This window comes from Onychostruthus taczanowskii, unplaced genomic scaffold, assembly GCF_017590055.1.
Source record: "Onychostruthus taczanowskii isolate IOZ18803 unplaced genomic scaffold, ASM1759005v1 scaffold2, whole genome shotgun sequence".
NCBI lineage: Eukaryota > Metazoa > Chordata > Aves > Passeriformes > Passeridae > Onychostruthus > Onychostruthus taczanowskii.
Genome location: NW_024499239.1, coordinates 12,242,205 through 12,380,216, shown reverse-complemented (window position 1 = coordinate 12,380,216; position 138,012 = coordinate 12,242,205). Strand labels below are relative to the sequence as shown.

General features: G+C 39.4%; 5 protein-coding genes across 5 annotated transcripts; 3 read left to right on the top strand and 2 right to left on the bottom strand.

Annotated features, from left to right (window-relative positions):
* Window positions 1–23,442: 23,442 nt before the first annotated feature.
* LGI2 (leucine rich repeat LGI family member 2) lies at window positions 23,443–56,416 on the bottom strand. The gene is made up of 10 exons (XM_041402814.1): window positions 56,398–56,416; window positions 41,000–41,216; window positions 39,850–40,269; window positions 39,687–39,758; window positions 36,615–36,686; window positions 33,400–33,471; window positions 32,753–32,824; window positions 31,524–31,693; window positions 26,761–26,925; window positions 23,443–24,274 (listed from the first exon to the last, which is right to left on the bottom strand). The coding sequence occupies exons 1-10, from the start codon at window positions 56,414–56,416 to the stop codon at window positions 23,457–23,459; spliced, it is 2,097 nt and encodes a 698-aa protein (XP_041258748.1). The 3' UTR covers window positions 23,443–23,456.
* A 7,116-nt stretch (window positions 56,417–63,532) lies between these two features.
* On the bottom strand, window positions 63,533–85,550 carry SEPSECS (Sep (O-phosphoserine) tRNA:Sec (selenocysteine) tRNA synthase). Its single transcript, XM_041403073.1, has 11 exons — window positions 85,350–85,550; window positions 83,861–84,015; window positions 81,505–81,623; window positions 81,258–81,416; window positions 80,567–80,720; window positions 76,998–77,100; window positions 74,704–74,833; window positions 74,474–74,565; window positions 67,322–67,415; window positions 66,615–66,705; window positions 63,533–65,482 (listed from the first exon to the last, which is right to left on the bottom strand). The coding sequence occupies exons 1-11, from the start codon at window positions 85,461–85,463 to the stop codon at window positions 65,233–65,235; spliced, it is 1,461 nt and encodes a 486-aa protein (XP_041259007.1). The 5' UTR covers window positions 85,464–85,550; the 3' UTR covers window positions 63,533–65,232.
* Window positions 85,551–88,696: 3,146 nt separating this feature from the next.
* PI4K2B (phosphatidylinositol 4-kinase type 2 beta) lies at window positions 88,697–109,928 on the top strand. Its single transcript, XM_041403021.1, has 10 exons — window positions 88,697–88,926; window positions 92,965–93,122; window positions 98,242–98,442; window positions 98,938–99,069; window positions 100,389–100,542; window positions 102,037–102,104; window positions 102,593–102,689; window positions 104,697–104,830; window positions 105,910–105,969; window positions 108,509–109,928. Exons 2-10 carry the CDS (start codon window positions 92,988–92,990, stop codon window positions 108,680–108,682), a joined length of 1,155 nt encoding a protein of 384 aa, XP_041258955.1. The 5' UTR covers window positions 88,697–88,926; window positions 92,965–92,987; the 3' UTR covers window positions 108,683–109,928.
* Window positions 109,929–110,277: 349 nt separating this feature from the next.
* On the top strand, window positions 110,278–120,673 carry ZCCHC4 (zinc finger CCHC-type containing 4). Its single transcript, XM_041403020.1, has 13 exons — window positions 110,278–110,372; window positions 110,559–110,677; window positions 112,202–112,284; window positions 112,982–113,257; window positions 113,766–113,846; window positions 114,164–114,236; window positions 114,720–114,870; window positions 115,384–115,484; window positions 116,641–116,762; window positions 117,322–117,397; window positions 117,893–117,944; window positions 118,642–118,786; window positions 120,435–120,673. The coding sequence occupies exons 1-13, from the start codon at window positions 110,282–110,284 to the stop codon at window positions 120,556–120,558; spliced, it is 1,494 nt and encodes a 497-aa protein (XP_041258954.1). The 5' UTR covers window positions 110,278–110,281; the 3' UTR covers window positions 120,559–120,673.
* Window positions 120,674–120,752: 79 nt separating this feature from the next.
* On the top strand, window positions 120,753–137,431 carry ANAPC4 (anaphase promoting complex subunit 4). Its single transcript, XM_041403055.1, has 28 exons — window positions 120,753–120,918; window positions 121,510–121,615; window positions 122,494–122,626; window positions 123,230–123,304; window positions 123,433–123,459; window positions 123,563–123,607; window positions 125,057–125,141; window positions 125,511–125,621; window positions 126,193–126,276; window positions 126,533–126,619; window positions 127,335–127,399; window positions 127,493–127,535; window positions 127,635–127,711; window positions 128,149–128,249; window positions 128,331–128,382; window positions 128,686–128,741; window positions 129,957–130,003; window positions 130,923–130,979; window positions 131,142–131,198; window positions 131,750–131,843; window positions 132,503–132,600; window positions 133,090–133,151; window positions 133,243–133,281; window positions 133,368–133,469; window positions 134,075–134,152; window positions 134,891–135,061; window positions 136,241–136,364; window positions 136,722–137,431. The coding sequence occupies exons 1-28, from the start codon at window positions 120,811–120,813 to the stop codon at window positions 136,935–136,937; spliced, it is 2,400 nt and encodes a 799-aa protein (XP_041258989.1). The 5' UTR covers window positions 120,753–120,810; the 3' UTR covers window positions 136,938–137,431.
* Window positions 137,432–138,012: the final 581 nt, after the last annotated feature.

Here is a 138,012-nt window from a genome sequence, read left to right as displayed (position 1 = left end):
GTGAGCATTCTCTTACCTCCCTAGAAACTTGTCCAGTTTGTAAAAGCAGTTGAATCAAGGAGCTGAAGCTTTATTTCTCATCCCAGAAAAGACTGTAGTAGAAAGGATATAACTTCTCTCGCTTCACATAAATACTTAGTTATAAAAGTACGACAGATTTAATAGAAGTAATTAAAGGGTCTATATACTCCAGTTTTGAATCAAATAGAAAGAAACAGAACCTTCTAATTACCACAAGAACCATTGGAATAGATGCTGTTCTAGAGTGACTGTCTCTTTTCTTTGCCCCTGTGGCTCTCTTGTATGGGGAGAAAAGAGTCTCTTTTCTGCATATTTTCTTTTGTGAATTCTAATTGTTCAGTGTCACATAATTTCTCTTATACCTAGTACTACCAGGTAGCCTAGGAGCATTTTGCAAGTGTATGCTTCCCCTTTAGCTGCTCTGGACAAGAAGTAGATATGTAAAAGTTGTAACATTAGGGTGAGATTATGATTTTACTAAGTTATTATTGCAGTGAAAGTAGATCTATAAATTTAATTTGTTTATTACTGCTTGATCTACCTTTGAATTTAATACCTTTTTTCCTTTTTGTTCTTGGTTTGTAACTGTTTATTTTAACTTTCACTGAGAATGGTTTTTTTTTTTTCCTCATGCTCTTTGGCAACTGAATCAATTTAAAATATAATCTTCTGGTCCTAGTGAGAGGTCATATGTGGATGCTATGTTTACTTATTCACTCTGACAAATCGTGGAGGCATCAAATAGTTGGTACCAAGAAGAACTCCATAAAACTAGATAAGGTAGTGGCTGAGGGCTCTGACTTGTATTCAGCAGTGGGCAGAAATCACAGGCTGAAGTGTCTCTCCCTGGCCCTTGCCTTGTTCTCCAGAGGCAACTTGTAGAGAGAAATAAAAATTATGAAACATCTTCTGAATCACAATTTAAGCCAAACATACTGAAATGAATGAAAAAAGTGGATTTCAATCAATTTGTACGTGTCATGCATATCTCTGGTACTTTCTTTAGCCATCTGCTTCACATCTACTATCTTTTAAAAGTGAGATTCCTGAAACCTGCCAGCAGAGCACAAGAAGTAGTTTTGTGGGTGTGTACTAGCAATTTGGTGTGGTATCCAAAAATAAGCAGACAAAGACACTCAAATCTCAGATGAATAAGTCAAACTCCACATGCTTTTGCCAAAAATATTTCCTTCATGAAGAGTTTTCTTTAGCACAGACTTCAAGGTTTAAATCAATATTCTCATTAAGTAGAAGTGTCTTTGTTTTTAGAAAAAACATTTAAAGGGTGGAATAAATAAAATTAATTCATGCTTTCATCGTTGGAGGTGTGGTCCAAAAGCATCAAACTGTTCAAGCAACTTCAAGGCTGAAAACTAAGTTCCATGATGGAACTTTAAATGCTATGAAGTGCCTAATTCCCATCAAAACTTTAAGATGTGTAGTCTTTCTCCTTTAAAAGAAGCAATAACATATCATCTAACAGAGTGTATTGAATTATGTGGTCCCTCATTTCGTGTTTGAGCCAATCTGTGTACACAAAGAATGAGTCTTTATTGGAACATTGCTAGTTTTAAGACCTTCCTATGAGCTTGCTGTTCTCAGTCATATTTGTACTCAGTTCTAGGCTGTTCCTCAGTCTATTCCTAAAACAAGGAGAAAAAAAATCCACTCAGTAAGAAGAAATTAAAGTCTGGTTGTCAAGGTACTTGCTTGGACATTTTGCTGATGGAGAGTGAGCTCTGTACTTTCAATTCTGCATTGTGCATGGGTTTCACTAACAGCACAATGTCATTTTTTTCAACTTTGGTGGTTGGGTAGATTCTGACATACCAGGAAAATGTATCTGTTTCAATTTGGTATTTAACAAGGTGCACAGATGGTGTTAAAAAGCAGGTAGAAGTGGTTAATCACCTGTGAATTTTAGGCATTTTTCTGCTGTCCATAGAGGACTTGAGAAGTGCATTTACTGCATGGGTTTCTCCACCATGATTTGCATTTTCATGTTTTTTTTCAATCAATCACCCCGGAGTGGCTTGCAAGTCTCTTCATTCCAAAGCAGTGAAGACCTGCCCATGTCCACATTTGTAGTGCAACAAATGATTTGGGACCTAAATCATGTGGTATTTGGTATTCATGTTCAGGCAAATCTGTACCTCATCGCACCCTGAATTGTTTCATTCTACTGACACCATCTGTTTCTTGTGCCTCTACCAATTTGTATTCCATTTCAAAAGTTGTCCCCTATGCTCTGCTTTCTGACCTTGTAAATTGATCTCCTGTACAGTCTGTAACAAATACTTTCCTGAAATCTGGATGAATTATGTCAACTATTTCATCTTTATCAATTCAGCAGTGCTTTGAAATGACCCTAATACATTTGTCATACATGATCCTCTTTTAGCAGAACAAGGCAGCTTTCCCTTTACTAAATCACATTCCTAAATGAATTGTAATCTGCCATATAAATGTTTCCATTATCTTGCTCACTACTACAGTCAGTCTTACAAGTCTGTATTTCATTCGGTCTTCCCAGTGTCTCTTTTTGACAGCTGCTGAAGACACTAAACAATGAAATGCCTTTCAGGTAAATATTAAGTGCTCCTTAAAAGAAGAAGAAAAAAATTAAAATCTAGTAAGATATACTCCTGGTGTTCAATAGTAGTTTTAGAGATTCACTTAAATGAATGGAGAATAAAGGAGGATTTCTTTATTGTTGGCAGTTAGTGGCAGTGATGGATCATGGCATAGACATTCTCAGCATGGCCAAACAATTTCAGTGTATAGAATTTTATATAGCTACAGCTAAAATTCAATGAACTGATTCAGAAGGTTCAGGATAAACTATAACAATAAGTTAAACCCTTAAATCGATTTGGTATTTTAAAAAGATAGGGAGCAGGAGATGTCATCTTCCTTCACAGATCTAACTTTTACTGGAACTGTAAATCCAGAGCAGAGTATTGGTGGATAAGAGTATATAATGTATGATTTAAGACCCATCCTGGAAATCAGTGAGGATTTGAGTACACCAACTCTAAAACATTATCGGAGCATTATAAGGGTCCATCCAGAAAGTTAGGAAGATTTTTTTTTTTTAAGAATAAAGATAAATTTCCTATCTTAAAGAGGCTATTTTTGAAGAGTGGCAGGCAAGATGAGGAAAGAAAATGACTGTGAAAGGAGAAGCAGAGTAGCAGAGGCATAGATAACCACTCATCCTACTATCCTCTCAAGATACAAGCTGAGGATGATTTCTATCAATGACTTCCAAATATAACATTATTCAGCTTTCATTATGTTGTCAATCTAATTTGAATGTAAGTTATTCAGAGCACGTGGCTGTTTTGCCTTTGTGTTTGTCTGTAAAGCGCTGCTCCCCCAAGCCAGGAAAAAAGAGAATTCTCGGATTAGAGGAGATAACATCCTCATTGAAAGTCCTCTGTACAAATGCTTGTTTTCTAATCACCTTTTTGAAACCTATGCCTGCTACACTACACTGAGAAATTCTTCTTCAAAGTAAGAAGAATTGCAGCTTATTTTTTACTAACCTTGGAACAGCCTCTCTGCTTTATGAGCAATGGGAGAAACTCCTGCCAATTTACATTAGATTCTAGGGAAAAAAAATACCTGAATCCCAAGGTTTGGCTTTAGTGATGACCTGAAGTTCAGAGAATTCTCAATATTGAACAACCTTCATGTCTGAGATGAAATCCTGGATTCTCACTGAAGTGAAATAGTTTTTTCGTTGACCTTAGAAAAACCAAGGTTTCAATTCTTCTTTTTGAGACAGGAGTTATTAAAGTTTTTGCATTCTATGGCATGGTTACATAGAATTGAGTGCGATAGAGATAACTCACAAGTAATACAGAAAATATTATCCCTAGATCTGCAAGATCTAAGAGAAAAGCCAAAAAAATAGCTTGTTATGTGCTGGCAAGTCCACCTTCCTCATCTTAACTCTAAATAAAAGCATAAGAGTTTAACTGAAGAACAATTAAAATCAGAGAACAGGCTCTTTATTAGCCTACTGAGTAATTTTCTAGATTTCAGCTTCCATTTCTCGTCCTCTCCCTCTTTGCAACGAATTTACTCTAAATCTCCCTGGCTTTTGTTGTGTTGTATTTTTCTCCCTCTCTTTGTATTTATTTTTCTTTCTGCTCTTTGACTCTAGATTTTTGTATCTGACTTTATTTTATGTGTCTGCCTGCCTTTGAGCAGGGTCTGACTGAGGAACTAGTTCATAACTATAAAACTCCAGACTGGAGAGGCTTTCCCTGTATCCCCAGATCCACCACTGGCCAACCCATGGTTCCAGTCTCACTCTCAAAAAGAACAGTGAGCACCACTGTCTCTTGTTGAAGCCTGATAGTTACTTTTGGGCATAAGCTACACGTGCAGCTGGATCAGAAGCCATTGCAGAGCACTTGTGAGGCACTACAGCACATCCTACACGAGCCTCCAGTAACAAAAGCCAAGGATAAAGTCAGACCACAAGAGTAACTACTGGCAGCAGAACGAGCCCCACACTCACCAGGGTGTAAGCAGAGGCTGTGTGTGACAAACGTGGGTCTGTCAGCGTGCGGTTGGACCATCACCTTCCCAGGAGAGATAGACAAGAGCTGGCTCCAGCAGACTAATCCATGGCTCTCAAAGAGAATTCACTCTGCTCCCTCTGAGCATGGGTCAGGTGTATGAGGCAGGACTTCAAAAAATGTCAACTAATGCCAGCACAGGAATGGACCAAACAAGATGAATACCTACCATAAAAAGCCAGGGATGTAAAAGGTATAGACTTGAGCTAAGCCAAGTGCATTGAACATCCATCTGAGAATACAAAAGGAACTAGTTGAACATATGAAGACAAATACTGGCTCTACCTCACCAGGAAAAAAAACCCAAAAAAAAAACCAAAAAAAAAAAACCAAAAAAAAACCCACCCAAACAAACCAGCAAGGAAAACAAGGAAGATTAAAGTGCTAAAAAGAAAAGGAAGCTATTACTTAGGGGAAAGCCAGGGGGTGGTTCTTGCCTTCATACACCAGGATGAACATATTGGTGTGTTATGTCCTGGCTGTGAGAGCTGAACTGCCCTCTTTTCACAGCAGCAAGGGGTGTGTTCAAGCATGTGATGCAAAGTGTGGCCAGTCCAAGCACAGGGAGCAGGTCAGGTAGAGGTGCTGGTGTGCAGCTGCAGAATGGCTCAGTGGGGAATGCCTGCTCGCCAAGCAGCACAAGGCATGAAGGACATGCATGATGCAGAGGAACAGGGAAAATAATGGTGGTTTTAATCCTTTAGAGATTAAAACACAGCCAAACAGAGGCTGACAGCTAAAAGAATCAGCTTCTTAACAACTTACAAAGGGTGCAAAAAGAACTTGGACAACACCAAGCTGACCTGAAAGCAGCAGAGTCAAAGCACTGGGGCATTACCTGCCAGCAAGCAAGTCTGAGTGCAGGCACTAAACAGCTCCCAAGCGACAGGAGAAAGCAGTACAGGGAGGCTGAGGAGAGGCAGATTCTCAGGAGAATGCTGGACACAAAGCTACTCAGCTCCCAGCCCATGTGTGGAGTGGTCCTGGCATGGAAGAGCAAGCTGCACACTGTGCAAACTACACACAGAATCAAGGGTGTTACGTGATCGTACATGTAAGTGAAAAATGGCAGGATTTTATGACTTTTCAAGGGTCTGATTCATAATTTTTGGGCTCCAAGTGAGCAGCAGTAGTAGTGACAGTTCTGTTAAATATTCCCTGCTCAAGGATCCATTCCACCTATATCATAGTTTTTCTGAATTTTACTAAGCAAGGTAGAAGAAGACACGGGAAAAAGCAAATTATGATAAAAGGATGGAAAAACTTCATTAAGTTGAGCAGTCCACAGGATAGCATTTACTCCATGGCTTATCTGCATAAAAGGCAAAGAGCTGTCCTGTCCCATGCAGGCTGTACCTGAGATGTTCTCCCACAGACATCTTGTGGGCAGTAGGGCTGTGTTGGTTTGTGTGACCTGGACCATGACTACCACACCAGCAAGAGGCCATGTGGGAGTGAACTCCCCTATTGCATCTCCTGTTGGGTTCATGCCTGCCTGTACAGCTACCATTTGTCTTTTCTTTTTAAGGCAGTGATATAAATTGGCACCCAGGTTTTATACTGGCATAATGTTAGGGTGAGAGCAGTTAGTAACCAGTGGAGGGAAATACACTGCCACAATAAATAAATAAAAATGAGTTGTTCTGTTAGTGTATTGGGGCATTTCAAGCCCCAGGGGTTATTAATGTAAACGAATCTTGTGCTTCTTCTGTCAGGGAACACAAATCAATAGTACATGAAAAAATAAGAACCAACAGTCTTAAAATCCCAGAAGAAAACAAACCACACAAATCAGATCCCATTATAGATTTCAGGACCATTCTCTTGATCAGAGAGAATTTTTCTTCCATAAATAAAGTTGTTAAAGGTGACCCCACGTTAGAGTGAGTGTTTTGAATTTACCTCCCAAAACATCTGAGGTGCTTGAAGCACTGTTTTTCTTTTGGATCAAGCCCAGAAGGTCTGAAAATATGGTTTATTTGGACAGAGTGTGAAGGTTTGATTGATCCCAGAGCTCTGCTGGCATAAAGATTTATTGAAGTGTGCTTTCAGGAAAACATAGTTGGTTGTCCAGTGCTATCACTACGAGCACCAGATTCCCCACAAAAACTAACAGCTTAGCTATGACTCTAAATAACTAGTACAGAATTTTAAAAAAAAAATCTATAAAAAGTGATTGCAGTAAAGAGAAATCAGGCTTGATACCAACACCATTGCCAATCCAAATATCTGGTATTTCCCTGCTGCCCTGTCATCTGCTCACCAGAGTCACAACATTGAGGGGTTTTCTGCCTCCTTGTCTCTGAATCCTGAGTTTCTACTAGCTCACATTTTCCAAGTGTTTAGAGGCATATGAAAGCAAGATGTTGAAACAGAGGAAGACTTCCTTGGTCACTTGAATCTTGGCTTTCAAGTGTTCAAGTGTTTCACTTGAACAAGAGACCTTAATTACCTGAGACTAGTCTAAATTACCTTACTTGCTTCTGATAAGAATGGGTTACAATGTTTAGTTTGAATCAGAATGGCTTTCAGTCTATGAAAAGCATGTTTTGCATCTCACAGGTATGTGTAGTTCCATAGCAGAGAAATGCAGATTCAGCCCCTATCTGCACTAGCCATATTGGTACCCAGCTACCTTACCTTGCTTATCTGTGTTTAGAGGTCTTTTTTTTTTCAGGAAGAGAGCATCACTTTAGTCTTCCCTCAGCTTGTTATGTTGTTTACAGTCTTACTCAGACTGCTGTTGAAAATGCTTTTTCCGTTTTCCCAGTATGAAGTTACAACATGCTGTTACTGTTTACAGCAAATAGGTTGGCATGACTGTGCAAGCTGAGGAGGAACACACATGAAGTGGTAGATTTGCTGTAATGCTTTCACAGAAACTTAAATATATACTATTTTTTAATAGTTTTACTATCAAAATAGCTCATTTTGTTAAAGAAAAGAAAACACCCTCAAAATTATTTGCGGAAAATGTTATGGAAATAAATAAATGTTATGGAAATAAATAATAAATGTGACCTGCTGCCAATAATGTCTTAAGAACTGGCCCGATTTTAGTGACCTCTTAGAGGAACATAATACTACCTAGGCTGTTTGGAGGTAGTATATACTTTCCTGGAAAAAAAAAGGAAAAAGTGCTAAAAATTAGTGCAAGGAGAAAATATAATTCTGATTAAATTACTTCCAATTTCACTTTTACCTATAGAATTCGGTCTATCAGATTGTCTACAAAAGACGTGGTCTAACGTCTAGGGAACAGCCACACTCATGACCCAGTTCAGGAGGCTGCTCTCTGAAGTTGTGAAATTCCTTCTAGGTATTTGAAGCCTATGTGGTACTTTTTGTCCTGCCTTTAGTCCTCCAGCATAGTGTGTGTATTCATGTACGTGAACTAAAACATATTGCTCCCTCTTGGGACAAAAAACCTTGTCAACTAATGCATCAAAAGCACTTTTGTGTCTATCATAAAATCATAGAACTATAAAAACAAACTCTGGAGCTCATTTGGTGTCCAGCACCTTGCTCAAAGCGTGGGAAATGCGAAAGTTAGGTCAGGTTTACAAGGCTTTGTGAAGTCTAATTCTGAGTGTCTCCAAGGACAGAGATCCCACAACTTCCTTGGGCAACACAGTGTTTCCCCACAGTGAATGAATTTATTTCCTTCTATCTGATGATAGAAGAAAGTGATGACCCAATGGGGTCCTTTCCAACCTTACCTGTTCTGTGATTCTATCTAACCAGAATGTCCATTACAGCAACTTGTGTCTGTTGCCTCTTGTTCTTTTCTGTGTAATACTTAACCAGAGGAAAAATTGTACTCTGTTCCATCTAACTCTACACAGTCTTCCCATATTACAAGGCAGTGAGAATGAAGACATTTTCTGGCCATTAGAGCTTCTTTTTGCAGGCTGCCTTAAATTAAATTACACTGTCGATTCTCCATCAACAAAAATAATGACTGAATTCAATGGTTTTTATTGATGCATCACACTGGTGTTCAGATACAGGATTTCCCATGCCACAGGGCTACCTTTATAAGGATTAACAAGTCTTCATCTCAGTGGTAGAAACACACTGGATTTTTCATATTTATGAGAAATATGAGGAACTAGTGATACTCACTCTCTTTTACTTTTTCCTTAAAATATATGTGGCAAACCTGTAACCACTGAAATAGCTGGTTAACTGTTATAAATGCCTTTATATTATTACATATAGGTAGAGCGTGTGGATGGGAGATTACTGTACAACCTTAATCTAGACTGGTTTGCTTAATTTTTGTTCACCTGAGTTACAAAGAGAGTCTGAATTATAATATTTTCTTTTAAAATTAACAGTTCCATTAATCATAATTATTTTTTACACCCATAGGAAAATAATAAATCAGATGACTACACTGAATGATACTGGATGATTAGGAAATATGGCAAAGGCTGCCACAATTTCTTATCTCTTCTGAGGTGCCTGCTTCTACCTAAGAGCAGTGGAAGAGGTCAGGGCAGCCCTCAGACTGCTTGGCTGGATGCTCAAGGGACATATTGGCATCCTGCTGATATTCCTGTCAGTCTAGTCCTAAGTGACTTGATCATGGACTTATGGACTTGGGGAAGAGTAAAAAATACAATTCAGGTGTTCAACATCCTGTCCTGAGGCCTAATTGCATGCTGAAGTTGAAGAGCTCCAAGTGTCCCTTTCAGCTCCAGTGCACTAGAGATACTCGTGCATTCTCTAGAGGAACCTGGGGGTCATAGCAGTGCTAAAAAAAAATAAGTTATTTAAAGGCAGAGACCAGAAGCATTGCTCCTTTTTCAGGTTGGTTGCAGTCACTAGTAATACTAGTCCCTTTTTTCTAGATCTGGAATTTTTATACAACTACAGTTAGGGAATGGAAAGTTTCAGTCTTGCTTTTTGTAATGACAAACTATATATGAAGTACAGTGTTCCCAGCTGAGCTCTGGTTCAGGCATTGTTGGCTGAGCTGAAATTGCACAAATGTGGCAGCTGTCTAGATATTCACTTAAATATCACCCTGATTGCAGTGTTGACATGTTCAGACACCCTTCTATACCTTGAGACTGAGGGCCCAAATCCTATTAATGGATGGTGCAATAGGGAGGCAATCTTCTCCCCTGGCTCCTGTGTCATGATGAATACAAGGGAAGAGTTCAGGCCACTGGTGGGGATATGGATCCACCATGCAAAGCAGTTAGGATAGATTTCAATCAGTGTTTCACTGATTCAGTGAACATTTCAGTGGACTACACAAGGTGTGACATGGCCTTGCTTTTCTTCTCCTTGTTCCATAGAGCACACGTGCTGTAATTTCTTCAGTATCTACAGGAGCAAACCCAGAGCTGCTGCAATGTAGGGAGAAGGGCAAGAGTTGGGAAACCGTGGAGTGAGGCATCCTGTTAACTAGAAGGAGGGGCAGGGCTCAGGTCATGTACCACGGCAGAGGCAGCTTGAGCATCTTGAGGTCCCAGAGGGGAGGATGTACCCCTGCTTCATGGGCCATGAAGACCAAGACAAATCACCAGTCCCTTGAGGACTCAGACTTGCCAGCACTGCATAAGCATACCATCAGTGCCTTTAACTCTGAGTGTCACTTATGTGCTAGGGCTCTTTCATGCTTCCCTTTCCTGTTTGCAGAGGCTTGTTTAATTTTGCTAACGACTCTGAATGAAGATAAGGCCCGTGTGTGTAATAACAGACTAAAATTAAACTTCAAACAAATTATCTGTTAGGGTTTAGGAAAATCTTATCTGGGGAGGAATTAATCCTTGCAGCTTGTTTTGGGGCTTTAGCAGGCCACCAGGGATTTGAAAGAGAACAATTTTTCAGGCTGGAATATACACAGCAACTGGAACAATGTGCATAATTCCGTGGATATGATAAAAGAGAAAAAAATCCCAAAAAGACACATAAACATCTGAAGTTCTGCTCCCCAGCCAGCATGAACTGACTGCAAACTAAATGCAGCTGCTGTAGATCATCAAGTGTCACTGTCAAAGCCCTGGTCTCTTTGTGACTGATGTCCCTTCTTCCTTTGTCACTGTGTATGAGGACAATTCTGTGAGTCAGTTCTTATGCCCTAGTGCTGCCTGCTGCAGGGCTTGGAAAGCAGCCCTTGCACCCTCCCAGTGACATCAGCTTTCTCTGAGAAGATGGTGTTGTTCAGTCCAGCATATTAATCAAATCAACCCAGAGGGAGCCAGAAGTGCCCGTGGGGGTTACTTTGCTGAAAAAATGCTCACATGGCTCAGCCTGCTGTTGGGAATGGGATGAGAGGTTCCCATTCAAATGGGGATGGCAGAGACTGGGAAAAGTCAGCTCCATTTGAATGCTACCACCCCATAAAGGCTTGAGGGACATAGTCTCAGGAACAATATCAGACTAACACTTTAGTTCTGCTATTGTCTGTCTGACAGACAATAAAGACAAAGTCAGGAAGACATCTCAAAATATCTTCTTACCCTCATATCGCAGAGATACCTCAAATTTCCCTTTTCTAGAGGTTCCTGGTAGAGGTCTTTTATATTTTTCCATTCGTTTTTTCTTTCTTTCATCTTAGCTGTCCACACCAGTTGTAGGGTGAAAGAGCTGTAGGAAGAGGGAATAAGAGAGAAAAGGAGCTTTAACAGCCAGGACTAAATAAATGGGTGGTCTTTGGAAGCACAAACTAGACCAATAGTGAGGAAAATCACAGGGGGGAAAGTCCAATATTTACTGTATTTTGGTTTTCTTAAACATATTTTTCTTGCAATTGTGGGGGCATATATTATGCAGAGTTCAGAGTGAAAAGCCCTCTCACAACTGCACAGCCATACTAGAAGAGAAACTGCTGGAAAACATTGTCTTAAATTTTCATTATCCTCAACCACACAATGGGGTAAGATGCAAGTCTTAGGTGGAAAAATGCAGTGCCTGAACTCTGAAAAAGTTTTCACAGCATATGTTGTGTATTCCAATACTGTTTTGGGAATATTTGACTACATTGCCGTGCTGTCAGATTGTTATGATTTGGGGTACTTAGAGCAACAAAATGAGTAATAGAATGGGCTAAACCTGCATCCTGAAACGCCAGAAGACTGAATACACCCATTTGTTCAAAACATCTGACTGTATTCCCTGAAGCTGTTTACCAAGAGGAATACCTTGCTTGATGGAAGGGAATGCAGTCACAAGCTCAGAACACAGCAGGAAAGCATGAAAAAATAAAGAGCAAAACATCCATCCTCTTTGATAGGTGGTTTAGATTCCTTCCCATCCATGCAGACAATACCTCTTTGGCCACTCTCCCTTCCCACCCATTCTTCCCTCTTCATAATTTTTAGCAGTAGTCCTTTTGTATTTGCAGGTCTGTTTCCCACCTGAAGAGCCCCAAGTCACTTCTTGACCTACCATAATTATGCAATTTATTTGTAAGTTAAACATCTGAGGCTTCTCTGAAGTCCAGCTCTGCTGTACTCCCCAGCCAGCATCATCTCAGCAGTGGTACACGTCTGCATGCTTACCCCACCCTGTCTCTAGGCCTGGGCTGCATCAAGAGAGGAACAGAGATGACTTAGCACAATGTGTGCTCTGCCTGGTCAGAAACCACCCCTGTCTCCAGAACTGGCTCCCTCCACTACCTGAGCTGCTCATGACCCTGTCTTGCTTGTCATAAATCTCAGGTGTTAACAGAGGAACTGAGAAATAGGGAAGGAAAGATCTTTGAAATAATATTTTCATTTCAAAGAGTCAGAAAGCAAAAAGGAGAACCTCTTCTTTACTTCCGAATTTTCTGCCAAAGACACCAAATTTACAGTCACCGAAGCACAGTGGCACACCTGCATCAGTGTGCAGTGCAATGATGCCCAGCCCAAAAAAACCATGTGCAGTGCGGAGACCTGAGGATCTAGCAGTCCAGAAGTGTTGGTACAACACTGCCTCAGCCATGAACCTCTGTCAAGTGGGCAAATTTCCCTGGTGCCTCATTCTTCTTGGTCCCCAGCAGTGCTGCAATCACTCGGATCAAGCATGTTGCTCTTGGTGTTTGTTTCACCTACATAAGCATTGGCCTGAAGAAAGCCCACCGTGGTGTGCACCAGCTGAAGCTGTTCTTTCATGCTATTTCTTGAAATATATTTAACAACCTGTTAGTAATCAATACCTGCATGGTCTTTCTCAGTAGGCAGCCAAGCAGGATGAGGCAGAAATCTCTAGCAACATGCAGTCATTTTTTAGTCCAGACTTTAACTGGGCACAGAGGTCACTGCTGGGCAGACTCTAGTCCATGCAAAAGGAGTATGTAATCTTGGCCACATTTCAAATGTGTGCTGACCTGAAGAGTGAAAGACTAGAGACAAGAGGTGAAGTAGTTTGGTGTGCTCATGGTATAATAAACCAGCTCTTTTTTACCTTCAGTTTCCATCTATAACACCCATATAAGTCTTGACAACAAATGTCATATGTTTTATTGTAACGGATATTACTTGCAAAAGGCAAATATGTTTCCAAAGGATTGAATTTGCTACCATGGGAGACAATGTTAGTAATTTGAGGTTAAATACAAAGAGACAAAAGAAAGCTCTCTTGTTAGAGTAAATACAATCTCACTGCTTTGCATTCAGTTTTAGAGGGCTCATGAATATCTTTGTTTTCTGTAACCTTGCATGTTATTGAAAAAGATCTTTCATTTGCTTCTACTCTTTGCAATTTCTTCAGATATTCTATTTCCTTGCATCTGCAGAAACTGAGCTGTTTTTGTGTGCTTGACAAACCATCAACATCTGCATGTGAAAGATTTCAGAGAGAGAAGAAACAGTAAAAAAACAGGAGATAGAATAATTTCCTAATAGTTTTTCCTTTGATTTTCAGACACTTGTGTAATAGGATGTATCCAACAGTGAATTTTTCTGAAAATATGTTTAAACTGAGCAAATTCAGATTTGATTTGTTGACACTAGAGAACAAACTCGGTGAAAGAAGTAGTCTGTCTTGCTCAGAAGCTGTATGTTGATTTGAGAGCACAAACAAAAATACGGAATTATGCAATATTGATTCCTCATGGAAGTCAAGCCTGTAACTGGAGGTGGCACACTGGCACACTGAGGTGGTACATTTCAGTGCCTAGTCAAGATCATGCTGCAAAAAGCAGGGAGTGTGGAAAGGAACTGTGATCATCTGGGTACCTGTTTTCCCACACAAAATAGTGTGTAACTGGGCTGTGCCTTGGTTTCTCAGTGACAATTGCCAGGTTTTACCAAGCAAAGGAAGAGAAGGCCCAAATCCCATCCTTCGGGTTTGTACCAACTGGAACAACCTTCCTCCCAGTTAAACTTGCTGAATTGTTCAGGTAAATTAGGTGTTTCTGACGGAAATTTGCTCTGACGGATATTTGTACATAATAAGCTAGAGGAGCGGTTGCCACACGCTAGTGCCTTCCCCAGGTGGGAGGAGCTGCTCCCCAAGGAGCTCCCATTTCTATTTTCTGTTCCTTGGAAGAATTTAATTCCACTGCTTAAATTCTGTCTTTTCCCCAAAGACCTGGGCACCCTCAGATGCTGCCTGTGTCACATAACCACCCATCACTTCCGAAAAAGAAAGGGGGTTGCTTATCTATTCTCATTTCCATGTGTGGGCTCTGGAGAGCACCAGGACTGGGATCCAGACCCTGCCTCCCCTTGGTACTGGGGAGGGTTGAGCTCTCCTATCACCCAAGCTGTTACAAATAATAGAGGGCCTGATAAGCATTCTCCTCAGCCCATCCATGGGGATGTCAACAACTCATGAGTTACCTCAGATAAAAGGCTGAAAGACCATTTTTTACAGTTGGTATGACTCTAGATAATTTCTGCAGTGTTTAGCTCAGTGTCAGTGTTCACCTCAGTGTCAGTGTTCATGGATAAGTACAGATAGTTGGTGTTCTTCAGCTTAAAGGGTAAATCCTGAGCTAGCTGTCAGTGTGGACAAGTGAAGGTGAAATACAGCAGGGTACCCATAGATGAGCCTGAGACCTTTTTAGTGAAGACAAACTTCATGCCTTGGGCTGCACTTGGGAGCAGAAGTGACTCACCCTCTTCGCTAAATTATACCACTATGTGGGGCATGCATCAGACTTTAGCAAGCTCCTAGTTATTCCAGAAGTTAGTGTGCTGTGCCAACTCATTACTTCCTAAATAGCTCCAGTGTCAGCGCTGAGTGGTGACTTAACTGACTGCTGACATTCACTAAGGTCACTAAGCTGGGTCTATACTTAGGAACACTTTGGTGCTGCAAATGACATGGAATTGATTTAATCTATACAATGTCTTGTCTCTGATGACCCTTCCAATCACAGGTCTGACCAACATGGACAACAAAGGTAGAAGACAAAATGAATATTCAGCTCGCTAACTAAAACCTAGAGAGGCCTCTCAGTAAAGCAAACACTAAAGACAGCACCCATAAGAAATTGAATGGCGGCTGAAAATGTGAACATTCCTGCATTTTTTCCTAAGGAATCTAGTGTGCCTCTACTGATTACTGCAGTAAATGTGCAGCATTTCTCACTGCAGAGAGCTCGTCTTGATTAGCACAGCTCTCTCTACAGTTCACATATTGCAAATGGATCCTTCCCTCTCAGTTCTCATTGAACTGGATCTCCCTAAAAAGGCCCAGTGCCTATAGCCAGATGACAAAGACATGTACAGCTCCATTTGGCAGCCTTGAGGTTTCAGCATCTTCATAAACTCCCAAATTCAAAAGGTAGTTCTCATCCCCCCTACTCCTACAGCTGTTAGCACATCAGCAAGTAACTGCTGCCAAAGCACAAGAAATTTTGCGCTCCTCTGCCCACCGCACCAAAGGGTTGTGATTGGCTCCAGCTAGCCCTCATTGATAGTCTATCAAAAATATCAAAAGACAAATTATCCTCAGCTGACCTGCAGATGTTGCTACCAGACACCCTACAACAATAAAGATAAATATCTCAGCTGTCATTTAAGGGGAAATGGCATATGGTTCTTCAAGTCTGATGATTCAGACATAATGATCTCCCAGCAATTATGAAGATAGAGGCAAAGAAAGAAAATTGAAAGAAGATATATTCTCTACTACCTTTCATTTTGCCCCCAAATCTGTCTTCAACCATGTCTGAGAAAAGCAGAGGGACCAATCACTATTTGTTACTAGCAAGGCAGCACAGGACTGGCAAGTGTACCAACACATATGTGCATTCTGTTTTAAGCCAAGGGTGCCAGAAAGGTATTAAAGTGTCAGTTTGTTCTGTATTTTCCTTTATTCTCTTGGCTTAGGTCAGGTACATCCTTAATGCACATTGAAACCAGCCATGTGAGAGCCATGTGTCTCCTGCAATGCTGGAGTGGGCTGGCTCAGGCACACCAGCGGCCTGCGCTTCTGTAACTGCTCCATCGTGTGGGGTGAGACTGGAATTCAGCATGGGTGTGAGCACAGCCCTCTCCACACAGTTGTCAGCCAGGATTTGTTTATCCTTTTACAGCTCAAAAAGCAGTGAATGATGTTGTTTGTTGGGTTTTTTTTTAATTCTACCTGTACCCATCCTCAGGCAGAAATATGCTCCAAGCTCATCCAGTCTGTTTTTGCAACAGAGAAGGAGACCTGGCCAGGCTTTCACAGTCCCAGCTGTGGAGGGGTTTATAGGACAAGCTCCAAATATCACAAATCATAAAAATCAGGTGGTAGCTATTCCTCTGATAGAGGTAGCTGCAGTAAGTTTGTGGGGAGTAACTGCAGAACTCTGTAGTTACTCACTTCATTAAGTCTTAATTGTAACGATTGCAAGGTGCAACCCAAGCACGATAATCAGATCCTGAGGTGACAGAGGCACAGATAATTGTAATAAACCTTCCTCTGAAATGAAAGGCCTGCAGTTTTCTCCCCAGATGCTAATGGCACAAAGCAGAGTCAGAAAATCCTGTCAGCAAGAACAGGGATCCAAGAAGACTCCTGGGCTTCAGAGTTTGCAAATAAATAGTAGGCAGATGCCATTAACCAGAGTTGCTGATTTAACTTCTGTTTCCTCTGCCTATTTCTAGCTTGCTCTCAGAAGCATCCCAAGTAAACCTACACCATCCTGTCCTCATTGTTTTCCATAAAACTCTGGAAAAACTTTTTTCCATACTGCCAAGACCAAAAAGAAAGAAACAGAAGAGAGAGATTAATCCACATGCAGCTCTCTCCATCCATGTGCCAGCCCAGGCTCCATCCACACTGACCCTGCCAGCTTTGGTTGGTGAGTACTTTCTTGACCCCTTGGCCTTTCATTCATGGGACTAAAATGAAGAATTAAGTGTCAGGGCACACCTGCAACTGGAGGATGAGTCAGCCCCAAGGGGCTGCTGAGTCAGAAGGACTGAAACAGCCACTGAAGTTGGAAAATGAGCATTCTTGTACAATCCAGTGCTAATGTCCAAGCAGGAAATAGAAATGAACTTTGGAATAGAAGTCAACAATTACAAATGAATAAAAATGGGAGGAATGCTACCAGAAGCCCTTCATTCTGGTGATGTCATGGTTCCCAAATGCCCTTCAGAAATGCAAATTGCCTACAATGTAATAAAAAGGGCATTTTCTAGAGTGTGCAGAGCTTGCATAGTTTAATTAAGCATAAACTAGGGTGACTCTTGAAAGGAAAATGATGTGGATTGCATTCTCTGAGTGACCTTGGAAAGGCAGTTATAACTTTCTCTACACAGCAATTAAGTAAACTCACACTTCATATGCTATCACTCTTATTCCTTTCCTTTATTTAGAAACCTATTTTTTATTCACTCAGATTCCCTGATCTCACATTGATTTATCTCTGTGCTTAGAAAATGTGATTTGTTTCCCTCACGGTAACTAAACATTTGTCTACAGCCTCACCATCTCTAGTTTTCTAATCTCTACTCCAATATTACTTATATTAAACTTCTGGCACCTGCTTTCCTTGCTTTCCACCAAATTCTATCTAGTCTACTTCACTGACATGGCAAAACTGGAATAAGGAGATGCCTATAGAAATTCTCATCCAGTCTTTCCAAGACCAACCTAGTGGCCTTCTCTGATGGAGTGACTGTGTCAATGGACAGAGGAAGAACTACAGATGCCACCTATTTGGATTACTGTAAAGGCTTTGACATGGTTCCCCACTACATCCTTCTCTCTAAATTGGAGGGAGATGGATTTGATGAGTGGACTGTTTGGTGGATGAGGAATTGGTTGCATGATCACATCCAGAGGGTTGTGGACAATGGGTCAATGTCTGGACGGAGATCAGTGAGTAGTGGTGTCCCTCAGGAGTCTCTACTGGGACAAGTACAGTTTAATATCTTCATTAACGACATAGGCAAAGCAATCAAATGCACCCTCTGCAAATTTGCCAACGACACCAAGCTGGGTGGTGCTGTTGACACAACTGAAGGACAGAATGTTATGCAGAGGGACGTGGACAAGCTCAAGATGCAGGCTAAAGGAAATCCCATGAGGTTCACGACCAAGCGCAAGGTGCTGTACCTGGGTCATGGCAACCCCCAGAATCAATACAGGTGGGGGGATGAAGGGATTGAGACCAGCCCTACAGAGAAGGACTTGGGATCACTGGAGGTTGAAAAGCTGGACAAGAGCCAATAGTGTGTGCTTGAAGCCTAGAAAGCTTCATCGTGGGCTGCACCAAAGTAATGTGGCCAGCAGGCTGAGTGAGGTGATTCTCCACCTCCACTCTGCTCCAGTGAGACCCCACCAGCTATGTGGTTCCCAGCAAGGGAAGGACACTGACCTATTGGAGCAAATCCAAAGGAGAGCTACAAAATGGTCAGAGGGCTGGAGCATGTCTCCTATGAAGACAGTGAGAGGGTTGGTGTTGCTGGAGAAGAGAAGGCTCCGGGGAAACCTCATTGTGTCCTTTCAGTACTTAAAGGAGGCCTATAAGAAAGATGGGAACAGTTTTTGGTAGGGCCTGTAGCAACAGGACAAGGGGTAATGGTCTTAAACTAAAAGAGCATAAATTCAGAGTAGATGGAATAATTTTTTTAAGATAAGGGTGGTGTAACACTGGAACAGGTTGCCTGGAGATGTGATGGATGCCCCATCCTTGGAAATATTCAAGGTCAGGTTGGACAGGGCTCTGAGCAACTTGGTGTAATTGAAGATGTCCCTGCTAATGATGGGCGTGTTGGACTCCTCATCACATGATTCTGGGGCAAGAATGGCAATGGCTTATGGGATAGATTAGGTTTTTGTGGTTGCTATTTGAACTTCTTTCACAGTATCAGTCTCTTGTTTTGTGGGGGATCTAACATCATGTGGCCAGCTGGCTTTGTTGATTCCAAAGGTCAGTTTTGAAGTCAGTTAGATCATCAAGCCTGCAGTTTCTCATAAAGAAGGCTAACTATATGTGGAATGCAAGAGTTATCAAGTACCTGGCTTGCTAGGAAGTAAAAAAAGAAACCCAACCAGTGTTATAACAGCTCAGCTCCATTGCTACTGAGATAGGGAGTGAAAAAGAAATCTCAGTAATTCCTGCTGCCAAGAGGGAGCAGTGGTAGCAGCTCATCTCTGTGGGCCAAGAGAGAGTGGGACTGAGGGGATGAATGGGACTCTTACAGCTGTTCTTGCACATCTGCCTTTAGCTTGACCTTTCAAAAACACCCTGCTCTGTCTTCCCCTAGAAATTTGCAGGAGTGACCATCCTGCATTGCTTTTTAGGAATGCTTTTCTCTTGGTATCTTGCTATGACTTTCAAGGAGTAATAGATACTTTCCAAGGAAGATTTGAAGAATGTGGTAATGTATGGGAAAAAATGTTCACCTAGCAAGGGCAAAGAAAGCAGGGGAAGGTAGATAGTGCTGATTTGCTACTGATGTTTGAGCTGTGATGGAGTTTCAGTGAACCACACCACAAGGGCTGCTGACTCATAAAAAGGTGGAATACCCAAAAGGAAAGCAATGATCCCAGCAATTGCATCCCATTATGGTATGTCAGACATGTCTTTGATTGCACAAGGCTATAATTAGTTACAGAGAGTTGTGCTATTTCTGAAGAACTAAGAGGAAACAAAAGAATTATCCTGTGTCTTAGTGACTAGCAGGATCAATGGACAACACTCAAGGTTTGCTTTAAATAAAGTGTATTCACTGCTGATAGATTTACTTTTTTTTTCAATTTCAGAATAAATGTTAATGATTCAGTAAAATTTAACAAATCTTAAGATTTTGTTTTGCCCAGAGCATAGATCTGAAAGTCTTGGAAGTAATTTTAGGACTTGGTTCCTATTTACTCAGCATGTAAGAAATCCACTTAAGTATTTTTTAAAAAATATTTTGAAAATCAAGATCTCTTTACTTTGTGGAAAGAAAGAACAGCTCATGAACAAAACTCACAGCAATAGCTGCGTTACTTACTTGCTAACACTAGATGGGGTGTAAGGAAAGAGTGAAGGGGAAAATCAGGGAACAGCAAAACCTTGGAAGTCCGAACTATCTCAGGCACAGAAGAAAGATTAACTAATCTGAGCATGGCTTTCTCCACCTTGTCAAAAGCCAAACACGATCATAAATAGACAGGGACCCGTTTGCCCACTCTGTCAATTCCTCTGGCAGCGTGGATGTTCGTGACGTGGATATTTTAACATGTGTGACACACCACTATTAGTCACATTAACTGCATTTTATTCATATATTGAAAGAGTACATACACATGTCAGTAGCATAGATTGCATCAGCTCCTCTTTACTAAAAAAAGCTCAATGTATATACAACCTTAAAATGCTCCTGCTATAGCTAGTGCATATTAAATCAATGCTTATATAAACTGATGAACTTTACATAATTTATGTATTTTAGAATACATTAAAAATTATCAGTGGCATGTTCTGTTATCCTTTTTCACTGTCCTGATGGTCTAACATTTTAACGAATTATGAATATGCATATTTTATTTACTATTCAAAACAATTTCTATTACAGAATATAGGCAATGGAGAAAAACCATGGTTGCATTTGGAAAGGCAGAAAGGATTTTCAATGATTAACAATTTCTGTTTTATGCATGCATCCTGCAGCTTTTCCTTGGGAGCAGGAAGAGCAGAACAAGGCTCTTTTTGAGGTCTTGCCTTTGTTTGATGCTGTGAAAGGTACCATAACCTTTTCTTATTTCAACTGGTGCTTTTTGTCCTTGCTCTTAGCTGCTTTGACCTCCTGTACATGAGCTCAGCAGAACAGGCAGGCCAGTGTCTGGCTCCAGGCTGTTCCTGAGGCTGGGAGAGATGCTGAGCTGGGCTTTCTGACCAACCAACACAGCTACTCTACAGAAGCAGCAGCCTGCCCGCAGAATTAATTTCCCTCACTCTCTTCTTCTGGTCCCATGTGAATGAGCTAGACTCCTGTGGATCACTTTATCCTCTTTATTAAGCCTGTCTCTGCAGATACCATTTTAATTTAATCCAACTTGATAGCCAAGTCTCAAAATCCCCTTGGCTCTTGAAACAGTACAATCTCCTGGTATTCAATACACAAGCCTTTTTCCAGCATACTCTTGCTTCCCTTCAAGGATCCTATTTCTCTAAACTAGCTTTTCACGCTGACTGATGCCCTTTCCTGAGTTACTAGAACTCACAGTTGAGCCCTAAAATAAAGTGCTGGTGCACTGAGAAATGCCACCCTCATCAGAATATCTAACTCTAGTGAAACTTGCATGCTTAACACAAAAGCAATACAAAATGCTTTCCCACAACATAGGCTTATTGCTTGCCAGCCATATCCACTTTAAAAAGTAAACTTGAAACATAGGAAGAAATTGCATTCACTGGCAGACACGAGTATGTTTGTTTTGTCAGATTTGTTAGCTTAATCCTAGGAGAGGTATTGCTAAACCCTGTTGCAGAGTGTTGGTTTGCATCTACTGGTCTTGACTGAACCACTGGGACTGAGACCCCATTGGGATTCAGAGGGCAGCACTCAGTATCTCAGAGGGTAGGATGGGCCAGGTTGCCAGTGTAGCTAAAAACAAAAGCAGGTTGAACAACTCTGTAGGAAAAAAAACCCCTAACACATAACTGAAAATCAGGATGATTTTCAGTTATGTGTTAGGGGTTGATCAGTTATGTCTCTGACAGGCCAGTAATAACTTCATTTCATAGCAGAGTGGCAAAAGTTGGAGAAGACTGTGACATGCCAGGTCACTGGTAGGTTATGACCCCATGGGAGCTCTTATATGTAAACCTCTTCTGCAGCACACTTCACACTCTGGATATTGGAAAGCCTATGAGAACATCTCTGTTTGTGATCATAGGCCATGTCCAGGAATAAAATGTCAAACTCACTCAGCAGAAGGATGGTGAGATAGGCCTAAGTATGATGGAATAAAGGATCGTTTCCTTTGCTCCTCCTGCTTTATGCAAGACCTCCATATTATCCAAGGCAGCAATACGACAGCAAGACATGACAAAACAACCTAGTAGACTAAGTGGTATGGAAATGTAAAGAAATATCTTGTGTAAGTGAACAAAAAAGAGCTCTAATACACAATTTTTTTGGGTAAGAGGGGCAAAGACCCTTTCCTGGAAAACAGTCCCTTGCTGTTTTCTTGAGAGAGGCTCTGTGTGCCAGGATTGCCCTGAGTCATTAGGATGGCTGAATGGCTTGGTCTGTAACCACCCAAAACACCAATGAAGCACAGTCTGCCCACATGCTCCTCATTAGCCTTCAATGGATTGGCAAGCTGGCAACAGCCTGGACTCACCAGTGGAAATCTTTCTTGGAGGCAGGATTAGCTCCAGTCTGAAACAGCTGCAACAGCTTGGTTTCAGATGACTTGGTAATACTGAAGTCACAGTTAGACTTTAGCCAGAAGGAGGATTTCATAAATACAACTTGGATGTCCCAAACCTGAATTTACTGCTAATGAGCTGTGCTGTGTGGGAAATGCTAGGCAATAAATCACCTCACTGAGCCCAGAGGAGCTACAACTTGGGGTGCATCAATGTCAATATGTGTTTCAGGCAAAGTTTAAGCCCTGCCTTCTGGAGTAATATGTTAAACACTCAGAATCTACTGGAAATCAGGAAAAATATGAATTAGGGCAAAATGGAATGGATTTCTGAAATACCTATTAAAACAGAGAGTGGATGTGACTTGTAGTTGATTTGTTCATGGCATTATGCAGACCTCTGACATTTTCTATCTGTAATAACTTGCTAAGATCTCATGGTCCTCAAGAGACACACTATTCCTAGCCACCTGTTTACTGTGGGCTGGGCTACTTGTTATGCACAATTTATTGCTGAAAAAAGTGAATAATGGTAGAAAAACGGCAATAGATTTTGACTCTCCCTTCAGTCTGCAAAGAATTATAATGATGTCTTGGATTTACTGTGAACCAGAAAGAAAGATTTTGAAGAGAGAACTCAGTGTATTCTAGAATATTCCTGCTTGCTTTTACAATTCATCAGCAACCACGAAGAACAGGCTCTAATATTAAAACTACACTACTAAAATGTTACTTTAGGAGTCAAGATCATTTTTATGCCTTGTATGGCTCACTCTTCTTTTTCTTTATGAGATGTTTGACTCAAGGGAGTTTGCTGGATTAAATTTAGATCATTTTCTTAGATGTCAACATTAATTCTAATGCACTGCACTCCTCTTTGAATGACTGAAGATTGCAAAGTGTCTTTGAAAAAGGATAAAATGGACATGTCATGCAGTAACGAAGTAAGTGCAGTCCCTGATTAATATGCAAGTTTGAAAAGTTCAGAAAATGTCATCATACTCCATAGGTGCACCCTGTTTTTGGAAAGGTCTCTTTTTGTTTTGTTTGTTTATAAATGTCATTCTACATAAATTTCACTCTAGCATCTTTTCATAAACTCAAGTCAATGATGATATGTTCAAATATTTGAGTGTTTCCTTTAAAACTAGAGGCAAAGAAAAAATCTCTTCGATCTGTTGACACAGCTGTGAAAGACCGTGGTGCTTGCACATAGATTTCTTTAAATAATCTGAATATCTTCTTTTCACCATCCCACTGGTAAATCTGGGAGAAGGTATAGTCACTTCCCAAGGCTAGGTAATAATTGTTCTTGAAGGAGAAAGGCTGCAGCGTCATGGCTCCTCGGGATGGAAGGGCCTGTATCTCCACAAACTGTTTGCTATTCCATTTCATAACTCTGGAGTCACCAATGAATCTTGTGAGTGTGATGTAAAGGTCATCTTGTATCCTGAAACTCTTCACAGCCAAGACATCTTCCATGTTGGGGATTTCACTGTGTGGGACAAACTTTTTGGAGGCTTTGTTCCACTGGAGTATAATGGGCACCTGGGAACGGCTAGAGAGGATTAAATATGATTTTCCATCTATATCGAGAAACTCAGCATCAGTGTCCCTGAACCACTCGTGAAGAGACTGATACGAATAAAATCCTTTGTTATTCCACTTATACACTGTTGACAAACCTGCTTTAGAGCTATCTGCTATGACAAAAAACATTTCACTGTCTATCTCAAAAAGCTCTATATCGTTTGGCTTGGAAATGCGAGATTCTTCAATATCCTGGAATTTGACAAACTTCGTCCAGCTTTCATCAAACTTGTAAATGTGTGAGCCACCAAAGAGCTGTGCCACCACCACAAAGACTTGGTCACCAACAAGAACGGCTTTACATCCCACTATAGACTGACCTATTGCCCAAAGAAAGAAAACAAAACAACACATGTATTAGCACAGCACAAGCCACACTTTACACCACAGACATTATTACCAAATCACCCCTCCCCTTTTTTTAAACCTGCACCATCTCATAATTTTGTTTTCTGCTACATGCCATCAGAGCATCTTCTCAAGCTTTTTGCTTCCCAATAACTGGAGAGATGACTTGTCCCACCCTGCAATGTGTGCAAGTATGATGTACCATAAAATCCTAATTCCTTGTTTTGCAAAATACTTTTTATTTCTCTGTTTGTTCAAGCACATGGTCCCTGGTATCCAAAACAATTATTTAAGCTAAATTTTATTAATTAAAAATGACAAGGTTTTTATCTTGTCATTCATCAAATATCTGAAATTCTCTTATTCTTGTAATCTTTCTGTCTTAACTAGAAGAATGAAATAGAGTATATTTTTCTTGCTCCAGAAGGATTAGAGTCAGCTTTTTGCTACTGTACATAGAAATATTTATGCACCTTGTGGATATATCCCCTGACAGCAGGATGAAAAAGATAAATCTAACTCTGTAGTTTGTGCTAGGTATTCTTGAGATTTTGTTAAACTAGAAATATTTAGCAATATTGCAGTTGCCAGATAGATCAGATCAGGTTATGGTCTGTCTTGAGAATGTCAAGTTGCACTAAAAAGAACCACATCAAAAACGTAAAAATGAGACTATTACAATAGGTGTTGTTGGAAGCAGAGAGGAATTCCTCTGTGAAGCACACAGTTTAGGTAGAACCACAGCTGCCCAAGCTCCCCAGTGCATCCTTGGTCAGCCACTATGGAGATTTACCCTGGCTCCTCTGCTGGTCCCCTACCTGTGGCTTTCAGAGCTGGCCTGGGATGACCTGCCACCCTCGCAGTGTAGGAGAGCTGGGTGTACCTTCACCTCAAGTACAGCAAGGGATCTGCAGCACAGGCATGAATGGTCAAGCTGATCATCCAGGCTCCTTTTGATCTAACTTAGTCAAAACACAAACTCTAGAAGAGCTTTCACCTGTCTCCTTCTGCAGAGGACAGCAATGCTTTTCTCTTCACTTCACTCTAAAGGCAATCTTGACAACTAGCTCAGCTCCAAAAGCCCACATTGTAAAAAGAGCTAAATTTAGATATCCAAATGCCAAGCATATGGTAAGTAGTGAAATTCTCTGTGGAGCTGGCTCCAGAGCTCTACAAAACACTCTTCAGTCTCTGCAGGAGGCTCTTTATGTTCCTGTGTCCCCTGGCAAAAATCAGGCTCATGTACATTTCAGAGTCCAGAGCTCAGACCTTCCAGGAGCAAGCTCTGGGTGTGGAGCTAGGACAAAAATCCTTTGCAGAAATGTCTCCTAATCAAATCATTCAAAGGAAGATGAAATACACCTGGAAGTGTGTATCTAGTGTTTGCTATCTTTGCAAATGAGTCAAACTCCCAACTTAGTTCCCAGAGATTTTCTAGGGCTCAGTTAGCTCTCTCTGAGCTGTTGAATTCTCAGTTTACATCCCTGATACATTTTTTACCCTAATCTACCAAAACACAATGAAACCTAAAAAAGCAACAGGTTTTGTTTCAAAAATTTCATGACAGAGGGGTAGCTTCTTGTAAGATTTTGTTAGTGACACACGCAGCTGATCTGAGAGGTAAGTGCTTGCTGCCTTTGTAGAATTCCACACCAGAGCAGGACACAGCATACTCTATGTCTCCCAAAATATAGGTAAAAAATAATCGATCACACACAACAAGGACAGGAGGAAAAGATGCTCCTTTGATGATTTAGCTCCTGAGTATTCAAAACCTCTGGCTTGGAGTATCTGGGAAAACAGGCAGCAGAAAACAGCTTTGAAGACTCTGTCTCTGCTGTCATGGTGTGACTGAGCACCACAAGTGTTGGTTAGGGTCAGAACAGTTGTTAGAAACTCAGCATTAGAACATCACCTGGCATCCACACAGGCTGTTTGTTTGGTCAGTAATCTGACCAAGAAGTTAATTGAGCATATTTGTAAATTGAAAGTAAATGCTGAAGTTTACAGTACATCTCTTTAGGTAACAATCACAGTTTAAATATTTTCAGCTGTCTTCCTGGTCAGCTCACCCTACAAGCATCCTTCAGACCTGTTTCCTACAACATGCAATAGATTGTTTTTATATTTTGTTTTGTAGGCACTTTGGCAAGATCAAGTGCTCCTTCAGCTTCTGCTTTAACTTGCTGTGTGATTGAGGCAGTGAATGCTAAGCTGGGCCAAGGTATGACATTTATAGCAAGTGTTTGTGCCTTCAGAAAAGTTTAAGATTGGGCAAAAAAAGCCTAGTTTGTAAGGTTAAATGTGCATGTATTAACAAGATGCACTACTCATGTCCAAACATCACTCACTTCAATCAGCCAAATTCAACAGAGATTCAGGACCATACTCAATAAACTGATCCCACCTACAAATCCTATCCAGTTCATCAGTGGCTGGAATCTCAGTGTTGATATACCTGTGATGTTGTCGTAACTCCTGAAATTCATTTCAATGTGATCCCACTCCAGCACCATGCAGTTCTCCATGCTGGGCTGTGCAATAGCTACAAACACATCATTCTTTGAGTTGAATGTATCCACTGAAACAGACTGGTAGGGCAAAATCTGGTGGACAACGAAATCTAGAAACATACATTTATGACAGTTAGGATGCATCCTTGCTGGAAACACAGAGTAAGTGGTCACTGATTAGAACGATGTACACTGGAAAATGAGTTAAATACTCTGCATTTTGTATAACACTATCATGAAGCATCAGTACTCATGCTAGGCATGAACCAACAAAGAAAGTGTCTCCTGCTTTAGGTATCATGAACTGTCCTCTGAAAATGTATTTGTCAAGGAGCTCAAATATGTAAAGAGTGAAATAATTCAGATTTTCCAGCCAGGCTGGCTACTATCAGTGAAATTTAGAAGTCTCTTTTCCCCACAGCTGGAAGTTGCTTTCCCGTCAAGTGAAATGGCCTTGCTAGAATCACATTCAAGCTGAGAGACAGCAACTACCAGCTGAAGTCCAATAACTTCTTAAGTCATGCAAATTTAATCACTAGCAATTTGTGTTATGCTAAACCAGGCAGAAAGTGAAATGATATCTGAAGTTTGCCTGGGGATAACCCCATTTTGCCTAGACCATAGACAAAATGGTGTAATCAAAAACTCAGTTAACATAATGTTTTATGGGGCATTATAATGTAGTTTAGGCATAAAATACAACCAACCTGAAAATTACTATCCAGTGGAAAACTTGTACTAGACAATAAGACTGAGAAATTGGAGCAACCTGCCTTTGTAGAGTTAACTTGAAAATTCACCCTGGAGTATGTCAGCAGTCACCACAGAGCCAGTCTGGGGCAAAGTGAGGAGATTTGGGTCTGAATTTGACATTTGACCAGACAGCTGTGCAAGATCTCTATTATCGGGGGGGGGGGGGGGGGGGGGGGAATGGTGTAGCAGAGCTGACAAAGCACTCAGGTCTAAAGTGTGTTCAGAGGCTTGCATTGAAGTCGTGTATGGATATAGACACATAGAAAAGGAAAGGCAACTTCCCTATGATGGCATTTCTGTGCAGAACCACTGCTCTGCTCTGCACTGTTTTTAGCTCCATTTGCTACAAGCCTTCACCATGCATTGCTATGTTGGAAGGGCCTGAGCATCCAGGGATTTTGGTGAAATGGTAATTAAGTCCTCACTCGAGTCCCTTATTTTGGTGCATTATGAAATAATTGCTTCTGAATGAAGAACCCTCTGTTTCTGCATGCTTGAAAGCCTTGCCCTTGAGGAGTTACACTTGTGGAGAATAAAGATAGATGACTACCATTAAACAAACAGAGCAGATTCCACAGCTGTGAAAGAAATGACAGTCTTCATTCTTCGAGGGCTATTATAAACAGAGCTTGGGCTTGGTTCATAAATGCTGGTAGGCAAACAAGAAAGTTATCTTCATTCACTGGGAAACTAAAAGGGCTGGGGAAAACTAACACTGAAGTATGCAAAAAGTAAAGGTAACTGACCAGTTATAAAAGGATGGAGTAAGAGCAGATACAGTCACACAAAATAAAAATATTTTTTAAATCTTGAGGGGAAAAAACCCCAGAAAACTAATCCTGAAAAGACATTTCTTGGAATCTGAACAGCTGTGAAACTCTTCGGGGGAATCTGTGAATTGAAACAAACCAGTCTGTATGTGAAAATGGGTAGGGAAATCATTTGTAATCAGTAAAAAGCAATAAACATTGGTTTTAGCACCAGGTGGGAATACCAGACTGTAATGTAGAAGAGGGTTACACAGTGAAAGTTGCTGCCACATCAGGGTTGCAAAAAATTCTAATACAGTAAATACAGGACTGGGGGGAGGAGCCCTTTTCCAATATCTTTCTCTTTTAAGCTGGATCCCCTGGATGGAAGAGGGCAGAGGACACAGCCCACACTTTCTCCCTGTGCTGCTGGCTGCATAGCTGTCCCTCTCTCCCTCCCCCCAATACACAGTTTTGCTCTCCCTGTCTCAAGACACATGGTTTTCATGCTGTTTTCTGCTGGCTTACAGTGGGGCTGTCCCCCTGTCCTCCAGCCACTTCTTCCACTTCTGCTCCCTCTGTGGTTGAGCTGGCATCATGGTGTCACAGGTGAGGGGCCCAATACTTTTATTGGGGTGATTTTCGTTCTGGCAGCCCTTGCTCGGGCTGATCCCAGCACACAGGAGCACTGATGCCAGCACAGGAGAGTGCAGGGAGCATTATAGGACACTAAGTAAAAATGTAAGTGATGGTCTGTGTTGGGCAGCTGCTCCAAAGCTGTATCCTGCCATTCAGTCCCACTCTCCTCACATCCCTTCCTCCTTGCAGAGGACTATCCGGACCTGGGTGTGCCAGCAGGGAGTTTTGACCATCCTTTCCCTTCTCCCACCATAGGAGATCTCCAGAACAGGAGCAAGAATGGAGCAGTAGCTACTATATGCAAACTACCTCCCTTCCAGACAGCAGGGAAAGAGAAGAGCACCTCCAGAAGACAATCCCAGCTAGGTAAAGAAAGGTGGAAATAAGCTTCCAAAGCTCAGTGAGATGATCCCTTCTTGCAGTCTGGGCAAAGCTGGTCCCAGGCATGCACATGGCCTCTTTCCAGTGGCTGTGGGAGCCCGAGGCCTGTTTTCCAGTCTCCTGAAAGTGAGTCACATGTTCCCTGTGGTGCTCTCAGCCACAGGACAGCCCCCTCACACACTGTTGAGGAAGAAAGACAAGAAATGAAGTGAAACGGCTTAACCTGCTTCCATGATGTAAGCACTGAGAAATGGAGAAGACAGATGCTATCACAAAAAGAGTTAAAATGCAGGTCACCAGTACTGTCAATCGCTTTCTCTGTGAAGAAGCAACAGGACCATTTTGTTCTTTGCCATTTTATTTTAAATTTGGCAGCACCTCTTTCCATCTCTCCTGTTACCATTGTAGCAGTTCAGCTCATGCAATGATCTGACTGGGCCAACAAGACACACATTTTACCAAGCAAACTGCTTTGTTGCTACATCCTGCATCCAGTCGTGCTCGACACAGAGTACTGGAGACCAGAAATGATGGAAAGTCTGATCCCAGCTGGCAAAGGAGAGAAATACTATACTGAAGACTAACATGAATGAAAGAGCTTTGCAGAGCCCTACCCACCACTGACTGGGAAAGGAGAATACACCTACAGTGTGTATGCTAAGCCTGTGACTAATCTATCCTCAGGGAAGGAATATGGGCATATTTACACTCCCTTTGGATCTGGGGGAGGCCATAGCAGAGAAGGAGAAAACAGCAGTGGTCTGACACCACAGACCACCAAGGTCATAGAGAGCAGAATGTGACAGCACCATGCAGTGCTGTGGAGCTTCTCTGAGGGCATTTGAGCAAATATTCAGCTGGGCTGTCCTTGCCCCATGGAACGCCTTTGGTTCCCTAAAACTCTGCAGCATGTGGAGTTAGACTGATGCTTGGTGTAATTTCACTTACAGAAGACAGAGGGACAATGTTAAGGGTGAATTTTGCCTGGAGCAACTTTACAGCGTCTTGGTACAAAAAAGCGACAGAGGGCTGGTAGGTCAGGATAGGTTTGTGGACCAGGTTTGTCTTTCTCTTGGGCACTGTTAGTGCTACACAATGGCTTAAACCAGACTGCAATGAAATAAAGCCTGCTTTTACTTTGCATTGCTGCATCTCGGTGATTTGGCAGATGTAGGAACGTAACTCTGGTGCTGTTCTAAACTTCATTGCTCTCCTGTGTTTGACATTCTTTTATGCAGCAGGTTATTGCACTTTACCTCTGCTGCTCTTGTGACATAATTTTGAATTCTGAGTTCGTTCTCTTTTCCTTCACATATTGCCATCAAAGCACCTTTCATACCTTTTCCTGAAATTTCATTTTACATTACTAGTAATCAGCTTTTTTCTTGTCTTTTAATAATAATGACTGACTTGATGACAGATGAGAACTTGCACACCTTTGATATTACTGTCTAGAAAAAAGGCAGAGCACTGACATCCTATTCAAAGAAGATGAAAAACAATACCCGCTGCTGATATTTTCAGTTATATGATGTGACTACATTTAAAGATGGGTAACTGCAGCAGTTTTGGCATAAAATATGAGCATAACCACATGCAAATTTCTCTTCACTCCCTTCAGCATGCTTTACATTACCTTAAAAAATAAAAAAAATCAAGATTCTAGGCAAGACAGTAGTCAGAATATTATTGGACTTTTCTTGTCAACTTAATGGAGTTCCCTGAAGAAATTCTGGCACTATTGCCACCATCTTTGATGCTAATAAATCATGATTTATCAAATAAAGATAACAGCTATAGCCACGTTTTTGAACTTATTTTCATTGCTTTCTGTGAAATACAGAGATTTTGGGAAGCCCATCTGCTATAACTATATGGCTTTATTCCAGATAATAAAAAGCATTCTGTGATGAAAATTAAGCCACAAATTGAGTCATAATCAAGTCTTTTGGAATATGAATAGGCAGAGCTCTTCTCCCATTATCAGTTAATCCAAATAAAAACTCAGTACATACTTTGGCATCTAAATGTAATTTTCCCATTTTGTACTTGTTCTAGTACTTGGAAGTGCTTTGTATGTAACCCTTTCCTCCCCCCAGGTCATGCTCATAGAGGCGAAAGGGCATAATCTAAACTTCTGATATTTAACCATTTGTAGTGTGCTTAGAAATATACATTCTGAATACCTGTAGTGGTGCATTCATAATCAAAACTTGTCACATCATTTAACTTCTTATCCTGATATTCTGCTGGGCCAATACACAGGACATCAGAAACAGTGGAATTTGTCATCTTTAACCACAAAAACAACCACTTGGCTTTGCAGTCACACTCAAATTTATTGCCCCTTAAATCTCTAAAAAAACACACAGAAATAAACATATTTGAAAAGGTTGATAGCAATATGAGTACTACAGAACTGTCATCACCTTGACATGCTGAATTTCAAAATATCTGAGTATCCTTGAATTGTTCTGAACTGAAAACGGGGACGTTTCTTAAGTTTTATCTGCATTGCTTTATCATGAGCTCTCTTTCAGTGGGTTTTTTGAAAAACTGTTGCGTTCTATGGTCATATATAATCATAGTAATGGAGCACTGTGATTCATGTGTAAAGTTACTTTTTTGGTAAGTTTTCATAGGATGAGGACTGTAATGTAATACATCCTGACATTCAGGTTGTCTGCTGAAGGCCTCCTTTGCACCATTTACCAGTGACACAGAGAATTCCCATTCCTTCACTAAACTCTTCCAGTACTGCTGGTTGACAGAGCAGCCTTGCAGATGTAAAATACAGATGTAAGACTTGTATTTTTTGAGTTGCTGCTGATATAGAGTCAATTTAGCTTCTTCCAGCTCATGTATGTACAATTTCAGCACTATACTTGTTTTTTGATGCTTTGGCAATTTCTGTGGCTTATGATTTTACTTTGTTGTTTGGAAGAGCCAGGCCAAAAATAGGGGAATCCTAGGTACACAGGAAAATACTGACAGAATGTCAGCAAACTGCTACAACTGCACAGAAACAAGGAAAATAAGGTTTTTTTGTTTTGTTTTTTAAACTAATCCCTTGTACTAAAATAATCTCGGGGAATATGCAACAATAATAGGGAAATATGTTCAGAGAAACCATCATTTTAAAATTCATTGTCTCCCTTTCTCTAAAACACAATTTTCAAGACATCAGAAAGAAGTGCAATAACACAAGTTACACACAGCATCATAAGAAGCAACAGTGATTTAAGAAGTAGTAGTTACTTTAGAAGAGTCTATCAAGCAAATAATTATATAATGAAAAACAGAACAAAAAATACAATTTTTTTTCTGTGTAGATACCAGATACAGCACCACACACCCAGCACCTAAAACTAAGAGCAAGATTGACAGAAGCAGTAGAAAGATTCTCATTACTTACAGTTCAATTAAAGAATCTAAATCACTGAAGACATCCCTTGGCAAAGCTTTGAGGTGGTTATTTGCCAACGAACTAGAAAAGAAAGTTAGAGCTTAGTATCATTGCTATCTCTTACCTTGCAATTCTTACAAAGTCTGAGCTCACTTACAGGTTGTTAATTATCCAGTACTGTCCAGCCACTGGCACTGTTAGAAATTACCAGGAATAGGCATTAATTATTCTCATTCAAGAATGGAGATTGCTTGAAGTTCACATGAAAGTAAAATATTTAAAGCTTTTTTTTTTTTTTTTTTTTGCCCAGGTGCAAATGTAACCCACAGAGCAATCGCTGAGCACACTGGAGAGAAGCAGGAATGTTAATCATGAGCAGGCAGTGTGGTGCTGGTGGTGGTACCAGTGCAGCACTGGGCACCAGGGGCATCCCAGACCCAGCTGTGCCTGCGCACAGGCAGCCCAACATGTGGCAGTGCTGCCCAGGCAAGAATTGCTCTAAGGCTGGTTCTTAATTTATGGAAAGGATGTTGTTGACAGCAGTAGGAACCTGACACAGAGGGAAGAAACGTTTTCTGTGTAGCAGGAAAACCAGTGGTCTCCCAGGAGAATTTTGTTCAAGTAGAAATTACTCTATTAAGTGTTAAATAACTTACAGGTGAGTCAGGTCACGAAGGCCACGAAACGCATTTCTTGAAATGGTTTCAATTTTGTTTCCTTCAATAAATCTAGGCCAAAAAAAGAGTATTTTAAAATACTTTAAGTAACATTATTATTAGCACCACTGTGCTTTAAGCTATGGTTGCCAGATGCAGCATATTTCTGGGCAGTTTCTTCAGACTGAGAAGTGGGAAGTCTCCGTGGAGTTGCTCATGTTCCCTTTTCCCCTTTCCTTGGGCAGACTGCAAGGAACAATGCATGTACCTGGCATCACAATGGATAGCACATGACACAAATGCCCAGCAGAAATGGAATAAAGTGAACAAGGCAAAAAAAAATATTTCTCTCTTGGTAATCCTCTCAGGATATGTTGTGTGAGGCAAGAGACCTGTGTAGAAGAGCCTTCTGAGGCAGACTTTAGAAGATAAAGTCCTACTTTCCCCTCTCACAAATCAGCAGCATTTTGAAACCAGCGGGCAGCACAGAGGTGCCAGGGCTGCCCAGGCTGCAGAGCTGCTCTGATGGCTCCTGCTCCCGTGGCAGCACACGCACACAGTGCCACCTCCGCACCCACACAGCCCTGACTTGAACTGACACATTTGACATGTGCACAAATGGCAAGACCTCTGCCTTGGTTCAGTTCTGGCTGCCACAGTTCAGCTCTGTCCAGCTGGGACATCTCTGCAGGGTGCCAGCTGCACACAAGTCACAGCCCTGTGCACTGGGGGAATAATGACAGGCACATATCGATTCCAGCAGCACGCTGCTCCTCCTGACTGCACATCAGCATTTCAAGAAAGAGCTGACATTTGAGCATCTTGACCCCTGAGCACTTGAGGACACATCCCCAAATACACCATGATCCATCCCTGCAAAGTGATTGCAGCCAGGTGGCCGTCAAGATATTGCACGATACAGCTATACCTGCATGAAGACAACAGTATGCTGACTTTATGAAAGGCTTGTGAGATGAAAGTACTTCCCTTATTCTGTTTGACCTGCAGAGATGTTAGAGGAAAAAATGCTATGATACAAGGTTTCTTCTCAAGAAAGTGATAAAGGGAATGCAGGAGATGACAAATGCTCTTGGTTCCACAGTTTAGATGTAGGAAATATCCTTCATGAAGTGCCTGGGACCCTGACTGCAAGCAAAGGGTGCAGATGAGAAAGTGTTGTGTCTACATGGGAGATGTCAGAGGCAGGTCAGTCCTCTCAGGGCTGTGTGGAGCCACAAATTCAATCCATAAGAGCAGAGAGCCACCCTGCCTCCTGACACCCTCACTGGCAGCTGGCATCCCTGCACAGCACCAGCTCAGTGGTCTGTGCAAATAAACAAGGCTACACTGCTACAAGCTGGGACTCAGGAATTTGCCAGATTCTTGAATCACCAAGCCTGGTCTCCAAGAGATGCTACTCTGGGAATTCTAGTCTGTTCACCAGCAAAGCTCTCATCTTTATCAGACCTGTCTCACCCAGACTCTGCACACAGAGTTAGTTTAAGGGTGCATTAAATGCCATTATGAGTGCTGCAAGTGCAACAGGACACAGTTGGATATATATTATCTATACATAGGTATCAGCTGTGGGTGCTCCCCAGCCACTCTTCGGCCAGAGACTTTGGCTTTGTACAGACAGACACTTGTCATTCCTGTTTATCATTGAGGTTTCCTTCTTCTCTACAAAGTCTGGTCCCTGGTAACTGAGAGACACGACTTATGGAAGCTGTACTGGTTTTACTGGCCAAAGAACCAAATCACAGAGAAAGGCCACCCACAGCCAGTTCCCAAAAGGTGGAGGGGTGATTTGCTGGGAAGAGGAAAAGCTCTATGGAATTGGCAGAAAAGGCAACCACAACCATTAACTGAGACCACTTACTCAGCTGCTAAAATAATTTAAACTGTAAGGCTTTACCAGTCTCCATCCTGCTCCCTGGCTTGCAGCTGGTGGCCAGGGACAGAGATTTGCCCTTTGGCCACCCGAGGAGGGCAGGGTGTTTCATTCAGACAGGGGTCTGCCTGCAGTGACCAGTACAACTACCACAGTGTATGCTATGCTGCTGGGACAAGCCCATCAGCACTTGAAAGCAGGCTGCTAATGGTACAACGCAAAATGGTTTTTTTTTCCTTTTTACAAACCACTGCAAATAATTTCTCCCTGTAGACACAAAGAAAAGAGAATGCTTGGATAACTTGTTATCTCTGAAAAATCCAGATGTAGCTGAAGCATGGATTTTAGCACATACCATTTACCATTAGCTGCAAATTCCATTGTTGGCTACTCCACATGTACCAGACTATTAACCCTTAATATACCCCATCATAATATCTATTTGCCTTCAAGATTTCAGCAAGAGTCAGTTTTATAAGCATTGGTCTTTCTGTAAAAAGGACAAATGTTTTCCACAGCTACATTTCAGCTTGGAAAGGTGGGTGGAATGAGGATTTTTTTCAGGCCACATTCATATTTTCAAACACACCAGCTCATACTGAGTAACACAGAGAAATGCTGTCCTTTGGAGTGTGAAGGGAGGACAGCCTTGTACCAGAGCTAATATTTTTTTTTAAAAGAAAAACGGTGAACTAAAAATAAAAAAAAAAAGACCAGAAAAATCAATTAACTAAGTGAATAATATAAACAAAAAAGACAGTTAAATATTTTAAAATAATAATAATATAAATAATTACAACAATATATATTACATGAAAGGTATATTTATGTATTTATAATTAATTAAAGGTAAAGTCTATGGACATTAAACAGGGTATCAGAAAAAAGGCAAAGTAGGAGGCAAAACCTGGGAGAAGAGAAGCAGAATCAGGGCTGTTCAGGACAGTACACCAATATTCTGCAATTCCTGCTCAGGCTGCCCATAGGTCAGAACAGACTGCTCCACCTCTTCCCTGAGATTCAAATCCCCTTAACAGGGGTGGCACTGTTCTGGAAAGCCCAGGCAAGTTCTTGCTAAGCAATGCCTTTTTGGTGTGCTGTATTTGCACAGAGATACCTTGTATTCAAGGCATCTTTTAAAAATGCACTGTAACGTCTGAAAAATCGTCAGCCACCATAAAGGATATGTGCACAGGAGTGGAACATAAATCCTTCAGCTCCCCTGCTCTTGGGAATAACAGTAAAGATCAAGACTCTGCAGCAGGAGTCTTGGCAACTTATCAAAACATCTTTATTTATAAAGGACATAAAATACCAAACTTACAGGTATTCTAGATGGAAGAGACCAGCAAAGGCATCATCTCGTATAACAGTGAAGGAGTTGGAGTTCAGCAAGCTGAAAATGGAGAGCAGGCATTAGGAAAGCACATTAAAACTTGACACACTGGATTATGCCTGTTGTGTTTATTGCCCATGACCAAACTAATCTTACTGACTTGAGCTCATATCACCCCACCAAAGCAGCACACATAAAATACTATGGAATGGTCTATTGAAAAAAAATTAAAAGGCATTACATGATGGTAGTTAATGTCCACTACTCCCCAGGAAAATTGTGCCATTGACCTTGGCTAAATGTGACCTAGTCCTCAACTCTATGGCCCACTGAGCAGAACAAGCCATCATTAGATGGCAGGTCTGCTGAGTGTGGCCCCACCCACTCACCACCCCTCCAGCCCCGCTGACAACTTGTAAGAATCCACCTGAGCACCAGTCCTGAGCTCCCAAGCACCAGCTCTCATTTATGCAGTCTCTCTCCACCTGAGCACCAGTCCTGAGCTCCCAAGCACCAGCTCCCATTTATGCAGTCTCTCTCCACCTGAGCACCAGTCCTGGGCTCCCAAGCACCAGCTCCCATTTATGCAGTCTCACTGGGCCAGCGCTCACTCATTCCACGCTCCCGGGGGGATGCTCCAAGCCTGACCTGCAGACAGGGTACAGCCTGCAGCGTGGGAGGACAGCAGCCAGTTTGTCAGCTGGAAACACAGACGTGTCCAAACCACCGAGACAGAGAATCCTGCTGTCTTTATAAAGCAGAGCGCTGTGTCCACGGGCGGTGAGGAGGAGCTGCAGTGCTGCCTCCTCCAGGCGCTGCCTTGCCCTACTCCTGTGTGAACTTCAGGGACAAAAGATGTCAGAGCTGCACCAGAGAGGCTGTCACCTGAGCCAGCACAAGACAGCCAGGGAGAAGGAGGATCTGGAGGCTTTGCCAGCAGAGTTCATGCATTGCTGTATTAAAGCACAACAGCAGACAATCTCCAGACTTTGGTGTTCAAAGGCAAAGAGGGCAATCTCCTTTCAAGAAAATAGCAAAACTTCTAGTTTGGTCTAAAATATTAACACTACTCAGAAGAAATAATTTTTGGAAAATCTCAGAATTTGCCCTATGAATGAATATGTCTGCACTAATTGCTTTATTAGAGCAACTGATTAATCTTCCTTTTGTATGGTTTTAGGCATTTTACTAAAATTAATTTAGAAGACTAATGAACATGAAATGCAAACTTTCCCTGTGATCCCTGGATATTATGTTAATACTAGACAAATGCTCCTTAAATTATCCCAAAGAAATCTGACAAAAATGAAGACCACCATCAAAAATAAATCCTTGCATTACTATTTTACCATGATTACTGCCACAGGAGACATTGTCCTGAGGTGCCCATGTGCTCAATTATACATGCAGCTCTTTGTTATTTTTTATATTTGTTTTTTAGCTCTTTGTTATTTATAATCATTATTTTTTTTTCTCATGTTTTAAGGAAAAAGTTACAAATTGCACTAAACAACAGAATTTGTGAGTGCCCAAGGTGGTGATGGTGGTGACCACTTCTTGCTTCCGTATCTGACTTACCACATAAAGGGACATGAGCAACTTCTGCCTTCCTCAACAACCCACCTCTGCCCCACCATCTCCACAAAATCTACTGCAGCTAAAGAAAAGGGACAGTCTTTATCTGCTCTTCCTCCCTCTTCCTAGTGGCACCATCCAAACCTAGCTAGATTCCCCCCAGCTCTAATTTTCCACCCACAGCTTCTCACTCATGGATTTCTCCCTTTCCTTCCCAGCTGGCACAGGTGGTGTTTGCCACCATTCATTGGTGGGCAAGGTCCTCGTGTCCTCTGCTGGGAGCTCGGTGCTGAAACTCACAGAAACTTGGTTTTGGGAACAGTTTCACACTAAAGGAGGTGAAGGCTTCCACCCCTTGCTTTGCCCACCTCCCCACAGCATTTTGCATGGAATGCTGTTCCTCCCAGTAGGAAGACAGGCCTTTGAGTCAAAGGAGATGGGATGCCCAAGGAGAGGAGCTGCCCATCAGCTACCAGACACCTTTAGAGAGCACCTCTTGCTAAGACCAGTTTTAACATCTAGTTATGTGGCAAGCACTCAGTCTGGGTTTCTGGCAGGCTTTGGATCTTTTTGCTGAATTTTTCTTTGCAGTGCATCTTTGCCTGGCAGGGGTCAGTCGGTCCTTTTGGGGTGGAGGTGTGGAGGGCCTGCCTGGTATCAGGAGTTCTGGACAGGCTGCACTGGGCTAGGCAGGATGCAGGCTGCTGCTCAGCCTCGCTGCAGCCTGCCAGAGGAGTGAGCATCCAGGCTCCCCAGGGGGGTTGTACCGCAGTGTCTGTATCTTCCCTGCTGCCTCCCAGGACAGCTAAATTAAGCAAGTTTGCTCAAGCTCCTGGAGCAGGAGGCACACACCTAACTGCAACATGGGCAGACCAAGCAGCTTGCCTGGGGTCAGGAAGGAGGGATGGCTGCTAAGTGCTGGGAGCTAGAGCGCTGTCTCCTGGGACAGAGGAGCGCTGGGTCACAAGGCATCTGAGGGGCCACCCTCCAAGCGGCACCGTGCTGCAGACAACACCAGCACTTCACACACAGAGGATTCCCTCTGAAGGGTGTTCTGGCAGCCTCTGCTCACCCCACTGTGCCCACTGTGTCACAAAGCCAGTGCAAGACTCCTGGGCACAAAGTGAGCTGGAGTGAGAGCTACCGCCACATAACTCTGGGGGACAAAACTCAAACTTACTAAAGCTGAAGTTAAAAGAAAGAGGAACTTAGGGCATCATAAAACATTTTTCCCTCCTTTAGTAACTAAATACACATTTTATGAAGCGGTTTCTGAGTAGAAAATGCATCCCTGAGCAAAATGTTATGAAATGGCAGCTAGGCTGAGGGACTGTGCAAGCTGTCTTCTCCAGTTTTCTCCCTTTCTACAAGAGAAAGGGAACTCTATTTAGGAGAAACTGAGAAGCTCTATGCTTAAAGGGACTCTATTTCGGAGGAAGGGGTGAAGTGCTACTTGGCCGTGCTCCTTCCCAGTGCCATACTTACAGCAGCTGCAGGGAGGGCAGGTGGGAAAACATCCTGTCCTTGACTTCGGAGAAGGTCCCGTTGACCAGGCTCCTGGAAAAAGAGATGCCGCCCGTCAGGCGGGACCGCCCCGCATCCCTTCGCCACCCTCCTGCCCGTCCCGGGCCGCGCTGCCCGCACTCACAGGGAGCCCAGGCCGGCGGGCAGGCTGCGCGGCGCCCCCGCCGCCCCCACGCACAGCGCCGACCTCCGCTGCGGCGCCGGGACGCGGAGGGGGGGTCCCGGCGGGCGGGGCGAGGCGAGGCGCGGCCGGGGCACCTCGCCCTCCGCCTCCCCGCGGGACAAAAGCCGAAAGCCCCGCGGGAGGCGGAGGGCGTGCGTGGCCCCCGCTGGTAGCTTCGGAGTGATGCTACCCCAGGAAATCGGGGGGAGCACTGATGTGCTGGAGCGTGTCCAGAGAAGGGTTTGGAGCACAAGTCGTACGAGGAAAGGTTGAGGGAGCTCGGGGTGTTTAGCCCGGGGTAAGGGAGGCTGGGGGTGGGATTTATTGCTCTTTGCAGTTAACAGAAAGGAGATCGTAGTGGGATAGATGTAATCTCTTCCCCTAGGTAGTAAGAGATAGGACAAGAGGAAACAGCCTCAAGTTGCACCAGAGCAGGTTTAGATTGGTATTAGGCAAAGTTTCTTCACTGAAGGGATTTTCAGGCATTGTAAGAGGCTGTCTGGGGAAGTGGTGGAATCACCATCCCTGGATGTGTTCAAAAAATCACAGAATCGTGGAATGGTGTGGGTTGGAAGAGATCTTAAACATCCTCTAGTGCCAAAACCCCTACCATGGACAGCTTTCACTAGACTAGGTTTCTCAGAGGCCTCCCCCACCTGACCTTAGACACTTCCAGGGATGGGGCACCCAGAACTTCTCTGGGCAACCTAATGTGCAAGTGTGGTACTTAAGGACATGGTTTAGTGGTGGACCTGGCAGTACTGGGTCAGTTATTTTACTTGATGGTCTTAGAAGTCTTGTCTAACCATAATAATTCTATGGTTCTAAGACCAGCATGAGGGATGTCTAGATCATGAAAGAAGCAAATGAACGATGACACCACACAATTCCAGTTGCTTTCCAGTAGTATGTGTGTTACGTATGCATTAATTGAAACATATTGTATCTGAAGGCTTGAAAGGTTTCAAAACTGCATGTAAAGCCACACTTGTGGTGCCCCAATTTGAATGAGACATGTCAGGCACCTCAAAAAAAGAATAACTCTTGTAACTTTATGTTACAAGTCACTTGTCTTGTAACATCAAATAATTACATTTTGTAACTCTTGTACCCTTCACTCTCCTTTGTGTCCAAGCCTCTCTTCTTGGTTTGTACGGGCCAGGCGTGAAATTCCCGCGTCCATTTCCAGTGCTGCAGCTTGTGCCTGCTGCCCTCCCCGCTGCCCACACTCCAGCACAGCCTCCTGTTAGGTGGTTGAAGACACCAGTGAGACTCCTCTTCTTTGTGCTGAGCAGACCCAGGTCTCCATCTCCACCCATACACAATCCCTGCAGCAGGCAAAAATTCAGAAAGCGTGAGCAACACCTGAGCAAGCGGTTTAATTAATTTATCATCTGATTAGGCAGAAACAAGAAGAGAAATTGTTTGAGGTCAGTGTTAGTCCCAGTTTTCTTTGCCTCGTTTAATCTTTTCAGTGATTTTAATGATTTGTGTAATACATCTCTTTGCAGGAGCTGTTATGCACCACATCTGCATCTTAATTCCACAGCCACAATAATCTAAGGATGTTTATTTCATTGGCAAGCAGACAGAAATTGTTGTGAACCGTTAAAGCTGCTGAATTTCCTGTCATTCTCTTTCAGCTGGGCCACTGGCACTTTATCCTGATGTCTTTGAAAGTGCCAGAAAAAAAAATTATAAGAATGCTATCAGAAATCAAAAGGTGTTTTACTGTCTCTCACAGTGTCCTTCTGGACAAAATATCCTGCATGCAGCTAGAAAAGTCCACAATAGCCTGTGTGAGCAGCTGACTGACAGGTTAGGCTTGAAGTGTTAGAGTAAAGGGGGTTACATCAGACTGTCAGCCAGTCACCTGTGGGGTTCCATAGGGCTCCATTTTAGGGCCAGAGCTCTGTAAGGTTTTTATAAATTATCTGAGCACAGGAAATGAATTTACATTAAGTAAGTTTGATAATGATACTAAACTAGGAGGAGCTGTGGTCTCCCTCCAAGGTGAAGAGGCCCTGCAGAGAGATGTGGGTAAGACTAGAGGGCTGGGTATACACACCAAGCATACAAAATTTGACGACAGCAAGCGACAGATTCTTTACCTGGGACAGGTGATCCTGCTTATACATACAAATCAGAGGATGACAGCCTGGAGAACAGCCTGTGGGAACAGATCTGAGGATCCAGGTCAGTGAAAAGTTGGATATGAGTCAGCAGTGCCCTGGAAGCCAGGAAGGCCAATGGTGTTCTAGGGAGCATCAGGCACAGCGTGGCCAGCTGGGCAAGGGAGGGGATTGTCCTGCTCTGCTCTGAGCTGGACAGCCTCACCTCGAGATCTGGGGGCAGTTCTGGGCAGCACAGTGTAAGAAAGGATATAAAGCTATGGGGCTGTGTCCAGACAAGGGCAGCCAGAATGGTGAAAGGTCTTGAGGGCAAGATGTAATGAGGAGTGGCTGTGGTTGCTGGGTTTGGCTTGCAGAAGAGAAGGCTGAGGGGTGACCTGAGTGGGACCAATGACTTCCTCCAAGTGTCAGCAAAGGGGCAGATGCTGAACTCTCTCTTGTGATCTGTGACAAGACACAAGGAAATGGAAGGAAGCTGCATCAAGGGAAGTTCAGGTTGGTCATTAGAAAAAGGGTGTTAAGTGAGAGGCTGGTCAGTCACTTCTCCCTGAGGAACTTGTCATTCCTCCAAGCCTGACAGAGTTCAAGGAACATGGATCTGGATGCCACTTTGTTGTACGGTTTTGTTTCAGGTAATCCTGTGAGAAACATGGAGTTGCCGATACTTATTGGTTCCTTCCAACTTGAGTTATTCTATGATTCTATAAAAAGGACACAACAACAACTTCCCAAAACAGCAACAAAGTAATGAAGTTTCCACGAACCAGACAAGACACTTCTCCATGAATGTGACTGCTGTGGCCATTCAGGGATGCCACTTTGGGAAGCCTTTGATACATTCACCCTTTCCAAGTGGCATTCAGTTTCTGTCAGGAAACACAGCTTCAGGGTTCAGTATTGCTACAGGGTTTTAAATGTCTACAAATGCCATATTGGTATTGCTACAGGGTTTTAAATGTCTACAAATGCCATATTGGTATGTAAAGCACCTTTTCTAAAAGACACAAAGCTAGGACCCCAATTCACCAATTCAGTTCTTCATCTTTCACTCATGCTAAGCTGTTTCCTGCAGACATCTAAAAATCCCAGGACATTTCAAAATATAAAACTATTTACCCACTAGCACTGCCCACAATTAATTTTGCAGACAGGGTTTCTTCTGATTTAACTGATTTAAATGCAATTTATTTGGTAATCCTTTCTGTCTCCCCATGGAAGAGGAAGAAGGATTTTCTCCTGCTGTACCCATCTGGGGTATTCCGTGCAGCCTCATCTGCAGCATCCCTGCTGCCCTCAGTGAGGGGCTGCCAGGCACAGACCACCCTTGCTGGTGGTCTTGAAAGAATCCAGAGGGGTTCCTCATGAGTCAGAGGAGGATGAGGAGGAATGAGAGGCAGGTGCAGCAGGGTCGGGGTACTGCAAAGGAAGGCACTAGTGTGAAGAGTGTGGGCTTTATCAGAGGCTGAGGAGAGAGCCTGGAGCACAGCAGGACACAGCAGATGGTCCTGTCCTGCTGAAATTAAAAATGAATGGTTGTTTTGGAAAATTCACATGACAGAAAACAAGTATTTGAGTGGGTTAAAACTATAAATATGTATATAGATAAGCACATATAAATTTCCTTAAAAGAATATTAAAACATTGCTTGGTTTAAAAAGTGATGCTTATTTTATCCATGCAGAAGTATACAAATGCAGTAGTATAAAAATGAAATCTTCTCTCTTTATTGACAAGAAAATAGAAAACTGAATTTGATGTTGAAGTAGAACATCAAAGAGTGAGAAATAATACTGAAATGTGCATTTTGTTGCTTTCCTTCAAATTCCAGCTCACAGACACAGGTGATTTTTATGTAGACTTGCAGGAGCATCCATTTAAGTCATGCCACAAATAAATGCAGTTGGCTGCATATGAAATATTGTGCTATTCAATACCCATAGATAAAATGGCATTTCAGATGGGCAAAGAACTCAGACAGCATGTCAGCAGGCATGATATAAAAAGTGAACAGACAGAAGAGGTGCAAAGGCTGTGCCGTGCCTTTGGAAGAGTCACTGTAACCGAGAGAGCAGGGGAACATGGGGATCCCCTGGGACTCAGCGTACCCCAGTGCAGAGCTGTACAGTGGTGCATGGGGTCTTCTAACTGGATGCTAGGTGGGAAATACTCTGATTCCCAGATGAATATGACTGAGACATCTCAACACTTTGATGTATGACATTACCACTGTCACTTCTTCTAACACAGCAGCTCTTTTTCTTTTCAAAAATTTTGGATATTTATCTTGAATTGCAAAGAGAAAATAAATCAGAAGAGCATTTAGGAGTACATAAATATTAAAATAAATACTTTTATGTGAAAGTTGCCAGCTTTGTTTCTTCAAGATCAGGAAGGCATTTCTCACATGTTCTCATTTTTACTTTTCAATCCCTTTTTCATAACCCCTAGCTTTATTGAGTAAGTATTAATATCGAGGCTTTGACTGTATTTTTTTCTGTAACCTGAGAGAAGTGGACAGTTATAGATAGAAGGCTGCTGATCATGTCACCCCATAGAAAATGAGAGCATGGAAGGGAAAAACATTTAACATTTTGACTGAAAAAAATAATTTCTAGGGTAGTTTGAAAATAAAAATTAGTTTTGTTGGATCACAACACACCACATCTCCAAAGAAATTTCAAAAAACATTGTGGATGAGAGTAAAGTATGTCAGTGGAAGTGTTCCCACTATGAGGACCCTTAATTGCTTGTGACCCTGCTGTGGAGAAGGTATGGAAAAATTAATGCTCTGAGCAATATTCACCTTGCTGAGTGTTTTCCTTTCTTTCTTCACTCATGGTTGATGTGACCTTTTTGGACTCCAACTGCTAGAGGAGATGTACTGCAACATGCAGAGCACGTTATTATTACCTTGAATTTTCTCCAGCTCTCAGACCAAATGTTTCATCTGCTTGGTCAGGATTAAATGTCCTTTGCTCTTGACTTTTGAAAATTTCTGGTCCAGATTGCACACCTGGTATGTTACTGCAGTTTTCCTTTAAAGAAGCACAGAAGAAATTTAATTTGTTGAAATGTAGCACTACAGGATAGGCTTTTATGAAAAGGATTTAAAAAAATATTCTCGGGAAAAAAAAATACAAGTTGCCAAATTCTGCTTTTGGAGAGCTAGCATGTTCTCTGCAGTGACACTGTGCTCCCCACCCCCAGTCTCTTACACCAGCAGCATGCTGCAGGCCCTGTATGGTGAAGGTGGTTATTCACATTACACCAGAAAAAGAAGACTTGCTCACATGTGCTCCCCTTTTTTTCATGTTTTTTAAAAGGTGCCTAAGCCGAGATTTACAGTGGTTCCAAACCCCCAGATCTGGAAAAGAATTGCTGTGGAAACAGGAACAGGCAGAACAAGTTGGGGTGCCCCAGAGATTTTCACCTACAGCCCTACCCTGTAATAAGAGTTTTTGAGATGAGGTATTAATAATATGTTAGCCCCATAGGAATAAAAGGAATAAAAACTTAACAAACATAACAACCCACATGCCTTCCTTTTCCCTTCACTTGTGAATCCCTGAGAGACAAAGGGAGTCACAAATTGTTTCTTGAAGAGCAAAATTCATGGAGTCTGAACTAAGGCTGTGTACCCACATTTCCATGCACCTTCCCTCCCCACACCCTCATCCACTCGGGATCTGCTCTTCCTCACTGTGCCAGTTCCAGTGACCTCCTGCAATAGTTGCCCTCCTGCCAACTGTGCCCCATCCCTGTGCCTGCCAGGTGGGCAAGAAGTTGGGAGCAGCTCTGGCTGGCACAGTACTCTGGGTGTGCCAAGCCCAGGTGCTGCCAAGTGCTGGTACTGCAAAGGCTGAGCAGAAGGAGGGCAGCTGGATGCTCCTTGCCTGCCCCTCATCTCTTCCTCCCACCAGCTCCCTGGGTGGGAGCTCAGGATGTCTGTGTCCTCCACCCTTCTCTCAAACTGGTTTAAACTCAGTGAGTCTGAAGTTACCAAAGCATTCTGACAAACAGGCACGAATGCAAACAGAGGCAGTAAGAGAAGTCTAATTTCTTTAGGACACGAGGCAAAAGAAAAACCCCATAAAAAGGATGACAATTCTATGAGAAAAAGATTTTGTTATTTGTGGGGTAGCTGCATTTCACTGTTTTGCTACATGAAATTTTACATGAAATTTGACCACTTCCCATAAAATCAACAAGGGGTTTTAATTGTTCTCTTTCCACTTTAAACTAAAGAAGAAAATATTTCTAATTTACACTTGTAAATGGAAGAAAAATGCATCCTTTTTATGTTTTATGGACAGAAATACTATGGCATTGGCTACAGAAAAAGTGGTCCACTTCTGGGTGAATTGTGTCCTTTGAATTCAGAATTACAGAATTACTGTATTTTTTTCCATGTTTGGACAAAGCTCAGATAATCTGCAGCTCCTCAAAAACATAGGCACATGAAAATAAATCTTAGATAGCCCATAATTTCAGATAACCCACAGAGACAGGGAGGCCATGGAAGAAGGAAAGCAGGATTTGTGGGAATCATGGCAAAGGACTATTAAACAAAGGCTAGACTTTGCCTTGTTTGTATCTGTTTATGGATAAATTGTACAGTCAGGTAATAAATTCTATCAATTGCCATTTGATCAACTGCAGTTCCTTGACCATTTCACCTCAATTCCACTTATTGATTTCATGTGCACTGAACTACTTCCAACCTTGCCACTCAAACCAGGATTGCTGGGTACAGCACCCTTATAGAATAGATAGTCACTACATTTTGGAAGTGGACAAACCCTCTGCAGTCCCAATTTCCCTGAAAATGACCCCATATTGGCTCCTGCACATTTCAGATGAACCTTAAGATAATGTCCATCAAATTACAGATACTGGGGGTTTTAAACACCAGTAAGGCTTAATCTGGCACAGCTTTAGTGATGTTAAAAAGTGTTATGATATTTTCTGCATTTTACTTTCAGGAAAGTCAAATCTCATGTCAGCAAATGAGGACAGGCAGAACAGTCAAGGATCACCCAAAGAGATGCAGAACAGCTTGAGTATATTGACTTCACAGCATTTGGTGACGTCTTTGCTAGATTTTTCTCTCCTTCCTCCTAATTTCAGTTTCAGTCTGTTGTGGAGTCTGGGCATGCTGAATGCTGCTGGAAGTGTGAAGGGGCAGTGCTGGTGAAAGGGCCTGGGGGCTTGACTAAGTTCTGACAATTCCTTTCTCTTCCATGTCCTACTCCATTTCCACCACAGTATTTATACTCTGAAATACTTGTAGAGATTTGTCAGCTCTTTCCTTGTAAAGCAACTACCTGAAGGTGGGTTGATCCTTGCTGGATGCTCTCCCACTTGTCTTGCCAGCATGGAGAGCACTGGGATAGAAGGTGGCCCTCTCTGGCTGTTTATAATAATTTCCATGTGAGAGTCCCTCCCTTCATTTTCTCTTATGCCAGTCCCATGAAAATAATGTGTGGTAACCTCTGTGCTACAGGGGGGAAGTAGCATTTTCACTAACTATGTTCTGTTTTTAATGATACATTATGTTAGAATAGTTTAGAATATTTTATATTTATAAAATAAATTAGAATATTTTATATTTATAAAATAAATTTCTATTTTACTACAACATAGAACTTAATCCAGTGCACCAAAAAGCCTATGTCAATGTACCAGAGCAAAGAATGCCAGCTTAAAACCCCAGGTATAAGTAGAACATGTAAAATCACGGTATGCAGAACTGTAACTTACAATAATCATAACATCATTGCCCACCTTGGCAAACTATGTCACTGACTACAGTTTAAGCAAAAATTGCCAAGTGCATCTGTATTACATTTGTCAATCAGTTCAACAAGGCTCATTTAAATTGCTTTGAGACACTAGAAACACTCCTATATAACAAGATCTGGCATATTCATACGTGTATTTTAACAATTAAACATGTGGCACGCTCATGGGAAGTGCCGAGGACCTCAGCGCTTACACTGCCATTCCCCTCTCAAGGCAACACAAAGTCCTTGCTCAAGCTTGTGAGTGACAAAACAATGTCTGACCTGGATGATAACTTCAGGTGTGTAATTCTGAGTGCTTTTCTATTCCTCCTCTGCCCACAGCTGATTACCCAACTTGGGGAAAGCTTCCTGTTGTTTTCCAAAGGCTTGTGAAAACAGTTCATGTTTTTCACCCAAAATGTTCTTGACACAATTTGAATCTTTCCTCTTGGTTCTACTAGGAGGTCCCCTCCCCAGCAAAGCAAACCTGTCATCTTGGTTCACCCCTTTGCCAAAATGCATCAGAAGCGCAGAGGATGGGAGGAGGAGGAGACCAGCAGAGGATGAGGACTCAGTCAGGAATCTCAAGAGAACTTGGACCATAGGTGTCCATGGGACCTGGTGGGCTACATCCAAGGTTGTTTACTCTATGGGCTGCTGCCAATAGAGGTCACCCTCTGTTACCTTTGAGAGGTCTCGGGGAGAAGAGAGGTGCCTAAGATGACAAAACAAGAGAGGTTCAGATTGGATGTGTGGAGAAAGATTTTTCCCACAAGGACAAACAGGCGGTGCAGCTGCCTTGAGAGGCTGTGCAGCCTCCATCCTCAGGGGTTTCAAGAAGCAACTGTATCAAGCCTTGAGAAACCTGGTCTAACCTCAGAGCTGGCCCCGCTCTGAGCCAAGGTTGGACCAGTGATCTCCTGAGGATCCTTTCGATGTGGATCATCCCGTGATCTCAGGAGTCTGTGGTAATGGAGCGTTGTTTATAGACTCTGTAGAAAAGGATCCTGGTTGTAGGTGGTATCACCGAGAATAAGAGATGCAGTTTTGAGTTTTTTTGCTTTCCCTAAATTTAAATTGTCATTAAAAAGGATGGATTATTTCAGCATCCTTTTTTTTGCATCACCCAGATATATTCATGCATATGCACATACATATATATAGAAACACAGATCGTCTGTGCATTTTCCTCTGTGTATTTATCCACTAAATGCATGTTTTATAATCCTCAGTGTTTTGCAAGGCTACAGGGTAATCTGCTTCATTCAGTAGTTACTCTTGCTCAGGAAATGCACAACAGCCACAAATGCTCCACAGCTTGGTTGCTGGGTAAACTGTAGCTCATTTGTATTCAGCACACTGTGTAAAAGTGATAAGAAGCCAAATACTCCTAGGAAACAGCACAAATGAAATACAGCACGCAGGAGGCAAAGTATTTATAGAAACAAAATATCAGCATTTTCCACACATTTACACAAAGCAATTTCAGTCTTTTCATAGGAAAAAAAGAACATCTCTGGCACTCATTTACTCATTTCCCTGCAGTCATATATTTTGGCCAAAAAGCACTGACTACATGGAAAACCTTCAGGTCATAGCAAATTAAAGATCAATGACAACCTAAAATAGATGCTGTCATATTTTCAATCCTAACATGTCTTTGCAATAAGAGCATTGTTATAGCAAGTAAATAACGTGACATTTCTGCTTGAATGGGATTTTAGCATTGTGGCTGAACCCTGTCTGCAGATCCCCAGCTTGTTATGAGAGAAGGAATTATATCCATCTTTAACTCCTTGGGACCTCTGAATTGATTCACTGAAGCCCATTAAGTGCAAGACAGAGGCTGCCCATTGGAAAAGCAGCTGACCACATCTCTCTTTGTGTGCACTTCTCAGCCACAGGTTCTGTTTGGGGTGGGGAAGCCTTGCTGTGTCCAGGTGTGATGCCCACTGCAGCCCTTGAGACAAGCCCCCTGTGCCACACGCTTCAGGTGTGCTCCAGGGAAGTGGGGAAAGACTCTCCCCACTCATGTCAGACTGGCTACACTGGGAGAAGCAGCTCAGGCCAGGCCCCCATTGTCCCCCAGTGCCTGCACAATCCCCTCAAGTCACTGAGCACAGAATCCCTGCCACTGCCTGTGACACGCAGCTGACAGAGTCACTTGTCCTCTGTCTTTGACTGAACAGGTAGGAAGAGATAACTATTTTTCAAGTGTAGGTAATTGATTCTTCAGTCTATCAGCGATGTTTTGAGACTCTGATTGTTATGTGTCATCAGCTCTCCTGTCTCTCATACAGCCTTATGAGTACCATTAAGCCTATGCAATAGTTTTTATGGACTGGAGCAAAACCACAGTTATTTAGTAATTTCCTTCCAGGTGTGACAAACAGAAAAAAAAAAAAAAATCCCCTCAACATTCATTAAGCTGAGCAGAAGGAAAAAATAGCTTGACAACCTTTGGCCTCATAACTCGGGAGGTAAAGAGCAGTGTTCCAAGGATGCCCCTGCTCTCCAAGTGCATGGCACAGCTGAGGCCCAGCCAGGGGCCTTTCATGGTTGCCTGCACCTCCAAGTGAAGCCCTTTGGACATGTCAGAGGAATCAGAGTATCTACCCTTTTAAGGTCAGAAGGACTACTGGCAGCTACCTTACACCGTATATATACCTTATATATACACTCTAGGGGCTATGGATGATGTTCAAAATGGTCAGAGAGCAGAGGATTGCATGAAAGACTTGGGGGTGATGGTTGAAGAAAATCTTAACATGAACCAGCAATGTGCACTTGCAGGCCAGAAATCCAAGAGAATCCTGGGCTGTATCAAAAGGAGAGTGGCAGCAGGTCAAAGGAGGTGATTCTCCTCCTCCATTCGACCCTTGTGAGACCCCACCTGAAGTACTGTGTACAGTTCTGGTGCCCCCAGCATAAGAAGGGCATGGAAATTTTGGAGCAAGTCCAGAGGACCATGGAGTTGGTAAGAGGACTGGAGCACTTCCCCTGTGATGACAGGCTGTGAAGGTTTGGGCTGTTCATCTTTGAGAAGACTGTGTGGAGACCTCATAACAACCTTCCAGTATCTGAATGGACCTGCAGGGAAGCCAGAGAGGGACTTTTCATCAGGAACTGTAGTGATAGGACAGGGAGTAATGAGCACAAATTGAAAGTGGGGAAATTTAGGTTAGGTACTAGGAAGAAATTCTTTACTGTGAGGGTGGTGAAACACTGGAACAGGCTGCTCAGGGAGGTTGTGGATGCTCCAACCCTGTCAGTATACAAGGCCAAGTGGGATAAGACCTTGAGCAACCTGGTCTAGTGGGAGATATCCCTGCCCCTTGCAGAGCGGGCTTGGGCCCACTAGAAGACCTTTAAGGCCCATTGTAATCTGTTAACATTCTATGATTCTAAAATGCTATAATGTGAAATACTCACTTCTTTTTTTTTTTTTTTTTTTCTTTTTTTTTTTTTTTTTTTTTCCTGGCAATTAGGAATCAAGCCTCTGGGGATGCAGTCTCTTACCAAAAGTAAAGTGTTCTGGCCTAGATGGAGCCAAGAGGGAGCCAAGGGATATGGACAGAGGGTACTGCAGGGATGCTAGAACCAGCAGCTTTCCTCCTCTTACAGGGTATGCCCTGCTCCAGACCCAGGCTGGCAGAAGTACCCCAGTCAGCATTTGCTTAGAGTTAAGTCTATTGCTTTTTATAGGCAGCACTGAAAAAAGGGCTTACCAAAGCTGTTACAAATGTAAACATGCACCCTGAATATCACAGAGATGAGAGGAGGTATGTTGGTCTCCAATGTGGAGGCTTGGCTCATGTAGTCCCACTGGTCCAGGTGTCACTGGCACTTTCTGGCTCTTCCATGGGGCTCAGGACAACAAAAAGTGCGATGCCAACAGCTGGATAGCGATGAGCCTTGCTCTCCCCATCAGTGCAAATCTCATGTCATGGCTTCCATGAGGAGAATCATCACTACAATAACTGCAAGCTGGAGTTACAGGATATTGCCCTGAACCAGTCACTGGAAGCAGAACATACCTATCAGTATGAATTCTGAATCAACGAGCAAAAAGAATACCCTTGCCTAAGATAAAAGACTGGTATCACCAGATCTGCTCTACACCATTTGACAGATTTTGCTTTATGCTTATACGACCTTTTCCTTTCTTTAAGTTTTTGCTTCTGCATTCAAAAGCATGATTTTATACAAGTTCTAGTAAAGATGACTTTGAGTGAAAATGATTCATTTGTTCTGGAGCACTGTTAAGACCCATTTTTAGAAAGAATGGAAAAATACAGTCATGATAAAAGAACTTTGAATGAAGACAAAGGTAAGCTCTTTGGGAGTGCAGCCAAAGCTCTGGGTGTGGGAATCACGTTCCCAGAAGTTCCTGCTTGACAGCTGGCTGCAAAAGACTGGAGCATGGGGAAAAACCAGAGACTGGTGTGCAAGAGCAACTAAAGGTCAAAGCAGCAAAGAAGGAAAATGAAAATATGAGATCATTCTGTTGGGAATTGTGTATTTATTAACGACAGGTTTTGAGAAAGGTCTGTCAGGAAAATGAGAATTTGCTTGAGAGACAAAACAAGAAGAATCTTACATTGAATTCGGAAAGAGTAGCACCACCTATTGGTGACCATTTGGGGTGGCAAAATGCTGGCATATTCCCAATTTCACTTATGCAGATAAAGGAGAAAATCTGCTGCTACTGTGACATCTGTTTTTATAATGGCACCTGAAATATTTATAAAGATGGGAATCTTAGTTGCTCTTCTTGTGGCATAGTTGATGTCAATCCTCAATAATGCCCTAAGTTCTCAAAAGATACATAGATTTTAGCTTAAGAAGACATGATTTGGCCAGCATTATATCTGACCTAATTTAAATTAAAATAAGAGAAAATCCACAGAAAACCCTTTCCCCTGTGTCTCACACTTACCAGTATTTAAAAATACAAGAAAAACTCGCCATATGCACTAACAAGCATCAGAGTGGAAAAGACTACAAGATAAATATCTGCAATAAAGAACATGGTGCTTTCTCTCCAAAGTGTCTAATCAATCAAAATGTATTTTGCTGTGCATATTTGCCTATTATATTTGCTGACTTGTGTGAGTAAGTCTTATAAATATTGACAGACTTGTGCTTTTTGGGAAAGAAGATTTCAGTAAGGAGCAATCCATCATAGCATCAGCACTCTTCGGAGCTGTTTAGACATAAACTAGGACTTCTTGGGTTGTTCTAGGGGCCCTCAGTTATCACTTGTCATTGCTATAGGAATGGTTACTGGATGGTTACCCTCAGTAAAGGAGTTTCTATCCCACCACATGTAGCTTGGATATGGTGCAATTAGTTTGTCTATTCCCTGTTCTCATCTTCCTTTATTTACTTCTTTTGGTGTTTGTTGTTTTGGTGCTTTTTTTCTTTTATGGCTAGCCTGTTAGAAACCTCCACTCACAGGAAGCAGACTTGTGTGCAGTTCAGACAGGTTAAACACTAGTGGGAAAGGCTAATGTGGAGAGAGTTGATTAAGGTCCCTCAGGAGCTGCAGTTGATGCCCAGGTTATTGCCAAGTACCAGCAAGAGCCTCAGCTTTCCCTGATGTTCATTTGCTGTTTGTCAGCAGCTGGTAGGACCAGGCCACATTCCTGCAAGCTCTATTAACGTATAATTGGATATGTTCACTGATGTTCCCAAAGAGCATTGTTTTATCTCTTGCCTTAGTTATCTTTTACTCATTTAACAGCTGGTTTAATGACAGCTACAGGCAAGAGGGAGCAATTCTGCTGGGGCCTGCCTGAGCTCGGCCCAGCTGCGCGGCGCTCCCGCCCTCGCACCCACTCAAGCTGGCCTGAGACACAGAGGCCACAGCTCACATCTCTGTCTACTGCATCTGCATATTACTTTGGAGGAAAAGCAGCTTAATTTCTTTCTGTTTGATATTTCTGAATGCAGTGGTCAATTCTATCAACTATTATATTATATATCTACAATACAGTTATGTATAAAGTGACAATACGGTTATGTATAAAGCAATAATATAACTATAACATAAACTAATATAACTACATTATTATCTGGATTTTATAAAAAACTTGGAAAGGTACTTATACACTCAAAGTGTTCTTGGAAAATGTGAAATCTCAGGGGAAATTTTGTGTAGTAGGGATGAATTGTGGCTTAGATGAACAGGACTTACGGCACCTATATTTTAATGATTCAAACTACTCACTAAATAGGATTTAAAAATAAAATATATCTTAGAAATTACCAGTTTGCATAATGTTGTCCTTTGCTGAGACTTTGCAGTAAAATTGAAAGCAGACCTCAGCAACAACTTAAGTTTGGGCAAAGATTATAAACTCTGGAAAACAACCCAAATCTCTGTGCAGAGATGCAGCATGTGATGCTTCTGTTCTGCACTCTGTGTGTTAAAAATAAAAGATCTATCCTGATATAGAACCAGAAAGAGAATGAATGTTTCAAACTAACTGATAGCACTGAAATTTTTCCTGACAAAACCTTATTTTAGACACCTTGTTTTCTGGAAAGCTACAAGTAACAGCTTACAAAAGAATAACATTTTATAATGTTGATAAGCTATTTGCTTAATTTTCAGCAACTTGTATTACATTTTCCTAAAACCATAGACTTCAAAGGTAGGATTGCTAGCATGCAAGAGGCTATGTAACTATAATTGCTGAGATATTCTTTTAAATTATTTGAATCTGTTGATTGTCCTGAAAACTAATATTTTTTTTCTGGCAGTGCATATTCAATAAACAGAGAACAGCACAAATTGTGATGGCTCTCTTCACTGCTCCTGCATCCCTCTGGTAGGAAATCAGAAATCTTTTCTAAGCTCCTTTCACCTTAGGCCATTTGAAATAATTGAAGAAGCTACCTAGTCAAATCCAGTAGCTTGAAACTTGGGAGCTGCTGATTTTATACCCATATATTGCCATAATGTGGTATTTAGTCTTGTGGATCCTATATCATGCATTATTCAGGCAAAAACGTATTTATCCTTGTTTAAGTAGAAAACAGTTAAAAATGGAAGATTTGAAGCAATCTGCCTGTGAAAGCGAGAGAGAGAGGCAAGGATAGGGATAGTATGTGCACTGAGCTACCTGTCTTGTACCTCACACTTTGACCTGCTGCTTTGGGCTTCTGAGACAGAGCCAAAGGGCATAACTGGCACAGCTACATGGAAGGCAATTGGCCTTCTGAGGAGATCCTGTCTCTTGTCCTTGTTACCTGTAAAATGGGAAAGATCCTTACTCAGTTCCATCTCACAGACTGATGAAAAAATCCATGCTTTCCATTTCAGGCTTTGGAGACCTCAGGCAAAAATAAAAGATACATGCAAGTGTTGTACAACCAAAATGATAAAATAAAGAATGGAATGTTTAAATGAAAATGTGTATTGGGTGTTTTTGTACATGCAAAGGCTTCTCTGAGATCAGCTGTTCCCTTTTTATGCCACTGTGAGTTTCCATTGATCTTTTTGGAAGGACTCGAACCAAGCCCCTTCTGACATATGTGTTCTTAGTCTGGACCAGTGACACGATCAGTCTTCTGAGTCACCCTTATGCTTTCATGACACAGTGCTTGCACTGCTATATTGTACTGAGACTCACAGATTCCTAAATACAAATGCCTGTTACTGTAGGTTAAGGCAGAAAACCAGGAGCAATTACAATCCCTACACAGCCCTGCCACATAGGACACATCACCAGGATATACTTGAGCATGGGGCCACATAGCAAGACCCTAAACACAAGATTTCTGCCAAGGAAATCTGTTTCTCTCCAGCCAGCACAGGGGTGAGGAAAAAAGAAAGGAGCCGCAGCACTGCCCTGTACATGACAATAATATCAGCCCTGCAGTGTAGGAACAACAAAACTGGGGCAAACAGTGGGGAGGGGAAAGTTGAAGGCACCTTACAATCTAATAAACTCATGTCTGATTAATAAAGGAGCAAAAGCAAATGCAAGAACCTCGCAGGCCTGCCTACACAAAGGACTGGGGAAAAGCCTAAAGTAAGGCTAATCCCTTCACAAACCCTTACTCCTACTTCTTCTACTCCTCACTGAGTTTAAGACCCATTTAAACCTTATCCAAACAACTCCAATCAGCACTTTATGGACATCAGCTGCAGCCATGGCACTGACATTAGCCCTGGAGGCAGCACCACCTGTATGTCCTCCTCTGACAGACCCCACCTTGACTGAAGGAGGAATGCAGCAGAAGGTGGGATGGAATCACAGAAATTCAAAGCAGCAGCATGCAGAAAAACAAATTTGTAAGGTAAGGTAAAAAGCAGAAGAACACACAGCCACTATAAGAAAAAAGGCAGGGGGTACACCAATGTGGTAAACTGAAAAAGGAGGAGGAATGACAGACTTCCAGAATGGGTAAGATTGGAAAGGATCACAGTGGGTCATTTAATCCAAACTCCCTGCTCAAGCAGGGCCATCCTAGAGCACATGGCACAGGATTGTGTCCAGATGGTTCTTGAGTATCTCCATGGAAGGAGTTTCCACAACCCCCTTGGGCAACCTGTTCCAGGACCTAGTCACTCACACACTCACCTGGTCCCCTCTCAGTCATCTCGTGTTAGGGTTGAAGAGGCCCAGCTCCCTCAGCCTTTCCTCATAATGGAGGTGTTCCCAACCCTTAATCACCCTCACAGCCTCTGCTGGACCTGTTCCAGGAGCTCCATGTCTCTCTTGTACTGAGGAGCCCAGAACTGGACACGGAACTCCTGCCCCTCCCCAGGGCTGAGTAGAGGGGCAGGATCACCTCCTTCAACCTTGTCCTAGGGTGACGTTATGATGTTTGTATCCCCAGTTGTCTGTTCTGTTTATGCTGGATATTATATCCCGTACCTTCAAGACTGGCTCTGAGAGTGAAGGCGGGGAGAAGAGGAAGCATGGAGTTTGTCAGCCGCCTGCACTCACTCCTCCACATTCTGCTGGACTGTGTTGTCTAGGCAGAATAGGGCCCTCCTTTTCTTTTTAGTTAGTTTATCTAGCTGAGGCACAGAAGTTTTCCTTTTCCCTGGACTGGTTTTCTTTCCCTTTTCTTGGAACTGTTTGAACCTGCTCCAGACCGGGACCCGGGGAGCACCGAGAGCTTGCATCTTGTGGCCTACCCAGGCCTGCTCTGGGCAGCAGCTTTTCCCAGCGCTGGAGGGACTGATAATAAAGCAACCACCCACAGGAGAGACTGAGAGACTTTCTGAATTTGTCATCTCTTCAGAGTGGTGAATGAGTTTTGTCATGTGGTGCTGTTCATTTTTTGTGCTGGGGATTGCTTTACCTGTTAAATAAGCAGGTTTTTTTCCCACTTCTCTCCAAGGAAATTTTTCCTGAACCAGTTGGGGTGAGGGGCCATGTAATTCATCCAAGTCACTGATGAATAAATTAAACAGTACTGGGCCCAATATTGAACCCTGGGGGACACCACATGTGACAGGCCTCCAACTAGACCCTGTGCCACTGAGTATGACCCTCTGGGATTTGCTGTTCAGCCAGTTCTCAATCCATCAGGAAGGAGGAACTGTTAGAAGAGTGAGAAGATTTATCATTAAAAATACCCCTCTGCTCTTCCCAATGTGTTTGAGAACACGTTCATTGTGCACATGCAGCTTATCTCTATAGCTCAGAGAAGAGAATAGATCAGCTCTCCGCTGCCACCTCGACTGATAGACAGCTGTTGCTGTGGCAGAGTGACAGCTGAAAAGCCATGTGATTGATTCCAACACTGTCTTGCTCGATTGCAACTAACAAGAGGCTTGTGTTCACTCTGCCTTTATTGAAGTGATTTCTTCTAATTGTCTATTTAACACATTAAAAAATACTGGGAGATGCAGGTCAGTGCTCCAGTAAGCTGCTGTTCGGGCAATGTTTCCCAGGTACAAATGAAGATTTGCTTATGCTCAACACAAAGGCTGAAGAGAAAAAAATTAATGATCTTATCAGGTAAAGCAGGTGTTGTGGTCACACCACCAAGGTCACTAGCATTAACAAAACACTTTGAAAACAGAGCTGTGGCGTGTTCTCAGCAAGGTGCTAGAGTGTTGTAGAGATAATGTACTCAGCCTCGAGGGGAAAAAATATGATGCGCTAACACTCGCTAACAGCTGTTAATGGCAGAGAATTGTGGACAGGAGAAGGATGTTTGACCTACCAGTCCTTTGGAGGAAGATGTAAACAACTGGCTCGATTCCCCACTGCCTTGCCCCTGCTATGGCCTTCTATGCTTATGCCAAGTAAATGCAGCATATATGCTAAATGCTCTCACAGAAAAAGAGCTGAGCTTTGCCACCACTTGCATGGATGTAAAAATCTACAAAAACTGCAAGGTAGAGGAAAACTAGGGCGTGCAAATGCAGGGAGAGGGGTTTATGCAAGAATAAAGCAAATAGGGAGACTCAGAAATGCAGATATATAGCAACTAAATGAAAGCGGCATCTTTTAACTCTGCTAAGCGGTGCCCCAGGAGTCCTGAGTCACTGCTACTACCCTCCATGACAAAAATACATTGTTACTGCCTCTCTTTTCTGAGCCCGTGGCAGGGCCATCCCATCTAGGAAAGAGAAAACACCACTCCCTTCTGCATCAGCAGACTGGGCAACCCAAGGCCAGCTGCACACCTGACTTTTGCCTAGCTGACACCTGCAGGAGGGCCACCACAGGCCCTGCCTCACTTGGCAGAGCAATGGCATTTCAGGATGAGGAGCACAAGTTGTGCCATCATCCAAGCTCAAACACCCTCAGGTCCTGCTCCACTCCACCAGCAAATCCACACGTGCCTTACAGCCCTGCTTGAGGGAGCAGCAGTGTTTCACTCACCATAACTCTGATAAAGGTGTAGAAGCAATAAAGAAGCATTTATACTGCCCATTGCAGTGCAAAAAGAGATGGAAAGCTACCTACTTGTAAATGAGCATATGGATCCAGAAGTCACTTGGAGAAGTCAGCACAAGACACTCTGAAGAGACCACAATGACCTCTACTTTCTCAGTGACACACCATCACTGAGAAATATCTCCCTTCAAGAGGCTTTGGATTAATGAGGCTGAAATTCCTAAGCATGTCTCCAGAGATGGAAAATGGACTCTATAGGGCCCAATGAAAACATGCAACATGAGGTACATCTTTTCTGAAGCTTGAAGTGCCATCCTTTAGCAGATTTAGACATAGATTTAACATTCAACAGAAATTTTTAGAAACCAAACCAAAGCGAAAACCAGAGCGTGACAGTTTGTGCCATCTGCATGGGATATGAGCATGAGTTTTAATGACACTAGATAAAACATTATTTTAAAAAATTATGTTTTAAAAAATCCATTTACTGATTATAAACCCTCTATGAAAAAAAAGCTAGTGGCATGTGCACTTGCACCTGCTGCTGTTTTGTGCTCCAGATGACTTCTTGCATAGGAGGTTCTGCATCAGTGGGGATAGCAATTCACTGGTAGGCATCCTTCCTCCTTTCCCATCCTTTTTCTGCTGCACTAGTAAAGCAGAGTCAAAAAAAAAAAAAAAAAAATACACCCAAAATTACTCAGTGGGGTGAGGGCAGAACAGAGTACTGGAAATGCATAGTATTAGAGAGTAGGCTACCACTGTGATGAAATGAGAGCTACATTTTGACAGTATTCTCTGGTGCCTGCACTGTGCAGAAGGTCAAGACTTGACTATGCATACTCTGATCCTCCTGGAGACTCAACACCTCCTCAACTGCACAGCAAGCATTTCAAGCTATTTCTATTTTTATGAACTTTCTAGACACTTTCCTCATCTTCCATATAAAAATGTGTCTTTACTGTATCCCAAGCCTCTCCACCCACTAAGCTATTTGCAATTCCTCTACCACTATTGAAATAGATGCTGTATAGAATCAGAAACCACAAGAAAACAATGAGAGTAGTAAGCAGACCTGTATTTAATTAAGAATTTATACAATATGTTGCAATTTTTTAAAAGACATTTCTATAGAAAATAAGAGACATTATTTTCCCTCAACAGCTACATTTCTCCATTTGACATATTGTAGACCAAATTAAGCTCTTTTCCCTTCTGGAGCTCCTCAGACTCCAGAAAATTGCAGGTTTAACTCCTCAACAGTAGCTGTGTCTGCAAACTAGTTCTACTTCACACGTGCTTGGCAGCCCAGTATCAAAGCAAAGCAGGAATGCTTTCCCCTACTGGGCACCAAATTCTCCTGCAGCCAGAGCTGAGGGCTGCACCCATGAACTGCCAGCTGAAGTAGTGCACCCTGTCCCAGTGCCTACTGAGGTAGCTCAGAAATAGTTTAGGGAAGGGACAAGAATGGCTGCAAATGCTCTTTCCATGAGTTTTCATAGCAATATGAGTTTTATACGTCGCAAGAGCCAAACACATATAACCAATGTAGAAAGCTTCAAAAATGTTGGAGACCTTGCTCCTTTTTCCTGTATTTTGGCCATGTGCTCCTCTGGTACACCTCAATCACAAGAAATTTACCTGAGAAAGAGTTTTTGGAGAAAACAGATCAGGAGTAATGCTACGTGTTCACCATTCCCAAGTGGTGTGTTCCTACTTGGAGTGCCCAGAAGAAGATCAATAATACACACACCTCTGCTGCTGTCACTGTACGTGTACATGACCAATGCCTCCCTCCAAACAGCACAGGTGTAAGACAGCAGCCTAATGTTTGTAGCCCTTTGAGAACAAGTAACAGGAACGATAGCACCAAGCTGAAACCCCTCTATTTTTTCTATTCACATTACATTAAAAATCAAACAGTTATAATTCTGCTATAACCAACTCAGCCTGGATTAAAATACAGGATCTAAAGGCAAATTAAATTTCACCATCCACATTAAGAAATCAATTCAGCTTCTGAACTGGATCAGCTTTGAATTTAGTTGAAATGCGGTTTGATGAAAGACTCCTGTTCAGCAGCAGATATAATTATCACACCCATCTTAATTAGACCATGAACTTGACTTTAGGATCCCCAAAGGAGTATTGAAAGCTTGGTCCAGTTACACTGAACTTGGTCCAGAACACTGAAACTTATCCATCAAGATAAATATATTACCAGTTCTTTGATACAACAGATGCTTGATGAGTAATGGAGCAAATGCCTTTTTAACTATGGTTTTTTAAAAGGATTATTAAACTGCACTAAAGTGTATGCTGTTATCTTTGTAGGGAAAAAAAGTATAATATATGAAAAACAATTATTACAGAGCACATGGAACACAATTTTTCAAGCACTAGTTTCAGAATTAAAAACATTTGAACAAAGGTTCTCTGTGGAGTGTCACTTTGTAACTAATTAAAGGCTTTAAATAGCTATTGTTTAAAAAAATTGTCAGTTATAGAAATTGTTTTCCCTTCAGATTCCAAATCCTGTCAGACCACGCTGATTAAAATGTTGCATTAAAAAAAGGGGGGGGGGGGCGGTTAAAAAAAAAAAAGGGGGGGGGGGGGAGACAATCTAATCTCCCCTTATAAAAGTAAAAGCAGCAACTCAGTTTTTAAAGTATCATGAACAAAAGGCTGTAGCCCATCTATCATTCACATATGGATCCATGTAATGATTCTTCAATTAGAATTATTATCTGTACAGCAGCTGAAGACTGAGAACTGCTGATACACTGCAGATGAGAACATTTGCTAGTCTCTGGGCTCCAGCCTTTCTTAAAAAATGATGATCACACAATATAGATTGCTCAGTTTATATGTGTATTAAGCTGCAATGCCAGCATTTGCATTTGCAACATTACAATTTTGCTTTCTTAGGCTCAAGAGAATTTGCTGCATCTGGTAGATTTTATTTGCTTTGTATCTTAGGCAATTGTTATAAGCAAAGCACAAATAGGCAATATTATTGCTCCAAGTCCTTTGTTTTGTTGATTATCTCAGATACTACCAAAAAAAAAGTAAGCTAAGAGTGGGCCTGTGAGATGGGTCATTCAGTGTCAATTCACTTGCACTCTATTATCCCAGTGCTATTTTTATAAGGCAGAGCCATCTGCTCCCTCATTTCTTCCACCTGTATAGATCCAGATAGTCTAAGATGCAACATCAGAGGGAAAGAAAAACATCTCACACAACAGTTGCAGGCCCTGTAAAGGGGGAGAAGTCACTTCGGTGATTCAGACTGCAGCACCCTGAGTGGTCCCTGCCGACCCTTGCACCCCAGCTACATGCTGTGACCTAGAAGATGATGGAGGAAGGTAGATACATGAATAGTAGCTGTGAGACAGCCTTACTAAATTGGCATCTCTTCTTGGTGTTTCTACTAAGGATTCCTGCTCTATGAGCCCTGAGTATGTTCTGGAGCCCAGGCAGCCCTCCCAGATGTCTCCCTCATAATGCAGAAGCTGGACGCAGCAAGTTGGCTCTTAGAGATTTTTGAGCCATGTGAAAGCCTTTAGTGATGTGTGTATGTAGAGATTAGAAAAAGGACTGCAACTCAATTAAGAAGCTTTTTTACTTCACTGTACAATCTTGGAGAGATCTTCATAGAAGGCAAATACTGCTAAGGCATTCGTTATTTGTTTTACGTTGCACAGTTTGGCCACTGCCATCTTTCACAGGACAGCTTTTAGTGGGCAAGAGCTGCCATAGCCATGAAATCTCCCTGTAACTGTTATACAAAGGAAATGAAAACTCTGCTCATGGGTACATGCTCCAGTGTTATTTCACTACTTTATTATAGACATTACTGAATAGAGACTAAGAAATTTATACCCTTACTTGAAAAATGCTTTTTATCCTCTGCTGAATCTCCTGTTTCAAATACACTGTAAATAACCATGTCTTCTCCACTTACTTGGAAGGATATTGCCATTTGAATTACTAAAAAATTAATATTAATTGAAACTGAAGACATTTATGGGGATAAAGCAAGCAAACAAAATTGAAAACCGGTACAAAAGCTTACCAAAGCAATATCACATGAATACTTAGTCCAAGAGTTCATACATTGTGGTGGAACACATTTCTCAAAATATTTTAGATTTTCTCACTTCAGGTGGCTTCCCTAAGATCTGTGAAGAACTTGAATGACCCAAATTAAATTTTGTATTTGTTTTCAATTAAAGCTATCATCTTTTTTTTTTTTTTTATAAAACAGGTTTAAGTAAAAAACAAAAATACTTAGGTCTGTGAACTCTTGTTCAGAGCTTCGTTGAAATTTTCAGCTTTGTTTGAAAATGGGAAACATTTCAAAGACAAAAAAAAACCCATTAATTGAGGAAGCAGTTCAGTCTGTGTTAGAAGTGACTGAATTACTTTCAGCAGACAATAAACTATGAGACCAAAAAAGGCAGAAATGTCTTCCTCTTAGAGAAGGCAAATGTTATTTTCTTTATTCAGAATCAGGATACTACTCATCAAAAGGCTTATTTTATCTGCTATCACACATCTCCCTATACTCTTGTAATAATAGTGCTAATATTCACATTTGTGACTGGTCATCTAAATCAATAATTTATACTCATTCAGGCAATATCAAAAACCAGGAAGAAAGGTATCACTAAGGTGGTTTTCACTGGCTGCTGCAATATGCAGAATACTGAGGCAGTAAGCTGAAGAGATGTGGCTCCAAAGTTTATGAAGTTTTACTGACTGGAAAAACTGAGGTACAGCATAGTCTCGTTAAAAAAAAAAAAAAAAAAAAAAAAAAAAGAAGAAGAAAAAAAAAAGGAGGTGGGGAGGGAGGGGAAAAGGGGAAAGAGAGAGGGAGAAAGAAAGAAAGAAAAGACAAGCTATTTACATCTCCTTATAGCCACAAGGGCTCAGTAGCCAAGCTACCTGACGTGTCTCCTAGGATGTGTTTGTACAGCAAACAACAATGGTGACTGCAGTCTGGGGAACTGTACCTGCACAGGCTTTAATCAATCTCATGTGTAACTCCAGCAATAACAATGTGGAAGCACAGTTCAACTTAAGCTGAAGATACAATGGACCTCATTAAGTGAAAGCCTCTTCATGATGATTAGCACATTATTAACTCCCACATACTAGCATCATCTCTTGCATGAATTCATTTGAATGTGCTGGACAGAATCTCTCAAAAGCACCACTATTTTGATTAAGTGATTTACAGAGGGCTCTGAAGGATACATGTCTCAGATCCCACCTAACAAACTAATTAAAACGTTTCCTGACACTTAGAACTCATTAATGGTGGCATCCTGAACAACGCTACCTTACAGACTGACAAAAAGCCTTTGAACAGTATGCTGGGGTTTTTTATGCTTACTTTGAACAGTAAATTACATAGAAGCTATGTACAACGTAGTAAGAATAGAAAAAGAATAAGAATATAAGAAACTCATTTAAGAATAACTACACATTTTGCAACCTGCAGCAGTCACTGTCACTCCAGTGATATGGAACCTTTGTCTGAGGAACAGACTCTGAGTCTATTGTTTGCTTAATGAATTCAAATCAGCAACTGCACAGATCCACAGAAGCAACAGTGCCAATGGCAAGAGACACTACAAAAATGGAAGTATATCGATTTCAACAACAGTGGACTAAAATTGCCAAAATACTCTCAGGTCTCACTGGCTCTTAAAACTACATTACTCCTACATGGCATTCCTCCTTTCCAGTGAGTTTTTTGATCTTATCACCCTATCACATCAGAAGAATGAAAATAAAAAAAACAAAGCCAAAACCTCCCAGTGACTGTACCTCTTCACTTCACAACCCCTGATATTCAGTATTAAAGCTCCTTTGGGCTGCTGAACTATGCAAACGTTTTCAAGACAGGATATGAGGTACTCTAGGTTCCTTTTTGCCACTGGAGGCTGACTAGTTCTAGGTAACTCATGACAGGTGAGAACACCTGAAAAACATTAATATTCCAACTCCGTCATTTACCCACACAGTCTGAACACTGTATTTAGTAAGTGCTATCCCAACATTTGCATAAATCTTTGAAAAGAAATGAAAATTGACACATTCATTGATGAAAAACAAAGTATTTTGAGAGCAGAGAAATGTGTTACTTGGATGGTCTATATCCAGGAGGGAATTCAGTCACTGCCACAGACAATACTGTTAAACAAAAATATGTGAATAAACATACTGTGATTTGGTAAACACTGTCCAAATAGCCACACAGATTGAAAGGCAAACTGTAAGTCTTTGAACATAAAGCTTTACTTTGGCAGATATTAAGTGCATTTCATACATTGCAAAAAACTTGTGGCTGGTCCTTTGTTCTTGGAGAGAGTATCACCTACTTTCTTAAAGCCGAATTCCATCCAAATTTTTATTATTATTTTCAATAACAAGAAGAGAAGATCAAGAATAAATTTCTGCACTGCAGATGCATAGTCCTAACCCCAATACAAACCTGACACACTTCAGACAAAACCTTATCTTCTTGTGTTACTAAATCTGTATCTTCTAGTCTTCAAGTTGTTCTGTGGCTGCATTAGCATCACTGACTTCGTTTATACTTTTTTCTTGTTTTGCTTCTTTTCTAAAAGTCTTCAAACACTTGTCAAGTCTTTTTAGGAATACATCTACATCTTGCTTTTTAATTCCAATTGCTGAGGCAGCATTGAGGTAAGCACAAGGATAGTCATTTGCATGTGACATAAAGCCTTTAAAAGTGTAGTTATTCACAGTTTGCACAGACCCACAGGGAACAACCCTGAAACAAACAAAATCATGATTCAGTTAAAGATGCCTTGACATTTTATATGGTACCCAAGGTTGAACACAATTAAACAAGTTCCTATTGAAGCAGGGAGTTGCTATTCCTACCACTGATGCTCAATACCAGCAGAACTTAAAATCTGTTGAAATGCCAGGTCAAACAGTGTATACTACAAAATAATTACTTATGTAACAGAAGGGAAAACCTGAAACCTTCACATCAGGGAAAGAATTCAAAAGTTTTAACTTCAAAAATGGAAACTCTTGAACACCTCAGACAAAGATGGTTAAAATTACAGGACCTGCCAAGGTTAGGACAGGCAAATTAAAAAGAGCATCTAACCACAGTACATACAGATTTACTGACATTCATTTGTGCAGGAAGTGGAATAATCCAAGCTAATGAAGCATACCTTCTGATGTGGAAACATTCAGCTCTGCTACAGAAAAATAGCATTAAGTCTATGGCAGAAGTTAGCATGGCAGCAGTAATATTCAGATTAAGGAATGCTGCCAAAACAAATTTTAGATCATTCTCTTCTTCTAAAAGGTTTAAACCAAAATCATTACAGATTATTTGGCTTGCATTTCATTTTAACAGTGTCTGCAAATTCAGGTCAGACTGGCTCAGGCTATAGATTTTTAATTTTTAATTTTTTTTTAACACAATTAGTTTCAGAAAGCAGATTTTTTTCCATTTCACAAAAAGTAGTGCAGGATATTAAAAGCTTATTCCCTTGACATCTGGCATAACCATATTTGTGCTGCAATAAACAAAACAAAGATCTTCTGTTGTAGCTTACACCTATACTGTAAGATCAGACAACATCTGGAAACTAAATGAAATCAAGGAATACTAGGGAATAATGACACTAAATTAAATGGGCATAGATTATCTATTTAGGATACTAAAGTAGACATAGAAAGCCTTACTGCTGATTCAGGCAGGGAGACATTACTGCTCTGTAACAGTGATGACAATGGGTGATTACTCTCTAACTCGTTGTTGTTAGACTGCCTTCTGTAATCATGACACAATTGGTATAAACCACTGCACAGGATTTCGTACAATATATGCTAATACACCCCCCAACTCCCCCAATCTTTTAAATTCATAATATCCTTACCTTGCTCCAGAAACTTGTCTTGTGAAAAGCATAGATCCAAGCTGGGTAACAGCAGCATCATTAGTTTCATCCAGAGTCTTCAGTGACATGGCTAAAATAACATAAGGTCAGATTAAAACTGCTACCAAGGTACTTTTTCTCCAAAGAACCACCACAAATGACAAGTTGCTTTCCAACTTGCTTCCAGCAAGAATCTAGTCATATATTTGTGTTCACATACATAGAAAAAAAAGAAACACTACATATAATTTTTAATTTTTCCACAAGCTGTCACAAATTACTTCCTTGGTTAGACTGTATGCAGATTCTGCACAGCTGGGTAGTATTATTTTGGTGTTCAGCAGAATTTTTGGTTAAAACAAATACCTTGAGTAGGAATTCCATAATTTCTTTTACAACACTAAGACGATGAGTAATTACACCCTAATTTACTGTTAAATCTAATTTTTATGAAGTATTATTACATGCTAACATTTTCAGCCTGTTTTGAATACATTTCTGTCAAATGAATATACTGGACAGGAGCAAAATAATGGGTCCAAGCTGCTACACTACTTTTATTGAAGATTACCTTTTTGGTAACCTTATTGAATTTTATTCAATTGAGTAGAATGTAGTGATATTTAACATATAGGAATGGTATTAGAAGTGCATTATGAATCCACAGTATATTCGATTTTTTTAAAAGTTAAAACCCCAACAATTACCTAAGGAAATGGGATTATGTGGCGTGTCTAACAGTCTCTCATTGTGGTTATCTGCCAGCTTCTTCAGCTCACTTGAAAGATACGAAAACATCTCCTGAAAAAAAAATGCAATATTTTTGTTATTAGCTATCAAACAGAGAAAATACCATCTATTTCACAAAACTGTTACGTCTCCATTACATCCTACAGGTGCTCAGCTGATTCTCTTTTCATGTGTACCAAGTAAGTGGATCAGACAATTCTCTGAAATAATTCTATAAAGGAACAGCTCCATTTCCTGAGCACTGTTCTTATCTCTCAAGCTGATACAAAAATCTCTGTCTGGTCTAATATATGTGCTTGGGATGTCATTCATTCTCTCTGTAGCCCTGAAACCTAGGGAGGCAAAAAATCTTGAAGAGATTCCCACTGCACAGCAGGTCTTACCCCACACTACTTTTCAAGAGCCTTCTCATGCCCTAGCCCCCTAAGCCACTGAGAATGAGCTGTTACCATCACAGATGGCCATGTTTTGGCAAATTGCTCCTTACTTTGTCTTCTCTTTAATACATTCCAGACTAAAAGCAGTATATTTTGCTACCATGTATCACACAATTACATTTCCCCCCTAGTGCAGAGATTTCTTTTTCTGTATGAGAATAAAAATCCAGTCTCTTAAAGAGGCTATAAGTACATATTTGACTGTATTTTGTTTCGCACAATATACACTCTCCTGAATAGTCAGCTCTGTTGAGCAGTCTGTCCTTTTCCTAGGACCCCACTCCTGTTCAAGTTGACTATAAGAATGCAAATACCTGAATTTCTGCTCTCATTTAATTGGATTGCACCTTTACTGTGAAAGTGTCATAAGACTGAGATTCATAAATACTTTGGCACAGATACAAGCCACACTGCACATAAAAGGTTGTTTCTCTTACTTCATCTGTATTTTATATCCTCCCTCTTCCCCTGTAGTAAGCTATGATAATTGCTCATGCTCTTCCTCAGTTTAATATATCCCTCTTCAGATATCAGCTCAAAACACTTATGGGCAGAGTGAGAATAAACACCATTCTTATTGTAAGCTTTAGCATTTTTTCCATCCTTTTTAATGCTTAGTCTCTCATAAAAACTAGCAAAACCATACAGACACTGGGTAGCCTTTTTAAAAGGTATTAAACACCAGGCTTCTCCTCTTTCAGGCCATAAAAATTGTCCTGCTTATCTGCTTCAGTGTGTCTGCCTGTTTAAGCATCCTCATCAATTTCTGGACCTGACAAGTGATTTTTCATTCTTTAAATAGAATTACCTCTTCTGTTTGTAGAGCAGTATCCTGCTTTGACCTATGGACTCTGACAGATATAAATTACAGCTTGTGATCAAAATTATGCTTTTGAACAGAACCTCCCCAAGGTCTTATGAAACCAAATGAGGTTTGTGGTACCTAAGTTAGAAAAATGTTACAGCTGCTTTTCTTGAACCACTGCAGGAAACCTTGCCTCCCTTCATGAGCAACTACATGAACACAGCTCCCCACCTGTACTTCCTAATATCACAGAACAAATATAGATGGAGAAAAAAAAGTACCCTCTTACTGTCTAAATGAATTAGGCTATTGATACAACTATCTACAAAAACATAAACCTTCTGTAATCCTTGAAAAAAACCCCAAAAAATTGGGAGATATCTATGTTTAATTATCAAAACTTGAAATCTGTGAAAAAATCATTCTTATTTCTCATAAACCAAGTGATTTTGTGGTTTCAATTCAGAGTTTATTTACAGTTCACTCACAGAAGCTGAAAAATATTTATGTTTAAAATGTTCAGACACTTCTGTCTTTCCTCTGGTCCTTCACTGTATATAAGCACATTATTAATTTGTTGCTTTCCATAATAAGCATCACTAATATACTAGCCTTTTTATTAGTATTTTTTCTGGAATACAAACCATAAATTATTTTGTGCTCCCTCTGCTGGTTATTTACTTCTAAAACTGAAGGAAAATATTGTAGAAATACACATAAATTGTGAGATAAATTCACATATAAATTCTATGGAGATATTATTGCTGAAATTAGTACTGAGAAAAAAATATAGTGGAACAAGACCAATTTCCAAATAATTTTTGTGTGTTGTATCTAGGAAATTCTCTGATACATCTCTTATAGTATTACTGAAAGAACTGCTGAAAGGAATACTGGAAGTATTACTGAAAGTTGGTACAAAAAGTTACCCACTGCATAAATATATTAAATATAATTAAATATATAAATTAAATATATTAATTCTATTCAATGAAATTAGGTTACTAGATGAGCCCTTACATACATAGGAATTCGTTAAAACAAAGGAGAATGGAAAGATGGCAAAAAAACCCCAAGTATGTATTTTCATCAGACTAAGGCTACATGAACACAAATTCAAAGTTTCCTGTTTTTATGAACAATACTATTTTGCATATTTCTACTGGAAGCCCTCTAGACATTTTATAGTTTCAGAAGTTCGTTCCAAAATAGATTAACTGCCTTTCCAAAAAAAAGGATTAAAGCAATATTTTTGTGAGGTCAAATCTATAATCAACCTCCATTATAAAATATTTCTCATATATGGAAAATTTATAAGCACCCTAAGCAATTATATATAATTGAGCTCTTACACAATAGATTTTCTGTAGCAGGCACTCAAGTTTTCTCCAAAGCAGCCAAATATTATGCTGAAGTTACACTGAACAACTCAAGCACTAAATGTCATTTAAGTTTCATTATTAATTCACTCCTTTACCTTAGAAACTTTTCACCAAAGCTCATTAGGCTAGACAAATGAATGCTAAACTATGTGGAAGTGTCTTTCATTTCTGGTTCTTTGAGCACCTAAGCCAACAAAACACCTTTAAAAACAAAGAACAAGTCTGAACAACACTGTCTGCATCAAACAGGCCAAATAACGCAATTGTTTGGATGAAACAGTCTACTTTCACACACATATACAAAAATATTTGCAAGAAGTGTTGTAGCAATCATTAAAAATATTTGAATCATACTATATTTACACTATAAAACTATTTTTAATAAAACCTACACTAGTATAGGTGACTCTTGATTTGTTGCTCCATTGTGATAGGCACTGTTCTTGCAAACGAAAATAACAAAAGGGCAACAAGTAAGGAAAAAGCCAGTAACTCCAGAGAAAAAGAAGATGTGGGTACTGAATCAGCCATCAGTCCCATACCAGCTGACAAATAGGCAACGGATGAAAGCCAGGAAACTTCTTGTACAGAGTTCAAACTATCCTAGCCTGCTCTAACCACCCAGCTTGCTTAGACCCTCAGTCTGTGACACTGCCTTCCTCCCTGGGTCCCTCTCACCTGAAAAGACAAGCTGAGCTCAGGGAACAGTCATAGAGTTGTGGGTGGTGCAGAAGAGGACACTGCACAGGAGTCATTTTACAGCCTCTTCACCCTCCACACAGACTGCCAGCTCTCCTAGGCTTGCCTGAGACTGATCTCATCCCACTTTCCTTTGCAGCAGCAGCTGTTTTATAATGCACCCATCACAGGCTCTCCTGCTTGGTGCCTCAGGAGGACCTGCTGCTTCTGGGCTGCAATCTGACCAGAGCACTTGGTGCACCACACCACCCAGCAGAGGAGCTGCAGTGCTGGGCAGGGAGACCTGCCAGCAGATGAGAAACTAGAAGGAGGCTCAGCTTCTTGAATTGCAGCCAAACACATGACAAACTGTATGTGTATGTGTGTGACACCTGCATATACTACACACCCTCCTAGGCAGATGCCCTTGCACTGCAAGAATTTTGTTATGGATTTACAGAAAGTTTTAAAAACATGAAATTAATTACAGAACCTTGAAATCTTCATATCATCAGTATCTAACAGAAAGTGCCCAGTAAACCCTGCCAATCTGATTTGGTAACACTAACATTCACATTTTTAGAAGTCTTTCTTAACAGCAATAAACACATTTTCTCTTCAGCATTTGTGAGATCTTGAGTTCAGGCTCTGTGACCCACACCTCAACACAGGTTTTAAGTATGGAGGCCTCTCTGAAATTTCCATTCATGCTTGGCACTTGTTTAATTACACACAATTTAAAGCAGTTAATTTTAACTAATTTGCCTCCAGCTACTCTAAAGTCTGAATATGGTTACATGTACCTCACATGAGGAAAATCCTCCAATACGCTCATATTTGACATGCTACAGTGTAAGAAGCCGACTAGAACAAAAAAAAAAAAAAGAGAAGTAACAAATGTCTATCTTGCTTTGAAATTTTTTTACTTGTTTAATATCCCTAGTTATAATGGCTTTCCTCCTCTTCCATCGTAAGTAGAGCAGCAACACAAACTCACACTGAACTGTACAAATAATTTATTCCAATCAGAACAACTACATCAACGATAACTCATGAAACATAAACCCATTATTATACTGAATTGTAAAACCCAAACAACTTCCTCCCACTCGGTATGATTTTAAGTATTTTAGATACATACTCCATAAGGACATAAAAATAACTCCAGTTTTACTCTCAAAGTATGCAGACAGATGGATACCAATATAAAAAGCTCTATCACATCCCACAGTAACACAGAAATGCATTTAAGAAAATGAGAATTATCTTGATTGTTAAGTCTAATGAGGAAATCCATAACTGCTGTAAACAAAACCATCACCTCTTTAATAATACCGGTATAATAATTAGTTAAGTGGATTAGAAGGACCATATTGGATAATAGCAGGTATTAAACCTGGCCTGTAGGGTTCTGAATGTAAACCCTGAACACAGGGCTCTTGTTCTCCATGAAATTTGAGATGATAACTAAGCCTGCTTATGCCATTACACAGTGCAACAACTATATTTACTTCACATGGCCTGGTTTAGACAGACACATACATATATGAAAATAGCAACTTTTATGACCTAGAAATGTAAAACACAGGACATAACATAACCTGTACTGAGGCATCAAAACTTGCTATAAAAACACAACCTTTACATAAAGTTCTTTAAGAGCAAAGGTATTAACAAATTTGTCTATGGACAAGCTGTTATCTGCACTGCAAAAGGACCTAGAATTGCCTACTGAGATCAGAAAACCACTGTTACAACCATCACATAAACACAGAAAAAGGAATTCTGAAAAGTCAGTACTTCTTCATATCACTACATATAATCTCATACTCTTGGACAATGGCACACTCCACAACTCCCAGTTTGTAAAAAAAATCTCACTCCATATACATGCTCCTCTCCCTCATATAATCTCTTCCCTTCCTGTATTAAATAGCTAATCTGTGTAAAAGAAAAACTGGGCAGATTTTTTGTTGTTTGTGTGAAACTAATCTCTTCTCAGGAATATTCTGGTCTTTCTGGCCTAAGCTCAAATAACCTGAAGTAACACCCATGTGAATGAGGATCAGGTAAAAAGAGAAAGAAAAAAAAATATACCTGAAGTTTTTTATAGCTGATTTTTTTTTTTTGTGTGAGTAGGTGCAGCTGCACCAATATAGAAAGGAGTACTCAATGTCAAGCTATAAATAGTTCCTGCTGGAAGCTTAATAGCTCTGCCTCTGCCTCCTCAGAGCACAAGCAATAAACTACCACTATTGCACTTTTACAATTCAGGAACAAACAGATTTAAGCAAAAATGTTTCTCTTTCTATAGCAAATCCAATAAAAGAAACATATTTATGCCATATATAAGGCTCTGTTTATAGAGTATATTCACATTTGAAATAAAAAGACCTGAAGTTGTAAAAATATAATACTGTATTCACTTTAGAATTCTACTTCCAAGAAAATTAGATGACTCAAAGTATACAGCTATTCATTAAGACATTTATGAAAGAATTATTATTTATGACTTGGACAATATTTCTCATGCCCTTTATACATCTGCTACTGGTAGAAATCTAACAACAAAATCAGCTTTGTAGAAAACAGTAAATTCATTTGAGATTCTTCTGGACATAAAAGGGAAAAAAATACAATTTCCTTTTAATGAAGACACAAAACAAAAATCGCAATACATACAACAGTCCAGAATAAAATGCTGCAGTAGAGGCAACAGTAACTGCTTTCAGTGTTTCATAAGCTGGATTCACTGTAGTTGCACAGATCACTTCTTAGTCATTGTAAGGCTGCTAAGTTGGTTTGGTTTTCTATAGTCGAGCTATTCCTATGGGACCTCAGTTCCAGTACAGAGTTTATAGATGCCTCTAGGAGCAGCTAGAAATAAGTCACAGCATCTAAAACTACTGCTCTGCCACATAATCAGAGACAGCAGCAAACTGCCAGCAGAAAACAACTGGAACATAGCTTTCAAATAAAATAATTAAACAGATAATGCATAGCTTAAAATTATTAATTTAATAGTACTTAATTCACAGTATTTCCTTATATGAAGACTCTATAAAAAGAATCTTCTGCATTACTATATAAAGAGAGAAAAATCATATGTATTAATTCCAGAATGAAGGATAACTCAAGATATACAATTTTAAATCTGACATGCACTGGATTTTTTTGCAGTGGAATTATACCCAACTTAAAACCTATAGTCTGTGAAAAGCAGAGAAGAAACTTAGCTGTGTGTCTAGATGAATAACTAAAACGACAATATTCTTCTCCTTTTGTGGAATGAACAGTATTTATAACCCAACCAGAAGCTGTGATTCTCCAGAGAATGTGGCACACAAACATTTAATGAAGCACTATCATAGCACAAAGGCACAACAGGGACAAAAGAGGAAGAGCAAAGACCTGGAGTTACTCTGGGTGTCCAATCTCCTGGCCTGAAGCAGTGTGACTATGATACTAGAGTACAACATTTCTCCATTTAAGTTTTTGTGGACAAAATTCTACTATATTAGTCACATTTAGAAACAACAAATATGAATACTGTACAAGATAGTACAGGCCCTCCGTTTAGCCTCCCAGACTGAACAAACAACAACAGGGAAATCATGCTTACTCATGAGCACCATTTAGACAAGAAATAATTGTATCATACTGACTTTCCAGATTCAGAGCTCTGAGCTCAGAATAAGTTCAATGGTTTTCCAGACAGAAAAGCTGGGTTTACTACACAAAGCAGTTTTGAAACAAGACTTTGTTAACAGCTGACTTCAAGGAAATACTGCTTGCCAGAAAGCTTACCTTTCTCTCTTTCAGTAACTTTTTGTAGCCACTGGCTCCCAGAGACAGAAGTGTAATGAGGACATCTAAAGAAGGAGATGCAGATGCTCTTCCTGAAAAAAAAAGGCCAATATACAGATTAAAGTGGCAAAAAAAAAAGAAAAAAAAAGAAAAAAAAAAAAAGTGAAAGCTGATAATCAAGTTTTCTACAGCAATTCTGTATGGCTGAAATCAGCCCATGAACTAGTTACCTGGATACATTTTGCTGATCTCCTGAATGAAGGACTCGTTGAAGCCAGCAATGATAGCACCACCTACTGGAACCATAAAATTTTTGTCCAAGCTCTGAACAAAAGCATCTATTCTGCCAACGCGAGCACCCTTTATCAAAAAGGACAAAAAAAAAAAAAAAATCCACAGCATACATTAGAGCAAAGGGAAACTGATAGCATCATAATTACATACAAGTGTAGCTAAAACAAATATAATTCCTGAAACTCTTAAGATACTGCATTTGTGATCAAAATATAAAAATAATGGTATTCCCTCTTTTAGCACTGCTTACTATTAGTACCATTGTCTGCCTAATATAGAACCTTACAAATTCCCATTTTGCTGTGATTTAAAATATCAATTTTAGTTCCTGCAAGTCTAAGTGTGACTCCATTTCAGCAACAATCAAAAAGAAACCCCTCAAAATTTAACTGGAATTATACAGTCAAAACTGTTCAATCCTGAACACTTTTTACAACTCTCACAATAAAAGGCTACAAGTTAATGCTTCATTAGCAAAGCTTTTTACAATACATATATAAACTTGCATTAAACAAACAGGCTTATTACAGCACTCCTTCTTCTAGGCTGATTTCAAAATCAAGATTCAAGTACCTTCTTATAGTAGACATCCCCCACATCCTTATACTAACCACTCATATTTTCAAAGGAAAAAATGTAGATTCTGCAGTACACCTTCAATTTGAGTAGCATGTAACTGTAAACTGTACAATTAAAAAGTATGAAGCATAAGAGAACCTGAAAAGTAGGTTAAACCCCATACATACAAAGTACATGCAAATAAAAATATTTTTAAAACTACATACTAAATGTAAGAAGTAGAAACAGAGTTAATACCTGTGGCAAACAGACTGAAAAAAAGCTGAACCAACTAAACCTCATTTATTGGTTCTGTTTTGATAGCTAAATGCACAGAAGACAGGAAGAACACTCCAAATTTGTCAGCTTTTTGTTGGGAACATGAATGCCAGCAGCTACCATTTGATTAAATTGACAAGAGAACACCAAAGGAAAAGCACAACATGAAATGGTCTCAAAAGCTTTTTCCTATGGTACTCTTGCAAGCCGTATTTACACTGCACTCAGCATGTACATATTCCTAAGTATTCCTTAATAACTACTTTCTCATAAACAGAAAATTTTCTAGCACAAATAATAAATTTTGTTAAAAAATGTAAAACAAGTCAGAGCTCAAATGTATGCATTTGCATAAGCAAAGAACAACCTATTGAGTCTAGAAAAAACACCAAAACACAGTAAAAATTATATTTGTATCATTATAATCTGAAATGTTTATCATTAGAATATTTCATGCAGCAAAACCCAGCACTTCCACAGCCTCACTCATGCTAGTTTCTCACTAAACTTGAGCAAGTTAAATACAATAAACATGTACTAAGTACCTTACAAATAAAGCATATACCATTTTCTATTTCATAAATTCCTTCAGTCTTTCAAGATTTAGAAATGCCAGCACGATGTTCTTTCACAATTGTACATTAAGCTGGTCTGTGTCCTGTTAGTAATGTCTTGGCAATCAATTAAAAAAAAAAAAAAAACCAGCATATTTTACATTACTAATAGTTCAGGATCCTCTGGATCCTATTAAAATATAACCCCCTATTCTTTTGAATAGGTAACAGAAAAGAGAAGAACAATGCACATACAATACAATGAGGAAAAATGCAAGAATTCTGTTTCATGACTGATCTTAGATATCAAGCAACATCCACTTCAAACTAAACAGCAACAGAAATGAAACTTTTTTGAGCATAACATTGAACTTAAACCAGTTTCCTCAGCCATTCTCTGTGCCAAAAATATTTCCACAGCGACAACGTCTATCAAATGCTGCTGTAGAATTCTGTACCCTCAACTAAAGATCTGTAACTCACTCTGTTGAAGGCTTAATTTCTATTCAAGTATGATCCATTACGTCACTTTTAGTGAACAACTTTAGGAAATATTTTAAGAAAGTTTAATAAGGGTATTTCTCCACTATAAATACACATGAACATACACAAAAACTAAATAAATTTAGGGTAACATAAAAAGCACATAATAGAAACAACTATTATGCTTAAATTCTATTTCTGTCTGTTGTGCTTTCCCAGAAAATTGTTCAAATATCAGACATGCATGGGATTACTCTCAAAGCTATGAAGCATCTGATCAAATTTGCTCGGCTGTCTACAATCACAGATTTACTTATACTTGCTAAAAAATATTATTGGTAATACAGAGCTCCTACCTGCTGGATAAGATGCATACATTTTGAAGACTGAACTCCATATGCATTGTTGACAATATGTGGAATGTCATAATTAGCACAAATTACAGCCAGCTCCTCCAGCCTGTGAGCATAAAATTGTAATTTAGAGAAGCATTGATTACTGTAGCTCATCTTACAAGTCAGACCATTAAAAGACTGAAAGGTCTACAAGGAAGTCAGAATGAGAAAAGTAACTTTTTTGATTAGTACCTCAAGGCAGTATTTGTCATCTTAAGCTATAAAGTTAAGATGAAAATTCTATTGACTTTTACATATATTGCAAATTGTTGATCTAGTCTGATAATTTTCATGCTTCACTTTAAGCTTTGTCTGGACACCAGATAATATATCCCAAACCACTAAGCTTTAGATACAAGCTTTTTGTTGTTGTTGTTGTTGCTTTACTATTAACTAACATGGCTTTAGCTAGTCACTTTTTTTTTATTTTCTTTAATATTCAACATGAAAACAGTCTATAGTAGTTTCAAGAGTGTCTTGGGAACCAAAAGCATCCTGTAACAGGAAGTTTTCACATGTTTCTGTTTATCTCAAAGAACTAGTATTTTGATCCTTTGGCTGGAATCTCACTTGCATGCTTCAGGTAAAATCATTAAGAGAAAATAAATTCTTTAAAGGAATGGAAAACCCTAAAATATCTGAATATAGACATCAACAAACTGAAAATTTGTTCAGCTGTTTACTTTTCACTTGCCTTTAGAGCCCCCTGAAATCACAGTAAGCTCAACCTGGATTGATTAATCAGTCAAATTAAGATTTATGTAAGCACACTGATCATTTTAAGTAAGATCCTTCAGCATTTTAAACATACTTATATGCAGTACCTTTTTCTGAAGCACTCCAATCATGCTATATTTAGAAAAAAATTACTCATGATTTTCCCCAAAGTTCTGAAACTATTTTAGAAATATAATCTATTTGAAAAAAAATAGGCAATATAAAATAATTTGAAGTGACGATAAAGGTAATATTACCTTTAAAAAAAAATCAGGAAACTCTACTTCCAATGCATTTTTACTCTATCTCCTCCTGTACAGCCTCTCACTGTAATTTACTGACATACATATAAAATGTGACAGAGTATGAAAACATTTTCCAAGAGGTGACATTCCTTTGCATTCTATTTTTATTACATTTTCTAGTGTTGTTCTGCAATGCAAAATTCTGCTGCAAGTGTCATATTAATTTTTCCAAACATAAATTCTTAGGAAATCATCATCACCATATTATCCTAAAAAAAAAAAATCAAAAGTACCTTATAATTAGGAAACACCAGTAATATAATGTACATATTGATCTTCTACAGTCAAGATATTTGTCAGAAGCTGCATTTCCAATAATTTTTCACATTTATCATCACAGAATTACAAAATATTTGGGTTGGAAGGGACCCACAAGGATCATCAAGGCCAACTCCTGGCCCTGCACATCACAATCCCCAAGAGTCACATCATGCACCTGAGAACATTGTCCAAATGCTTCTGGAACTCTGTCAGGCTTGGTGCTGTGACCACTTCCCTGGGGAGCCTGTTCCAGTGCCCAAGCACCCTCTGGGTGAGGAACCTTTGCCTAATATCCAACCTAAACCTCCTCCAGCTCAGCTTCTGCCCATTCCCTCGGGTCCTGTCACTGGTCACCATGCAGAAGAGATCAGTGCCTGCCCTCCTCTTCCCATCATGAGGGAGCTGTAACTGCAATGAGGCCTCCACTCAGTCTCCTCTTCTCCAGAGGGAACAGACCAAGGGACCTCAGCTGCTCCTCATGTGCCTTCCCCTCATTAATAGAATACTTGAGGAAACATATTACGCAGGGCAAAGTTTTTGCCTTCTGATCTGCTGGTTCTTAATCAGACACATTCCTCACCCTCTAAAGAGACTCAAAGGAACATAGCTTCCCCTCTTACAGGCTTCTTGTCAAGAGCAGGCACAGAATTTCACCAAACTAGAAACACAAAGGGTGTACAGCTATGTATGTTGATCTTTCTCTCCTTCTGAAAATTAAAGGAGCAATAACCTGTCTTCTGAATTACTGAAAACAGAAAAGTCTTTCTTCCCTAAAAATATTCCATTGAACAATTAGATCCATTGTGCAATACAGAATGAGAATGCTACAATTTGAAGAGAATGTGTTAGCTCACAAGGGAAGCAAATGATGCACAGCATCTTTATGTATCTGCACCTGCTTCCAAGGCTTAGAATGCAGCATTGAAAATGCTACTAATCATATCATAAAAATAAAGCATTAATGGAAGTTGGCTACTGAAGTTCTTAACAGTCACAAATACAGAAGTATTTCCCACTTTATTCTTCCTTTCTTTCTCTCCTGTTTGTTAAAGTTCACGAAAAGAAAGCTTTGTTCTTTTTTTTTTACTACTGAAAGTAAAAAGATACAGGATTCTGCTAAGTACACAGAACCAACTGAAGAGGACACTTTCTGTTTGGTTCTCTTTAATACAGTAGTTTTACAAACACCTTACAGCAACAGCAGGTAGAATACTGAGAAAGAGGGTTTATACACTAGAGAATTACTCCCATAGAGTTAAACAGTACTTCAAAGGAAAGCCATAGGTACGGCAGCCATAAAACAACAAAAAAAAATTTAAAACACAGCCACCACAACTAAATAAAGCCTTACAAATGCAGATATTTAAAAATAGACATTTAAAATTGCACCCTCCAGAAATGCTGTCAGGGTTTTCCTTCCCATAGGAAGATGAAGGTTATGGCCTTCAACAGTTGACAGTTTCTTTTAAACAAAAAGTACATTCAAATCTTCCTATTATAACAGTGCCACTACGTAGTAATTCATCTCTTAGTTGTAGAGGACAAAACAATAGCAGCATGTCAAAAACAGGAAGCAGATAAGGAGAAGATTCATTTACCCAAGCTGTAAAACAACCATTCAGTTTTGATAGCTGTGATTTAAGTTAGCCAATAAATCTGCAAGTCAACTTCAAGCAATGTTCACAGTATTCTGACAGAATTATATGGTTTTAACTCCCATCTTTCCCTCTAGCAACTAGGTTAACCTATGATAAATACTGGGGTTTTTTTAAGGTAGGAAAGGAGAGTGAAATATAATTTTACTTGCCACATTTTAGAGTCAATAACATTTTTTTCCTATGCTTGTGGAGAAGAGTAAGAAAAGGTAACAGTAACATCTAAAAAATGGCATTAGATATGGAGCTACATTTCCTGGATTATGTTTCCATGAGAATCTACTTTTACTACATCCATGAAATTTTACGAAAACCACTAGCAAAACGACGTGAATTTCACCACAAGAGAGCAACATTAACCTCACTTACACAGCAGAAGAAAAATCTTCTGAGTAATTCTCACTTTTAAATATATTTTTCTGGAAGAGGATTAAAGAACCTTTTCTAATTTGTGGCAGCAGCAATTTCAGGAAAATGGATGGTCAAAACATGGAGGTGTTGGTTGGGTTTTTTTGTTGTTGTTGGGGGGTGGGGAGGATGTTTACTTGTTTTAACAGTGACAAATAGCACACTGCTTACAGAGACTGCTTACCTATCAGGTACCCTTGGAGCAAAGCAAGATGTTGTAGAATGCACACAAAGAATATTTTCAGCACCAAGAGCCTTGATTTTGGCCTCCACTGCTTCAAGGTCTGTCCGTAGTTCATCACCTTCTAATACATTTTCTATCACCACAGGCTCAAAACCTGATCAAAAAAGCAAGAACTGAATGTAATTCAACAAATCTGACTAATTGTGGGGGTTTAGTTCCAGCATACATTTGAAAAACACATCATGCTACTATTGTTCTGATAGATTCTAACAGAAAAGACTGTGCAAATCAGACAAATTGTTACCTTCTGATCACAATTCCTAGGACACAAGCTTTTGCATAAATTTGAGAAAGAGATTTGAACCATGAGCTTTGGTTTTACATAACTCTAAGGACAGCAGATTAGCATCTTACTCTGAGGGTGAACTGTAACTTCCTTAGTATTGTGTTCTCACTTGACTCCTTTATACACCTCTGTACCACTGCACGCACCTGCATTTTGCAAGGCATTAGGAAGACAGCACGCACATTTTAATTACATGTTAGAAATCAGGAGTGCACAAATAAAACAGAACTACCATGCATTCGGCCTTTTTTGTATCTTACTACAAGGATATGAATTGATCACTCTGATAGATGGAAGTTTTGTATCTGTTGGAAGAACACTGTCATCAATCAGTTACCTTCTTACCTGCAGTTATCATTGATTTAAAGCAAGATTTCTGGTCTATACGTGGCCAGATAATGTATTTTGCCTTTGGTCTCTTGTGCCTCAATGTTAAAAAACACAGAGTTAGACTCATGCCTGTTGCCATAGGAACCACAAAGCAATTGGTCACTGTCCGGACACCTGCATGTACAAAGCAAGTCAGAAATTAACATGAAGAATCCATGATGTAACTTCACAAACAAGTGAGATTTTTCAAATTTACACCTACCAGCCAGTTTTATAACATCCAGAACTACTGAATTAGTAAGTTTGTTCAAAAGGCTTGAACCTGCAGCTTTGGGCTGTACTGCAGAAATATCACCTGACCTTCCAATTCCATGGATCAACCTAAACAAAAGAAGTTGAAAACACGCATAAAGATTTTCATGTTGCAAAGCCATAAAGCTTGCTGACTGAAGAGAATTTAACTTGATAAACAATTGTGGAAAACTTTGTACGCAATGCAACATCAATATCTGCCACAATCAACTCCATTTTAACAAACAACACATAGTTGTATGAAATTTTTTAACAGTAGATTAACAATGTTCCTGCATGCAAGTAAAAACTTTGAGAAGATCCACAGAAGCAGCACCTTAGCCTCTGGCAGATTTCCTTTTAAGTTTCCTTTTTTTTCCTTTTCCCTTTAAGTTTCCTTCTAACACCTCAGCACTTCTTGATGTTTGTCAAGCAGCATTATAAATGCTGACATGTTCAGACACACAACCAAGGAAAACAAAAATTAGTTGTCTATAGTGTAGTGTAGCATAGGCATAGTGGTATTATAGATACTCCCTTGACAAATGCTTCTTCTCCATAAGGCAAGGAAATAATATATACAAAGTGATATACATGGATATATGCATCGCTTTGCCCATCTTATACATCTTCACTTCATCTATCATTCTGCTATTCAATGTTATCTATCGTGGAATATATGTCTTTCTGCAGTTTGTTTATAAATTACGGTTATAAACTGTGTTTGTAAATATTGAACATTATTTAGTTCAGGAGTGGAGGATCCTGAAGTAATTTATAAAATACAAGCTTACAGACCAAATTTACCCATGGCTGAAATGCAGCAGCTGCTCAAGTAAGCTAGTAACAGTATACACCTACTTATGGCTTTAATTCCTTTTTTGTCTTGGCAACAGAATAAAATGCAGTCCAATGAGTATATGATATTCAGAACTTCTTGGAGCATAGTTATACAACTTAAATTTATTTTCCTGTTTCAAGTTCTAAGTTGAAATCAACAAACACTTGATTGAAACTTACATATAATACTCACTCCACCTAAAATATTTTCTTCCCTCATTCTTGCTGTGTTTTTAATAGCTGTCTCATAACTGTACTTTTAATTCTGTGCACTTATGTACTGCTTCCTAAGAAGTAATCCTCCCTAAGACTGCCCCTTTATTAAGCTAAAAGGAGAGACAGCTTGAAAACCATCTCCTGCTACCTCCATCACTCCCAAAGTCACCTGTAAAACTTATTGCAGAAATAAGTGGAGGGGAGGACACTTTCCTATTGCTGACACAAGAGAAGTGAGATGCCAGGTGACAGAGCTGCAGTGGAACAGCAGCAGTGAACACCAGTTCAGGCTCCCTCTGGCCAGAAGCCAGGCACACTTTCTCCAGCACTGTCCAAAAGAAGAACTTCCCCAGACATCCTCCCCTACCTTAGTCTAGAGAGCTGTACACAAAAATAAAAAAGCCAAACTGATGGATCACTGGATTTCGACATTAGTTTATCATGGTACTTTAGGGCTTATGAAAGCCATCAAGCCTAAGTAACTCAACCTCCGTATGGAAAAGCTTACTAAATTTCTGATCTCTAATATATTTTTGTGTTTATCTTTTGAGGAGAAACATCCTGGAACTTTCACTTTGTTTCACTCCTGTTGGACAAAACATCACAGCAAGGTACTCAGCACAGAACTCAACACGCACACACAAAAAAGTACATCCATAAGGAAATTAACGCAGAGCCTCTCAAGTGATAGAATCCAACATACCCATTAAGAAAGTGTCAGAAGGGCTACAAGGTAATAACAGCTCTTTTTGTCTTTAGAGATCTCCTTACTTCATATAAAATCCATTACAGATGACTGGGGGTTCATCTGCTTATCAACTATTCACATTATAAAGCTATTAACAAATATTAAAAAAAAAACAAATAGCTGTTCACTGTCAGCGTTCAATATTGTGCAACTACAACGTGCAGTAGTTTCTAATAACAGACAGATGAAAAGCTGCACCTTGTTATAAAAGGCATGTAATGCATAGATTATTTTAAACAGCAAGATCTCTGCTTCCCTTGTAGAGGACAACTCAACAACTTCAGCTTCTACAAATTCAGTGTACAGGACATAATCCTGACAAAACAATTTTGCTTTGTTCAAGACTTTCTATAGAGTTATTAATGAAAATTTAATATAGAAAGCTGTATCAATTTAATTATCACATTATATTATTTTTCTCAAATGCTATCAAGGTCTTAGATAAACAAAACCACAATAAAGTATGCCATTGGAAAGCATTAATAACAAACCTGAATAATTCAAAATAGTCAATAATTTGTACCTGTAATGCCTTCGGGCAACAAGACCTGACGCCACTCTTCCTTCCCTCTCACCAACACCACAGTTGCCCAGGAAGTTATTGCTATCCATTATAGCAAGTTCATGAAGAAACAATTCAATGGTGCTTTCATCCCATCCATCTTCAGGACATTTCCCCTTAATAATAATAATAATATAAATATGAAATTTGGAAAGGAAAAATGAACAAAACTTTACGCAACTTGTTTGATTATTGTTACCCTTCCTCCTCATGTTAAGCAGCAGCTTGTATTTTCATTATTCCCTTTTATACTACCTAATGTTATGAAGCTGTATTCAGAGAAAAGTTAAATAATGATTTTTCCATGTGTCAAATACAATTACATTAGCACATCCCGACATTAAAACAATCAGGATATTTTTTACCTTCAAGTGTTCTCTATGGTACACACAAAACCACTGCAGGGCATACATGTTAATTAGTCCATAAAAGCCTAGAGATTATTTTATGCATTCTCTAGACATGACGTACAAGAACTCAACAGTGAAAACTGCATAAAAGGGAAGATATTCAGATATTAGAGAACCAAAAACATGAGCAGAAGGGAAATATAATTTTAATGTAATACGTCTTCCTATCTACACATTTTCCTTTCCAGTTATTATCTAATAGGGAAGGAAATAATTACCAAAATATGTCAAAACCTGCAACCAGAAACGTGCTCTTTCTTGTGCTCTTTACTGAATTAACAACTGCACCCATTTTTGCAAATTGCAGACAAGATTCTCAAAGCAGGGACCCACAAAACCATGAAGACTTTTTATAGGTAAAGAGGCTTTTTCACACGGCCCAGTAACAAAACAGCCATTCAGTAAATCTAACTGGTTTCTGAACTGTGGCATCAAAGTTAAGTTGGAAACAGTAGAAGACGTGACTGAGGATGCTGAAGAACTGAAACATTTGCTAATTCATTGGCAATGATTTTAATACGCCGTAGGCAATGAGATACATTGTTTTGGCACAAGTATCGCTTTTTGCCTCATGCAACAATGTGCTGGTATCTTACTGTTTTTAAACATTTATTTAACTGTTTGCTGGGCCTTTCTCGGCAAACGCACAACTCAGGGCAGTAATTTTCCTCCCAAACGCGGCCCTTCACTCTGGGCTCCGTCAGGTCCCTGCGGTCAGGGCAGGGGCTCTCCCGCGGCGGCGCCGCGCCAGAGGGCAGAGTCCGTGAGCCGGGCCGGCCTGCGCGCTCACGGGGCTGCGCGGGGCCGCCGCGATCCGGCCCGGCCCGGCCCGGGGGGCGGCTTCCCCGCCCAACCCGGCTGCTCGGAGGGCCGGCGGGCGGCTCGGGGCCACTCTGCCCTCTAGAACCCCGGTGCGCGGAGAGGCAGCTCTGCCGCAGTGCGGACGGTGGTGCGCAGGGACCGGCTGCGGGATGCCGCCCGGGGCGGCGGTGCTCCGCTCGGCCCCGGTGCGCAGGGGCGGGGGGCGGCGGCCCCATTACCTGCTCCAGCAGCGCCCGCAGGCGCAGCTCGTGCGCGCGGCGGCCCTGCGCCCCCTGGCGCACATAGGCCGCCGTCACCAGCCGCTCGCTGCAGCCCTGGTTCTCCGCGTTCATGGCCGCGGCGCTCCCGCCGCCGCCGCTCGCCCTCCGCGCCGAGCGGGCCTGTGCGAGCCGGGCACTTCCCGCCGGGAAGGGGCGGGCGGGGGCGGTGCGGCGCAGGCCGCGCCGTGGAGCTCCGGGGCCCCGCCCCGCCGCCAGATCCGCGCAGCGAGCAGCGCTCCGCGGGGCCGCCCCTGGCCGGCCCTTCCCGGCCGCTGGGCGGGGCCGGGCCGCCCCCGGTGCAGGTGCGGGGCCGCACGGAGCGGGTCCGAGCTTGGGGTGTGTCACAGGCGGGGTCCCGTTGAGAGGCAGCCCGCCAGAACCCAGAGTGCTGGGCTGGGAAGAGCCTGTCGGTGGGCTGGAGTTTAGCATGGGGCTGTTGGGAACAGCCACGTACCTCCCCACTGCTCCGACAGGGCGGGGGCGGTCTCTGCTCCTCGGGACGTGTCTGGGGGCACAGGTGCTTGTGGGACGATCCTCAGGGAATAGCAGCAGCCTGCTAGGGCTGCGGGCGCAGCCCAAAACTGCATCACAAGGAGAAAGACATGTTACCCAGCGAGACCTAATTTTTTTTTTTTTTTTTTCTCCTCCACACCTTGGGGAAAAACAGTTTCACCAGCAGGAGGATTCCAGGCCAGGCTTTGCACCTTTGCTAGGAACTGCCAGTAAAGCCTCAGCAGGTGGAAGTTCCCTGGAGCACAGGCAGCCGGCAGCCGTCGCTGTCCTTTGCCCCCCGGCGGCCACGGGGACCGGCAAGTTCCCATTTGCCTCCTTGAAATAACTAGTAGGGAGCGGAAAAAAAATTTAGGAGGCGCGTTAAGTACGTGGTGTGTTTGTTCCAATGTTTAATTATAACCGGCCTGTATCTGGTCAACTGAATCTGTTTATTAAATCTTATCTGATTCTTCTGTTTTACAGTTTTAAGCTCAGACAGCGAATGGGAGTGTGAAGTGTACGTAGCGACCACCCCGCTTCTGTAAGTTTAGTTAGCCAGATTAGGATCTTCTGAGCGTTTTGACAGAGTAATCTTCCCCACCTGTTTGACTTGTTGGCTCTTACTATAATTAACACAGTTTCATAGCCCTTTGAGCACAAGAGAGCTCTGCAAGCTGAACTCTCCGCCCTTGCGGATCCCGCAGTCCCCGGCGCTGTGGGTGTGCCGCGGAGCAGCTGCTCCGCCCGGCCTGTTCCACAAGAGGGCGCTCACCTAAAGCGAGAAGTGCACGATCGGGCACGTATTCCTCTTTTTCCCTTTTTCTTCCGCTCCAATGTTTCGGCATAGTGCTCAAATACATAAAATCAGATGACAAAGTTTGCTTTGTTGGTTAGAAAGATAGGGACAAAAGTTTTAACATGAGGTAAATGACCCAGCTTATTTACGTGATGTAATTCTTAGGAATTTTAATCCAGGTGGCTAATTGAAAAGTATTAGCTGTTTGGAATTAAAATTAATGGTTTGTTAATTACTATGACGGTAGCGTGTATTTTTTTAAATTATGAGTTCTCGTGGTGTTTGAACTCTTCACTACTGAAGAGTGAGGCAATGTAAAGGCTTTGTTAGATCAAGACTTGTGAGCAAGTTACAGAATTCTTATTGAAGCAGAAGATGAAAACTACCAGTTAATTGCATTTAAAAATACACTACTAGGTGTAGATGAACCCATGGGAAAAAAAAAAAAAAGGTTTTAAAACTTTTTTTTTGCTGTGAGGCTGGTGAGACACTGGGACAGAGTTCTCACAGAAGTTGTGAATGCCCCATCTGTGCAAGTGTATAAGGCCAGGTTCAATGGAGATCTGAGCAACTTGCTTTAGTGGAAGGTAGCTTTGTCCATAGCAGGGGAGTTGGAAACATCTTTAAGGTCTTTAAGGAAAATCTTTACGGTCCCTCCCAATCCAGGTCTTTCTGTGAAATAACTAACAAGTTATTTCTTATTTTTTTCAAAAGCATTAACTCACCATCTTTTTAGAAGCTAGTGAATTGACTGTTCAATGGAACATCATTGAAGCAGACGCAACTCACTTGTAGCTAAAGGGAGGTGTAGTATTACTGAACAGTGTGCTGGGAAAAATGTCAGACTTCTCCCTTTTAGTTTGATCTTTTTGTTGGCTTCACAAAGAAATTAACGTCCATTTAATTTTCTGTATGGAAAATTACATCCAGTTGCTGTAACCTTCATATATGTGTTTACTAGGCAACAAATGGCTATTCATCTGGAGTCACAGATGACTTCACTTTTAATAGAAAGGAATAGGAACAGAAATGCAAATGTGAACAGATTTTATCAAATATTACAGATATTAGTAGTTACTTAGGTAAATTACACTCAGCTTAATTCCAAAGTCCACTGGCTGACAGGCAACCCTAGACAAAACAAACACAAGTCCAGCATTTCAGTCAGGCTATATTTTGTCAAGAATAATGATTTTCTACCAAAAAAAGTGATTTTTTTCCCCTGTAATCCAGATTATGCACATATTAAGTTCTTACACCATGCTCTTAACTATGAGACTAAAGAATAATAAATACATACAATTACTATTTTTAGCTGAGAACTGGTTTGGTCCCAGTATAACCCATAATCTCAGTTCTATGCAAGTATTTAATGCATGTATCTTTCTCCCATATTTCACCAAAACTTGAGGAAAACCCCTCTTCTATAGACAGGATTGGGAGAATGCATCCAGGCTGAAATCCGATGCAGATTATAGTTGGGGTTATAGTTGTATTCACTTTCTTCAGTTAATAACGCATGGACAGTGGGGGAACATGGAAATAACGGCAATGTATTCATACTGTTTTCTCTTATGCTGTTTTTAGGCTTCGTTTGGGAAGTTACCGTGATGATGGTATAGAACAATGTTGTGCAAAGTTTGGGGAGGGAGAGCAGCTGGCTATGGCAAGTGGTGGCCAGGAGGCAAGCGTGTTCCAGGTGTAGAACTAAGGCGAGTGTCAGGGATGTTTTTGTTAAACATCCAACGCTGAAAGCCGCTCGCTGGCCGGAGGAGCCTGTGGAGCTGCCCCGGCCGAGCTGCTGACCGCTCGCTGGCCGGAGGAGCCTGTGGAGCTGCTGGCCAAGGAGCCTGTGGAGCTGCCCCGGCCGAGCTGCTGACCGCTCGCTGGCCGGAGGAGCCTGCGGAGCTGCCCCCGGCCGCCCCGATGGCGGCGCGCTGGCGCAGCCGCGGCCCCTTTAAGGCAGGTGGCGGGGCGGGCGCGGGGCCGCGCGCACGCGCGGGGCGCCGCCGCCGCCGCCTCAGGCAGAGCTGCCCCGGCGGGGGCCGCAGAGTGCGAGAGCCGCCCCCGGCGGGGCCGTGCGGCAGTGTGGGGAGCCGGGGCTCGAGGAGGTGGAGGACTCGGATGAGTCGGAGGACTCGGGGCCCGAAGGGGATGGAGAGGACGAGCCTCTCCTGCGGGCGTCGTGTAGCGGCCGCGGGCGGCGAGCGGGCGCCGCCTGGGACAAGGAGCGCCGCGCCGCCGCAGGTACGGCCCGGGGCGCCGCGCTCGGCGGGACGCGCGGGGAGCGGCAGCGCGGGCCGGGCCGCCCGCGGGTCCGGGGGCAGAGGCAGCCCCTGCCTTGCTCTGGCCTTCCAGCGAGGCTGCAAAAGTACCTGTTGGCTCTGGAGTGCTCTTGACGTGCCGTGTCCGAAGGCACCGCATCCGTGAGGGGCAGAGGTGTGTTGACCTCTGTAGATGTATGGGCTCGCTGACTGATAGAAAGGAAGATGCTGCAAACGGGTGGAAATTCCATTGCTTTGTCCCTGTGTGCAGAGCTGCACGAACTCGTTTACATCTTCATGAGTGTCTCCACTGTCACTTCTCCCCGCTCTCTGTGCTTTGTTGGGCCTTGTTTGTTGTTATGCTGTTTGAAACTTGTGACTTTGCCTGTTTTAGAGACTGTTTTGTGGTGGGACTGGCTGCTGCTTCCTGAACACTTGGAGAAGTGTCAAGTTTTCAGTTTGACTTGCATATCCCACTAACTACCTTTTTTTGTGACCCCCATCGTTTCATCTTGAAAAACAAGTCAGTCTGTGTTTGTTCTTTGTTTTACTCATATGCTCACTTTGTAACCATCACATGCTTTAAGAGTTTTAGATGTGGGCTCTACTGTCATATTTTTGGTTTCCATAAAAATGCATCTTCTTTTTGTATTTTCAAATCAGTTCTCAAAAGAGAGAAATACAATGTGAAGTCCAGAAATGCAAGAACTTAGTTATTAATTTGAAAACAGATGTGTGCCCATTATCTCATTCTAAATATAATGGCAAAGTGATAAATTACATTATTTTTAATGCTTACTTTCTTCTCTTTAGACTTTCAAGCTTTTAATTTTGTGCAAGTTTCTATAAAAGTATACATCTAGGATGACTTTACTGATAGAAATATGTGGAGTTCTATCACTTTGTTTTTGCTGTTGTAATTATACTGTAGGATTTCTTGCCAGAGACTGGCAACACTGATTCTTTTGCAACAATAGAGTACTTGAAAAAAATCGAAACACACCCCATCCCTGCCATCAAGTTTAACAAAATAAGTTGTGCTAATAATTCTATTTTAGTAACTACAGAGAGCTTTTACTTGTTTGGCCATAAAGACAGAAAAATATTGACTTTTAACCACTGGTCTCAAGTGTAGTGCATACCTGTAATGTAAACATGCCATTAAATGTTAGGGTTTTCATGTCTTTTTCCTACAAGACTTAAGATCTGCTAAAGAGATAGTGCTTCTAGCAAAGTATTTCTAGAAACTTTAAAAAAGTTGATGCTTCAGAGTGGAGGCTAGAGCCATGGGTCTTGCACCACTGAAGCAATTAGGATGGTGAATGCAGTGCACTACTTGAAATCAGCCCCAAAAGTGTGTAAGAAAATCTCAGAACTGATATTGATTACAGCATCTCATCCTTTGTTTCCTTGTCCTTACCTTTTCTGCGTGTGACCCTTGAAGGTGCAGGATTGTTTCACGTGTCAGGTGGAACCAACATGCACCAGATGTTATTCATGAATGTTATTGCAACACACAGTGTTTCCTTAATGGAGTTGTGGTCAGAATAGGAGAAGATGGAATTGGTTAAAGGGACTACCGTTAATCATGTTAATATTTAAAATGTATAAATGTAGCTTAGTGCTGAAGGAGTTCATACTTGTTACTCTTGCAAAGTGTATCAGTTTAGCTTAGCTCGTGTGGTGCTAGCTTGATGGAAGAAGAGGTTGAGGTGCGTGCATGGATGATAGCATTTGTATCTTCTTTGGCAAGTCTGCATCCTTCCACTACAGCAGCTTCAGGAACCTGGGCCTTGTCGGAATCAATGTGAAAGAAGTTCTCAAGCTTGGTAGTTTGAGTGTGTGAGCCCTGTCTCCTCAGTGGGAGTTTAATGAGGAGAGTAATTGCAAGAGAAACCTTAATTAGTTATAATTGCAAGTCTAGTGACTGTACTGGGAATAAGTTGTGACATAACATACTTTCTCAGTGGAAAACTTGATTAAAATAATTTAAAAAAAGGAAACTAACTCAAAAAAACCCCAAACCCTGCCATATCCAGCAAATACTATCGTCAATTAATATGGCTTATTTTCATATGGAGAGGGTAGATAAACTTAAAAGTGCTAGTTTCCTTGTCAGCCTAAATGGTTTTTTACAGCCACATCACTGTTGTAACATGCTTCCTAGCAGCACAGTAACAATACTGAGCAAATAATGAATTTCAAAAATTATTTATTATTTCTTCTTTCAGCATGCAGTGTAATGGGAGTTTTTTTGGTTTTAATTTATTTTTTCTGAAGTTATATTTTGTGCTAGAAAATACATGGTTGAAGAATTTCCTCAAACAGTGAGACTACTTAATGGTTCTAGATTCTAGAATATATGCACAGAAATTAAAAACTGACCTCTGAGTCTTCCACACAGTCAACTGCAATCCATATGATCCAAAGTTCATATGTAAGTTTTCTTCATCTGGAAGGTAATTGTGCGGAATGACTTAGCACGGATGTTGCACTTCATTTGGCAACAGTATAATGCACAATCCTGATTTTGCTTTCACTTGCAAAAATATGTACTAGTTGGAGCTCAGCTGTGTGAGGTAATGTAGATGTGTGGAGATAGTTGAGACTTGACTGTGAAATAAGAACCACTGATTTAAAATTACTTCTTCCATAAAAATAAGTTTGGTTTATTTCCCTAACTCATTTAAGTACTTTGTGACTGAAAAACCTTTGAACCTCTTTGCTCCCTCTTGTTGTCCTACTCTAAAATCTTAAAGTTTATCACAGCAGTATTGGCCAAATAATTAAAACAGATTCTGATCTAATGGGCTGTAGATGTTGATTCTTAAGAATTATCTATTAGCTTTAAGGTTTCTGTTTGTTGTTGCAAACTTATACTAAGATTTTCCTATTTTTTAACACTTTTTGACTGTTTCTGTTTGGAGTTCATGTTACTATTTTAAGTGGTACGTGCAAGCAAGTGCTAATGTTCTAAGAAGCTTCAAAAACTGTCCTGAGCAACAAAAAAAAAAAAAGTTTTTGTTTTTGTTTTTTTTTTTTTTTTTCCCTTTTTAATTTTACTCTTTACAAACTGTTAAGGAGTATCTTTTTTGAATGGATTCTGTGTTGGTTGTCATTCTGGAAGGATGTATATTAAATTTCTTCAATTGTTGAAACGGGAACAAAGCAACTTTATCTGTAAATGTTTAATTTAGAATAATGTGCTGTTTGTTAATGGAGAAATGAGTCCTAATGCACAGGCCCATTAGGATGCACTCGGTGAACATGTGAAACAATCCTAGCCTTAAAAGAAGGTATAATAATCTGCAGTGTCAAAACTTGTGAAGAAATATTTAAAAAATTGAAAAGTCAGTAGTATTCTGGAACCTTCCTTTCTACTTTTCTTTCTAAATGTTTGCATGGAGTCCTAGAGTTCACACAAATGTCTGCACAGACCTGACTTCTCTGCAGGCAAAGAAATGCTACAAGTTGCTTATAGCGTTTTGAGGCTGGAATGGTGCTGGTGTGCAGTAGTCACTCCTGGGCTGGTGCCACTTGTGAGTGCTATGTGTAGCAGATTATTCAGTGGATTAACTTCCTTGTGTTCTAGCAGATGATAAACATGATAGCCAAGCTCTTAAATAATGGTACAATACTATTCTAACAGGGGGTAATGGGCAGGGTACAAAAATGATATGTAAAATCTTTTTTTTTACTGTTGTGACTTTGAACTTTTTTTTCCTCCTTAGATTTGTTTAATAAATAAATATTAAAAAGAGAAGTATTTGAAAATTGTAAATACTTAGCAGTGGCAGTCTCAAATTTGTTGTTGCAGATTTGACTGATTTACTTGAAACAAAAAGTTGATTAGATATGGATAAATCAGTGCAAAAACTTGCACTGTTTAAATGGACCAGATTTTTCAGCCTGCTGTTGGATGGGTGTCAGCAGGGAAGGCTGTTGGCTTATCAGTGTGTTTGCTTATACTTAATTTGTAGCACATGTTGCACTTAAGACTGATTGTTTTCTTGTTTTTCAGGGCATACAGGACATACTGCAGATATGAACATATTTTTAGATGATCCAGAATTTGCAGAAATTATTCTGAAGACAGAACAAGCTATAGAGTGTGGAGTTTTTCCAGAAAGAATCTCTCAAGGATCCAGTGGGAGTTACTTTGCTAAGGATCCAAAAGGGGTGAGCATGTTCATGCAAAGTACACACCACCAGCAGCAAGCTGAAAATGGAAATGAAAAAAATCTATCTAGATGCTAATTAATTTAAATAAGTTATTTAATAATTTATTGTATGCCAAAATCTATTTTGGAAAAGTTAATGCAAGTAATACATAGATTTCTAATTATGTCTTGCTGCATAAGCTAAGGCAAAATAACTATTATTTCTACTGCAGTTTTATCATGTTTTTAATGATCTTCACCAAAGAAAAATGGAGAGAAAAAAAGGGCCTCTAACATCTGAAAACAATTTAGAAATTCCCTTGTGCAGAATCTTGTTCTCTGTATGTTTTAATTGATTTTTGCACAACTGAGCTCCTGATTTCAGTATGGTTTAGGTTTCTTTAGCTAAGCCTCTTATATTTTTCTGTCATTTCTTCATGAATAGCTGTTTATTTAGGTCATGTCTCCTTTCTTCTATATGGTTGGTAGATGGGTAAGAAGAGTGATATCATCAAATCTACCTTTTAACTTGCTGAATCTTAGCTGGAAGACTTGGTTTCCCCTCTGCAAGATTTGATTTTCCCTTCTGCACTTGGTAAATGGTACCTTGAACAGTGATCATCAGTGAGGTGTTCTAAGGTTACTTTGAGACAGAGAAGTAATAGTTACCTGAATCTCTTTCTTGAAAAGTAACATGTGGTTAGCATTATTTAGTAAGAGGAAATGATGTCTCAGACACACTTTCACATTGTTTTCTTTAAATTAGAAATATTTTGCTACTGACCTGTTTCACAAAATAAAACCTCCAACTGCTCAACTTTTGTTAATTTGTCACATATGATTTTAAGCTCAATCAACAGCTTTTAGCTAAATGTAGGTGTTCATTAATGATGAAGATCCCAGTTTGTGGTGGAAATGGAAGTTGGAACACTTTGAATACTGAGGTTTTCAGGGCATGTTCAAGATTTTTGCCATTCCCATAACAGTAATTTCCCTTTCATTTAGAAGGTAGTATGGTTTTTGTTTGGCTTTTTGTTGTATTATTGGTCATTAGAAAATATATTCGCTTTTGCTAGTTAATTTTCATAGTTGTTTGGTTTGTTTTAATGGCAGTTTTCTGGTGATGCACTTACATTTCATTGACTAAGTTGGGTTTTTTTAAGTGTAGTTACCTAACATTAATATGAATAAATATGTCAATTTATGATTTTATTTTTATGGAAAGTGGCAGAACCACCCCTTCAAAATCTGAAAACTGCAGTTCATATGCCTGTGTTCCAGGAATATTTGTTAGTAATGATCCCCTCCATTCTGGTGGAGACAATATAAAGGAGGATCTCTCTTTTTGAAACATGAAGGAAAAGAAATCTTTCTATAATGGCCTTGTGGATTCTTGCTATCACATGCAATGCTGTAAATATAAAAACTTCTTCAGAGTTCGAGCTTCAGGTTCAGTTCCAGCTTCATTCTCTTTTATAGTAGCTTAGATCTTTGTAGACTTTCTGGTTGTGTGCTTATGTACACATATTCAAACTTTATGCTATTTTCAAAGTAGTATTTTAAAGTAGGTTTATGTCTTATTTAATATGCAATAGGAAGAAAATGTAAGTAGACAAATACTGGCTTGAATCAAAAGTTTTTCAAAATTTCTGTGAATGATGTATCTAAACAATATTCGAGAGCGTCGAGCTAAAAATGCTTTACAACTGTTTAAGTTCTTTGAGCTTTTTGTAATGCTGTGCAATCAAGATTTTTTTATTCTTAGAAAGTTAGAGAAATCACTGGGGAAAATAAATCATACCATGTGTGCAAATCTGTTTTGTCTGAAGCTTATCTAGGTTGATTTTGCTGGGTTTTGGTCACTAGCAATGCCTGAAGTACTCTCTGAGCCCTGGCAATGGTGAGAGAGTACTTGTACATCATTCTAGTATAAACACAACCATAGTATTTTGGATGGGCTATATTATTCCTTGTTTCTTATGTGGTGATTTTCTTATTGGTTTTACTTTTGCTGTGTTGTTTTTGTTCCTAATTAAGTTTCCAGTAGTGACTGGCCCTCCTCCCTTCTGCGGGTCAATATTCAATATTGATTGAATATAAGTATTTAGGCAAAACAAAGATTGAGAGAAGAAGACTGTTTATTTTATATGGTTCAGAAAAAATAATTGCAAAATATGAAAGTATTTGGGATATGGGACTGAGAATAATGATACTGAGTGCTTAGCAGACTTTAAATTTTGCTTCTATTCTTTGCTGTTGTTCTAGAGCTTATCTATGTTTGCTATCCATATTAAAGGTCTGATAAAACTTCATTTTGTCAACAGTGCAACTTTCATGTGTAGAATGGATTTCAGATCCTGTTTGAATATTGCATCATTCCACTTCAGACCGGTTTTGTCACTTGCTTACTCCTATTCCTCTTGAGTAATCTCCTGTTTCTTATTCTGGGAAGGAGCTCATTAAAGATGTGCTAAGCCTTTTTACTGGTCACCTTCTGAAGTGCCCAAAATGAATACCAAATTACAGATGAAATAAACTGTTTCCATTAGGTCACCTTATATGCTTATTTGGTTCTATCAGAAAGATAAACTTCAAACTGCATAATTAAAATTAGCTTTTTGCATTTATTGGCTGAAGTTACTTAGTTGCATACTGAAAGGGAGTTCAGTACTTAAGCAGCACTATTACAGAATGCTTGAATATGTCTTGTTCATTTCTTGTTCATTGTGTAAGCAATAAATAAAAGACATTGTGTCTGTTACAAATTGTTCTGCAATATGTTCCTGACAGTTTCAACTAATTGCTAGTGTTAATAGAGTCAGTCTATAAATGCATTTTGACTGGCAAAATTAAGACTGGCCTTGGTAGATTGTTCTATAGATTGAACTTTCATGTTTTACTCTAGTCCTCAGCAGCATTGGCTCTGCAAAGTTTAGCAAAAGTTCTAACTTCAGCAAAACCTTGAACACCACATCTAGATTTGACTGTGTAGCACAGTTCAATCCAGGCTGGTAACAGAATGAGCTAAGCTCCTTTTTTAAATGGGCACTTACTAGGAAGTATTAGCCAGAGAGTGATTCAGAAGAGATAATTAAAGGTTTGGCATGTACTTCTAAATACACCACAATGATTCCAAGAAAAGCAAAGCTGCTAGCTTTGTTTTAAGCAGGTAGATACATGTGATTCAATAGGAAAAAATTAATAAAACTTTTTAATAATTCTAAACCTAACAGCAGGATTTTGACTAAAGTAGTATTCCAAATGCTGTGATTCAAAAATAAAGAAAAACAACAAAAAAAGGTAAAGTATTCAAAAAACATGCTGGCCTCTCACATTGCACAGAGTATGTATTGCATTTGTATAGGTCTAAGTTGAATTTTGTCTGTGCAGTCGTATTCAAGGTTTTGAATGCAACCTTAGAATCACTGATAACAGCATATCAAACCAAGAGAATTCTTGTCAATTTGGTGTTTGACTCTGTTGATAGGACATTAATTTTACAGTGTGAATGCAAATAATAGTATTTTATAACTTAGTTTTCCTTGTAGTTAATGGGAATTAATCAGAATAGGTGGATGAGACACAATGCTACTAATGCCTGGTGTCTTGTGTATTTGTTTACAAACTGAATGAATTAAGTTTTCTGTAGTTACTCAGTCTTGGACAATCTTGGACAAAGCAAGATTGTCTTGGAAAAATTGGTTGAAAAATCTCTAGAAGCTAAACCAGCTGGTCAGATCCTCTCCCAAATGCAGCTAAATAAGCAGCTACTGAATACTGCTGGTTTCTGACTGCCAGCCAGCATGTTCATGACCTGAATGTGAATCAGCTTTGAGTATTGGTGCAGCAACAGGTAGTGTTTGGCTTATTGAGGTACTCACTTTTTTCATATGGATTTAGTAAAGTACTAATATGGGAAAATGCTTCCCAAACAGTTGTCCTTAAGTATTTATCAGAAAGAGTTTTGTTTACTTGCCATTGTCCAGTGGGAAGGGATGAAGATGCAGAATTTCTATGGCATTCCACTTGAGCTACTGAAGAGTCATTATGAGAACTTTAAGTACTAGGCCAAAGGTTATCACAGACAATTGAAAAGTTACATATTTTAATGTGGTAATAACCCTGTAGATTGAGGTTAACAAATATAGAACCCTATGTAGAAGGCACCTTGAGAAATTGCCAATTTAATGCTTGTGCTGCTGTGGAGCAGCATTGTTTTGACATAACTCTTGAGGAATGTCTAACTAATCTTGTGTTAGTTGCACCCTATTTAGGAGAGTGCAGGACCTGCCTGTCTGTTCCAGTCTCAAGCTGCACTTAAGTTTCTAAAGGATTTATTCTTTGCAGCTTATCTGCTGGCTTTTAACCCTGTCATTTTTGGCTTGTTAACAGTAAATGTGTTGTTCCTTTTTTTTCTATAGCAACCAATTCCATAGTTCATTGTGCCTCAGTTTGCTCTTAGCTTAAGCATTCACTGTTCCTACTGTCCTTCATTATTCACATATTTTGTGCTTATTCTTATTTTTTTTCCAGCTTTCTCCAGTTTAACAGATTTCTTAAAGTGTAGTGTCCAAAATTGGACACAGGACTCTGACTAATTTTAAGATTTACTGTGTGTCTCTAATGTCAGTGATGGCTGATGGTCATTTTGATCCATTCAAACTTAGGGTAATAAGAAAAATACACTTAAAAGAAAATAAATCAGTTGGATTTTTAGTGTTCTATAAGTTTGTCACTTTCCTGGAGCCATTACTTCTCTGAAATAACTGGTCAGTGTGTTGTTGGTGGGCTGAAAATTGTTTTTAAAGCTACTTTTAAAACCCCTTTTTTTAAAGAACTTAATATTTATTTTAAAATGCAATGCTTTTGGACTTTGACATAATGTTTTGAAAAAGTGAATGTTGGTTTGGATTTTCTCTTATGAATAGCTTATTTTGAATTTGTATTAATCCTAAAGAACCACTTAGTGATAAATTTATTTGGAGTTCAGTTTTGTTAATTTTGTAATCTAAAAAGAACAACTGTAAACCACACTGGGTGGGATTTAACCAATATTTTCAAATAACTACTTTTTAAGCTAATTTTAATATTTTGCAACTCAAAGTGCTCATATTTTAATTTTATATTATTTACCTTAGAAAATTATTGGAGTGTTCAAACCAAAATCTGAAGAGCCTTATGGACATCTAAATCCAAAATGGACCAAATATTTTCACAAAGTCTGTTGTCCTTGCTGCTTTGGCAGAGGCTGCCTTGTTCCAAATCAGGGATATCTCTCTGAAGCTGGTGCCTATCTTGTGGATGAGAAGCTGGGGCTTGGAGTTGTACCTAAAACTAAGGTAAAAGTTAAAACACATAAATTACTGAATTTAAAAAAAAAAAAGTGCCAACATATTTGTCAGTTTGTAAACTGTGGTTGTATAAATAGCCTTGTATATCATGTGTTATTTATAAGTAATTTATAAACTATAGCAAGTACAAAGGCACAGTGGTTTGATGTAGGAAAAGTGACTGTGATTTTTGATTTAATGGATAATTTTGAGATCTGAATTGAATCTCTTCTTTGGAACCACTTTCTAGCGTTTTCCAATATCTTTTGTGCCTCATGTTTTGATGAGATTCAAATTGCAAAAATCAGCATATAAAATTTCCATTTTTGTTTGGGATATGTAAAATAGAGAACATTCACCTTCTCATATTAAATTTATCTGTTGAAAATTTCTTGCTTCTTATTTTTAAATTTTTTTTTTATAACCGAACATAACATGAACTGTAAATTTACATTTGAAATAATGAGGAATTCTGAGCTGTGTTTAAATTTGTTTAATTTTAAGGTTGTCTGGCTTGTCAGCGAGACCTTTAATTACAGTGCAATAGATCGTGCAAAGTCAAGAGGAAAAAAATATGCTTTAGAGAAAGTGCCAAAAGTTGCTAAAAAATTTAATCGAATTGGACTACCTCCTAAGGTAAGATCAAAAAAAAAAAAAAGTAATTTTGCATGTCCTGATTCTTACATAAAACTTTTTTTTAAAAGGTGTATTTTTAAATAACTTCCATTATAGAAGAAAAAAATTTGCTGCTTGTTAAAAACCGTCTGAAATTTGATACAACTGTTTCCATGCAACATGTACCCACATCATTCCTTCTTCTGAACTATTTTAATAATCTTTTCACTTTTTGTTTCAGTTAACAGTCCAGTTTTCTGCTGGAGTAGTAACATGTTAATTGTTACATATCTCACTTTTGCTCTATTGATTGCTTACTACCTATCATTTTAGTCATGTTTTGATATTGTCAGTCTGTTTTTTCCCTGCAGTTTATATAATTTAAATTTCTTTTTTGCCTTCTATTTTTTTTCATTCTTTTGGACACCCTGCTGTTTTGTTCTTCCTACCTCCCTTTTGTCTTATGTGAAGACTATACTGACTAAAAACCTCACATCTTTCTCGCCTAATGAGCCTTACAGTATCCCCAGAATATCATTACAGTGTTCTAATCCTAAGCTTTTAAAGCACAGCTTACGTACAGTGTGGGTAATCCACTTGTGGCAGTTCCCAGCAGTTTAGATCCATGTGACATGGGTTGTGCAAGCTTTTATGAGCATGGTTATTCCACATGCTGTGTGTTTATCTATCTGCATTTTAGTTCTCAAATATAAGTTCTTGAATTTCAATCCTGAGCACCTTTCACATTACATATGGAGCCTATGTCAGCTCTCATGTTCTTCCTTGGACTCTTTTGGGAAATGTTTCAGTAATTTTTTGCAAAAAACACCTGTCTTGAAGAAGGTGGTTAATGCTGCTGTTCTTATAGTGATGTTTTAAGGCTTTTCAGAGAGGAAGATTTTTCTCTTGTAATTTTTAGTGCTCTCTTTTAGTGTTCTCTGAACTATTCAAACAAGTTTTCCAATGAAAAAGAGAACAGGTGTTACTTCTTTCTCTCCGTTTCATATACTTCTTTTAATATTAGCTGTTCATTTGCACTGAGCTGCCTGTCTATATTTTATTCCTGGTAAACTCACTGAGTATTTAAACAAATATTTTTTAAAAACCACCCCCAGAAACCCATCCTCACATAATTTGACTCTTACCTTTTTTTAAGAATATAGGAATGAAACAGAAACTTATTAATTATTTAATTATTTTTTTTTGTGTCATACTTCCTGTGCTCTGAACTTTGAAAGTATTATTTTTATCTTGAAGTATATAATTTTTATGTTAATGTTGAGATTACTTATGTGACCTACCCATGTGCATTTTCCGAATGCAGTTTCTTAATATTTTAGGTTGGCTCCTTCCAGCTCTTTGTTGAAGGATATAAGGAAGCTGACTACTGGCTCAGGAAGTTTGAAGCTGATCCTTTACCTGAGAACACGAGGAAAGAATTTCAGTCTCAGTTTGAAAGATTGGTGATCTTGGATTACGTCATCAGAAATACAGGTAATATGTTTGTTAATGTCTTGGTATTTATTTTTGTGAGGCAGAAAGCAATGCTGGCTGAAAGCTGGTGCTTAAGGCTTTTAATGCAATTTAGATGCTTTTCTCACAATTGAAGGCCATAAAGATGTAATTTAAATTAAAAAAAAAATTACTTTGGATTAATACATTAAGTATTGCAGTACAAAAACAATCCAAACAACTCTTTGATTGTTGCTCACTATTTTTGAGCAATGTGAGAAGTCAAGAACAAATGCTTTCATTGGGCTTTAATGCTGTGCATAGTCTATTAACTGTTTCCCCTGATTGTGATAAAGGATGGTGAAGTTTCAGGACCCATAAGAAAATCCATGACTACAATTCCTTTTATTCTAAACTGGAGCTGATAATAGCACAGCTCACAACAGTTCATATTCATTGTGTAGGCACTGAGGTACCACTGCAATGTGTACCTGTCTGTTCTCCTGCACTCTTGTTTTTATCACTTAGGAGCTGGGATTCTTCTGTTACCTGTGTAGGTGAATTACCTGTTGAGGAATTCAAAGGCAGTTTTATGTTTAAAGTATTTACTTTGCTGTTTTAGCAGAGTTGGGCGTCTTTGCTTTTCTTCCGACATACCAGGTCTAACTCACTTTCCTTTTTTCAAATTGTCTTTTTAGAAGCAAGCTAGAAGAAAGTTTCATAAGAACATAATACTTGTTAGCTGTTGCCACGGGCTGTCAGCTTTATCAAATAAGCCTCAGTGTTTCCAAACAGTGTTTTCTGACATTCTTAAAGTTGTGATGCAAATACTCAAAATGCAAAACCTCATTACATGGATGATTTTTCCTTCATCTAATATATCTAATGATAATAGAACATAAAAATCTGATGACGATTAAACTGAAGGGAGCACCTTAAAATGACAGAAGGTCCTACAAATCCATGCAGTCTTCCTCTGTCTGAAAGACCTCAGAGTGTTTAATCTCACAATTTTGTCTGAACAGTGCAGGCATTTTCAGTTTCTTGCCCTTCTGTTCAGTTTTTCCCCTTCTCCATATTTGTAGAGTCTGTTTTCTCCATGTAGTCAAAGGTCACATTATCTACAATTTTGGAGGCCTTCTCCATTTCCTCATCAGCATTATAACAAGCTTAAAAATTGAGTCATTTGGGTCTGATAGTGTTTTCCTCAGGAAAAATGCATACCACAAGCAATCTTTCTGCATAAAATGTATGAAGATAGTTTATTTTTGCCTTCTTGATATTTTGCTGCATATTCAGCCAGCTGGGGAACCTAAAGAAGTAATACATACCTAGGAACACATGGTAAATTGGGCCTTTCCATTGAATTGGTTACTTGTACATTTCAGTAAAACTAAACCTTGTGTGATGGGAAAAACCCTTTTTGAACAGTTTTCCTAACTCCATGGGTGTCAGTTTACAATATTGTTGTATGTCACTATAGATGATGATTTTTTTATAAATGACATGTTGTGACATGCATTTTCCTGTTTAAAGACAGAGGTAACGACAACTGGTTAGTCAGGTACGAAAAACAAGATGATGGACTTGATCTGTCAGATAAGGTAAGAGAATTGTGCTGTGAAACTTATATTCTTTGAATTGTTTCGTTTTGTAACTTGGTCTTGCTGGAGATTAAGGACATATCCTTAATCCTGGTGCACGGTCTCAAGAAATATGATAACTACAAATTATTGTAGGCAAAGTGAGTGGAAAAGTTACTTTGATTAGACTAGGTAGAACGGTGCTTGAAATTATTGTTCTGTGTTTTTGCTGTACTAGCTTGGGCTATAACAGTAACAATGTCCGCTGTTGCTCAGGTACATTTCTTCATCCCTTTGTGCTCTGCTTATCTTGTGTTTGGGGGAGGGCTTCTCTTTAATGGTGGTAGAGTATGAAATTGTATGTGGTGTTTATTTGGATACTGCTTTATATTGTTTAAGTTGAATTTAACCAGTGAAGCTACAAAGTATATTATTTAGTGTTTTTAATGTGTTTTGCTCTTTTTGTAAGCCTGTGAGTATCACTTACTTTTTGAATATTCTTTCTGTAGGATAGCCAATGGACTATAACTAAAGAATCTATTAAAATTGCTGCAATTGACAACGGTTTAGCATTTCCCTTTAAGCATCCTGATGAGTGGAGGGCATGTAAGTACTGCATTCTTCAATCATTACACTTTTGAGAGTGTAATTTCCAAAGAAGTAATTTTTATTTGTGTTGTTGTAGTAAGGATCTAGGAAATCATCACTGTAGCTATCTATTGAATTTTTAAATAATATACTCTTCTTCAGAAAGTTAGCAACAAATGCCATTTCTGCAATGGTATATGTGGTTTGGTTCCTGTTCATATTTTTACCTTTAAACAATATTAATACATGGACACTCATAAACATAGTACTGTATGTACTGGTGGAATTGGAAGAATTTAGCAGCAGAATGTTTCTCACACAGGTTTTCTTGAAAAACATAGTGGAAAATAACTTGATTGCAAAGATTTGCAAGTTGTCCCTCTGCTGGCCAAATTTCTATCTCAAATTGAAGGGTACTGTTGTAGGTGGACAAGTAGACAGGTTGTTTTTTCTTGTTTTCAGCTTTAGCTTACTTTGTGGAAACCAATACTTAGTTAGTCAATTTTCCATCTGCTTGAAAATACTATTACTGTTAAAATAAGGTTGTTTTTGACCACATCTCTGACTACTTATTAGGAGGGAAACGCCCAACAGGGCTTGCAGTGACTTGTGTGGGCTATTATCCAGTCAGGTAATTCTGGCAGTTAGGTGTGGGCTAGTTATGCTGTCAGTTGGCTGGTTCAATACTCCACCCAGAGCTCTGAGCAGTCTTTGTCTTGAGACTAAATGGATCCTGTCCTATATATCTCTTGGCTACAGTCACTTCTGTTCCAAAGACACAGCAATTGTTGCTTGTTTTATACCATCTTCAGCATCAAAAAGAATAAACTTGCAGAATAAACTTCCTTTAGAATTCTTTTGCACATGGACAGGTGTGTGATAGTTCTGTCAAAGTAAATTTGTAGCATTATTTTTACAAATTGCAGTCCCTTACGCCCTAGAGCATGGTTTTGATGACTAGAGCTATTGGGTCACTGAGGAGAACCTTCTCAAAGTGAGAGAGCAGAATCTGCAAAAGGCATGAAATTGCAGCATGGATGAACAGGGAAATCCTGACTGAATTGGGATGCAAAATTTAAGTACATTTTTTAAAAAAGGGAAAGATGTAGAGACTTCCCTGAAAAAATAGAGAATTTTTCCAAAAGTGCAAGAATGGAGTTTGGAATGTTGAAGCTTGGCTGGAGTACAGAGGACATAAAGAGCAACAAGAAAGGGCTGGGTAAATTAGAAGTGAGAGTAGGACTGAAGAAAAGTGCAGCGAAGACATAAAGGCATAAGAAAGCACAAGTCAATGCTGACTTAGCCTCAGTTTTCACGTGTAAGATTTGCTCTCTGTCTCTCAAAGCTCTTAAGTAGAGCCCCTGGGAATGAATCCCCAAGGCAGAAGTAAGGGAGCACTTGAGGAGGATGGTCATACAGAAGTTCATAGAAGTAGATGGGATACAGTAGAAACAGTGGCAGCTGGCTGGTGCTGTTTGTAAGGCAGTTTTCTCATCACTCTTGAAAGACTCTGGTAATGTGAGAGGTTGCTTCAGTCTCCATGAAGACTGGAATGAATCATCCTGGAAGCTGTGTTCAGGCACATGAAGAACAAGGTGGTGATGGGGAAGCCAGCATGGATTTACCAAGGATGAACTGTGCTTGATAACTAGGCAGCTTTTAATGATGACTGCTTCGGTGGCTGAGGGGAGGGCAGTGAATACTGGTTTTACTCCAAAGGAAACTGCCTTACTAAACTAGGAGGAGGCCTCCACTGTTGCTTACCATGTTTAATTTATATCTCTTTTATTTCTTATTGCTTTAACTAAATATTTATTGCCTAATATATTTCACTGTTTGAAAAAATGGCTTAGCAGTTGTAAAGCTGCTCTGTCAACTGTAGCCAAAAGGAATGTGTGGGGTAACAATGTTGGGAAAAAGGGGTGTTACCCAAGGTAACAGAAGAAGAACTTGCAGTAGGTAGTACTGGATTCAGAATTTAATTTTTGATTGTTTATCATTAAGTGCACTGTTTTTCTGCATTAGATCCCTTTCACTGGGCTTGGCTTCCTCAAGCAAAAGTTCCTTTCTCTCAGGAGACCAGAGACCTAGTTCTTCCTCGCCTTTCTGATATGAACTTCGTACAGGACCTTTGTGAAGACCTTTATGAGCTATTTAAGGTGAATCAGGTTCTTCTTTAAGTTGACTATTGCTGAAATAGCTGATACCTGTAATGGGACAGTTACATTCCCAAAAGGAATAGCCATCTAACTGCTGAATGCCAAGATACTATGCTATTTTACCTTTAACATTGACATGGTAGAAAGGGTTTACGTAATTATAAGGAAACTGTCACCAATGCGGTTAATTGATTTAATTAGCTCATATGAAAACATAAATTAATTATTCTATATCTTTCACATGATTAATTAAAGCTAGTTTACTCTTACATCACAGATCTGTGTAAAAACAGCATTTAACATACCTATGTGGTGTGTATACACTTAAACTGTAGCAGTGAGGAAATAATGTATTTAACATAACTTAAAGCACCTCCACACCTTTCATATACTTTTTTTTATATGCATATATTGTGCTAAGCTGCTGCTGAAATCCTGATCATATTGAAGGTCAAACTCACTTTAAAGATACTGAAACAGTCTACAGTATTGACATGTAAAGAGTGTCCTTCTCTAAAACATTTTGTAAACATTTGTGTCAGATGTTCAAGTGAACTAATCCAATTAAGGACTGAAAGAATTGGAAATTTTAAACTTCTAATGAAAATGCAGCTGTAATGTCAAAACTAGATCCTGAAACACATTTTTGCTCTATTGGCATCTTCAGCTCATTTGTGTTCAAAATGCCTCTAGGCTTGTTAGTTAAGTATTGTTAAATCTGAGGGAGGAAGTATTTAAGTATTTTTCTGTTGGAGTCATCATGAGAGAGAGAGCACTGTAATGTGTGATAATATTAAACTTGGTATCTACCACCTGCTGGTATTTACCAATGCCCAAAAGTGGTATCCACTGATTTATTTTATGATGTGGAACACTCTTCATTTTCATCTATGTAAACTTGATGCAATAAATTGATCTTTTTGTGATTCATACCAGCATTCAATTTGAAGCTTTTAAAAATTATTATAGTGGGGGTAAATAGGAATATACATATTATGATATTGATGCATTTGCATGCTAAATATATACCTAAAAATAAATGGGCTATTTACTCTAAACTGTTTGTTTTCTAAATAAAGACTGACAAAGGATTTGACAAAGCTACTTTTGAAAACCAGATGTCTGTTATGAGGGGGCAGGTAAGACTGCTTTTTTTACATTTTTATTTATGTATTTAATTTGTTCATCACTCCTCAGCTGCTTTCTTTAGAGCTATAAAAACTAACTCCTAATACACTGAACAACATTTGAAGGTATTTTCATTTGAGAAGACTAAATTTCTTTCTAGAGTTTGTTCTTATTTGTGGATAGATAAAACAGTGGACAGTGTATGCTGGTGGTTTTTTTTAATTTTTGCAGAAAATGCTTTTATTCTAATTCTGTTTTATTGTTTTTTGTGGGGAATGGGGGGACTTAACTGTGTATTCTTAGCAGATATTTTAAAAATGAAAAAGAGTCATAAATTTGGATGGAAAATTTGATGTCTAATTTCATTATGCCATTAAAATAAATGTGACTTTTGTTTTAGAGGGTTGACATGATTATTAAAAGCAATATTGGGTAATAAAATTTCTTCATCCTAGCAAATGTTGAAACCATACTTCAAAGCAGTCCAGCCATTTTAGGTTAGAAATTTGATCATATTTAAGTGCTGGGCTTGTTTTGTTTTGCTTTCTGGGTTGTGTTTTTTTTTTAAAAAGACTAAAGTAAATGAGGAGGGGGTTTCTCTATTTTCTCCTATTATACAATTTGACTATTGGAAATACTGGAGAAAAAGCTTTAGCTAAGAACAAATTTAGTTCATTGTAGGTAAAAAAAAGTTATTTCTGCAAGTGTAAGGTAATTGGACTAGGCAAATTAATAGTCCCATTTGCCCTGAATTTATTGAAACCTAGTCCTTGTGTTCATAAATTCAACATAGATAGTTTTAAGCCAGACAATTCCTAGAGTGTCTTAATTCAGTGTTTTCTCTGTAGAATTTCCTATATCAAGATGCAACTTGCACAGGACTCTAGCTCTGCTTAGTCAAACATAATCCCAGTTAACATCTTCTGTGTGGCAGCTAAAAGACAGCAATCCTTACTTACTAAATTGAATTATAGGAGTTGTTTCTGAAATAACTCTTCTGAGAAGTTCATGTAGTCACTGGAAGACGGGTTCTTGAAGTACTTGTGCATCCTAAACTGTATTAAATAGCTTTTTTTCTGATGAGACAATTGGCTTCAAGGAATCTGTTATTTAACAAAACACTTGAGGAAAAACATGACTGATATAATTGAGAGTGATGTAGCTGAGGTTGTCAAAATTAATTTTCTACTGTAAGGGCTGAATCTGGACCCTTCACACACTGCCTCTCAGGTGGATTTTAGCAGGTATTTGTTTTAGTTTTGGGGTTTTGTTTACCTCTCTCTAGCTATGTAAGGGTGTGTTTCACTGTGGGAAATGTCAGGTTTTGAGGCATGGAAGAAATGCAGATAACGAGCAATCCTTGGATGCTGTTGGAAATACATTGGCAAACAATGCCTTTTAGCACTTATTGTAAAATTGGTATTGGTGTAAAACCAAAGTATGTTACGAGGGCATTATAGAAGACTTGGGTATCTAGATCACATGCTAAGACATTCATTCAGTTGGGATGAATTTGCAGTATATCCAAAGCATCCAAATACATCCTTATGAGAATTTAAGTATTGGAAAATGAAGAATCTAGATAAAGTAACTGTAGGGAAACATACCTTGCATGGAAGAGTCAAGGTCTTTAAATCTAAGATAGCAAGCATAGTTAGAATCCCATTTCTGTGAGGTGTAGGAAAAATTTTGGGAAGGGTTTCAAACCCAAAAGAAACAGTTCTCTCAATATTGTAGAGTCTAAGCAAAGGGTAACACATCTACAAAGGGTTGCCTTAGAACTTTGAGAATGTAAATGTCAGGTGAAGTTGCTGGCAGAACCAAATTGCAGTAAATAATGCAAAAGACTTTTTGGGGTTCTGTGGCCATGGAAGAACAGAATAAGCAGAGGATCAGTCTTACAAGGAAGAAGGGGGCATTGTCCGTGGGGAAAAAAGGCTTGATATTAAGGATAATGCAAATGTGTCACTAGAGCTAAATTGAATACCTGCCTCAGTTTTCAGCAGGATAACATTGAACTTGGAGTAAGTTATGAGGGCAGTCCATGAGCACTGAAGTTTTGAAAGAAAGATAACAGACTCCTTGGAGCTGAGGGCTAAATTTGGGTCTTAGCACTTGGTTTGGTATAAGCTAATTATATGGCTTCATATCTTCTGATATGAAAATAATTTGTAGCTAAACTACTGGTACATTCTATGATCATGTTGATGGCTTTCTTACAGGTTTTTTTTTTTCCACTAAAGGTGCAATGCTTTCAAGAGATGTGCTAAATTTAAAATGCTCTTAGATTTTTCACTCTTAGAATTTTGTGAAAATTTGGAGAGGACTGAACAAAATAGGAAAAGAATGGAAGGGTAGACAGCAGTAGGATGTATTCATGTTACTAAGTAAAAAAAATATTCCTGCTTGCAATAGATATATTTTGAAATGAACTTATTCAGCAGTACAGTCCTCTACAGCATTGATTGAAGAGTGGCATCTAAAATTATAAGCCTGTTAGCCACAGTTTTATTTGTGTGCCCTAACCTCACCTGCTTTTACTCTTTTTAGATACTAAACCTTACTCAGGCATTAAAGGATGAAAAGAGTCCCATTCAGCTTGTTCAGATGCCACGTGTGATTGTAGAGCGGAGTAGCACTGGAAGTCAGGGCCGAATTGTTCATCTGAGTAATGCATTCACACAGACCTTTCATAGCAGAAAGCCTTTCTTTTCCTCCTGGTAGCAACAAAAATACGTGGGAAGAGTAAGTTTCTCTTAACTTTAGAAAGCTACTTCTGTGTAAAGGCTCTGCAATAATGTACTTCTGCTGTATACCAAGAGCTCTGACTGCCAACACCTCAGAACTTAAATTCTAAAGACTTAAGAAATGTATTTTGAATGTAATAAAAGTTTACAATTTTTGTGTCAGAATTGTGAATTCTTATGTCAGGGAATGAAAATAATTTGTCCATACTGTATTTTTATAGGCTAATTTAATGTATTCTGAATAATATTCTGGATAAGGGAAGAAAATTTGCATATGCTGAGAAACTAATTTTGAGTACAATAGGAATTTTTTTGTTTAATATAAATGTGAGAATCCATACACTATAAATTTCTTTTTATATGGCCTTTAAAAAAAAAGTTGAGAATGTTATCTTTGATTGTGAAAATGCTTTTCTTTGGAACTTCTTCCTGGTATTTTAAACAGGTTATAGATTTTTGTAGACTAGTTACTTGAAAAGTCATGCACTTAAAAAAAAAAAAAAATCAATCTGTCCTTGAAATACAAGTTAAAGAAATGGAGAAGGAGGAAAAATGCTCCAAGTAGGCTTTTTTTTTTTTTTTGCACGCAGGGACCAAAAATAGTTAAAGAGTTGAATTACAGCAAAATTCAACCCAAGTAAATACACAGTTTCTACTGTGACAAAATACACTAAGTGTATGTTTCAGAGGCTGAAATTTCACTGTAGTGTTTAGCACATGTATATTTAAGCACATGTTTGGAGATGTGTGGTATTTCTTTGGAGCTGCATCACAATGAAGGAATTGAATTGCACCATGTTGTTACAGGTTTGTTTTTGCCATTCATGTAAAAATGTGTTCAGCTCTTGTCACCAGAGCAGTTGTTCTGCTAATGACAGAGGCACTAACTAATGTGTTCATCACAAAACCAGTCTGCCTTCTAAATTCCTAGCTAAACACGGTTTGTTGGGGTTCTTTTGACTGGGAAAAAAATAAAAGAAAAAAACCTGGAATACCTACAGTACAGAGAATTACTTTTGTGCCCTGAATAATGTTGTGCTCACCTGCCAATTGCCATTTGCATTTATGTTTAAGTTACCTGGTTTAAGACTTGACAGTCATGTTTCTAGGTCTGTGACTTATGTAATGTGGTAAATATTTTTATTTTAATAATTTTCTGGACATTTAAGACTGGGAAGGGGAGAAAGATTGCTGCTTTTATGAAACTTTCAGTATTTCAGACATTGCTGTATTTTGTAATTCTAAGCAATATTGTTGAATTCAGAAATAATAAAATGCTTGTATTTTATATAATTTTGAGTGGATGTGAATATTTAATGTAGCGTGTCAGCAACTTCAACAACCTGAAATATTTAAACCTTAAACGTAAACCACGGTCAGTGCGGTTCCAGAGGGAGGGCCAGGCCTGTGTTCCCTCGCCGTGGCTGTCTCTGGCCGAGCGGTGCGTTAAGGAGCGGCCGCTGCCGCGCTCGGCTCCCGCGCGCCCCTCAGGCACGGCCGCGGGCCCGGGCCCGCCGTCCGCTGGGGGCGCCATCCGCCTGCCCGGCGCGGTGCCCGTCGGGACGGAGGCGGTGCCATGGCGGCGGCGGGGCCGGGGCGGGAGCGGCCGGGGCCCGCAGCGCTCGCCCTGCTCGGGCCGGCGCCCGGCGCGCCCAGCTGCCCTCACGGTGAGCCGGGCCCGGGGCTCACCTCCCGGGCGTCCCTGTGCTCGGCTCCTGCTGCGCTCCCGGCGCGGGCTGTGTTGCAGCAGCCCTTGCGGAGGCAGTGTTCTGGAAGCTCGGCTCTTGCAGCGGAGCAGTGAAACAGGTCTGCAGGTGTTCCCTGCGTTATCCTATCCTCGCGTTTGTCCCTAGGTCCTGCACTTCTGTTTGTGAAGACCAGCCAAGGAAAAGAGGAAGGAAGAAGATTCTATGCTTGTTCGGCTTGTAGGGATAGAAAGGATTGTAGCTTTTTTCAGTGGGAAGATGAGAAGGTAAGAGAGCACTGCTTAAGGCTATGCTGAAGACTCAGGGCTACGAAGGGAGGCAGAGGTCTGGAGCGCCTCTCCTGTGAGGAAAGGCTGAGGGAGCTTGGGTTATTCAGCGTGGAGAAGAGAAGGCTCCGGGGAGACAGTGTAGCAGCCTCCCAATACTTGAAGGGGGCCTCCAAGAAACCTGGAGAGGGGCTTTTTGCAAGAGCATGTGGTGGATGGGCAAGGGGTGATGGCTTTAACATGAAGACGATAGGTTTAGATGAGATATTACTGTGAGGGTGGCAAGGGACTGGCAGAGTTGCCCAGAGAAGCTGTGTATGCTCCATGCCAGGAAGTGTTCAAGGCCAAGCTGGGTGGGCTTCTGGATAACTTGGTCTGGTGGGAGGTGCCCCTACGCATGGCAGGAGGGTTGGAGCTAGAGGATCTTTATGTCCCTTTCAACACAAATCGTTCTATGGTTTTATGAAACTTTGGCGATTTTTTCATCTGCTTAGCAATTTTAAAAGTGTATTTTATTCTGGAAATCTCTGGCAAGTGCTATTTTCTAAGCTTTGTGTAATGATTGATATTTAGCTGAGCACTTATTTCTGTCAGGAGAGTGTGTTTCAAGTAGAGCTTTCAAGAAAGGCTGTGTACATTTTGAACAAACCTGGCGTTTGTTATTCTATTGCCAAAACATAAAGGAAGTTGGGCAATGCTATACAATGTTGAACAAAATTGGGTACTTCTGATCCCTAAATGCCCTTGTTTCCCCTGATTAAGATAGAGAAAATCTATTGGATACAAACAACAGTGGGGTATACAAAATGCTGAGATGGTGGGGTTTGGCATGATGCTCAGTAGTCTCAAAATATCTGCAGCAATTTCTCTTTTCTCAATTTTCTCATTCATTTTGAGTATTACTTGTATTATGATGTCTTTTCTTGAACTGAATTTTACTGTCTCCTCCTTTAAGCAAAACAGTTCCATAAGTTTTGACCAAATGTTTTGAAACTCTGTTGTGAAACTATGAGTATGTTTTGTGGGAACAAAGTAGAAGACTCAGAGAAGAGAATGAGAGACTGAAATGTTAAAGACTCAGGTGCAGATCGTAACAAGGAGCTGTCATGCTTGTAAAATGATTTCACATGAAAGACTTGGGCAACATTTCTACTGTCATCAGTTTTTCAGGATCAGATCACAGTTCTTCAGAGGGAGCACAACTGCTGGCACACATTAATAGAAAGGATGGCTCTTTCTGTCTTCCTCATAATCACCTTTTGAGTTTTTCTCTGTGTATTGCATGTGATAGGAAAATGAAATGCACAGTTTAAGTTCACAATGAGAGGCTTGTGTTGTTTTGCAGCGTGCCCCTCTGCTGCAGGCATACTTGTTCTTCTAAAACAACAAATGTGATTATTTTTCCTTGCAAAGTAGCTAAAGCATGAGACCTTTGATGCACCCTTTTTTCATGTTGACATTTGATGTGCCACACACAGCATTAGCTGTTAGTTTTGTAACTTTTCACGTATGCACATTTTACAGGTGTCAGAAACTAGGCTTGCAGCACGTGAAGAATATAATAGAAGTCATCAGCCTTGTTTTACACACAGACAGAACGTGGACAGGTATTTTTAATGTGTATTTTCTACAGTAAAGATGTAGTAATGCAGGTTTAGGTACTCTGAATGTAGAGATAACATTTCAGGATTCTTTAAAATATGCAAAGATGAATTTGGGCAAATAAGAATTGTTGTATGGCAGTGGAAAGGAAATAGCAGGAAACACTGAACTAGAGCATGGTGTTTTCAACCCAGGAACTGGGGTGGAGGGGCTTGGGTTTTTTTGGGGTATGCATAGTCATTCCTGTGTTAGTGCTCAGTTAGTTAGTGCTTACAAGAGGTCACTAGGAATTTCTGTTAAAAAAAAAATTTATTCCTGACTTCAGTCTGCAAAAGTAACAGGCTTAACATTGTGAAAAGAAGCAAAGGTAACATAGCAGCAAGTGATATCTGAATTTTGTGTATAAACATACAGGACTTTGCTGATAGTTGATGGAGTCTTCACTCTGTAATCCAGTTATTATATAAAGATTCCCACTATATTTGGTGACAATATTTTATGCATTTCAAAGTGTCCTTTGAATATTTTTTTTTTAAATAATACTTCATTCTCGTGGAGTTTTGTGAGAGCAGTGTAAACTGCATTGTCTGTGTAAATGTCTGAACTCCTAAAATATAAAAAAAAAGCCTCCATAGTTCCCCTTCCTATCTTTGATAGAGGTATTTCCCAAACTTTGTTCCCTATTGTCTTTTGTATTTAAAGGTACAAGAATTTTGTTCTGTTGCCGTTATCAAAGAGGAGGTTTTGCCAGGAATGCCAGCAGTTGCTACTGCCAGCAGAATGGGAAAAACACTCAGATCACCAGTTCCTGTGTGATATCACCACTGCCCAGCTGAAAAGTCCAAGTCAGCTTCTGTATCCACTGGAGAATAAAAAAACAAATGCACAGTATTTATTTGCAGACAGGAGTTGCCAGTTCCTACTGAATCTCCTTAAAGATTTAGGATTCAGACGAGTGCTCTCTGTTGGAACACCCAGGTACATCACTGAGAATTGTTACACTTTCAAATAATATTTCTCTCTCAAAACTGTACAGCTTCTAATGATTACATAGTCAATGATTCTCCCATAGTAAGAGGTTCACTATGCTTTAATTGGTTGGGGTCCAATCCAAGCAATTGGATATATCCAAGCATCTAGTGGGGTCTAGTTTTGAACTTACAAGATACCAGACAAGAACGTGGCAGCACTGCAAATAACACACACACTTCAGATCTCTTTGGTAGTTGTGGAAGTGACATTGAGTTTCTTACCTTATGCTTTTTTGTGTGCACTGATCCTGGAGACTCCACCGACTTCTCATCTTTCAAGACTCACCTATTTTTCTCACTTGGAGTATAGGTCAAATGGAATCATCTAAGTTTAGACTACTCTGTTTTTTCTATCTGTTTGGTTTATGTTTAGTAAAGTACCTGGCATTCTTGTCTTGCAAGATCATTTCTGAAGTTGATCATTATGTGTTAAATTTCTTCCAATTGTACTTCAGGCTTCATGAAGTGATCCAGTCAAAAGCATCACAAGAAGAAGAATTCAATGTTAGAAGCCTTCTGCTAGATATTGATTTCAGGTAGGTTTTAACAAATGTTTATGTACCTGAAGAACATATACAAAGATTTGTATTCTTACTGCTTTAAGAGATAAATTGGTGGTTGTTTTCCCTTTCTTGTCTCTGCATCTCTGTTCCTGTACGCATACACAAATGATATCCAGTTGATGAAAAAAGTAATATACTTAATAATTTCTCAGTATTGGTATGTGTCATCAGTAATCAGAACCCAAAGATTATGTTTTTCCTGAGGCCTGTTTTCACTCTTAGGTATCCTATCTTAGGATAGACAAAAAGTTATTTATATTTTTCTACTCCTATCAAAACTTATTTTACAGGTATTCACAATTTTACACAGAGGATGAATTTTGCCACTACAACATGTTCAATCATCATTTCTTTGGTGGAGAGGTAAGGCCAAGTATTTATTGAGTGCTTTGGTAAAAAAGTGCATGTTGTTGATGCAGAATTTTGTAAGAAACTCATGACTAGTCTAGTAGAAAACACCATGGGAAAACATTAATTCATTAAGAACATTTTAATAGAAGCAGCAATTAAGGTGTGTAAGCAACATTAGATAGCATAAATTTAATAGTCAATTTTGAATTGAATGGAAGAGAACTACAGAAAAGGAGGCAGTTTCGTTCTTTGATTTTCAGTAATGTTTTTATATGTTAGCTGAACAAGCCACTTGTTTTCAGTCCTTCAAATCTAGGTGCATTTTTTGTGGTGTTTCTTTTTAATGCTACCTAAGAGGAAATTCACCTCCACAAGAGGGAAGCAAAGTCCCATCTTTAAAGTAAAAACTTCTGCAGTGATCGGTTTATTAGCAGAGACAATATGTGTACAGTTCTTGAATGATGATTTCTGGAAATTAACCTCAGTTTCTTACAGGCTGCACGTGAAACTTGCAGGAAATTCTTGTGTGAAGAGAATGGTAAAAGAGTCATTATGGTAACTGATCCCCCATTTGGAGGTTTAGTGGAAGCACTGGCTTCTAGTTTTAAAAAACTGATGGCAATGTGGAGTGAGACAGAAAAAGAAGGTATGTATTACAGGAAGATGGGTGGCTTGTGCTGTAACATCACTTTAAGGAAAAAGTGCCTATTTATAAGTCTGTGACTGTTGCTACTCAGATGAATGTGAGCTCACTCATGTTATAATTTCTAAAGATGAGCTATCATGTACCTAATTTACTCTCCTTATATTTTTAGTTCAGTAATGCCCAATTCTCAAATTCTATCTTAAAAACTTTTCCTTTTTTTTTTTTTCCAATCTACTTTGCAATTAAAATGGACTTTAAAGGTAGAGAAAAGCTATCAAACTTTTCAGTACATTTTCTTAGCAACCTAAGTAGAAGTCAAGAGTTTAGTTATATGGCACTTACATCTCCACATGTAGAATATGCCAAAACTTTCTGTTGCCTGAGAGAACTAATTCTTCTGCCCAGCATGATGTACATATCCATGTTTATGTATTTGAAATGTTCGCTGTAAATTTCTCATGCTACATGTGCTATGTTTTTCTCCTATGTACACCAAAGTTTTTTCATTACTAGATCATGACAACAGAGAGATGCCCATGTTCTGGATATTTCCATACTTCTTTGAGTCTCGCATTCTTGACTTTTTCCCAAGCTTCAGTATGATGGATTACCAGGTATGGCTGGACCCAGTGAATCTGCTAAATGCCAGTTGTGTGCAATGAGTGAAAGCAGGTGCAATGGCAGTGATTCTCTGTAGCTGGGCCTTGTTCATGTGAAGCCTGGATTCTGTATTTCTGTTAGTTATATCTGTGATAGATCATGTTCCTGTTACGTGTCTTTAACTCATCTGTCATTTATCCATGAACTCATTTCTTTTGGCAGGATTTCAGCGTAACAAATTTGCACTAATTCTGACAGGTGCTTGTTGCAGATGTGAGAGGTGGTGAAGAGTATTTCATTCTTCACAGATGTTAAATGTCAGTGGGTAGTGCCCAGATCTAGAAAAAAACACCCAAACATATGTATTACAAAATTAAGGTCTTTCATCTCCCAACTACTGGGATCAGAGTACAATTACAATGATGGAAATGTTTGGAATTGCTTAATAAGTGAACTTGTCAGTGATAAAGCAATGATCTGGCATCAGCTTCTTCAATATTGTATCCATTCTGTGCATAGTTTAGGCACACATACTTCAGTGTGTTTTGAGAGCTCAGTCATGGTATTCATGATGCTAAAGGTTTATTTTTTCATGTAACAACTCTGCATTAATTTTGGTATTGATGTTCTGAACAATGTGTCTTGTAGAATGAAAATTGTTGAAGAAAATGGAAAACTCATGCTAGGCTAGACTGCATTTCTGCCAGTGTTCAGAGCTGAGAGTTTTTGTTACAAGTCTCTGAAGGCAGTGCTGGAAAAAGCAGGCTGATTAGATTTGCAACTTTGTAACTTTTCTGAGATGGGTTAAAATGTCATCTCTTGTACTGACAAACCAAGCTTTATAAATCCTTTTTTAATAGCAGGTTGCTCTTGTAATCAACTGAAATGTTATCTTACATATCCCATGCAAATGAATAAGTAAATAAAAAGGAATAAGTACAATATGATTATTGAAGTGTTGGGAGTCTAGCCTAATACTATGTTTGCACAAATTTACAGGTAAATCAGTCAAAAAACTTGATGTAGAATTTGTAATCTGATTTGGGGTTAGAGTCTTGTAAATAAACACAAACATTTCAGAAGGCACTTAGAAAGATAATAAATATGTAAGTAGCTCTTCCTGTGCTTGGCATTCAGTTTAAGAATTTTTTTATGGTTTTATTTTTCTAGGTAGACTATGATAATCATGCACTGTATAAACATGGCAAGACAGGTCGTAGACAGTCTCCTGTCCGTATTTTCACGAACCTTACCCCAAATATGATTGTGCTTCCTGAAGAAGAGGGATATAGGTAAGATGTATTAATGCTCAGGTGACTTTTGAAAGAGTGTCTTTGTTCTTAATTAGGGCATAAAGTCTCCAAAGGAGTTTGGGATGGTGCTTTTCCATAGTGTCTTGCCTAACTTGGATGCCAGGCCTAAGACCACATTTTTCTGTCTCATTCTAAAGTTGCATATTATATAAACCATATGTAGGAGAGCTGAAATGTCTAAAAAGACGTTTAAATTTTTTAATGTGGAATGATTAGATTCCTTATTTTTTCTGTAAGAAATACTGTCTACATCTACAATACAATTTTACAGCTATGTCTGATAATCAGCTGAAAATACAGTAGTAAAAAATTTAACTTGTAAGAGAAGCATCAAGGACAGAGGAATTTAGTTTCATTTACTACTGAATTTTACTGTATGGATGTACTGTGTGTAAATGGCCTAAGTGGTCGTTTATGCAGCAAAGATAGAATTTTTAATTCAACAAAATGATTATGCAGTCCTTGTATTAGTTGTTAAGATTGTATAAAATTAATTGTTTTGTGAGCAAATAGTGGACCAGTACATCTTTTTCCCCAGATTTTGCACTGTATGTCAGCGATATGTTAGTTCTGGTAACCAGCACTGTGAGATATGCAATTCGTGTACATCAAAAGTAAGTATTTTCACTTCTTTCTGAATTGAAGTCTTAGCAGTAGTTAGATAACAACCTCTGTAATACTTGCTTTGGTAGAAACCTGTTCTGATACTGAGTTCCATGGGAAACTCAGAGCAGTTCAGTTTCATAGACTTATTACCTTCACAGTACATTTTCCATAACCCACTGGGAATTAATTTCTCTTTCCCTAATTCCTTTGTGTTGCAAAGAGGACAGGACAAGTTTGCTGCTTGCCACTTAGACCAGAACGTACCCAGCTGTGGTCTGTTGACACATGCATTTTTGCTTATGCTTTGAAGTTTTAGAACTTGCCAATTTCAAAATTTCATCTGTGGTTTTCACAGACTCTCAGGACTGTTGTTTCTCAGTTACAGTCCTTCCTACAGAGGAGTTGTTCCTGTAAACAGTGGGGACCATACATGAGTAGTTCTGTTTTAAGATAGAATCAGTGGGGGGGTTCAATAAACAAAACCATTTATTTGCCTTTTGTAGGATGGCAGACGATGGAAACATTGTGTTCTTTGCAAAAAATGTGTAAAGCCCTGTAAGTACAGAAAAATATTTTCTAAATAAAAGTGCATTTAGTCCAAAGAAACTGAAATTCCGAAGCAGAAGAGAAAATATTCTGTGAAAGAAGTGAAATGTAATTCAGAAGACACAGAATAAACAAAAAGTCTCAATTTCACACAAGCTACTATTCTTTAGTTTAGCTGTACTTGCACTCTGTGGGAGTGGAATAAATTCTTGCCAGGTCACACTGAATCCCATTTATATTTATCATGGCAAAACTGAAATATTTCCATTTGTCATATAAGTATTTCCTAATTTTCTAAACTTTGAATTTCCTAAACAAGTAGGCAAGTACTAAAATGTTTGAGAGATCATGATAAAATTATGCTTCATGCACAAATTTAGTCGTATTTATACCTCTGTATAAATTGCTGAAGCCATTATCTTTGTTACTGTGACAACAATCAAAATCTGTAGAGTACATTGTAACATCTGCACTATTTTTGTTTCGAAGATGACACGCAGGATAAAAGTTGTAATGGCAAAGTAGTTCACACTTAATTCGACAGTATATCTAGTTATGTGATAAGGGACCAGAAAATGACTACATCTATCTTTGTAAAGCTAATCCAGAATTAAAAACCTGATAATGTAGCCTATATTAAAGCTTAGTTTCAGAACATTCATTCTAAACTTTTCCAAGATCATAAATCGTGTTATTTCTTTTGCAGCTTGGTTTCACTGTAACAATTGCAACTGCTGCACTCTTCAAAAGCACAGCTGTGAGAAGACTGAGGCTGGCTGTTTCGTTTGTGGCAAGGCAGGTCACAAGCGCAGTGCCTGTCCCAGTCTCTCCCGCAGCAGAGCAGCTTGGCAGTAAGTGTCATATTGCATTAATACAGTAAAATACAGCATGCAGATGAGATGAGATCTTATGGCATGGAATCAATTCAGAAAAAGATGATTTTGCGCTTTAGGTGCTTTCCCTGTTGCCCACTTGCTGCATTGCTGGGGAGTGTATACTGAAGGGAGGGTGTGATAAAAGGCAGGTCACTTACTGGGGCTCCCAATTCCCTGTCTGTGGGGTTTCTTTCAAAACTGATCTGTATGGACTGCAGACTTGGTGACTGGTGCATGGAGCTCTGTCAAGATGAATGAAAATTGACGTAATGGAACACTTTTATCCCCTTTGAATTCCTCATGAAAGGGCAGAGAAAAGAGTCACTATAATAAGAGTCACTAAAAGTCACTAGTTATTCCTTCCTGTCTCTTTTGCTTTGCTGTTGCATATTTTGCTTTTTTCCTTCTGGTACTTCAGGTGCTTTTTGTAGTATGATCTAAATCTCCACCATTAATGAGGATCACACTGAGTACTTTTATTCTTCCATGACTTTCCTTTTGTTACATACAGAACAACACTGTACATATACCTGTATGTATCAGAGATAAATGATGTGTGGTTGTCTTCAGATGGAACTAACTGAAAAGAGGAAATGGGATTTGCTAAGCGATGATCCAGCAGATGGCTCAGTCTTTCCAGTTCAGGATAATTGATTGCACTTCTATTAATTCCTCTCCAGAGTAGTGGGTTTTTCTGTGATTTTGGACTTGAATGGCTGTAGCAGTGGAAGGCAAATTTTCCCTCCCAAAAGCTGTACCTATGTTACACAGTGAGACTCAGACCATTACCCTCTTGGATCAGTATCCAGAGACTCGTCAGATGCCTGCTGGATGGCAGATGGGTACAGGTGTATTGCTTCATGTCCTACTGGTACTTAACTGGGTTTTGTTTAGGGAGTATTAAACACAAAAAGTTTCATTTTATATATCTCTCATAAAAATTCCATCTCTTAATGTTTCTTTTTCCTTTGCTAAAAAAATTAAAAAGGATGCTAAAAGAATTTCATGAAACCTGATCTGTTTTTTTCTGTCAAGGAAGATACTGTTCTGGCAGTTGTGCCAGAACGGTTTTAGTACTTTCAGGCCATCAGTTAGTTCTTTTGCTGATTCATTGAAGGAGGTAACTGAGTTTTCTTTTTCTAATGAAAATTTTGTATGTTTTGTTGTAATTACTCAGCGTTTTGCATTATGATGTCTTTTGTCAGAGACAGGAAACAAGCCACTTGCTAGTTGTATTTAGGTCCTGTACTAATTGCAAGATGCTTCCTAATGGTGTTAAACGTCACATACTTTCTTCTAAGTCTTTCTATTATATATTCAGCATGAAACTCTGTGTGTGCTATTTGTACTCAATGAGTGAGTTTCTTGTTTTCAATATCTGTGTAAATTTAAATGCTGAATAAATACATAAAATGAGTGTATAATGGCAATAAAGTGGACAGTTTTGTGAAGTTGAAAGACCATAACATTTTGAGATGTAATGTTTGTTGTACTTTTTGTGACAGTACTTCACATACTGTCACATAATTCATATACTTATTTAGAATACTAGCAAATGTATTTGTACAGAGAAGTATGTTTTTCATTTTATTCTAATCTCTGTGTTTCTTTTTTTGCTTTACAGACCTGACAAAAAGAAAGGGCAGAAATCTCGAAATAGAATAAAAATGGGGATCTGTAAAAGATTAGCTATGAAACATGCCATATTCTCCAAGAGGAAAGTAAAGAATAAGAAAAAAAAGACATGACTTTTCTTGCTGCTACATAGTTGCTAATTTATTTTTTATTGTCAGCCTTTTGTTCCATTTTTTTAAAAACTTAAGTGCTAACATCCAGAATAAAACCTGATTGAATTAAGTGACAGTTCCTTTATTATACACGCCCCGCTGCCGGGATCCCCCGCCCCGCTGCCGAGGCCCGCCCCGCTCGTTGCCGCGCGGGAGGCGCCGCCCCCGGAAGCGGGAGCAGAGGCCCGGCGGGCTCGGCAGAGCCGTGCGGCCATGCCCGCCTTCAGGCAGGTGGGCGAGAAGCAGCTGCCGCAGGAGGTCGTGTTCATGTCCTGGTCCCCCAAAAGGGACCTCATCGCCCTGGCCAACCGAGCGGGGGAGGTGAGTGCGGGTGCCGGGTGAGGAGCACGGGAGGAACGGGCGCTGCCTCTCCCTGCAGGCCCAGATGTCTTTGCTGTTGCTTGGGGCATGTTTCTCGTAAGCCTGGCCAGGCATTTAAGGATAGCAGTTTTGTAAATCAAGCGTCTTAATACTTACTGCTCCTTCATTTTTTGCATTCTGATTGCCGAACAAATTCACGTATGATGCGCTCCTCGTTTGTTTGTGGGATTTTAAAGTGCATGGAAGTTCCTATTTAAATTAAATGTAATGTTAAGTACTTTTCCCCTGCAACTGCAGTGTGCGATCATGCATGAAGACAAGACTCGTGCTTTTGGGCTGTCTGCTAGAGAGCTGATAGGTAACCCTGTGGGCTGGGAGCTTGTATCCTTATGCAAGGCTCAGCTTATTTCTCCATACTGCTGTAAACTGTGTGCTGCCCTCTAAAAGAGCATAGGAGTGAATTGTCTGCTAGAGGAGCAGGTGGTGTTTAAAACACAGGAGTTAAAAACTGGTGAAAAACACCGTGCATCTTGAACTTTTATTATCGGGAGAATGTGGTTTAAGTTTGTCTTTAATGCATTTGCTTTGTAGGTTTTACTTCATCGGCTTGCAAACTTTCAACGTGTGTGGAGTTTGCCTCCAAATGAAAATACGGGAAAAGAAGTGACTGCTCTTGCTTGGAGACCAGATGGCAAAAGTAATGTCAAGTATATGAGATGATATGGTGTGATAAAACCCCATGGGAAATCATGAATGATGATGGAAATTTTCAAGTAAACTGTGTTTGAAGAGAAGGGTGGCTTAATTTTATGTAGGTTCATTCACAGCAATAGAGAGATTAACACTGTTGAATGCAATTGCAAGAAGGATTTGTAAGCCGTATTTATGTGTCAAATGCTGCTTTTCAGAGTATAGCAAAATTTCAACCTCCTAACTAAGCAGGATATTTTGTATGAACTACAAAGTTTACTGAGGGGGAAAGAAGCTGTCTGATCAGGATTGATTGAAGAGCTTAGCTTACTTAGCAAAGGCAAAATTTCGTAGGCTAAAATTGCTGTAATTATCAACCAGAGAAGAAAAAAAAGTCTTTTCCTTATTAATAGAAATAATGTTGAAATTAGTTGCTTAATAAACTTATGCCAGAAATCAGTTAATTTTTGCTTCACTGGAGGTGGGAGAAGGGGAACAATCTTCTTCCATGACATGTGGGTATAAACTACCTACATTGTTTTATGATGGCATCTGAAGAGTTTAAGAAACTTCTTTTTAAGCTGATTACCTGTGATTATAAGGAAGTAAATACAGAACCCTCTGCCTGCTATTTGCTATTATGAATGAAGAAAACTAGGAAGAAAGTGGTGCAAAAGTTGCTCGGCTACACCTAATTTGTGTTTTTTGTCCACCAGACCTTTCTGGTGGACAAAAATATAATATTGGACTCAAGTTGTCAAGATTGGAAGCCTCTACTTTATCAGAACTATTGTTAAAGGGTTAGAAGCATGTTTGGTTCTAGGTCAGTGTAAAATACACATTTTGCATATTGGGTATTTATACATTTTTCTTGCCTTTCTGTAGTTTTGGCTTTTGGCCTTGCTGATACCAAGCGGATTATTCTGTGTGATGTAGAAAAGCCTGAAAGCTTGCACTCCTTCTCTGTGGAGTTGTCTATTACATACATGCATTGGATGGAAGTAACTGAGGAAAGCAGGTGAGTCTGAAAAGAGATAAAACACAAGCCATGTAATGCCACCTTACTGATAATTTATACTTGTAATGTTACAAGCAGTCACATAAAGTAATACAGTATTCCACAGCTGTGGGGTTTTTTCACCACTTGGCTAAAATTTTCCTTTTTTTTTTAGAATAGACACTTCTCATATGCTTATTTTTAGTGCTGATACCTTAGTCTTGTGGTTCTTTAGGTAATATATTAAATTTCAGCATGATCTTGTGCTTCTCCTTCTTAAGAGCTGCTTAATCTAGTGTTAGCTTGTACAGCCTGTTGCACTGCAGTTTTGAGAGAGTTTAAACAGCCTCTGACAGTAACTGCTTTACAGGCAGTGAAGGATTTGGTGACAAGCCTCTGAGCCAGCAGATACAAACTTTATTCACTGGAAATAATAAAAGATCTTGAGTTCTTTTATTGATTTGATCACTTGATAATTTTTTTATGTGACCTTTAATAGTTTATCCTCTGATATTTGTAATTTTTATATGCATAATGCATTGAATATGTACTCTGGAGTTGAAAAGAAAGTCTCTTCTCATTTTTACAGCGTGGGTAATAAAGACAGTATTACGTCTTTTTCAGTGTTCTCACTTCCTTTTACAATGCTGAAGATGAATCAAACCTCCTTTTGCCTAAATTACCAGCACTACCAAAAAAGTAAGTGTTACTCTAGTAAGCTTGAGGAAATACCATTTGTCATTTGTTGTCAGTGTTTTGGTTATTCATCTTTAATGCTCTACAGCTATCTGATCATTGTTACTGAGAGTAATTTTTTTTGTTTTCAGTTACAGTACCACTGCAAAAATTTTCAGGTAAGAAATTGTCATATTATAACTCACTATATTTTCGTTTTATTTTGTTTTCTGGTATTGAGAAAAACTACATAAGCCCTAATCACATGTTTTGTATTTTCAGTGAAGAAAAGTCAGATGAGATTATGAAGCTTCTGGGTGATGTCAGGTAAATTCTGGTTGTGGGTTGGTAGTTGAGTTTTTTTGTTTAGTTGCTTTTTTAAAGGGTTAAAATAATGGATAATTGAATTTACTGTTATTTATAATTGTTTATTAAGTCTGAGAGAAATTATATGGAGTATATTTTTATGTACAAAGATAAAGTTCAAAGACTGTATTAAAGCTTCCATCAGTCACCTTTTCTCCTTAGTTTAGAGGGATTATAAGGCAGTTTATCAGTAACTGCTGTTGGTGTTATATCTTCGTAGCAGATTTCTTGGGGTGCATTTGAAGGCTGATTTATGTGTTACTTAAAATGGTCTTGGAGACATTTTTGAATGCTTGTTCTATACAGAGAATTCCCGGGGGTTTGTATGAGTGTGACAAATCTAAAATTAAAAGTAGCTCTGAAACTAACTGTATCAGTGTTACTTTAAAATAAACATCTGTTATTAGGGGACAAATGAAGGGCAGCTGGTGGAAGTGTAATTTAGCAGACTGAGACTGGCTTTGTGCAGTGCCTTTTACTGCTTTTTTGAGGGGGGCACTTAATGTGTGTGCCTTGTTTTTTCCATTTCACTGTTCCTTACAGTCTCACCACACAGAACAACCACCCTCCTTAATTCTAATCTGCATTTCTGTCTATCACCAGTTACTCCTTTTTAAAACTTGATAGCTCTCCTTACAGTAGGATTTCCTTGCTTGGGAGAGAGTGAGCTGTCTGTCAATTCTCTCTGCTCTCTTCATCTGCTCAGTTAATCAAACCAAAAGTTTTTAAGATACTATTTTCCTAAGTTCTGTGTTGGCTTTAACAGAAATATGCTGTTTCAATGTATATTTATTTAGATATGTAACAGGCAGAAGTTGCAGTTAATTTTCCTGTATTTGTAGGCTTTTTCCCAAGTCAGTGTAGCTCATTGGTGTTAATAAGTGAGGAAAACATAGACCTGTCTGTCCCAGACTGTATCTTTGAACTGGGTTTCTGTTTCTGATGCATTTCTTACTTCTGTGGCTGTTATTGCTGCCACCTCCATTTCAAATGTTCATTGTCTTTGAGGTGCTGAGGAGTGCCACTGAGTGCCTGTGACAAACTCACTCTGCATATAATCAGGGTAATTCAAATTAGCTTTGCAATAACGCTTTGTAGCCTGCATTGGTAAGGGGAAGGTTGCTAGAAACTTGTTACTTTTATTGAAAAAGGACTCTGTGACTAAACTGTGCTATTATTTCCCTATTCTCTCAGTTAGTGTAGTAATTAATGCTCTTAATATAAATGTTAGAGGCAGGTTTTATCAATAAAATCCAAGCTAATTTGTTAGTTTGTTTTTAAATTTCTTGAATTGTGGAAGGTAACAGTATTTCCTTTTGTGCAGGATGGAATTTAAGTATTAAGAATTATACCTGTGTGAATTCAAATTTTTTTCAGTATGCTTATCAACACATTCTTCTATTTTTATAGACTTAATGCTCTTGTCCTTGGTGGCAGCTCAGGATTTATTGAGATATATGCTTATGGAATGTTCAAGATTGCTACAGTAAATGGGGTATGTTTGGTTCCTTTCCATATTTTTTCTTCATAATACACCAAACTACAGCTGAATTGAATGAAAATATACATATGCTTAAACATAAGTGAAACTGGGCTGCTGAATTTAAAGAAACTAATTGATTGGGTTGTTTATTGTTGGTTATTGATGGAAAGACCTTGTAACTGGGAAATTAAACTCTTATTTCAAAATGTACTGTTAATACACAACAAAAAGAACAAGTTTGTTCCAGAGCAGTAGCTGAAAATTACACTTCATTTTTACATGCCATTGAACACAGTCATCTTTGTATGTCAGTGTGTTAGAGCAGTAAATGTCTTGGAGGAAATGAAATGTTTTATTAACTTGTAAACTGGAATCCTTCAGGTGGCAGGTTCTTGTCGTGGACTGTGTTTGTCTAGTGATTTGAAATCACTGTCAGTTATCACAGAGATACAAAGCTCTCCAGACAGTGAAGCAGAGATAACATATTTTCAGGTAAGTAAACTAATTTAAAAATGTTTTTTAAAAGTAAAACTGCTTTTTAAATTACATTCTGGTAGCTTTATTGCTTTCCTATTATAACAAAAACTGCCTGAAATTACGTTCTGAAATTAACCCTGGTTTAGCTTCTGAATTTATGATGTTAATATGCAGTTTCACTGATGAGGCTGACAATGGTGATCTGAGCCATTCTTTTAAAATACTACTTTTAGAATAATGTGAATTTATTCAATTACAGTTACAGTTATTCAGATTTTCTCCATTCTGCACGCAAGGGCATAACAGCAATGCTTTTGATTATCCTATCTTTCCAGAACAGTCATCCTTAAAATTATTGCTGTTAGAACTCCATAATGTGGAACTTTATCAGGGGTTTTTATAGATGTATTAAAAATAGTTATTGCTTCTTTGAATTAAATGTATATTCCTTTTAAAATCAACCTGAAAGAGTTGAGAATGAAGAGATTTTCTGTGAGTCCTTCCAATCTGTCTTTTAATTTCTGTAATCTATATATTGTTAAAAGACAAATAATCTGTTAACTGCTGCTTTTTTCATTTGTTGTAGTTGGACACTAGTCTGTTATCCAGTTACTTACCTGAGGTAACTCGAATGGCCCGGAAGTTTACTCACATTTCAACTCTGTTACAGGTACAGTTGTGTTTCACCATCCTTTTAGTCTTGTGGTTCTGTAGGCTTTGACATTCTAATGCAAGTGAAATGAATGTTTTGCTCTAAGAAGCTTGAGCTGGTTTTAAGTAAATGTAGAGCTCCAACTTGGAATTTGATAATAAATTTTATATAAGATCTACAGTGTGTATTTCCTTTATATTGTAACATCCATTTTTCGAATGTGTTGTTAAAAGGGAGAAAGGAAATAATACTAATGCCAGTTTCTGTATTACAGTATATAAAGCTGTCATTGACATGCATGTGTGAAGCATGGGAAGAAATACTGATGCAGATGGACTCACGACTAACAAAGTTTGTACAGGTACTGTAGGATTTACCATTGTTTTGGAAAAACACTTTTTGCAGTAGTTCTGTTGTTGTTGTTAGTCTATTACATATCTTAATGTTTAAGCATGATGCCTCCAGATGAGAGTCTCTAAGTTCAGAGACAGCCTGGAAGCTGTTGTGTGTCAAGTGCTCTGATGCTGGCTGAAGGTACCTGTGTACAATCAAGCATAGTTGTATTGTGATACTTTTATTTATTCTGAATTTAAAAAAAAAATTACTTTTCAGCTTGTGCAGCTGTAGATCAGTTGCTTTCTATTTAAGGCTGTGCTCTTTGTACTCAAGTCATTGATAAACTGATCACTGTAAATATTCAGTAACAACACTTACAGCCTAGTTGAGTTGTAGAGCACATCTAATTATCCGTGTTTAAGATGCTATTGGATTTGCTTAAATTTTGTGTTCATTGACCTTGGCCAGAAGTTAATTAATCTTGTAATTTGTTTATTTTTAAAAATAGATTCTTGGTGGCAAACTACTTAGAATTTTTATTGGGTAATGCAGTTGAAAATAACTTGGAATACTAGAGAAATTTCAGTGATTTAAAAATTTTCAGTGATCAGTAGTCTGATTTCAACATTCAAAGATACGGGTGGGTTCTTTGAAATACTTTATATGGAGTATTTGTGAGATAATTTGGTAGGCTGGATTTAATCTCTTCACCAATCTATTTCAATCATTTTGACTGACAGGAAAAGAATACAACCACTTCTGTTCAGGATGAGTTTATGCAGCTGTTGTTATGGGGCAAAGCAAGGTAGTTACTGTTGTTTTATCTGAGTATGCCTTTGCACTTGATGTTGAAACACAAAATTAACTGGCTTTTTGGTTCTCTCCCTACCTTCCTCAGTCTGGAACTTCAGGCATTACTAATGAACCAACTGACAGTAAAGGTATGTTGACATTTTTAAAAACATACTAAACTAATCTATTTCAATATCTTTTAATCATTTTTATGTTAAGAGATCATTATTGTATTTTTTTGTTAACAGGGTTTAAAAAAACTTGGTCAGTCCATAGAGTCTTCCTACTCCAGTATACAAAAGTTGGTTATAAGTCATTTGCAGAGGTAAGTCACAGAATTTCTCATGAATTTTAGATTAAATGGCATATTATATCCTTTGATAAAAGACAATATGCTGTCTTGCTGGTGCTTTCTGTGTTGGTGTGCTGGTGTGGAGATTGTGATCATGGCAAAACATTATTTTACTTTTGCATAGTACAGAACTAGTGAAGTATTTTGGATGATATTCATGGTATATCACCTGTAAATTGCTGCCTGGTGTGTTTAATAGGATCTGTGAAAAATATTCACACTAACTTTAACTGTCATTGAGACAATATTTGACTTTTCCTGTAGTGATACCATGCCTCTTGTTCATGTCCATGACCACCTTATAAAGCTTTGCACTTTGTGCATTAAATAATAAAAACGTAGCATGCAGCAGAGCACTGAATTTTCAGAGTGTGAATAAAAAATTATGCTTCTTTCCTCTGCCTTCCTAGTGGCTCTGAGGCACTTTTATACCACTTGAGTGAATTGAAAGGAATGGCTTTATGGAAACAAAAATATGAGTCTCTGGGATTAGATGCATCTGGAATTGACGGTACAGTAGTGTGTGTGCTACCTACCTGCTCTGATTTCGCTTTTGAAAGGTTAATAATAATGGTTAGCTTTTTTTTTACAGAGGCTATTACTGCTGTTGGTTCTTTCATCCTGAAGGCAAATGAGCTGCTTCAGTAAGTATAAAGTCTGGAGAGTTTAAAAAGCATTCCTATTTGGTCTTGTATTGGAGGAGATTGATGGGCTGGGAATAGAGGAGGTTGGGAGAGTAAGACTCCTCTGTTGGTGGTGAGCTTTCATCTTGTCTCGCTGCATGTCAGACTCATACAACAAGAACAGTCTTACTTGAAGCGTTGCATTGGGCATTTTGAAAAAAACTGACAGTGCTTGCAGGCCTTTCTGAGGTAAAGATGGGACTTAAGCATGAAGCAGCTTGTGACAGTCAGATTTTGTAATTTCTTTTCTTGTTTCTTGTTTAGAGTGATCGACAGTAGTATGAAAAACTTCAAGGCATTTTTTCGATGGCTCTATGTTGGTAAGATTGGTCACACAGTAACCATCCAGTATCTGTTTTATATTGTAAGCATTGAAATGCAGACAAGTAACTAGGCCAGTCTTAGTTATAACCATCTATTTTTTTCTATCATAGAAAATTTCTGGACATATAAAGAGATATAGTTGATGTGGCAAGAGTAATTATAATATTAAACACAGATTATAAATTTGTCAGTTCTCAATTAAACTTAGTATATGCAGAGTGGGTATTGTATATACTTCACCTGTAATACTGCTCCAGACTGTTTTCTGCTTCATGAGCAATTTGCTGGCCTTGATTTGGAGAAAAATAAAGGACTGTTTTTAGTCTACACAAAATTTGAATTGTAGCCTTATTTTCTTTTACTCTGTTCCTTGCTGTTTTGTCCTGTGAAAGCCTAGTTACTTGTAAGGTTCTTCACAGATGTAAACACTCTGAATGTGCACTTGGACTTAGTAGCCGCCTTCAGTTGTGTCTGGGTAGCTGCAGAAAAAATGTTAGAAGGAAGTGAAGCACGCTGTATTTTAGCCTGCCTGTTTTTATAAGTGTTTATGAGTAAGTTTATAACTTCTGTTTGATCTTTTTAGAACTTCTTTACAAAAACTAAGTGGTATTATCTAACTAACTAATTATCTAACTAAGTGATATTGTAAAAGCACCAGATATGCAGTGTTAGCACTTACTACACTTACTAGCAGGAATATGAGAGTTCTAATTTAAAAATTGCAGAAAGCAGAGCTATATAAGTTCTCTGTCATAACATTAGGTTCACTGTTTGTTTCATTTCAGACTAAACAGAGAACTTTATCCAAGCCTTGCAGATTTAAAATTAATCCTGTGCAATTCTCTTAAAACACATTTTTCTGAGCATGACAGTTTTCATGTATTTTATATATATCTATTTTAGTACTCTTAGTATGGACATGAACAAATTCTAATGAGCCCTTTTCATAATAATTTTGTTTCAATCTCATATAGGGCAGAATGCAGTTGGAGAAGATTAAAGATAAAAATTCTTGAAGATTTGTGATGTAAGATAGTCAGACTAGAGAGACTTAATTTCAGTCTTGACTTTTAATTCTTCATCCCAGGCTGTTTTGCTTCTGATAAATTAATCTTTTTTTAACAACAGCAGTGTCTTGCTGCATACATGTGAAAAATTAAGAATATTAGGAAAACAGTATTAATGCAATAAGAATATAATCTTTCCCTCAGCCATGTTGAGGATGTCAGAAGATCATGTGCTTCCAGAGCTGAACAAGGTAAGAGTAACATTTTCAGATAAATGGTGATAGCCTCGATATTCTGCTCATCTTGAAAGCAGAATTAAAGGTTCCTTTTTGTTCCAGAGGGTAGTGTCTGTGTCATTTTTTTGAGAAAGTTGATGCCTGCACATTGACACTAATATGCTGTCGTGCTTGAATTATTTTTTGTTTTCTTTGCTAACACTATTGTATTTAGTACACTGGGTATGCAAGGCCTCTGTATAGCAGCTCTTTATGTGCCCTAAATGATGAAGTTAACCAGAGTGAGATCATGATATCTTTGTCAATGTCCCTATAGAGGAGAGGGAATATATAACAACACAATAATATAATAATACAATAATACCTGCATTGAATTTGCAGCCACCATCATTCTGCCCTCACTCGAGGGCAGAGGTGCCCCAGAAATAGATAGGCTGGAGGAATGGACAGATAGGGACCACCTGCAGTTCATGAAGGACAAAATGCAAGGTGCTGTTGTGGGGTGGGTTGACCCCCTGTGAGTGCACCGCCGGAGCTCATGTGGCTGGGAAGATGTCAGCTCTGCCGAGATGATGTGGGAATCACTGGGTGCACACTGGGCAGGAGCCAGCCGTGTGCCCTGGTGAAGGTGGGCTGGGGTGACCAGGGTTGTGGTAATGAGAGTACGGCCAGGAGGTCAAGGGAAGAAGTTATTGTCCTTATTTAGCACTTGTTGGTTGCATCTCCAGTTTGGGACCATTCTGTGCAAGACAAGAATGGTCTGGGATGAGTTCAGCAGAGCACTTCCAAGCAGGTTGGAGGCTGGAACACTTGCCTTGTGAGCATAGGCTGAGGGAGATGTGCTTGTGCAGCCTATAGAACATGTGTTCTGTGCACATTGAAATGTGTTTCTTACCCTTTGCTTTTCTCACTGTTTTTTTTTTTTTCCTTTTAGATGACTCAGAAAGATATCACATTTGTTGCCGATTTCCTTAGTGAGCACTTCAATGAGGTCAGTGATACTGGTTTTCCAAGTACATGATTTGACTGTATTTTTGCTGACAATAGCTGAGTCTGAAAAATCTTAGAATAAAATAATTTGATCATCTTTCTGTTCACTACTTCTCATTATTTTTGTGTTTAAATGATGGGTTTGTTTGCATTACTTTTTTAGGCACCAGAACTTTACAATCGTAAAGGAAAATACTTCAATGTGGAGAGAGTTGGCCAGGTAAAGAACTGACGAATGAATGCAAAAAGAATAAATGAGAAAATTCTTAGATAGAGAAGCTTTTAAAGTTGTGTCCACTTTGCTTCCTTGGCCTTTTTGCTCTGTGTTGCACATACCAGTAGTGGTAAAAAAGAGTAAATTGTTTCACCTTATTATTAGGAAAATGAGGGTTTAAAACCTTGTAGTTTCACTTTACACATGCTGTATTTTTAGGAAAAGACAAAAATATTTTGCTGCAGTAGTAAAACTCTAAAAGCCAGCTTCAGTAAAACTTATGTTGGTTATCTGTATGGCATTAATCACTGCATTTCAAAACATTTGTGTTCAGACTTGATTTAAAAATCAGTTTCTAAGGAAATATCACCATGTGATCTTAAACAATAGTTGATTTTTCTTATTGTTTCCAGATGGGGTGGAATATTTAGTTTTAAGACTGTGGCATGTTTATTTAACAAGAAATGTTCAATATACTTGCTAGGGGCAATAGTGAAGGTGAATTCTAATGTTCCTTTTTCTTAAATTACAGTCTTAAAAATGTGTTTCTCTTCTAGTACTTGAAAGATGAAGATGATGACCTTGTATCACCGCCTAACATAGAGGGAAATCAGTGGTTTAACTTTCTTAAAGATAGTACTCATCTTAAAGGTAACGTGCTTTCATGAAAAAGAAGTGAATGCAAGATATATGCTGAATGTAACCAGTGTAGAAAAGTTATCTTTTTTCATGCTTGTGAGTTACTTCTGTAGTGCTACTCATTGGTCTTCATCTGAGTGGAGTAAAATAAATGGTCCTTGATATTTTGCACAGGGTTTATGTAGTGGCTTACCCAGAAAATTATCATTTTCTGGATATTGGGAGTTCCCCATCTTTTCTGTACCAGTCTCAGAAGTGTTGGCTTGGAAGGAATCCCAGAAGAGGTCTATTTTTCGGATATCTTAATTCCAGTTCAAGAAAGTAATAGTTATGCTTAGGTTTTACCTGTGAGAAGTGTCCTAACTTGTTCTCTTTCACTGCAGTCTGAGACTGTTTTGTTAATTAGTGGTGTATAGGAAGTAAGAGACTAAAAAGAGCAGATGGTGACAATTATTCTAGTTTAACTTTAGAAACCAAAGACTGTAAAACCCTGACAGCATAAGCTGCGTATAATAGCATTTGCCACAGTTGCCTTTTTCTGCCTATTCAATAAAAGGGGGGAAAATGATAGCATTTTTGTTTGGAAAATAGTCTTTAGAAAATCTGGTTTTAGAGATAATAATTTCTATAGAGATACAAGCATTTTTAAAATTAACTTTGTCTGTTTACAGAAAGCCCACTTCTGTTTCCCTACTATCCTGAGAAATCATTGCATTTTGTCAAAAGGCAAATGGAAGGGGTCATTGATCAGTGTTTACAAAAGCCAGCAGTAAGTTCTGTTTTTACAAATGATAACTTTCTTTTAGGAGTAGTGGTCAACTGAAGGAAGCACTCATGCTTAGCAAGGCCTGAAGCTTTAATCTTTGCCTTTGAGTGCCTATAACTTGGGGCCTTTGGCCAGGGAAAGCACAGTGGGGGATTTTTTTAACATATTCTGTTCACATGATTTTGGGATCTGGTTTTGATGTTAAATACGTGATATGTGTGTGTATGTGCTGTGTACCAAATAACTGTATTATGACTGTGTTAGTTGGCAATACATTATTCTAATATGGAGAAACATGAAACAATTGTATGAAGTGACAGTAGTGTTTGCATTAGGGATGTTTATCCAGGGTAAATATTGGTGGAGTTTTCTTTCAGATGTACTCAGAGGTTGTTGGTAGGTTGGTTGGGTTTTGGGTTTTTTTTCTTAAAAATATGTATAATTATGAATAACTGCCTGCATTTTATGGCCTATTTTTATTATATTTGTTAGGATGTAATTGGAAGGTCAGTGCATCAAGCAGTCTGCATATCTCTCTACAAAGTTTCTCAAAGGTATTTCTTTACTAAAAGCAGCTAAAGAAATGTGCAACTAAAACCCATGCATGAGTAGCATTTTATAAACTGTTCTGTCTTTCCTTTGCAGTGAAGATTCCACACCTCAGTTATTTAAATTACCATTTCTGTAAGTATGCTGTTATTCCTTGTTCCATGTAGTTTACCAGTTATTAAAACTTGATCTAAATTTTCATTTCTTCCCCCACATTGCAGATGGAATGACAAAACATCTAATTTACATTATGTTCTCTTCACCATGTTAGAAAATTCTATTTCTAAAATACACATTTTGAGGAGACATACTGATACTTCCAGGTAAGACAAAAAGAGGGAAAAAGTGGTGTGTGAGCTTTGCCATATTTGTACAGAGACACAATTTAAATCTATTTGTAAAAATAAGGAATGGGCACCATGAATACAATCTCTCTTGAATACTAGAGAAAATTAGGAGTACATTAAGTGCAGTAGGGAGCTGCAGCAGAAGTTTTTGTTGTATTAGACATAGAAAATCTCATCTCAAGACCCAAGATGGTTCTGGGATAAGGAAAAACTGATACTCCATTAGATTGTTGCTAACAGAATAACTTATTTGTGCAACTTCTGAAAAATTACAAAGAATCCTGCTTCCACTGTTGCTTTGTCTTACTGCAAATGGTATTCTTTGGTTAATGTCTTGCAGTTTGTTATTTAATGATGGCTTTCTCTTCTCTGCGTAAGAAGAAGAGATGTAGTTTTCCTTTTGACTCCATTAGTCATGTTTTTCTGAGGAGCAGAAGAATTTAAAAGGTTCCCATCCACCAATCACATAATTTTGGCATGCAGACATGTGTTGTGCTATACCACAGTTGCTGTTAGAGATTTTGGATTCTCTGTGAAGGGAAAGGTTTTTGTCACTGAGACAATTAACTCTGTTGTTCTAGGTCTGTCAGTAATGGGATTCTTGCAGTAGAGTTTGGAAACTTCTTGAACAACAGTATAAATGAGAGCTCAGACTCCAGGTCAGTATATTTGATTTTTCTTGCATATTGCTGAATTTAAAATCATATCTCCTGCTAATTTTCTTGCATTGTTACCTTTGAAGTTAACTCACCTGGGTGAATCAGGGTGTAAGAAATGGCACAGGTGCATGAAGCTGCAGAATAGTGTAAATCTTACTTTGCACTTCATCTCCAAGTCAAGTAAATTTTAGTTTTCCAGTTAAAAATTAAAGCTTTAACACATGTGCAAGAAACAAATCTAGCTGGAAACAAGTATTGTTTATCTCTGTGATATTCTTTAAGTAAGATAAGATTTGGTATGCCTGAATGTAGCCATCTTAGAAGGCATATGATAGACTAAACTCACCCTTTTCATGTAGAAAAGCCAGATGTGATTTGCCCTCAGTACCTTCAGCTGTATTTCAAATTTCCTTTGGTATTTATGTTTGGTGTTTCTTGTGTTTCATCTGAAATGTGAAGGTTGCTTACAAACCCTTACAAATGGTAAGGGTTTTTTGTGAGTTGCTTTTTTTTCCCCTTCAGAATAATTTTTCCTGCATGATGCAGGAGTCTGCCAGGTTATGGCTATCATTCAGTCATAGCTGCACAACTGACCTCTTTTATTATTTGTAATTATGTACAATGAAGCTCACTGTTAAGTACTGAATACTTTTTAACATGAGTGCTGGTCAACTTTAAAATATTTTAGTTCTGCATTCTCTTATATTACTTGATGCTTTCTAAATTATTTTCCTCTAGATGCTACAGTTGTTTGGATGCTCACTTCTATGATGATGAAACTGTAACTGTAGTTCTGAAAGAGAGTGTGCAACAAGAGGGGAAGGAGAGAGTCTTGGCTCAGCTGCCTTTATCTTCAGTATATACAGATGAGGACCAAGACAGGAAATTCATTTGGGATTCTATGGAAAGGTACTGAAAAACCTTGAGCAAATCTGAAAATGTAGAACTGAAAAGCAAATTAAGCAAATATTGTGATTGTGTACAGTTACTCATATTTTGCACGTGTATAAATATTTTAAAGACAGAAACTCTTATTATGCCAGGAGAGTAGGATGGGGGAGATGGAAGCTTCCTAAATAGTTTGTTTTGTAATTGTTGGTTTTTGGGAGGTCGGTTTTGGTTTTTTTGATACTGATACTACTTCTGTACCTGGCTGTCATGAAATGGAAGGATCAGCTGAAGACACCTTGCAGAATCAGAAATCTTCCTTAGAAGATGCTGACTTTGCTAGTCAGAATACTACAATTTAGGATGTTTTCAGCATATGTGCTCCTATACCTCTGCCTTGTAATAAGAATACAAAGGTATTTCTTGATCTTTCCCTGGTTGCCGCCCTTACAAATATTGTCAGCTTGACCTTAAAACATCAGAACTTGTACTGCTGTCTGCATTGGCAGAGGTAGAGTATCAGGTGAAAGTGAACACACACACAAAGGCCAGTGTAGTTCAATTAGTGAATCCAAACCTTTAGTTTCTGTGTGTTCCTTGGTTTTACTTTTCTCCCATTCTTCTCTGGTGGTTTGCTTAAGATGCATTTTTATTTCAAAATAAACAGCAACACGGAACTGTAAATTAACTTTTTATGCCACAAAGATATTGTGTATTGAAGAATGAACAAAAAATCTTAAAAGCAAGGTCAAAATAATCTTGGCTGCTGTAATAGGTAGGAAATATCTTCATACAATCCCTATGAGTGGGGTAGCGATGCATATTTGAAAGGTCATGGAGGCCAAACTTCTGTGTAAGGAGAGGCACTGCATCCAGGATTGTGTTTGGAAGCTCCTCTTTGTGCAGAGGAGAGGTTTGAAAAAAGCCACCCACATCCTGCTACAGCTGTTTCTTGTGGGAAGATCAGACTTTACAGTTCCCTTCTCACCTGCTGTAATGTTTTTAACTCAGTTGGAACGCGCTGTGTCTCTACAGTTGGATCTCCTGCTCTAGAGTATCATAGTGGCATTGTGATGGTTTCAGAGGCTTATGTGCTTGTTGCATATGATGAAATTTAGACATAAGAAACTGGAGGTTTTTCTTAGAGCTGCAGTTGTTTCTTGCAGAACATCTTTGTGCTTTTTTCCTTGCTGTGTGCAGGCTGGATGAGCGAAGCGGTGAGATACCCACACGTACTGTCTTCTTGGAGAGTCAGTGGAGAGTGCTGGAGAACATGAAAGCTCAGTATGTTTCTGTAAATGGCATTAGAAAAGTTTCTTGTGTGGTAAGTGCAGTATTTCTGAAAAAGTCTTTCTATTAAAGGAAGTGTGCTGACTGAAATGGTATCCTAAAAGTTACCAATTTTTTTTTTTAACAAATAGATTATTTTTTCATAATCTGCTATTAATGTGTCAGGATACAGTCATGCCATAATAGCACAGGATGGAAAAACATTAACAGAAGGTAATAGATCTGCTTGCTTTACTTCTCAGCCTGTAGAGCAATAAAAAAGTTGCTAATTACCTTGAAACCTTAATTTCAAAGATACAGGTTATTTTCAAAGCTATTGGCTGACAATTAAAATGCGGGTGGTGTTTTTACTTATTTGGTCATTAACAGGAACTTCTTACTGTCTCTATAGCTAAGTTCAAACCTCCGCCACATCAGGGTGTTTGAGATGGATGTGGAGGATGATGGGGAAGTTGAGGAAGAAGAGGAAGAAGAAACAACTCAGATTGCAGCTGGGGACCCTGATGAGCCAGATCAGCCTGCAGATGGCCAGGACAATGTGTGTGATGCATCTGCTGAAGAACTACCTGATGAAACTGAAGAACATGAGACAAGTCTGGATCCTTGAAATAGGCTTTGGTAATAGTAAAGGGACAGGACTGAACTGTAAATACTGGTTTTAGTGGCACAAAGAAATTGTGTGTTGAAGAATGAACAGAAAATACTAAAAGCAAGTTCAAACTCTTCCTGGCTGCTACAGTAAGCAGGGACACTATCAGTACTGTCCCTGGGACCGGGAGTGATGTGGAGTGATACATTTGAAAGGTCATCTAACTAGTTAAAAAGTAATCTGACTTCAGGCTGCTGAGATGATGGATCCCATACCTCCTCAAGCAGCTGAATCAAGTTGGAATTCTGTATTGCTTCTCAGCTAAGACTGTGTTCTAGAGTACCTTTATTGACTCTTTTCTGTCTGGGGCACAGCTAAAGCTTTGAAAGCTTTTCTGTTTGCCATTTTTAAAAGGTGAAGAGAAAAAGAAATACCAGCTGAAGTTTTTGTAGCTAGTCTGTTCAGTCCTGGATACTGTTATAAAGATAAAATGAAGTTGTATATAAAACCAATAAAACTTGGGGCCTAATTTTTTGCTTCTCAGACTTTGTGTTCTAGTAATGTGTGTGAAAGTTTCCTGTAGAACGAAAACGTAAGATTGCAAATCAGTTTAGGGCTAGTTAGACAAAAAAATTTAGCAACTGTTAAGTAGGGCTAGTTAGACAAAAAAAATTAGCAACTGTTAATGAAATGTATAGTTTTAAAAGCTCTTTGGATGACATCTGTCCTTGGTTACTCAGCATTTCAATCTATGCAGTTCTTTAGTCCTCAGTGCAATGTGTCTGTGCAGTGCATGATTGGTCAAATGTTTGTATGTCTCAGCCTTCTTAGTTTCTGTGAATTTGTTCCTGAAAGCCTGTTTTCTCAGTCTGGAATGTTTTGTAAGAAAAAATTCAACAGAGAGTGTATTTTTTTATTCTGATTTAGCACTGGGAGTTGTGCACAGCTCTCAGCATAATCATGTTACTTGCAGTGGATATATTACTGTAGGCATGATGTAGTGCTAAGCAGTAGGAACTGGAAACAGGATTTAGAAATCTAAAATGCTTTCTTCTTCCCTACTAGCTGCCGTTCTTAACGGACTTAAAACTCA

Excerpts from the sequence above, each read along its gene's own strand:
- PI4K2B (XM_041403021.1), top strand. The coding sequence starts at position 92,988 with ATGAACATATTTTTAGATGATCCAGAATTTGCAGAAATTATTCTGAAG. Across the intron at positions 93,123-98,241 it reads TTGCTAAGGATCCAAAAGGG|AAAATTATTGGAGTGTTCAA; the intron begins GTGAGCATGTTC and ends TATTTACCTTAG. Across the intron at positions 98,443-98,937 it reads GAGTTGTACCTAAAACTAAG|GTTGTCTGGCTTGTCAGCGA; the intron begins GTAAAAGTTAAA and ends TTTAATTTTAAG.
- ANAPC4 (XM_041403055.1), top strand. The coding sequence starts at position 120,811 with ATGCCCGCCTTCAGGCAGGTGGGCGAGAAGCAGCTGCCGCAGGAGGTC. Across the intron at positions 132,601-133,089 it reads AGTGTTTACAAAAGCCAGCA|GATGTAATTGGAAGGTCAGT; the intron begins GTAAGTTCTGTT and ends TATATTTGTTAG. Across the intron at positions 134,153-134,890 it reads AATGAGAGCTCAGACTCCAG|ATGCTACAGTTGTTTGGATG; the intron begins GTCAGTATATTT and ends ATTTTCCTCTAG.
- LGI2 (XM_041402814.1), bottom strand. Across the intron at positions 33,472-36,614 it reads CTCTTCCATCTAGAATACCT|ATTTATTGAAGGAAACAAAA; the intron begins GTAAGTTTGGTA and ends TTTTTGGCCTAG. Across the intron at positions 26,926-31,523 it reads TTATGAATGCACCACTACAG|ATTTCGTTGTCCACCAGATT; the intron begins GTATTCAGAATG and ends GTATGTTTCTAG.
- ZCCHC4 (XM_041403020.1), top strand. The coding sequence starts at position 110,282 with ATGGCGGCGGCGGGGCCGGGGCGGGAGCGGCCGGGGCCCGCAGCGCTC. Across the intron at positions 117,945-118,641 it reads CAAAAAATGTGTAAAGCCCT|CTTGGTTTCACTGTAACAAT; the intron begins GTAAGTACAGAA and ends TTTCTTTTGCAG. Across the intron at positions 118,787-120,434 it reads CGCAGCAGAGCAGCTTGGCA|ACCTGACAAAAAGAAAGGGC; the intron begins GTAAGTGTCATA and ends TTTGCTTTACAG.
- SEPSECS (XM_041403073.1), bottom strand. The coding sequence starts at position 85,463 with ATGAACGCGGAGAACCAGGGCTGCAGCGAGCGGCTGGTGACGGCGGCC. Across the intron at positions 84,016-85,349 it reads TGCGGGCGCTGCTGGAGCAG|GGGAAATGTCCTGAAGATGG; the intron begins GTAATGGGGCCG and ends ATTATTATTAAG. Across the intron at positions 81,624-83,860 it reads GTTGCCCGAAGGCATTACAG|GTTGATCCATGGAATTGGAA; the intron begins GTACAAATTATT and ends TCTTTTGTTTAG.